General features: G+C 44.6%; 2 protein-coding genes and 1 pseudogene across 4 annotated transcripts; 1 reads left to right on the top strand and 2 right to left on the bottom strand.

Annotated features, from left to right (window-relative positions):
- Nucleotides 1-38,119: 38,119 nt before the first annotated feature.
- Nucleotides 38,120-109,884, bottom strand: SQOR (sulfide quinone oxidoreductase; the record flags this gene model as incomplete). Of its 2 annotated transcripts, XM_079769237.1 has the most annotated exons (10): nt 38,120-39,037; nt 40,430-40,608; nt 40,896-40,963; nt 47,821-48,004; nt 56,818-57,027; nt 58,770-58,964; nt 61,402-61,455; nt 65,274-65,444; nt 67,680-67,926; nt 109,748-109,884. In XM_079769237.1, the coding sequence occupies 10 exons, from the start codon at nt 109,822-109,824 to the stop codon at nt 38,980-38,982; spliced, it is 1,443 nt and encodes a 480-aa protein (XP_079625363.1). In that variant the 3' UTR covers nt 38,120-38,979. The 2 variants fall into 2 exon arrangements, with proteins under 2 accessions (XP_079625363.1, XP_079625362.1); XM_079769236.1 differs by lacking the exon at nt 109,748-109,884 and having other exon boundaries at nt 67,680-67,913.
- Nucleotides 109,813-122,941, bottom strand: BLOC1S6 (biogenesis of lysosomal organelles complex 1 subunit 6). The gene is made up of 5 exons (XM_079769238.1): nt 122,758-122,941; nt 117,589-117,730; nt 112,472-112,559; nt 110,378-110,464; nt 109,813-109,952 (listed from the first exon to the last, which is right to left on the bottom strand). Exons 1-5 carry the CDS (start codon nt 122,837-122,839, stop codon nt 109,833-109,835), a joined length of 519 nt encoding a protein of 172 aa, XP_079625364.1. The 5' UTR covers nt 122,840-122,941; the 3' UTR covers nt 109,813-109,832.
- Nucleotides 122,942-126,618: 3,677 nt separating this feature from the next.
- On the top strand, nt 126,619-127,157 carry LOC307097823 (large ribosomal subunit protein uL15-like; annotated as a pseudogene). Its single transcript has one exon. The product of its transcript is annotated as a large ribosomal subunit protein uL15-like (transcript).
- Nucleotides 127,158-144,179: the final 17,022 nt, after the last annotated feature.

Here is a 144,179-nt window from a genome sequence, read left to right as displayed (position 1 = left end):
TCTAAAATTACAATTTGTCTTTGCTTAGAGAGACATTACATAGCAAATAAAAATCACCATGACAAGATGTGAGCGAGACCATGGGAGAAAGGAAAAAGATTTATATTTTAGTACTTTTAACATCACTTCTTCCTGCCTTTTTAACAAGGGCCCCCACATTTTCATTCTGCACAAAGCCCCACAGATGATATGGCTGGGAGCAGGCTAGTAGGGCAAACAGGGAGGCACTTCCCTTTGCAGCCTGCACTGGTGGGAGGGAGCCTGCTTCTCCAAGCCTGTGAGTTTGTCTCTGCTTGCATCTCCTCCGGTGCTGTGACTCCTTTGCCCCAGAGTTAGGTTCCAACTCTGACCTGATAAACTGGCCTTGAGTCCTACACGGCTGACTCTGGTGTGGCATAATTTTGGCCACTGTGCCTTCACCCTCAGGCCACTCACGCCTGAGGTCCAAGCCCCACATCACCTCTTCACCTCTACTCAGCAGGATATTTCTGTGCACACACTTAACACTGTTCTCCCACACCCTCCACCTTGCCAGCTTCACTCTGTAGCTCCACCTCCCCCAACAGCCCTATCTTCTCACCAGGGTCCTCTGTCCAAGCAACAGGGACAGTTCCTGGCCACATGAAGCCCCTATTGGTTCCACTTCTCTCTTGGGTTTCCTGTCACCAGGGATCTGCCATTTAGTACTACCTGGCTCTATATCCAACTGCTGAGCCCTGCAGATGAACAGAGTGTAGGGAGCAGGCGTTGCTGGCAAGGGCCAGTTACCATGGCAGAGGGAGGGGAGCCCTGCCCCGTGAAAGCAGCCTCAGAACTCCCTCAAAAGATATTTGATTGCCTTTGATAGAACCAAAGTCCAAACATTCAGGACAGCCTACATCAGAGGCTCTCCACCTCCGTTCCTTAGAGCCACCTGAGGATATTTTAATTGAAACTGATGCTGGGCTCCCACCCTGGAGTTCTGGTCAAATTGGTCTGGGGTCAGGTCCAACCCTGGCTTTTATCTATATATATAAAATCCTAAATGCAAATAGACCAAACAGCAGAACAACCGAACAACGGGTCACTATGACATTGACCACCATGGGGTGAACGTGGAACATGGCAGGTGTCAGCAGCAGGCAACAGAGCACAAAACATGATGGGCATCAGCCACAGCGGGATGGTAGAGCAGGTGAGCGGGGGCACCAGACCAACATGGGGTGCTGGTTGCTATAATCGGGGCGAGCCTCTGGTGGTTACTGAAAATTCTTTTGCTCCTAAACACCGTGGTCCCACCAGGTGCTTGCACCTCCTGCCGGCACCGGAGCTGTTCACACCCGCTGCTGGCACCAGAGCTGCCGCTCACCCCTGCTTCCCGCGACCAGCACCAACCCGGATCGCTCAGCGCTGTCAGCGGGTGCCAGTGGTGGCTGCCAGCCCCGATCACACCTCAGGGCTTCTCCACCTCCCCCTGCTCCTGAGGGTGATTGGGGCCAGTAGTAGCCTCTTGCACCCTCTGCCAGCGACTGCCCCGCTTGCACCCCTAGCCAGCTCCAGAGCCACGGCTCGCATCTGCTGCAGGTGCCCGGCACCAGTCCTGATCACTCAGCACTGTCAGTGGGTGCAAGCTGCAGCTGCCGGCCCCAATCGCCCCTGAGGGCTTCTCCACCTCCCCCTGCTCCTGAGGGGCGATGGGGGCAGCAGCTGCTGCTCGCACCTGCTGATGGCTCTGGCCTCACTCGCACCCACTGCTGGCACCAGCCCCAATCACTTCGCGCCATCAGCGGGTGTGAGCGCGGCTGGCACTGTCAGCGCATGGGAGCAGCAGCGGTGGGAGCCGGGCTGCCAGCAGACAGGGGACCATGGGCCACAGTGGGAGGGGCCGGGCAGGGGCGCGGAGGATGGGCTGAGACACCCCCATCCCCCCACCCCCGTGCCCACTGCAGACTCACGGCCCCACAGTTCCTTTCAAGGTACACGAATTCATGCACTGGGCCCCTAGTATATATAATTGGTTTCACAGAGAGGAAGGGAGAGGGATAGAGAGTTAGAAACATCAATGAGAGAGAAACATTGATCAGCTGCCTCCTGTACACCCCCTATAGGGATCAAGCCCCAACCCAGGTACATGCCCTTGACCAGCACTGAACCCGGGACACTTCAGTCCGCAGGCCGATTCTCTATCCCCATGGTCGGTAAACTGCAGCTCGTGAGCCACATGCGGCTCTTTGGCCCCTTGAGTGTGGCTCTTCACAAAATACCATGGCCTGGGCAAGTCTATTTTGAAGAAGTGGCGTTAGAAGAAGTTTAAGTTTAAAAAAATTGGCTCTCAAAGAAATTTCAATCGTTGTACTGTTGATATTTGGCTCTGTTGACTAATGTGTTTGCCGACCACTGCTCTATCCACTGAGCCAAACTAATTTGGGCAACCCCTGGTATTTTTGTACACCTTCCTCCAAGGACGCCAGTGTACAGCCAATGCTGAGAAGCAGCCATAACATAAAGAGCTGAGCTGGGCCTTTGGAGCACAGCTAAGAATGGAAGACAAGACCAATGGTGGTTACCTCGAGATCACCTCCTGGTTCCACCTCTCATGTGGCTCTGGGTGAATCTCTCATGCCCCTGAATGTTGCTTTGTGCCTGTGCAGAACAAATAATTTTATATAATCCTGCCGTTGATGCTATAAAATAAGATTAGAACAATAATACATTCCTCATACTTGCCTAATAATTCACCATTTCAATCGCTCTTTCGCCGTTCTCAGACCCTGAGAGAATCAAGGCACACTTGGGGGACAATGGGTGTTGTCACAGACTGAATGTTTGTGTCCCCAAAATTCATATGCTGAAACCTAATCCCCCTTGTGCTGGTATTTGGAGGCAAGATCTTTGGAGGACGATTAGGTCATGAGGGCCTTGCCCTTATATGGGACTCCAGAGGCTCTCCTGCCCCGCCGCCCCCCCCCCCCCCCACACACACACACACACACACCCGCGGCCCTGTGAGGTTATAGCAAAAGACCAGCAGCGCTGCCCCAGGAGCCAGGCCTCCCAGGCACCAAAAGCCTCTGGTGCCTTGATCCTGGACTCCCAGCCTCCAGAACTGGGAGAAATACATTTCTGTTGTTTAAAAGCCACCCGGTCTATGGCATTTTGTTATGGCAGCCCGAACAAATTCAGACGGGTGGGGAAGTGGGACGTGTATAAGCAAACACAGGCGAGCTGGCTAGTGTCAGGAGGGCACCTGGCCGGCATACTTGACCTCATCGCTGAAAACTGCCCCAGCCTGACAAACATTGTGATCAATGAACATCTTAGTAAGACACGAACCCAAACTTATCGGCAACATTCTCCATGATTCCTGTGACTTGTTTTTTAAATTTAACCACTTATTTACTCACAGAGAGCTGTTTACCAAAGCCTAGTGATCTCTTAAGTGGATGCACTGCCCGATTCTGCTCTTTAGTTTAAAACACCTGGGTCAAGAACGGTAAGGAGACTGTGAAAGCAACATGTCTTCTAGCTTGTCAGCAGGTTCTCATTTTTTTCTCTTTTTTTCCTTTTTCTCTTCCTCCCTTCCCTACTTTTCTCTCGCTTCAGCTTTCTTTCCCTCCTCTTTCATCTTCTCTGAGCGATTCCCATTAAGAGGGACTTTTCTAAGGGTATCTAGTCCAATTCCCTGGCTGATTCCACTATTAAGTGACTCTGCTGAAAGTGATGGGTCGGCCGTCTCCCTAGGCAATCCAATCGCTTCTCTCCTGTCATCAGGAGCCTCAGAGGAGACAACACAAAAATGTCCCGAGCACCTATGTGTCAGCCTTTCTTTCCTCCCTGAGCCTCACTGGTTCCCAGCCCTCTTATTACATCACCTTTGATAATTAGAGATTTCCCGCTTCCTTTCATCCCTTTTTTACAACTAAACCTTGTGTCTTTGAAAGGCAGGCAGTTTTGAACATCCTCACCTGTCATTTTCATGAGGCTATGATGGGGATGGCTGAGGGTCTGGGCTCTCCCAGCCCTTCCCGGCAGTCACTCTGTGGAGCTGGCCTGATCCCTGGCTGCCTCTTAAAGTTGGTTGCAGGTGGAGTCAGATAGTCATGCCCAGAAATTGAAAACAATTACAAGGAGCAGACCTCAGAGCCGGCTTGGGCCATGGCAGGCAATTTAAGGGATCAGCAAGAACCTTTTTCTCTCAGAGGCAGTACATCCCTAGTCAGCCCACACTGCCCTTGGGAAAGAATCAAAGAGATTCATTCCCTTTTATGCCTACAGGTGAAAATGTCAGAGGGAAGGGGGTGATGGGGTAGTAAAGGGTAAAGGGAGTCAAATATATGGTAAGAGAAGAAGATTTGACTTTGGGTGGTGGGCACACAGTGCAATATACAGGTCATGTATCATAGAAATGTAAACTTGAAACCTATATGATCCTATTAACCAATGTCACCCCAATAAATTTAATTAAAAATGAAAATGAAAAATGTTATCAGAAAGGCCATAGGAAGGATACTTTTTTTCCTGTTGTGCCTTTTTCCTAATTCACAAAACACACACAAACATTCCAGATCTACACACTCTCTATATAAGGGTGGGCAAAAGTAGGTCTATAGTTGTGAGTATACAAAAGAGTTTATTCTTGTATTATTATTTATTAATTATTGTATTATTTTCCATACGAACAACTGTAAACCTACTTTTACCCCACCCGGTATCTATCTTTGTAATTTTGCTTCCTCAACATCCTCTATTCCTTTTCCTTCCCATATCTCTCCTTCCTTCAGACTTCAAAAAATTAAAGTATATACATCTTCATTAAGTAATTGGTGAGACACTTTATGATAATTAGTTGTGGTCACTTTATCAGAGTTCACTCTTTTTTTAATAGACGTTATTTTTAGAGCAGTTTTAAATTCACAACAAAATTGAGTGAAAGGTACAGAGAGTTCCCATATGCCCCTTACCTGCCCCCACACATACAGACTCCCCCACTATCAATATTCCCCCATACAGGGTGGTACATTTGTGCCAATTGATGAGCCTACATTGGCATAGCATTACCACCAAAGTCCACAGTTTACATTAGGATTCACACTTAGTGTTATACATTCTATGGATTAGAAAAAATGTACGACATGTATCTACTATTACAGTATCATCCAGAGTAGTCTCACTGCCCTAAATATCCTCTGCTCGACCCATCCATCCCTCCCTCCTCTCAGCCCCTGGCAGCCACGGATGATTTTATTGTCTCCACAAGTTTTGCCTTTTTCAGAATATCATATAGTTGGAATCATACAGTATGTAGACTTTTCAGATTGGCTTTTCTTTTAGTAATATGCATTTAAGTTTCCTTCATGTTTTTTTCATAGCTTGATAGCTCATTTCTTTCTAGCACTGAATAGTATTCCATTGTCTGAAAGTACCACGGTTCATTTATCCATTCACCTACTGGAGGACATCTTGGTTGCTTCCAAGTCTTTAGCAATTATGAATAAAACTGCTATAAACATCTGTGTGCAGGTTTTTGTGTGGGAATAAGTTTTTAGTGCCTTTGGTTAAATACCAAGAAGCAGATTGCTAAATCGTATGGTAAAAGTGTGTTTAATTTCTAAGAAACTGCCAAATTGTCTTCCAAAGTGACCGTACCAATTTGCATTTGTAGCAGCAATGAATGAGAGTTCCTGTTGCTCCACATCCTCGCCAGCATTTGGTGTTGGCCGTGCTCTGGGGTTCAGTCATTCTGATAAGTCTGCAGCAGCATCTCATCATTTGTTTTAATTTTCATTTTCCTAGTAGCATATGATGCGGAGCATCTTTCCTTATGCTTATTTGTCATCTGCATATCTTCTTCAGTGAGGTATCTGTTCAGGTCTTTGCCCCCTTTTTAATTAGATTGTTCATTTTCTTATTGCTGAGTCTTTAGAGTTCTTTGTACATTTTGAATAATAGTCCTTTATCAGATATGTCTTTTGCAAACATTTTCTACCTGTCTATGGCTTCTCTTTTCATTCTCTTGACAGTGTCATTCACAGAGCAGAAATTTTTTATTTGAATGAAGTCCAGTTTAGCAATTCTTACATTGATGGATCATGCCCTTCTTTATCCCTGATAACTTTCTTTGCTCTAAAATCTGCTGTCATGGATCCACTCTTTAAAAAGAAAAAGTACCATGGCCTGACCAGCAAGTCCCACCCTCAGCATTGTCAGTTGAGTAGTGACTTGCTGAGCTCCCCTAATCGTGGAGAATGAGCAGGGCATGCACCCACCCCCGTGACAGAGCATGAAGAGTCAGCTTCAGCTTGTAAGCCACCGAGCCGTATACATGACCAGTACTTACGGACAGATCTGAGCCTGTTAACCACCCCGACCATTCTTATCTGGGTAGCAGAGCAAGCACTTTGTGCACCTTCACCCTGTCCCCCTCTTGCGCTAGGAAACGTGAAGTCAGTCCCTCATGGCGTCGTCCTTGAGTTCCTTCCTGCTATTGACACGGGTTTACCTGAGATGGGCAATGTGCCCTATCTGGGTACCGAGAGTTCTAGATGCTCGACTGTTCCTGGGAAACACTGTAGAGTGAACAGGATGGACCTGGTGTCACAGTCATGTTGTATGACCTTAGACTGGCCTCGGTTTTCTCATCCATAAGATGAGAAAGGAAAGGGAAGTGGGGAGAACAAAAGTAAACTTCTTCATTGTTTGTTAGGAAGACTACATGAGCTATAGTATGTAAAGTACCTACTACAGCCTAGTGCTTAGGAAATGCTCAGAAAATGACAGAAACTATCTCCCTAAAATTGCCCATTCATTGACAACGGGGAAAAATAGTAACCGTTTAAAAACCTGAGAGACGCCACCTTAACCAAGTCATCAATATTAATCTCACCAACAATCTGTCATCGAGTGCTTCCCGCCGTGATGCACTTCTGTTACATTCCCGCCACAACACAGAACTGAGTCTAATTATGAAGACACGTAAGACAAATCCAAACTGAGGGGCGTCCTACAAAATAATTGGCCTGTGATCCTAAAAAATGTCAATGTCATAAAAGACAATGAAAGGCTGAGGGGCTGTCCCACATTAAAGAACTAAGGAGACATAACAACTGAATTCAAGGTGTGATCCTGTGTTGAATCCTGGACCAGAGAAAACAATAGCCGTAAAAGACATGACTGGGACAATTGCTGAAATTTGAATATGGGGTGTGTATTAGATTATAACATTATTGCAATGCTACATTTTATGAATTTGATTATTGTACTGCGGTTATATAAAAGAACATCCTTGTTCTTGGGAAATTTGTGCTGAAATAGTTAGAGGTAAAAGGGACATCGTGTCTGCAGCTTACTGTCCAATGATTTCCAAAAATCTAATCATTTTATATGGGTAGGTAGATGGGGGACAGAGAAAGCGAATGTGGCAAAATACTAACAACTGAATAAAGCAAATACAGGAGTTCTTTGTGCAACTTTCTGTTCTCTGTGTTGCAGTCTTTCTCCAGGTTTTAAATTATCTTATACTAGAGGCCTGGTGCACGACATTCATGCACGGGGGATGGGGGGGATGCCCCTCAGCCTGGCCTGCACCCTCTCCAATCTGGGATCCCTCTTACAATCCAGGACTGCTGGCTTTTAACCGCTCGCCTGCCTGCCTGCCTGATCGCCCCTAACCACCTCTGCCTGCCTGCCTGATCACCCTAACTGCTCCCCTGCTGGCCTGATTGCCCCCTAACCACTCCCCTGCCAGCCTGATTGCCCCCAACTGCCCTCCCCTGCCGGCCTGATCGCCCCCTAACTGCTAGCTCCCCCGTGCTGACCTGATCTCACCCCTAACTGCTTGCTCCCCCACCGGCCTGATCTCACCCCTGCTTGTTCCCCCGCCGGCCCCTGCCAGCCTGATCTCCCCTAACCGCCTCTGCCTCGGCCCCTGCCACCGTGACTTTGTCCGGAAGGAAGTCGGACGTCTGGAAGATATCTGGTTGACTGGGTCTAATTAGCATATTACCCTTTTATTAGTATAGATAATAAAGAGGTAATATGCAAACTGACCATCATACCCTCACAAGATGGCTGCCTACCACCAGGCCGGCAGGGGGGTTAGTGAGGGATGACTAAACAACTGAACAGCAGGCTGTGTGGGGTGACCAGGCCAGTGGGGGGGCCATGAGGAGTGACCAGGCCAGCAGGGGGGGAGTTGGGAGCAACCAGGCCAGCAGGGCGGGGGGGCAATTAGGGATGACCAGGCCAGCAAGGGGGGGCAGTAAGGGGTGACCAGGCCGGCAGGGGGCCAGTTAAGGGTGATCAGGCCAGCAGGGGGCCAGTTAGGGGTGATCAGGCCAGCAGTGGTGGGAAGTTAGGGGCAACCAGGCAGGCAGGCAGGGGAGCGATTAGGAGCCAGCGGTCCAGGATTGTGAGAGGGATGTCCGAGGGGTCCTGGATTGGAGAGGGTGCAGGCTAGGCTGAGGGAACCCCCCCCCCCCCCCGCATGCATGAATTTCATGTACCAGGCCTCTAGTTTCAAAATGAAAAGGTTTTAAGTGGCCGGGAAGATTACTATTCAGTGCTGAGTAGAAAAAGAAATCAAGGTGCCAACACTCTCAAGAAGGAGGAGGGCCCTTTGGGGAAGAATTTTCCAACCTGAGTGCAACCCTATTCACAGACACCAGTACCTGGGCAGTCCCACCCGGGGAATGCTCTGCATTGCTGCTGAGGAAGCACTTCCCTGAGAAGCAGTGGCCCTCCAGGTGTACACACACACACACACACACACACACACACACACACACTCACACATACAGAAACACAAACATGCACTAAGAGATACATAGACACACACATAAGCACAATCACACTTAGACAAACTGAATATGTTTGGCAGTTGAACCTTAAGATCCATATTCTTAAATTTCAATTTATCTGTTGTTCTACACCTAGAGCCTTATAATAGCATCCTAACTGGTCCCCTGTTTTCAGTCTTTACTCCAATTTATCCTTTATACCATCTCCAGAGTACCAGAAAATATAAATGTGATCACATCATTCACCTGCCTAAAAACCTTCAATGCACCCCAAATGCTGAACAAATCCCTTCTCCTTACTTTCCTCAAACCATCTCCAACGAGAGCCAGCTGTGTATAGATTTCTCCTGAAAGATTATAGGTAATCAGAGGGGCATTACATTGCATCACAGAAAACCATTGTAAATTGAAAAAGATTGCCATTTATTTTTCTTGAAGCGGAATAATTCAACTCTTTTATGCTTAACCGGAACTACCTTGGAACACCCAAAGGGTAATTGATTCCGAGTTTCTGCCCTTTATGCAATGATTGTCACCCTCGCTGTGCATGTGAATGACCTGAGGAGCTGGAACCACACCTCACACCAGATTTGGAATCAGAGCGTCCAGGGGTAGGGCCCTCCCATGGGGTCCCTCCCACATCCACGCACCCAACTATTCCTATAAATGAAAGGAAAACTACATAACAATCCATACTTCTCCAGAACAAGCCCACACGCCTCATGGTGGGAGTATTTATTCCTCTTTTGGCCTATCAGCATCTGGAGAACAGGGTTATGTGTCTTTGTTGGGTACCATTAGAAGACATAGCAGGACCTCAATAGGTAACATTCAGAGTTGCTCTTTTTTTAATAGCATGAACAGACTAGGCATTTTATATGTTTTGCCTTATTAAACAAATTGTAACAATCCTTCAAGTTAGGTATTATTATCCCCATTTTAGAGATGATAAAACTGAGGCCCAGGAGAGAAAGTGATGTGCCTCAGGCAGTGATGGGCAACCTTTTGAGCTTGGTGTGTCAAACTTCACCAAAAAACTGAGCATAACTCGGGTAGTGTGTCACTTTGAGGAAAAAACATTATTTCGCAAATGTTTCATCCTCAGGAGCAGCAAATGTTTCATCCTCGGCATGCGGCCGCCTCAGCGGCCGCGTGTCATCAGAAATGGCTACGCGTGTCAGTGCTGACATGCGTGTCATAGGTTCACCATCACTGGCCTCAGGTCACATGTTAATAAAAGATGATGCCTAAATTTGAACTCAGCTCCACCTAACTCCCCAGTCTTTGCTATTTCCACTATCTTCTTCCATTATGCCTCATGTTTGTTTAGCAGAGAGACTCCAAGAAGGCAAACTCTTTGAGATCTCTTTTCTTACATAATTCCCAACTCTTTCAAGCAATTAACAAGTTCTGGTGCAGCTTTTATATCTCCTTAGAACTAACATCAGAAATAATGCTTGGATATGGACACTGCAATAAACAACCCTGGCCACCGAGACTGAGGGTCCCAGCACATTGTCCCTGTCTGAACCTGCACGTCACGTGACTGAACAAAGGCCAGAATCTGGGATAAATTGCTTCCCAATGTCTCAAATAGCAGGGGTTGGTGAGTGCCCTAAAAAGCCCTTCACCATCAAGCCTGGCTTACTCATTTTTTAACTTACAGTTAAGGGTTGGGTCGCATGTAAGTTCTGTGTGAGATCTCATAAATTTCCACACGGTTCTGGGAATTTTCCTTGTAGAGGAGTTGGATGGGGGCCTTTGAAGGAGTTGTATTAGAATCCTATTTTCCTTTTTCTCTTTTTTATTTTGGTAGGTGAGGAAAGATTAACCCTTTGCACTCGCTTGCTTTTTTCTCAAGCTGCTACCGATGCTAACCGTGTTGAGTCACACTCGACATCCGAGTGCAAAAGGTTAAGTAATGTGCCTAAGGTCATACAATTATTTCCAAGGCATTCAGGTTTCTTGTCAGATATTTAAAGGGTGTTTTCTTTTTTTTACCACTTTTGTGAGGTTCATTCTTTTGGTATGTTACTCAGTCTGCATTCAAAATAATGAGAAAAGTTGTTGTTGTTGTTGTGTATGTGTATCTGTGTGTTTATCTGTGTGTATGTGTGTGTGTCTCTGTGTGTGTTTTCTGTAGAATTACTCCAAGAGGATGAAGCAGAGACTATCAGGGACTATTACAAAGTGGAAGCAACCCCATGGAAACAAAAACCCACCTCCTCGGGGATGGGTGTGCTGAGCTGGTGCTTATGGAGTGAGCGTGGGGAGGGCTCAGCCTAAGGCCTGGCCTGGATGCTTCTGTTGCACCAAGTCCAGTGACACTGGAGCAGACAGCTTCTGAGCTGGCTCCCAGGGTGCCCCAACTCCTGGCATTCAGGCCCTTAGGTAATCCCCCCATCAGCTAATTTAAATCCCCTCAAGTAGCCAAAGGCTTTTTAAATATATATATATATTTTATTAATTTCAGAGAGGAAGGGAGAGGGGAGAAAGAGATAGAAACATCAATGATGGGAGGGAATCATTGATCGGCTGCCTCCTGCACACCCCCTACTGGGGATTGAGCTCACAACCCGGGCATGTGCCCTTGACTGGAATTGAACCTGGGACCCTTCCGTCTGCAGGCCGATGCTCTATCCACTGAGCCAAATAGCTAGGGCCAAAGGCTTTTTTTGAGTGTGACCTAGTGACTTTCTTCTAACTAATAGACTATGTGCGGGTGATGGGGTGTCATTTCTGTGATCAGGATACCAGAAGACTGCTTCCAAAGGCCTGGTATGGGGCAGGCCTGGAGCAGGGCAAGAAGGGAGAGAATGGGAGACATCTCTAATACTGTTCATAATAAAATAAAATAAAACTTAAGATAAAAGAAGACTGGCTTCCTCCTGCACCCACCTTCTTGCTCTCTTGCTTGTTCACTGTGAGGGCAACAAGCTGCACGCTGAGCTGCCCGGTGGAGAGGCCCACACAGCACAGAGCTGAGGGAGGCCTCCAGTCAGCAGCCGGTGGGGGACCGAGGCCCTCAGTCCAACAACCCTTAAGGAGCTGCATCCTTGCCCTGGCCGGGTAGCTCAGCTAGTTAGAGCATTGTTCCAATATATCAAGGTTGAGGGTTCGATCCCCGGTCAGGGCACATATAAGGAGCTGCATCCTGCCACCACCCGTGTGAGTGAGCCTGGAAGTGCTCCTCTTCCCATTGAGCCTTGAGAGCCCCTGAGCCAGGGACACAGCGAAGCCCTCCAGAATCCCAGACCTGCAGACACTGTGAGGTAATAACTGTGTGTTTCTTAAACTGCTAAATATCTGGGTGACTTGTTATGCAGCAATAGGTAACTAATGCAGACACTTACCTTCATTGAAGAGTGGTTGCTGGAAGGCCGTAGGAGAGTGTTCCATCTTGCCTCCCCACATTAGTGTTTTTAGAACTAGAAGCTACTGCCTAGGCTGGACAAGGATATGCTTTGCCTGTGTGTGAATTAATCTTTGGACGGGTTTATTGTTTGATGTTTATCGGTCATGAGGTTCTGATAGTCAACAACCTTCACAGCATCAGCCACGGCCTTGTGTTGCTGAGTTCTGAGGTGATAAAATGTTTATCTGAAGCACATGGAGAATAAGGATTTTTATCCAACACTTTCAACATTAACAGGTTACCTTCACCATCAAGTCTGGCTTACTTATTTTATAACTTACAGGTAAGGGTTGGGTCGCATGTAAGTTCTGTGTGAGATCTCATGAATTTCCACACGGTTTTGGGAATTCTCCTTGTAGAGAATTCAACTCCATTCATGTGAGATCTCATGAATTTCCACACGGTTCTGGGAATTCTCCTTGTAGAGAATTCAACTCCATTCATGTGAGATCTCATGAATTTCCACACGGTTCTGGGAATTCTCCTTGTAGAGAATTCAACTCCATTCATGTGAGATCTCATGAATTTCCACACGGTTCTGGGAATTCTCCTTGTAGAGAATTCAACCCCATCCAACTCCTCTACAAGGAGAATTCTCACAACCCCTCCCTTAGGGGTCCAAGGTCAAAAGAGGTCATTTGCCTGTTTTCACATACCCACAAGGCATGCTGGAACAGCAGTCAGTCAGTCAGTCACCTCTGTCAGCAAATTTAAATCCCCTCAGTAGCCAAAGACTTTTGTTAGGGGAGTGGGGAAGGGGAAGGGTAATCGATATAATTTTAATTTTATTAATAATGAAACTGAAGCACTGATTCAGTCCTTTGTGGGACCACATCGTGGTGTGAAGTACCAGGCTTCTTATAAAATGTCAGTGAGGGACAACATAATTCCAAATGTGGATATAGAGTAATCTCATTATTAATAAATAGTTTGAAGTGAAAGTTGTTTTCTAAAGAAGCTGGTCCTATTTTTTAAATAATAGATCATATATAATCAACACCATACCATTTAGCTTATGTGTGACTTTGAATAAGTTGCGTAACTTTCTGAGCTTCAGTGTGTTCATAGTAAAATGTGGGGGGTGGGGGGAAATAACTCTTTTGGCTATTTGTTGTGGGTATTAAATAAGATATACTATCTAAGGCACCTGTCATAATACATGGTTAAAACACTGGAGCTCTCATTATACTTTATAATTATGTTTCTATTATAGGTATTCATTCTCTTGACTGGCTCAGAAAGAAAAATTCATGTGGTGTGTTTAAGGTGATGGTATTCAAGTTTGGGGTTATAAGGGACAGACTTTGAATAATTTCTCTTCTCAGATGATCATCTATCTGTTCTTCTTTCAAGGACCAAAGTGTTAATCAGGATACTTTTGAGATTGATCCCCAGGAACTTCCAGGGGCACAGGAAGCTGAGGCCCCCCTAAGTACAGGGTTTTCTTAGAACCTGAAATTTCCCTCCCGTAATGTAAGTCACCTTCATAACCTTTGGATTTCTCTAAATTCTGTAAGTCCTCTCCTTTTCTGGGGGTTTACCAAACTCCTAGATGTACATGTTTCCTCAGGCAAATTAATATCATTTCACTCAGCACTTAATAATTAATTTTTTCTCTTAATCTTTATATGTAATACCTTCATATGTAATACCAGGTCTTCCATATTATTTTTATTTTATGGCAAAGAACCTTCCGATAATGAGTACGTGCAATATGCTTATAACAGTGCCTGACACAAAGTGTTCAATGAACATTGGTATCAGTGGGCTGCACCAATATTGCCAGCTAATAGTTATGGAGAACTAACTCTGTGCCAGGCACTGTTAGCCAACGGCTTTTTGGTTGGGGCCAGATTATGTAGGATCAACGCATTTACCAGGAACATTTTAAGCCATTTAATTGGTATTCAAATTGATGGTCCAGATTCTTTCTCCTTCACAAAAACAGATGCTGGATGATGCACAGGACGTTGAAACATCCCTGTGGAGGGTGTACGTTGAAAAAGCTCTTGCAATCTCATCATTCCCAGCAGTCTCACGCATAAAATTTTTGATAGCTGACAATTTAACACATCCAACCAGAAACAAATCATCATCGTTAAGCATCACTGATAGGCCATCCACTAAGCAGATGTGTGAGAATTTGTGTTGTAATTACCTACAGACGACTTGCCAGCAGCTATTGCCCCAGAAAATTTTCCCAAGCTCACAGGAATATTTTATATCTATTCTCTAATATGCCAGGAATCAAAGGTAATTTCACAGCAGTATTAGCAATCCAACTATCTGTAATAACCTCTTTGGTGCCCGAGTCTCAAACCAATATTCTTCCCAATTACTCTGACGTCCTAAAATGTAACTATTCATCTTTGATTGTAATTTTATTTCTGAGCTATCAAAACTTGGGAGTGAATAGCAAATGGCCCATCTCCCTTGCCTCTATGGGTAGTACACCTCCCCACACAAAAATAAAAATAAAAGTAGCCCTTTTGTTACCAGTAGAAGTAGAATCTGTCATATCCATATCAAAACCTTGGAATGGGATCAACTACATTCACTCATCCAAGGGCAAAGAAACAACCCCCTCTCGATACTCCCCACGTTTCTCTCCCTCCCCAGCACTGTCAGGGCCAATCATTTTATTCTCGTAGCTTCAAATAACTATGCACATTCCCTTTCAGCCCTGTCCAACTCTACTCGTCCCCCACCCGGGGCTGAATCAAGCCTTCTCATCCCTTCCACCATGCTCAAACCAGAAGAGATTCTTTGAGTCCCTCTGCTGCTTCTCATCCTTCACCTCCTCTCCCCTTCCGCTTCGTCTCAATTGAAACGCTCTCCTTCTCCAGGGCCTCCAAGGGAAATCACTGCTCCTCCTACTCACTCCAAGTCTAGGATCCAGAAAGAAGGATCCACATATTCCTTAGTTTACTTCACCAGCTCCACTCACATCCTCCTGAATCAATTCTTCCACCTTCTCCCCTTTCCCATCACTGCTGTGAATGGACATTCAGAACTATTCCCTGCCTTCCTCGGGGACTTTCCGACCTTGTTACCACCCTTGTAACCAATATCCTCAGAGATGTAAACATCATCCATGGTCTTTAAACACCCAGTGGCCTTACCCCTCTCCTTCAAGCACCCTCATGCGCTGCGTGGGCATGGACCTGTCTTACTTCCAAAACATCACAGTAAGTGCCGTTGTTCTGAAAGTCCCATCTCACTGCTCCCTCTCCCCCAGGACCCCAGTCCCCTCTCTCACTGAGCCTGCTCTTTGCCCTCATGCCCACATTCAGTCCCATTCTCTACTCAACTAGTCCCCTCTAGCCTGGCTTGTCTCCAAGCCCATACACTTAACTCTGCTTCTACTAATACCCTAGGATTTGGCTGCTCTTGGCTTTCTACCCACCTGCCTGCTGCCCACCTGGGTGATCCCACATGTAAGAGAATCAGCATGGAAGTGGGATATGAACACGTGACATTACAAAATCCAGGCTGTTCAACCACAGCTGGGTCCCCATGCGGGGTGAAATGCTGAGCTGCAGTCCTGCCCCACCCCACCCCCCCTCAGCTGGACCAATCATTTTTACTCCCAATCATCCTTGGCCCACCATCTCACAGAAGATGACCTCAATTCCTGTTTCAGACTAGAGCTACTATTTTTTTAATTCTCTTTTTATTGAGATATAATTAACATTGTATAGTTTTTGGCAAACAACATGATGATTTGATAAATGTATATATTACAAAATAATTAGCACAATAAGTTTAGTTGACATCCATCATCTTACATAGTTGGAAATTGTTTTTCTTGTAATAGGAACTTTTTTATTTTCTATTTATTGAATTTATACTGGAGTGACATTGGTTAATAAAATTACATAGGTTTCTGGTGTACAATTCTATATACATCATCTGAATATTGTATTGTGCACTCACCACCCCAAATCAAGTCTCCTTCCATCACCATTTATCCCCACTATACGCTCACCTATCTCCTCTCACCCCTCTTTCCCTCTGATAATCACCGTACTGTTGTCTGTCTACAAGTTTAGGGAGGGGGGTTGCTTAATCCCTTCACCTTTTTCACCCAGCCCACCACCTCTCCTCCCCTCTGATAGCTGCCAGTCTGTTCTTTGTCTCTATGAATCTGTTTCTATTTTAGTTAATTTTACTCATTAGATTCCACATATAAATGAAATCACATGGTACTTGTCTTTCTCTGATTTGTCTTTCCCGAATCAGAGAAATGCAAATTTAAACCACAATGAGATATCACTTCACACCTGTCGACAGCATGGCCATTGTGGGCTTCCAGAAGTACTGACCACTGAGTTACCACTTTTACTACAGCTCTGAAACCCAACATTCAAAAATACAGATAAATGAACCCCCGTTGTTATTGATTATGCATAAAGATGATAAAAAAGGTCTCATTTTGTGTGCTAATCCCAATTAGTTGGAAGTCGTTAGCTAGAGTACTATATTGAAAAGAATTATAGGGCTAAATCTGGGCTCTGTAGGAATGAGCTCTGGTTTCAATTAGCAATGTCTGCTGTGAGCACAGCATGGGGAGCAACAGCAAGTGAAGCACACACATCCCTTTTCAGGCTATAGCTTAGGTATCACTGCTACATCACTGTATGCCATTGGTGTCATCCATAAATACCTTCTTAAACCTAAGTTAATGCATAAAAACCCACAATAAGTAAATCCTGTACTTTGTACGTATCTATTTCCATGAAGCAGACATTCATTTTTTTCCAAGTCACCTAGAGCCGTGGTCGGCAAACTGCGGCTCGCGAGCCACATGCGGCTCTTTGGCCCCTTGAGTGTAGCTCTTCCACAAAATACCACGGCCTGGGCGAGTCTATTTTGAAGAAGTGGCGTTAGAAGAAGTTTAAGTTTAAAAAATTTGGCTCTCAAAAGAAATTTCAATCGTTGTACTGTTGATATTTGGCTCTGTTGACTGATGAATTTGCCGACCACTGACCTAGAGGATCAAGGAACTGAGCTAAACTGAGACCTGTGATTTTAAAGCTATCAATGTAGAGCTCTGGCCGAATCAAACTATACTCAACAAATCTGTATTTGACTGTGGAAATGTCACAGTGACTTAAACAATTTTCTTCAGCAATAGAACTCTTTGCTTAAATTAAATCTCACACAGAACCCTAAACAGATTAAAAGTAGAGTTTCTCTGATTAAACAGAGAAAAGCCAGAGTCCCACCTTGCCTTTGACTGCCACCTCAGACATTTTATCAGGTCTCTGAGCGCTGGAGGGCACAGCTTGAACACTTAGAGCAGTGGTTCTCAACCTTCCTAATGCCGAGACCCTTTAACATAGTTCCTCATGTTGTGGTGACCCCCAACCATAAAATTATTTTCGTTCCTACCTCATAACTGTAATTTTGCTACTGTTATGAATCGTAATGTAAATATCTGATATGCGGGATGTCTTAGGCGACCCCTGTGAAAGGGTCGTTCGACCCCCAAAGGGGTCGTGACCCACAGGTTGAAAACCGCTGACTTAGAGGAAGCCTCTTAGGTCCCTTGGGGCACTACATAATTGCAGAAGTATAATATTTTGATGTATTAACCCATTCTTTTCACCTCCATATTCCCAGACACCCTGTGAGCCAGCCCCATTTGTGCATCCAGATATGAGGTATCCGTGGCCTCAAGGAGGATTCATCCCCTGGAACTACAGAGCCAAAGGATCCGATGCTTGGATTTTGTTTTCACAAGGCAAGGCCCAGATTGAATTAGCTGCCTAATCAATGTCAGGTTATCCTACAGCAAACATTGGACCAGAAACACCAGTGGCTTGGCACAAGATCCCTTATTTGGGTTGGGCCTTCCTCCTCCATCTTTCAGCAACATCATCTAGAACACACGGCCCTGAAGGTCAGTGCAGCAGAGGAAGAGAGAGAACAGAGAGCTCACACCCATTTTAAATTCCTCAGCCTGTGCCTTAGTCTTCTCAGGCTGCCATAACAAAATACCACAAAGTGGGTGGCTCAAACAACAGAAATTTATTTCTCTTGGTTCGGAAAGCCAGGAGTCCAAGATCCAGGTGTCAGCAGGTTTAATTTCTCCTGAGGCCTCTCTCCTGGGCTTATAGGTAGTTGCCTTCTATGTCCTCACATGGCCTTTCCTCTGTGCACACATCCCTCGTCTCTTCCTCTTCTTATAAGGACATCAATCATATTAGATTAGGGCTCCACACTTTTAACATCACCTACATTTAATTACCTCCTTAAAGGCCCTCTCTCCAAATACACATTGTGGATTAGGGTTCCAACATGTGAATTTGGAGGGGTGCGCAATTCGGCCCATTACTGTCTAGAACCAGTAAGTGCCACTTCCATTCACAATTTATCAGCTACAACAAATCACATGACCCTACCTAACTACAAGAGGGGCTGGAAAGTTTCATCATCTTGAAGATGTAAATGAGCACAGAAAATCTCTACCTGACCAGGGTAAACCAAGAAGATTTGGAAGATATGAAACTGGACATAGTCTTCCCCACCCCTAGAGTAAGTGATGGGGGAAGGAGGAGGGAAGGGTGATAAAAAGGAAGTGATGGGGGGGTTGGAGAGACCATGTGGACAGAGCATGCACCACAGCCAAAGATGTGCCCCATACTCTGCCTGCATTCAAGCAGCAACCCTCAGCACTGGGAAGACAAATGGAAGCTGAGTTTATGCTCATAGATGGCCCAGACTCCATTCCATTCAAGTAGGCACTCTACCCCCCAGAGCTGAGGAGCCATGCTTTCCTCTGCCATCTGCGGAGGACTTTTTAGCCAGCACACTGCCCACTGATCACCCAGAAGGACTTCTGCCCTAGTGCCCAGACTTAGTCAATATCTGCTTCATCATCTGGTTGCTCCAGTGGACACCCCCCCTCCACACACACTCACACACAACCTGAGGTCCTCAAAGATCCAGATGCAGAGGATGGGGATAGTGATGGGGGTTGGGGGGTGCTGGGGGGAGCGGGGAGAACCTTCATCCTCCATTCTCCTCACCTGTGGGACTGAATAAAACAGCTCAAGATTCCCCACCAGCCAGGCCAGAAGTGAATTAACCTTCTACATTAAGCAGCACCAAACTAATGCTTGTCAAATCAAGGAACACCATAGAGCCACCTACTGGTCACAAGTAAAAAAGAGAAGTCGTCTGAAGACAATAAACAGGAAAAATAAAAATAGTCCAATTCGACTTGAATAACTTCATTATAGAAACGTGATGGGAAATGTCATCTTATTCCCTTCAATGCAAGAAAACATAAGAGACACCTGAAGTCAGACACGCCTTCAGTACATGCGCTTAGGGAATTAGAATTGTAATATACGAGAAGGTCATCCTGCACACGGTTCTAAGATGCTTTTCAATTCTCTCAGTTCGGCACGTTCAAACTCTGTAAAAATAAGACACGGATTCATTTTATGAAACCTGCAAGCTGAATTGAGGCGTTGACGATCCTGCAGTTCGGCTGACGTGACACACTCAGCACCCTGCTCTTAGGTACACAATCTCAGAGCCCCCAGAATGTCCTGGTTTTCCTGAACGGTCATGAAGATTTTTAACAAAAAGGAGCTCCGGCCCTGACCAGTGTGGCTCAGTGGATGGAGCGTCGGCCTGCGGACTGAAGGGTCCCGGATTCGATTCCGGTCAAGGGCATGTACCTCGGTTGCGGGCACATCCCCAGTAGGGCGTGTGCAGGAGGCAGCTGATGGATGTGTCTCTCTCATCGATGTTTCTAACTCTCTCTCCCTCTCCCTTCCTCTCTGTAAAAAATCAATAAAATATATATTTTAAAAAAAAGGAGCTCCAGAGACTGGGGGCAATAAAGGCCTCATTTCAATAGATGCCCACTTTAAAGTGCAATGCTGGGTTTGGACATTGAGCTACGCCAGCTAAAACACCAAGCAGGTGCTGCTTACAAGGAAGCTGATGAGTTATGGTCAACCCAACTCCCCCACCTTCACATTCTGAGAGTGTGACTCTAATGTAGCCTCTGCTTCCGAGCACAAAACCCAGAAAAGATTCCCCAGGCAAAGGGCCCGACAAAACACCTTAGGGTCGTTTTCACAGCCCCTGGGCATAACTCCAAAGCCCAGCCCGCGACAACATAGAGCCCATGGTGAACGCTCCGTTTGAGCACGGAATGGCTGACCTTCCGTTTAGGGTCAGAAACCGGCTAATCTGTTTCTCAGACTTGCTCAAAAGAAGCTGAGCAGATAGATCAAGTTTAACTAAAAAGATGCCAGAGGCCATGTCCTCAAACACAAATCTTGGGAGACACGCTGGCCACCCTGCACTGAGTAAACAGCGCCACCTACAGCACTATTGGTGCAATTCATCACAGCCCTCTTCAAAGGCAGCCTTGGACTAGCAGAAACCACCTGGGAGATCAATTCTGGTGCCTGTACCGGGCACAAAGTAGCTAACCTAAACTTTCACCTTAGCAGGTGTCACGTTTATCTGGGGATGGAAGAAATAGAAAAGTAAGGAGGTTGGGGTGATTGGTTACAGGCTTATCTACTTGTTTCCTTGCCTCCTTTAAGCTAAGAAAGAGATTTTCAGGGGCACTGACCTCTTTTGCCTTCAATTGTCAAATAAAGAAGTCACAACAACCAACACAACGAACGATAGCTGTCTGGTGTGAATGAATCAAAATTATACCTATTTTTTGTCGGATCAACAAAAAACATGGTATATTTTTTGATGTGCCACAGAATTTTAGTAATTAGTTTATGTGTGCCGTGAGATGAAAAGGGTTGTAAATTGCTGGGCTAAGAACATTAAATTCTGACACAGTGATTTTTTTTTTCTAAGATCTGTTGCAAGAATTCTCCAGAAGGTAAAATCAATCAGAAATATCTGTCAACAGCAGTTGACTTTGAAATTTAATGTGAAACAGTCAATCACCTGCCATCTCTGAAATTTATGAAACAAAACCCTAGTAGAAGGGGCTGTTTAGAGTACTCAGACTTACAGAGGCTGGAACTGTGTGTGATCACGGTTGAGAGAGAGCTATGGGAAGGGTTGCTGCAATCATCTCACTAACTCCTGAAAACCCACCATATTGCCCCTCTCATGTCCATCTTCACTGGGTACTTTTATTTATGTTTTAATTCAGACTGATCAAGCATCTACTATGGTTTGGGGAGAGAGAAGATAGAAAAGGAAATAAATATAAAGATGAAGTTAGCTCTTAATCTCAAAAACATGTGCCCTTTATACTGCCTAGCATAATTTTGTCACTAACATAATGTGCTCTGGTATACAGGTCCATGTTTTCTGCTGAGTTTTGTTTGCTCGGAGAAGGAAAGCACCAATGGGCCTGGGGCAATCAAGGAAGACTTCATGAGGAGGGGGGAAATCTCACTTCTAATTCAATCTCCAATTTCTGTGGAATTTCTGCCACGAATGCATGGCCAGACACATCAGACCCAGGTTGAAGGTCATAAAATCTTTCAAGGTCATACACGACAAGGAAATACTGAGAAATTATAACTATTCCCAACTGAAGGAGGCTGGAGAGATCTGACAATTAAATACAACGTGATCCTGGGCTGGATCCTAGACCAGAAAGGAAAAAAATGGCGTTGTTGGGACAGTTACACAGGATCTGTAGACTGGATGGAAATGCATCAGTGTTGTATTTTTTTATTTTGAAGAATGTGTGCTGGTGATTTAGGAAAGTGCCCTTTCGGGGGAAAGGCTCATAGGAGACTTTAGAGGTGTGGGGGCATCACCAGCTTGCTCTTAAGTAGTTCAGGGGAAAAAAGACCAATAATGACTATATATAATAATAATAAGGGTTTTATTTTTAATTAACATAAGATGGTATATGTAAAACCTCCTGACATCTGGTCGAACTTCTTAAAAAACTAGTTGTCTCCCCCCAAAAAAGAGGGAGGAAATGTTAAGGCTGTGTCTACACACTCTGTCCAAAATAAAGACTAACATCATGTACACTCTCACTCCAACGAACCAGGGAGAGGCCCGCATGGTGAGGGAAGGGATGATAACAGGTATTTGGCAATATGCTGCCGGTATAGACCTTTTTGGATTACAAAGCACTTTTGAGTTCATTATCTCATTTTATCCTCACAGTACTCCAGGGAGACAGGCAATTATCATTATTGTTGCTGTGCTTTATATTATTATTACAGTTATTATTATGCAGAAATGGCAGTTCAGAGACCTCAGAGTAGGGCTAAGTAAATAATTAAAATGACATTTTACCTTTTCAGGGGAGAAGCAAGATTGTACTCATAACTTACAAATATGCACGCGTGTACACACACACACACACACACACACACCACACACATACACACACACCACAAACCCAATATTCGCTAGACCCGAGAGACATCACTCAAGATCCAAAGAAAAAATGCTGATTGTGTTCTCGGCCTCAGCATGGAGCTCAATGTTCCTGAGAACAGGATCTGTGACCCTGGATATATAGCTCCACGTCTCCCTGGTTTCTGCCTCTGCACCTTGGCTCATGCTCTCTCTCTATGTGGACCCTTCTTAACACAGCACACTTGCTCATGGCCTTTAGTTCCTGAGTGGAAGTTGCAAGAACGTATCTACAGTGACCAAACGTGGCACAAATAAAGAATCAAGAAAATTTAAGTCGGATATTATATGATCTCGCATGTAGAATCTAAAGAAGCTGAATTTGTAGAAACAGAGAGTAGAATGGTGATTGCCAGAGCCTGGGGGTTGGGTAAATGGGGAAAGGTTGGCCAAAGGTGCAACCTTCCTGTTAGAAGATGAATAAGTTCTGGGGGCCTAATGCACAGCATTCTGGCTGTAGCTAATGATACTAACCTGTATACTTGAAAGTTGCTAAGAGAGTAGATCTAAATGTTCTCACCAAACACACAAAAAAGAGATGGTAGTTATGTGACATGATGGAGGTGTTAGCTAATGCTATGGTAGCAATCATATTACAATATACAAGTGTGTCAAATCAACATGTTCACCTTAAACTTATACAATGTTACATGTCAACTATATCTCAATAAAGGTTAAAAATAGTGTCCATGTTACAAAAGACAAAGGCAGACTGTGGAAATGTTCCAGATTAGAGAAATCTAAAGAGACATGATGACCAAATGCAATACCCGACCCTAGACTGGATCCTGTACTAGAGGGGGAAATGCTATAAAGGACATCATTGGCTCAACTGATACAATTGGACTATGGCCAGTAGATTAGATAAAATATTGTATCGGTGTAAACTTGTGAGGTTGATGACTGTACTGTGGTTATGTAGGAGATTATCCCTATTGTAGCATATACTTTAGTATTTAGTATAATGTAGTATTTAGAGTTAAAGGCCACGATAAATGTAACTTACTCTTCAATTATTAAGATAAAAAACAGATACACTCATATATAGTATGTATAAATATATTTATATTAATACATGTATATAAAAGTATGTATGTGTCTATAAATATGTACACACAAATATTCCATATATATTGAGAGAGAGAGGAAGAAAGATAAAGAACATGAATGATAAAGAAAATTATAATAAAATGTTTCAATAGGTAAATCTGAGTAAAAGTTATAAAGTGCTACTTGCACTATTTTATATTTGCAACTTTTTGTAAGTTTTAAATTATTTCCAAATAAAAATTTGGGGAAAGAAAAAGAAAGAAATGTCAGTCCTGGCCCCCACTGCTTGGTTCTTAAAGAGCCAACAGACAGAAAAAATTCAAGTATGTCTTTGGCCCTTATCAGTCCCTTTTCTGTGCCCCCACCTTTGTTAAGAATAACAATAATTTACATTTTAAAAATAGCTGGTGCTTTAACAGCAACCTTGTGATTATCAGGCATTGTTTTATATGTCTCATGTATATGACCCATTTAATAATGGGTCACACACTAGTATCCCATGTGATAGCATGATCACAATTCTATAAATGAGAAAAGAGTATACACAGTAAGCCAGGAGCTCTGTGAAGAAGGGAGGTCCCCATGGGCAAACAGTGAGCCAGGACTCACACCTGCCTCTTTCTGCTCCATGTTCCATCCTCTTTCCACTCCCATGTGGGTCCCAATTTTGGGAGAGCACCTAGGATTCCCTCAAAAGCTTTTTAAAAATACAGATCCCCAAACCTCTCTCACTTACACTGGTCAGACCCACCAGAGAGGGCATCTAAAGAGCTGTTTCTGGGTTTTTTGCTTGTTTGTCACCCCTTCCACTGCCCTTAAGCTCTCCCATTGCCCCTGCTCCTAGGCATCTGTGCCCCACTGAGCACACCCTCCCAGACCCATGCTCCTATTTATCTGGCCTCTGGCCTCCTCTGTGGAAACATCAGCATCCAGAGCTGATTCCAGTTGAGGGGTAAAAGGCCATTCCAACCTCCTATCGGCTCCCAGATGATGTCACATAGGGTAGGCCCAGAGGACTCTGTGCTCATATCCCCACTGTCATATCTCCTTCATTAAGAATGAGGCCTCTGGTCTGAAAAGCTGTTACTGGGATCTCATGTCAGCAAGCAGGCACTCTGTGAACCCTTGGCTGATACTAGCAGAGGCACAGGAAAGGCAAATGAATATCCGGTGGGATCAATTCCAAATGTCTCCTTTTAGGTGAAAGAGGCCTAATGGAACCCACTTGCCAGCCAATGTCCAGACTACCTCCTTGAGAAGTGGTACCATATCAAGGGCTCATCTTTGGTCTCTGCCACCAACCCTTTGGGTATCAGCAGTGACAGCACCTGGACCAGCTTTGGTCAGAGGGAGCCCATGCAGAGCCTCTGCCCCTGCTACTGTAGCTCCTCCAATCATGCGCCCACTGGGGCCACCACGGGCAGAGGATGGCAGACAGCTACCAGGCGAGTCATCTTGTCTACCTGGTTCTACCTATGTCTATGTCTACCTATGTCTCTTCCCCAGACTCCTGGTCTTGAATCCTCCAATCATGTTCCTCCCAGACTCCTCACCAAATTGTTCACCACTAAACTACCTCAGACCACCTCTCCCTCCACACAGAATGAACAAACAAGGGCACTGCTCACAGCCCTGTCCAAAGTCCTTAAGGGCACTGCTAAGTGGGTCAGTAGTGTGATACAGTCCATTTTCAATCCCTGACCGTGGACCCACGCTCTGTTCCCAGTGTCACAGGGATCCCCCACCCCATGAAGCCATGATATGAGCCGGAGGGAAGGGGGAGCATCAGAGGTACATGCCATAGGGATGGACCACTTGTAACTCAGATTGCCAGGCTTGGGCCCAAACCGATCTACACAGAATCCTCAGACATAAGCCTTTTTTTTTTTTTCCTTTTTTTTTTTTTTTTTAATCCCAGCAGGTTTGGGAACCACAGATAGGCACCCAGCATCAAGACCCAACACAGGTACACAGTAAGGCTTCAGTGTGTACAGTAGAAACGTGGCCCTCTAGAGCCTAAAGTCTTGGTGGGGGGAATCCGTGAATACAAACTTCCTTGATGAAGGTTTAAAAACTATCACTTTGAATCAGTTGATAATTAGAGAGGCTACTTACAACCGGAAATGGCCTATTGAAATGGGGCACTCAGAAATGGTCTGTTCCAATACCAATGCTCTCCTCTGCAAAGAATAAGATTTTGGACATGCAGAACCCTCAGCCAGAGCAACCGTTGGGAACAAAGGGAAGTTGGGAGAGGGAAATGGAGAAAGAGGGAGAGGGGGGCCTTTGGCTTATTGGGCAGAGGAAAGCAGCCGCTAACCGTTAGCACTAAGTGTCACCAGGCAAGGGAGAACCCGGGACTAACCTGAGAGGGAGCTCCAGGTAAGCGTGCAGGCTTGCATGCATACACGTACCCTGTGGCTTGCCAGCCATAAATCACGAAGGCCTCTGGCAGCTTTACAGTTTCGGCCCATATGGTATTGATGACCAGCATCCCAGATTGTACGAGACTCCTAAATTCAAAACTTCTGCCTACTGTCAGGCCAGATGTGGCGTAATTTCCAGTTCCAGAAATGTGCTCGCCCTACCTTCAGCCCATATTCCCAATAAACAAACACACATGCATGCATAGGCGTTTATGTGGAGTTTTACATTTGCCATCATATACTGTGGGTTTTCGCCCAGGAAAAGCGAGGTCCATAGGACAATGTAGAAAAAAAGGAACGAGCGCCCTCTTGTGGCTCTGACCTGACCTTGTCACTAGCCGGGCAGGTTACTTCTAAGCCTGTCTCCTGTAAAACAGTAAAACGCCCTCCCGTGCGGTGATCCTGAAGATTAAATAAGAAATGGGTTGCAAAGCGCCTAACCGGTGTCTGCTTCAAAGTACTCAAAATTGTAGCAAGTTAATATTATTTTGGTTGTGATTATGCTGAGCCGACTCACCTCAGCTGGAAATGGTGAAGTAAGGGAACGCGGAGCCGTGCCTGTGCCCTGAGGGCTGGTGGGGAAGGGGCTGGAGAGACGCTCAGGGGCTCCCTGTGACGCGGGGTTTCGTCTCCCTTACTTGGGCTGTTGGTTAACGAGGCACAGATGGTGATGTACACAGCTTAGCGTTACTTCACATCAAACGCTTCTAGGCCCGGTTTGTGAAAGATCGGGAAGAAGAGGAGCCCAGCAGGACCCGGCGGGAGTCCGCGGCCCTGCGCCCACAGCCCGGGCTCCAGGACCCAGCCAGGCACGCTGTCTCCTGCTCCTTCCAGGCACCACATCACTGGTTCTATCAGAGCCCACGAGGGGCCTGTGCAGCCGGAAGGGCCCTCGTCGGCAGGTGCCGGCAGGAACCCCTGGTGTGGGCAGGCGCCCTGGAGGAGCTGCAGTCTCCCTTCTGAGCCAGGAGAACGCTTGCAACTGTCTAAGAGGGCCCTTCCTGAGCACTCGGGCTCCCTTAGACGCTGAGCTCCTCCAAGGCGGGAACCCAGCAGCCGGGCCGGCCTGCGACATACGTATTTGTAGGATGAATGAATAAGAGGCTTGACCTTGATAATGGAGAAGACAAGATGTGTCCTCCTGCTTATCTTTGAGTTTTCGTATTTTTAACCCCAGCATCACATTGGTTTTGTATTTTTAACCCCACCACCACCCCCTTTTCAGTCCATGTGGCTCACTCATGCAAGGCTGGCCCAATCCTCTCCCCCAAGGTTGGGCACACGATTGGTTCAAGAAAAGTCACAAACCCAGCTTGGACCATCAAGTCTCTTCCCCGATTTTTACCATTTTAACAATCAGGAAAGAGGGACTGTAGGCTCCAAGGAGCAGGTAAGCTTGACCCTCCCTGGGGCCACTTTGTCAATGTGTGAACTGCTTTACCTCAGGAAAAAACCAACACAGAGAAAGGCAGAGCAAGAACAAGAGAGGAAGAAATTGAGCCCCTGGATCCGGCCATACCTGATCTCCTACCCAGACTTCTAGAAACATAAGCCTATGAATTGCTTTGGAAAAATGAGAGAATTTGGACTAATGCCTTTCTTTTTCTTCTACTCCTGAGCAGAAATACAGTAGCACTGAACTACGAGAACCCTTGCAAAGTAATCCTGATATCAATGATTTTTCTAAGCCACTGTTCCAAATCTTAGTTCTGCTTTCATGGGCCAAGTGACCTTGAAAATCATTCAGGCCTTCTGACAATGAACGCATAGTTCCTAGTCACAAATGACAACCCTTTTCTAGATTTGTGAATTGGACTCTAGAAAAGTTTCATCTTAACCACAATAATTCAAATTACCATGTTGTTTTCCCCCAACCCTCCTTCCTTAATGACACTGTCTTAATTCAAGCCCGCTTCCCCACTTACTGAAGCTAGTGGGACCTGGCCTTTGTTTTAAACAGTTATTGATGTTTAAGCACCTACAGCATTGTATTTGCACATAAAAACCATTAATTAGAAGGCATCCCTCATTTAGAAGACAATCACTAATTAGTCCTATATAAAGTGGATTAGTAGGATCTAAGGATGGATTTACAAGCTGGACTATTACATATTTGGAGAAAGTAAGCTAATACAATCAGTTTTGCTGGAGTATAAAAGCACGCAACTGAGGTCCTTGATTCTCATGGCCTCCATTAGCTCAGATAAGGAAGAAGTATTACAGGAAAGAACGTCCTGCCACAATCTTGTTAAATGTCAAAGCATGGCCCCCAGTCAGCAGTAGAGCATTCACTCTGGGCCCTGGCTGACCACCCGGATAATAAACAGAGGCCTCGGGCTGGTCAGCAGTTGGACCAATGCCCTTTCCCCACATGTTCCCATTGTCCCTATATGGATTAGGTGTCCTCTCACCTTTTTAACGAGGTCCATCCCAGGTACACCCCTTTTTTTCCCCTCCACCTCCACCTCTCATCACCTCTCCCTCCAGTCTGCTCTTCTCACTTCATTGTTTTGCTTCAGGCCTCCCGTGAGCCATTCACAGGACTGCACGTCCCAGCAGGGCCCTTGGGCCAAAGAGATTGCCAAGGTTTTCCAATTCCTGGAAGGTCTCCTTTAAACCTACCAAAAGGAAGATGTGTAATGGCCTAAGCCTGAAAGCTGGACATTCGTCATCTGTGGAAAGATCTCTTAATCACAGGTTTGGAACACCAATTTTATACCAAAAGTACTTTTTGGCCCAGCCGGCATGGCTCAGTGGTTGAGCGTTGACCTATGAACCAGGAGGTCACGGTTCGATTCTGGTCAGGGCACATGCCCGGATTGCAGGCACGATCCTCAGTCGGGGGCTTCGATGACTCTCATCATTGATGTTTCTCTCTCTCTCTCCCACTCCCTTCCTCTTTGAAATCGATATATACATACACACACACACACACACACACACACACAGTATATAAAGTACTTTATGGTTTTACTCCATGAATATCACTGATGTGAAGGAGTTAGAGCAAAACCTTATTCAGGCAGATGGCTATGACTCCACAGGTGGCAGGGTTTTGGGAATCTAACCTGCTGGTACCACTCCTCTTCCTGTCCAGAATCTTCTCTTCTGCTCCTCTTCGTCTCCCTGGGTGGCTCTGTCATCCACCACAGTCACCCACACCTGGGAGTTGTCCCAGCCTCCATATCCCCCACCCCTTACTAGTCAACCGGAGCCCTGGGCTTGTGTATCCCTGTCCCTTCTACATTCACCTCTGTATCAAGAAGACAAGCAGTTGCATTTTGTCTGCAGGCGGCAGGTGGGGAGAAGGGGCGGGGGGAGGCACATGTCTGTAGACCTGAAGCTTACATGCAATCACGTGCTCTGATGTGGCAGAAGTGGAGGTCAATGGGGCCAGTATTCCTGCATTTTGTGCAGCCTCCGATCTCCTGAAAACTGCAGAAACTCTGGAGTTCTGTATGTGCCTACTTCTCAATATTTCAGGAGTTAGTACACTTTTTTTTTTTTTTATTGAGAGGTAGAAACATCAATGATGAGAGAGAATCATCGATCAGCTGCCTCCTGCATGCCCCCCACTGGGGATAGAGCCCACAACCCGGGCATGTGCCCTGACTGGGAATCGAACTGTGACCTCCTAGTTCATAGGTCGATGCTCAACCACTGAGCCACACTGGCCAGGCGATACACTTTTTCTGTATGGGACAAGACAGTAAATATTTTCAGCTTCGAGGGCCACATGCGGTCCCTGTCACACAGCTCAACTGCCGTTGTAGTGCGAAAGCAGCCCTAAACGACACATAAAGAGAGGAGCGTGGCTGTGTTCCAATAAAACTTTATTTATAAATACAGGCAGTGGGCTGAATTGGGCTCCTAGATCATAGTTTGTGGACCTCCACAACAGTTAATCCCTTTCTGCTGGAACTGTTTATATAGCGGTGTCTGTCATCCTGACTGATGGAATATCTTAACTATCCATGGATATTTCCCCTCCCCTCCTTCCTTAGTGACACTGTCTTAATTTAAGCCCGCATCATCTCTCACTGCAGCCAGTGGGCCTTGACCTTAGTCATCCCATCCGGAGTCTTCTCAATCCATCCCTCACCTGCACGGCTACGGTCTCCTGCCGTTCCCGTGTAAGCTCCTTCGATGGCTCCGCATCCCTTCTAGGTTACCTTGTGCCAGCAGGGTCCCAAGGGGAAGCAGATAACATGGTCACGTTAGGATTGTGTGAGGTGGGATGATGTACAAAGGTGGCCGGCCGGGGAACCAGGCTCAGGGCGGTCACTAGGGGTCCGTGGCTGAGCTGTTTCCACCCTTAGGCCCATCAGGATGGGCGCGGGGAGCAGGCATTAGAACCCAAAAGGAGAGAGCTGTCAGAGCAGGGCTTCTCCCCCCATTTGTGCTCGAAGGATCCGGTTTGGGGATTTTGGTTTATTGTGTTTGAATTTTTTTTTTTAATCTAACTTTTTTCAACCAGTACTTTTATAAAATAGAATTTAAAATTAATTATTAGGGGAAAAAAATGAAATGACAAAACATAAAATACAAACCCCAATTTTTTTTAGTATTAGATTCAACAGATAAAATATATCTCCCTGTCAAATGGCTATCGACATCTCTAAAGTCTTACTCTCAATTTCTGTTCTTACCTCATCACCGGGCCAAGGCAGCCTGCAGGGAGGGCGTCAGAGGCATTAACTCCCCAGCCTACTCTCTTCCCTCCCTCCCACCTCTACCAACAAACCCAGCCAGAAACCAGACAGCAGGAGAGACTTGCCAGCCAGCCTCCCAGGGCAGAGAGCAGGGTGCAGGAGGTGGAGGAACAAAAAGCAGCACGCGAGATCCCAGCACGAGATCCTCCCTAAGCCCATTTCCCATTCTGACGTCACGTGGTCCAATAGTTTATCCACCCGCCTCCATCCCTTCACACATTCTGTTCCCTACGCCTGGGAAGCTTCCCCTCTTCTGCTCCGGGCCAAGTCTTGCTCATGTGTCAGAACCACAGAAATCTTCATGTTTTGGGGGGTGCCCACAACATTTTTCTACCAATCTTTGGTAGCAAACCCCACTTCCCTAGATAGGGAGTGGGCACATGGCCAAAATGCAGCTGGCGAGGTCAGTTAGGTAACAAATATTTACTGAGGACGTTCTGTGTGCTGTTCTGGAACACGTGTGCTGGCCCAGGTCACACTGTTCCAGGTACAGTTCACACAGCACTGAACAAAAGATGAAGTCCTGCACTCACTCCGCTGGGAAACACCTCATTTGTTTAGCAGGTGATAACCATAACACTTCCCAGAACTGGTCTGTGGACATTTCGAAAGCCAGTTCCTTTTTCCCTCTAGGGAGGCCAAGCCAGGAGGACTGCATGCCGCCCTCCTGCCTGGCCACAGTGAGAAAGTCTGTCTGCCATGGAAGGCTGACACGGAGCGGGGAAGGACTGAGAAACTGAAATTTAAAGAGAGCATCTTGATTGTATGACTTGACTCCTAGATCTCGCCTTAAGTCGACAGCTGAATTTCCCTGTTACATGAGCCAAGAAGTTCCTCTTTTTTGCTTAGGCTTATTTGGGCTGGATTTCTGTCACTTGGAACCAAATGAGTTGAATTATACAGGGACTTAGCTCAAGCTTTACCTGCTTCTGCAATTTTTTGAATGCCTAGTGTAAGCCAGTGGCAATATTCTGAATGTGATGAACACATACCGAATGGGACGTCTATCTTGGTGATACGGAATTTTTGGACTGGAACCCGGATTCTTTGTCCGCCTGAATCGAAGAATGAATCCCTGGACAGAAAGTGGTATAGCAAAGGTGGAGATTTATTGAAGAACAAGTGCAGACTCCCACGTGGGAAGAGGGAAAGAATCCTACAGAACGGACTCCCAAGTATGGAGTGGGAAAAGGATCCCACTGAGTTCCTTTTCCCTATGGCTTATAAAGCCTGCAGATCCTGGTGCCTTGATATCCCCTCTGATTGGTCACTATTCCCTTAGACTGGTTACTATAGTAACTCCTGGGCTCAAAGGTCAAACCTCACATGGGACATGTGAGGTTCTTCCCCCACTCCCCCCCCTTCCTTATTGTTTTTCTATTTCTGTTGGGCTTTCTTCTCCTTCTTGGATGAAGGGCTTCCTTCTCTTTATTTTGTAAATATAGACCTTTGCTGTTCCCAGCTTCCTCATTCTATGGAAATGTACCTGTTGCAGCTTTTCAGCTCCCCATTCTATGGAAATATACCTTCTGCTGCTCTGCAGCCCTGTGCTTCCTCCATGGTCCCCTTAATTTCTAAAATTTCTTAAACCTGTCCTATTTTACCCCTAAAATTCCTGTTTCATTGGCACTTCACATAAGTAACCAAACACAGCTCACTGAGGACAAGGACTTTCCTCTCTGAACCCCCAGGGCCTTGTGTAGATTAGATGCCCCAACATGTCTGTGGCATAATTGATAATTCCTGGAGTCACTGAACCCCTATAACCAATAGTATATCCAATAATATATGTCTATCATATATATCTACATATCCTGCAGAGAGGGATTGGCTGAGAGCAGGAGAGATTGAAGACAAAGGGTTTCTGTGATCTAAACAAGCCCAGTCCACCTACAGGACCACTCCAGTGAAGGAGCCCGTCTGTTTCTCTGGAACAGAGACTTGGAAGTAGAATTTTGATTGACTTGAGGCAATTAAGAATCGCTTATACCTAGAACAGTGCCTGCTATTTGGTGAGCACATCAGAATCCTCACTATAACCCAGTAAGGCAAATCTATACTAATAAAAGGGTAATATGCTAATTAGACCAGATAGACCAGACATCTTCCGGACATCCTTCTGGACAAAGCCATGGTGGCGGGGGCCGAGACAGAGGTGGTTAGGGGTGATCAAGCAGGCAGGCAGAGTGGTTAGGGGCGATCAGGCAGGCAGGCAGGTGAGTGGTTAGGAGCCAATGGTCCCGGATTGTGAGAGGGATGTCCGACTGCCAGTTTAGGCCTGATCCAGCGGCAGTCTGACATCCCCTGAGGGGCCCTGGATTGGAGAGGGTGAAGGCCGGGCTGAGGGACACCCTCCCGTGCACAAATTTCATGCACCGGGCCACTAGTGCTATTATAATCCCCATTTTACAGATAAGCAAGCTGGGCCCACAGAGTTTGGGTGATTTCCCTTAGGTCCCATAGCCAGTGAGAGGCAGATCTGGGATTCAGACCCAGGCAGGCTGCCCCACGTTGGTTAACCTGTGACAGTGGAAATTTCCCAACTCTGATAATCAGTTGAAATGAGACAGGAAGATGTGGTGATGTAAGTAACAGAGTCCACATGCCTTCCAGTTAGAACAAGAACAAATTCCCAAACAGGCATAAGGGGAAGTTGTATTTCTGAATGCTGCATTCGACTACTGTAGTTAATGACAATAAGGGCTACAGTCTATGTGCCAAAATGCTTAAAAGCTATACTTCAATTTTCTTAATGCTTCATGTCAACTCTATGAAGTAGGTGTTATTACTCATTTACAGGTGAGAGAGTGGCGATTAAAATGCTTGAGCTGGAAGTCAGCGGAAGAGCTAGGACTCCAATCCAGGTCTGTGTCCCCCAATCCCGTGTTCCATCGGGATGCCCCTCAGGAAGATCCGAACCCAGCTTGGGCTGTTACAGCACCAGAGGGCCTGCCTTTCAGCAGCCGCGTCCCACTGCGGCCCGGAGTGCCCTGCACCGTGCCTGCGGATGCAGTCACGGAGTTTTACTGCACGAAGATATGGGAAGTTGTGACTTACTTCCGGTGGTTCACCACGTGCCCTACTCTGGGAGCTTACTTTTTAAAAATCAATATTAGGGGAGAAAACTGCCCAGGATTTCACCATCCATCTTTCTCAGCTCTCTCTTGTGACCTTTCTACCTATCTGTTACAAAGCATTAACCTTGCCTTTTTCCAGCACATAGACAAGCAATCTCCTTAGCTACGTGGCAGTTATCCTAACCAGAGGGACCTGGTTTTCATTCATCCATTCAGAAAGCCTCATCCTGTTAGGGGCAAAAATGGAATATTGGGGACTAGCTATGGTTGTGGGAAATATTAATCAAGCTCTGTTAACTGTGATTACCTTGTTCTGGTTTAAGAAAGGACATTCTAACCTGGCTGGGAGTTGTACACCCCGGGACCTGGTGAGTCAACCTTGGTCCTGAGAGTCAACCTTAGACCTGGGAGTCAACCTTGGAATGTGGCCCATTCTCACTCAAGAACTGCCTGTTTTCATGGAAAGATTTACAACCTTGCTGCCCAAACAAAGGAGCCCCACCCCAGCCCGCATTGCCTACTTCCCCATGCCTGTAATCCCTATTCCCCATGTAATGTTTGTCCCACCCAATGTAAGCAGCTGGCTTATGGGGGATTGGAGAGCAGATTTTTGTGGCTGACCTGCTGCTCTCCCATACTGCCGGCAATATTAGAATAAACGCTCATATATGATTCAACCCTGTCTCTGCTGAATTGGCTCAAGTAGTGACAGGCAACCCAGACCCATTGGTTCTCCAGTTTGAATTTTACCCAAAGCATTTCTCCTGTTCCTTCCCTCCCTGAGGTGGTCACAACCAGCCCATTCTGAAAGAAAGCTCTGTCCGCGGTCTTAGGGCACGAGGCAGGTACTCTGTTTTAAAATCAGACTGGAGTCACCCAGTCACTAAGACAGAGGAGCTACTCTTAATGTTGGGTTACAAAGGCCCCCTTCCTCAAAAAGAATAATATTCCATTCCTTCGAGAATTCTATTCATGGGATTATTGTAGAATTTTCTGAGAAGAGCATCTAGTGCCAATTATATATCAATACCCTCCTAGGCACAGGACACACATTTGTTACATCAATTGATTGTCTCGACCAACACAAATGACCCATGCTCCTTGAGTGTTACTCACCAATCTCCTCCTCCTCCTCTCTACAACCAACCACTGGGGCTTCAATGCACATCTATCTATATGAAAGGCTAATATGCTAAGTGTCCCTCTGCCTGTCCAACCATTCGCTATGATGTGCACTGACCACCAGGGGCAGACACTCGGGGCAGGAGCTGCTGTGACGTGCACTGGCCATTTACAAAGAAATGGCACCATGGACCTGACACCGACAAAGCAACACTCAGCTTCCCACAAGTGGGATATAGGCCCCGCCACCACCCCGGAGCGACAGCCCACCAAATAGCAGCTGACCCCATGGCACAAAATGCAGCCCACAGCCCAGCCCAGCCTGGAAACGGTCGCTGTGGGCGCCGCTTCAACATCCATTTCCTCTCCCTAGCGACTAGCCTCCTTGCAGTTTCTTCAGCCCAGGCACACAATTTGCTTTATAGCCAGGTGGAAATATTTACACTTTTACCAAATGTCTGTGAAGTGTTTTCCTGTGCTTCATCTCATTTGATCCTCACAGAAGTCCTGGAGTGGGTAGATAGGAGACTCGGTGGAATCCTATTTTCTTTTCATTAGCCGGAAAATGGAGATTTAGAAAGCTTAGAAACTTGACCCAACTGAAAAGAAGTAAGAAATAGTGGACCTTGAAAATGACTACAGGTTTTCTCACTGCGCAGAATACAGTCAAACACTGCTGCAGTTAAATATTTTTTCCCTTTGTTCTCCCTGCATGATCTACAATAATAATCTGCTTCATGTTGATATTTACTGCTGTGTTGCTGACAATTACCAGAAAGAGAAGTTGGGGTGCTTCACTGGTCTGGAAAAAGCTTAGCTAAATCGGAAAGCAGGTCTAATTAAGCAAGTTTATTGTATATACTAGTATATAAAAGACTAAGTTGACTCGCACATGCACGATACATATAAAGCTCTTGCTGGTGCCAATCGAATGTGTGTGTTTCGATCTGTCATTGTTGATCGTGAATTTGGATGACACTTCTATTATAGAGAAAGGGTGAACAACGATATTAAAATATTTCTTCTAATTAATTTCCTTTCAATGTGCACAGATTTGTGCACTTGGCCACTAGTTAAATATAAAACACAAAACAATACTTACAGTGTGATCCTGTTGGTTTTCAGGAACTTTATGTGAAATATTAGGTCAGTAGAGAAAAAAAAAAAACACCAAAATGGGATTACTTGTTATAAATGGGTGATGGATTTGGAGTAAACTTTATTCCTTTTATCTCTAATCTCTAAATTTTTTACAAACATTAGACATAAGAAATAAAAACACTACAAGTGTTCTTAATACACAAAACTCCTAAATTCAAAACCTTGAGTTCTCCCAGCTGACTTAAGCCTTTGCTTCCCTTCCTGCATCCCAGGGCCTCTAAGCTGCCACCCAGCTATTTTTATTACACCCACAACTCACCCAGGGCTGATGCCAGGGCAGGAATTTTAATTCCTGGAAAGATGCTCTAGAGACAAAGAACAGGAGTGGAGAGGGATTTCCCAGTCAGCAGTCCCAGCTGGCATCATTTCTGGACTCTGAAGTCATCAGCGGCTGAGTCAGGGCCCTCGAAGGGCACACCTGAAACCTCACCCATCCTGCAGCACACCTTTGGAGAAACCACCGCCCTTGTCCCTACCCTGGCCTCACACCCTCTTCCTGCCGCAGGATCCTAATGACTGGAGGCAGTCTCATGGAAGACCTCTCCCGTGGCCAATCCCACGTTCATGGTTAAGGGGATAAGATTTTGAAAGCCAAGATTTTTCTGATCTTCCCCAGCTCAGAGGAATGAAAGCTGGAGACCAATGTACTGGCCAATAGTTGTCACTGCTCCCTCCAGCTTGGGCAATAAATTCTGCCCAATGTAATGTGAACCCAAAAGCAATTCCCAGATGGTTGGAGGATTATTCAGACACATGGTCATAAAAACAGATCCAGGAGGTTCCAGTTCACTCTGCAAGGGATTTCCAAGTGACCCAGCCTAGAGCTCAGCCCCTCCCAGAATCACAGCCCATCCCCTGAAATGCAGAAGCCGGCCTTGCCAGAACTGTTGTCCATAGCCAGGAAGAGCTGCGGGCTGGTGACTCCTGGGATCTCTGGTCACTGGAGGCGAACGGCCCCAGCTCTCCCAGTGAGCAGCCCGCCAGGAGCTCCGTAAAGGCACGGGGTTTCTTTGCCTGGATTCAGAGGACAGGGCAGAGTAGTCACAAGCCCCACGTGAAAGCACACAAGTTGACAAGCCCCTGGTTTGCAGCTCGGCTCTCCCACTCGAACTGGGTGGGGGTGGGAGGGGTGAGTGTGATCACTAGAGTGATCATATAATCCATTGTCCCAATGGGGCATTCTGGAGCATGAAAGGACATGCTATTAATAGCTATGCCAGGATAACATGTTAAACAGGAAAACCCCAGACAAACCAGGATGTGTGGTGACCCCAGAAAACATCTTCCACTCCTGGAGCCAGGGTGGGGGTCTGCGGCTGGGGTGGGGGCCTGTTCTTTTCCAGAACATGTGCCACCGAAGAAAGTCTACTTTCCGAATGGAACCAGGGCCTCGTTCAGCAAGCTCCCCGGCATCGAAGGAAAAGAGGAACCAAGAAAATGTGGGCAGGGCCCTTCTCTGTCTGGTTCACCGCTGTACCTCCTGGGCCAAGAAAAGTGCTTGGCAGGTTGCAGGTGCTCGGTAAATATTTGAATGAATGAATGAATGAATGCCTGAGCAGTTTCCAAAGTCACCTGAGCCCCAGGAAACCAGAGAGACTTGGCAATCTTAGGAAATATACAAGGGTTTGAACTCTAAATTGCTGTAAAAATCTAAGGCATTGCATAGACTGCTATGCATTTCCCTTTGGCAGAGTTTATAAATATGCAATGTACAAAGCTTTCAAATACCAGATGAACAGATAAACTTCTACAAATAAACTCATTAGAAACAATTTTTTTAAGCCACTGCTGAACTAAACTGGAACTATTTCCTGCCATATTTCTCATGTGAACTTATTCAAAATTTTCAAGGCCCAAATTGGGACTGAATTAAGCAAATGCTTACCACACACATCAGAATTCCTCTAACCCCATCCTCACTGTGTGTGAGCTCTCTGGGAAGCAGGTTCCATGGCAGAATTACATTTGCAAGAGACTTCAGGGGGCGGGTGGCGGGGTGGGGCGTGGGGCGGGGCAGATGTCTGCAGAGGCTAACGGAGAAGGCAGGGAGGGCTCTCACACCATGATTCAGCTGAGACGCCTGGGAAAAGTGGAGGGCCCAGGAGCATCGCAGACCTGATACAGTTCTAAGAAAGTTTCAGCCAGGTTGATGGGGAATCCTAGAGCCAAAATTGCCCAGTAGAGAAGTCCCGTATCCTACAGCACCTACAACACTAGTATCCCACCGCATCCGTGGCTGGCTGGGAGAGGGTGTGGCCTCAGCACAAACATGGTGGTGCCGCTGAGGGGCGGTGGCGTGGCCGTAGCCATGGCTGCAGAGGGGCGGTGGCCACAGAGGGGCGGTGGCCGAGCGCTGGGTCCACTCCACTGTGCTCCTGCAGCACGTGCTCAGGGCGGTCACACTGTTTAAACCTTCTCCCTGGAATAACCCTGGTTTCCTGTGAATCCAAACAGGCTCGGGTGAAATTACACCAGCTATCTGCTGAATACTCAGAGACCATGACAGAAAAGCTATTCCACCACCACCATCTTTTCCTCCCAAGCGCTATGACTTTTCATTCCACTAATCCAGATTAAAAAATTTTTTTTCATAGAATCTCAATGACAAGCTTTTAGTTAAAAAATAGAAGTCTATTCCTTTATTTTAACATTTCCAAGGAACCAAGCTCATCCCGGGCAGCCTGGACAGTGGCTGTTGAGAGGGACTTGAAAGGGAGGCATTTAGTCCCCGTCACCCAGCATCCAGCACTAAACTCTTTACAGGGTTAGGTCTGGAGCTCTTCGTGCTGCTCTTGGCCAGTCTGACTGTGATCCTGGTCCAGAAGCCGCCCAGAGATAGCAAGGGTTGAGCCATCCTTAACTCATGCCCAGGTGAAACAACTTCCGCAGGAAGGCCGGTCCGCCCCAGTAACCCCTGTAAGAAACGACAAGGAAAAGGTATTTGCATCAGAAAAGATGGGAGTGACCTCAGTCAGCAGGATGTTGATAGAGTCAGATAGCTCACAGACATGCTTATCAGCACATAAAGCAAGATTTGTCTTGTGAGGTAGAAAGATCCTGTGACTAGGAGGGGACATGCTGCGAGTTCTGGCTTCGACACTGACTTGCTGTGTGAGCCTGGACATGCTCACTCAGTTCAGCAAACTTGCATGCAATCTCTACTACAGGCAAACTGCAATCCTCCCTACTTTCATTTGCTTATAAATAAAGCATAGGTCCAGGTTTCTCAACCTTAGCCTACTGACACATTGAACCAGCTACTTCTTCGTTGTGGGGACTGTCCTGTGCATTGTACGGTGTTTAGCAGCATCCCTGGCCTTTGCTCACGAGAAGCCAGTAGCATCCCCTCCAGCTGTGACAACCAAATATGTCTCCAGATATTGCCAAATGCCCCCTAAGGGGCAAAATCACTCTGGTTGAAAACCACTGGTATAAAAAGAAAACCACTAGTATAGATACCCTGACTTACCTATCTCATAGTAGTTTGTACAGGTCAAATGAGATTTTCATTGTTTGGAACTAAGAAAAAGAATTATTAAATGTTCTTACTCTATTTATGCACTACTATGTGTACTATGTAGCTGTCTTTTAATGCGTTACCTCATTAATCCCCATCCTCTGAGGTTACTTTCATTTGCAGATAAAAAAGTTAAACGCAGGCCATCAGGAGGGATTGGAGGGATAAGAGATCAACCAAAGGACTTGTATGCATGCATATAAGCATAACCCATGGACACAGACAGTAGAGGGGTGAGGGCATGTGCTGGGGGGTGGGAACAGCTGGGGAGAGGTCAATGGGGGAAAAAGGAGACATATGTAATACTTTAAACAATAAAGGATTTTTTTAAAAAAGTTAAACACAGAGAGTTTAAACAACTTGTCCTAAGACACACAGCTAGTAAGTGACCAACGCAAAAACTACTTAACATGTAAAAAAATGATTTACCAGGATTTATTATTATTATTAATCCAGCAGTGAGAAAAAGCCAGAACATGAAAAAAGAGAGAAGACTTGGTTGCTGCCAATAATGAAGAGAAGAGGCTGTGACCCCTGTGGGTGGTGGATATACTACTCCCTTTCCTCACCCAGGGCAGCCTCTCTCACACCAAGTGTGGCTGAGGATCCAGCATCCTTCGCAGGCTGCCATCACCATAAGACACAGCACAGTAAGGGGATCCCAGTGGCCAGTCCTGGGCTCCGGGTCATGATTTCTCCTGAAGCTGGAAGGCCTCCTTAAAACCATCGCCCTGCACAAGGGGGTGCGATAGGCTAAAAGACGTGCCTCTCCCCCAGCGATGCACTTACTTTAGCATCATATTCCAGTACAGAAAGGGCATCATGTCGGCCTTCATGAGGTACATGGAGAGTCTCTCTTTGCTCTGGTCAAAGGGGAAGGTCTCCACGGGCTGCAAGTTGTAGTTAAACTCCGCAAGAATCACGCGATTGTAGCTCGTCACCAGTGGACATGACGTGTAGCCATCATACTAAAATTGTACATGAAACTGAGTTGGAAAGTGGCTTTTTTCATGACGTTATACAGATACTTTAGAATTTATTCTTTACTCTGAGCAGTTGCAAATTTTTTTCTTTTTTTTTTTTTTTTTTTTTTTGTACCATGAAAAATGAAGATTATATAACAAAAAGTAGTACGAAAGGCAACAATTGCAATGGCTATATTAAAGAAACTAATTAAGAAAGTGCCAACATTGTAGGAAAACATTGTTTTCTCACAGAATGGAATTTGATAATTGAGACTCTGACTCTTACAAACCTTCTTCATTGGTGCTTTATTCTTCATGATCAGAGAAATTGTTCTGTCAAGGATTCCTGACTGGGCAGCTGTAAGAGAAATGGAAAAGTCAGAAAAATATAAGCATCTAGGTTTTTCATAAACCCTCATTTGCAGATAACTTTAACGTGAACCAGTTGAGAAGGCTCCATTCCCCATCCTTCTAAATTTTAACTAGAACATGATTCTTACTATTTGAAGTTCTGGATACCAGAAGGGGTTCTTCAGTTCATCAAAGGCCCACCTAAGTGCCTCCACAAGTTTGACACTGACGAGCCAGCTCTCTCTGACAGGAGGACTGGCAATTTCAAACAAAAGGACTATAAGGAAGACAACACCCCAACTCCACCCCCTTCCTCCTAGGGTTCAGTGGGTATCACTTGATCTGTGTGCCCCATATCCCCTAGTCATCTGGGATGTCCCTGTGTCCCAGCCTACATTAATACCCTAAGTATATCAATTAGGCAAAACAGTGAGCTTTCCTCTGTACTAGACTGCCCTGAGGTTTGACCAGATTAGATAGAAGATGATAGATAGATGATAGATAGATAGATAGATAGATAGATAATAGATAGAAGATATAGATAGATTATAGATAGATAGATAGATAGATAGATAGATAGATAGATAGATAGCCGTTTTTGTTTTCTGGTGGCAAGAAAGGGAGGCTGCCTTTTTTATTATGAAAATTTTCCAACTCTGTCATTCTTGTTACATCTATCCCATCACACATGCCACTTTTCTTCCTGGAGCATTTTTAGAGCAAACATCATAGCAACTCACCCAAAAATATTTCTGTGTATATCTTTAATAGGTGAAGATGTGTTTTGTTTTGTTTTTTTTTAACACAAACATAATAACATGCTTACACCCAAATTTCTAGTAATAATTCCTTAATATTATCTAATCCCAGAATAGTGTTCGGTTTTAAATTGGTGGTTGCCAGATGGGAGGGAGGTTGGGGGGCTGGGCAAAAAAGAAGGGATTAAGGAGTACAAAATGGCCCTAGCCGGTTTGGCTCAGTGGACAGAGTGTCGGCCTGTGGACCAAAGGATCCCGGGTTCGATTCTGGTCAAGGGCATGCACCTTAGTTGCAGGCTACTCACCAGCCTGGGCCCTGGTCAGGGCTTGTGCAGGAGGCAACCAATCGATGTGTTTCTCTCATATAGATGTTTCTCTCTCTTTCCCTCTCTCTTCCACTCTCCCTAAAAACCAATGGAAAAATATCCTCAGGTGAGGATTAACAAAACAAAACAAAATATGCCAGTTATAAAAATAGTCACAGGAATGTATACCATAGGGAATATAGTCAATAATATTGTAATGACTATATATGGTGTTAGATGGGTATTAGACTTATTGGGATGATCACTTCATAAGGAATATTAATGTATAATCACTATGTTTTACACCTGAAACTAACATAATATTGTATCTCAACTGTAATTGAAAATATATTTTTAAAAAGACTGCCCTTTTAAAAATACAAGTAGTTTGTGTCTCTAGAGATGGGAGATTGGATTGACCTCTGAGGAAAGATGCATTATCTATCTACTGTAAAATGCTCATTAAAGTGATTATTTTGCAATCCCCAAAATCAGGGTCAGCAAATTTTTCTGTAAAGCAAAATTTTAGACCTTGTGGGCCAAGAGGCAAAACCAAAGCTATTATATAACATGAAAAAAACAAAAATCTTTATTAACAAAATTCAAAATGTAAAAAAGTATAATAATAACTTCTTGTACTATAAGTCTACTAATGAGAAGAATGGAATTCTTTTCTTAAGAATAAGAGTCAGTGTTCCCTATCATCAAATTGATTATAAATGTTCATCTGTAGAAAACATCTTAGCCAACTGTATGAAACCAAGCAGCAAGCTGCATTTGGCCAGCAGGCTGTAGTTTGCTGATGCCCAAAAGAGCAATGAATTTTTTACTGGAATTTAAGGATCCAAAATATAATAAATAAATAACTCTGCTTAAAAATACTATCTTACTAATAAAAGCCTAGGTGGTCCTCACATCGTCTTGCTGTGAAGCCCTCATGCCATCACAAGATGGCTGTAGGACTCCGGGACTCGAGGGAGTCGCCCCAAGGGTCTTTGGGACTCTGGGACTTAGGGGAGTCCTGCAGCCCCGCAGGGTGCCGGCTTTGATGCTGCCTCCCTGCAGGAGCCGACACAGACTCTGACAGGAGGGAGGAGGGAACTGGATACCCACACCCAGGACTTGGCAAATAGTGATATTAAAATATTTCTTCTACTTAATTCCCTTTCAGTGTGCATGAATTCATGCACATTGCCACTAGTCTATAATAATAAAAGCATAATATGCTAATTAGACCGGACTGCTAAACATCCTTCCAGACGAAGCCGGGGCTGTGAGGGCCGAGGCCAGCCACTGCAGTTGCAAGGGCCGAGTCCCTTGAACGAATTTCATGCATCGAGCCTCTAGTTATATATATATATATATATATATATATATATATATATATATATATATTATTATATACACATATATACATATAGATATATATATGTATACTAGAGGCCCAATGCACAAAATTCCTGCAAGGGTAGGCCTTCCTTCCCTCGGCTGCTGGCACTGGCTTCCCTCCAGCAGCTAGAACCCGGGACCCAGGCTTCCCTCCAGCTACCGGCACCCAGGTTTCCCCCTGCTGCCAGCAGCCAGCCCCTCCCCCCGCCTGCACCCACCTTGGCCTGGTGCTGCCCGCCAACACCCCCTTTCCACCTCGATTGATCGCCCTGCCAACCGGTGGCCTGGGCCTCCCTCTGCGGGGCAATCGTGGGGCAATGGCGGGCCCCCCCAAAACCAATTGCATCGCACCTGCCTTGGCTGGCACCAGTGCGTGTCATGGCATGGTCATCCGGACGGTTGTTCTGCTGTTCGGCCCTTCAGTCAATTTGCATATTACGCTTTTATTATTATACCAGCTATCTTTGTTGTGAGCCAGATAACATCTCTAAAGATCATATTTCCCCTTTAGAAAACTTTATTCCTCTGTGAGGGCCATGAAGAGTTTAGAATCTGTACTGAGAAAACCCGAAGAGGCCCCTGCAGCAGGCCATCAAGGCCAACAGAAAAGGAGAGAAGAGGCCAGAGGGTGCCACCTGCGGAGAGGCTGGGCCCTTGGACCCAAGAAGCAGTCACACTGTCCAGGTGTAAGGTGTATGTGTGTGGAGGTGTATTGAGTGTGTGTGGGGGGGGGGTGTTGGGGGGCTCCCCTGTATTATAATCCCTTTCTGTTACACCCAAGCCTTCAGTTAACTTTTGTTAAACGTCACATGCTGGTCTTGGCGGTGCTGTATGTAATTCATGGAGAATCCTGGGGCAGAGAGAAGCAGAGGAAGAGGCAGGAGCTGCAGGAAAGCCAGACTCCGTGTGGCAAGAGAGGGTCTCGCTCGCAATAGTACGATGGCCTGGACGGAGGTAAGACACCTGGCTGGTGGCAGGGAACGCCAGGGACAGATTTGTGGGACAAGTATAAACATTGCTAAGAATTTATGTATTTTCAACACATAAATTCAGCAGCCTTACATAAAGAGGAATGTAAATTCAGAGGACTTGAGGAGGGGCAGAAATGCAGATCCACCTGGGGAAAGTCAAGACTATTGACACCAAAGAGAAGAGCAAATAGACTTTCACACAAGTGAAATGACAGAAAGAAGAGCATTCACTGAGGCACAGTTCAAGAATAATATGGGTTGGAAACAATGCAAATACAAGTTGTGTGAACTTGTTAAATAAACCCTGGAGCAACCATACAATATAATACAGATTGTAAAAAAACATGTAAAAACAACGGGATGCCCTCCATGCAAACAGGGACATCTGTAATACTTTTAACTATAAATAAATAAATAAATAAATAAATAAATAAATAAATAAATAAGGGGATGCTTTCTACATGGTCAGGGGGAATGTAGAGGCTCAGAAGATGGGGTAGGGCTGGAAGCAAGACTCCATTTAGAATTTTCATTTAATTGTATTTAATAGTATCTATTTGGAACATGGAATCAGACATGTTTTTTTGAAGAAAGTCAAAAGTTGGGTAATCTGTGTCTCACATGCAGCACAGGTATTTAATACATAAATTCAGCAGCCTTCCATTAAGAGAAATGTAAATTCAAAGTATGGCCCCGAAGTCTACCTATAAATCCCAAAGACAAAGAACCCAGGACGAGACAAATGAACATAATGGACTCCTGAGGCAACACAGTGGGAGGCACACAACCTCCTGTGTGGAGGGTCCTGTGAAACTTTAACCTGAATCCCAATACAAGAAAAATTAGGCAATTCTAAATTATGGCATATTCTACAGATTAACCATCCTGGACTCTTAAAAAATGCCAATGTCATAAAAGTTTAAAAAAAAAATGTTAGAGGGCATGTTCTAGATTAAAGGAAACCAGAGACATGACAATCAATGTAGAGCAGGCGTCCTCAAACTACGGCCCACGGGCCACATGCGGGTATTTTTGCCGTTTTGTTTTTTTACTTCAAAATAAGATATGTGCAGTGTGCATAGGAATTTGTTCATAGTTTTTTTTAAACTATAGTCCGGCCCTCCAACGGTCTGAGGGACAGTGAACTGGCCCCCTGTTTAAAAAGTTTGAGGACCCCTGAGTAGTGTGTGGTCCTGGGGAAATCGGGCTCCTCCACGGGATCCAGAGAAAAGCATTCCAAGGACCCATGCATGGGAGATCATGGTATGACAAGATCTGTTCAGGAAGGCTGCCCCTGGATTGCCCCTGAGTTCCCAATGTCCCATCTCCAACCATCTGGCCATGAAAAAGTCCAACCTTGTCTTTATCAAGGCCCAAACAAAGGCCAGTGTCCAGAGTTTCCATTTCATATTAAAGCTTAGTCCTTGGAAGCCAGAGAGGTTTGCCTGGGGCCCCAGTTAGCTACTAGATCCGCATGGTTGCACAAGCACACAGGAACAGAGAGAGAGAGAGAGAGAGAGGGAGAGAGAGAGAAAGAGAGAGAGAGAGAGAGAGAGAGAGAGAGAGAGAGAGAGATCTTTGTTCCCCTGGGCTTGAAAGACCAGGAGTTTTTCTAAATAACCAATCAACTTCCCAAGCTTTTGCAGGCTTTTGATGGGTCCACCCCCTGACCAATGCTCCCTTTCCCAGGCCTCTATGGTCAGGCACTTCCCCCTGCGCCATTTTGACTTCTACTGCACACGTGCTTACCTCCCCAGCACACCCCCCCCCCCCCAATTCTGTAGGTGGGGGAGTTCATCCTTGTCCTGGTAAGGCTGTGGACCCCTGGAGTGTGTGTGAAGCTGTAGCTTCCTGGTGTAGCCAACAGGCTCAGTGTCCAATTCCCTTTGCTTCCCTTCCCTTTATTAACCTCTGCTAACAGTCCTTGACTGGTTCATGCATTTAAGAGAGGACTGAGCCATAGAAACATTATTAGGAAAACTGGAGAAATTCAAACTGGATTGTATATGAGATGATTTTCTAATACAATGTTCCATTTCTTGGATGTGATGATGATCTTGGGGAGATAGAGGAGAAAGTCCTTTTTCTTAGGAGATGCAAGTTGAATTATTTGAGGGTGAAGTATTAAGAAGTCAAAAGTCACTTCCTAATAACTCAGCAAAAAAAATGTACATAGAGTGATAAAGCAAATGCCATATAACATTAGTAATCAGTTAATACCTGAAGAATATATGGGTATTCACTGTACTTTCAAATGTTTCATAGGTTTGAGATTTTTTAAATAAAATGTTGGGGGGAAATGACTATTAATAGTGGAAAAGAGCCCTAGCCGGTTTGGCTCAGTGGAGCTCGGCCTGTGGATCAAAGGATCCTGGGTTCGATTCCGGAGCCTCAGTTGCAGGCTCCTCCCAGGTCCAGACCCTGGTTGAGGCACATGCAGGAGGCAACTAGTCTATGTGTTTCTCTCACATTGATATTTCTCTCTGTCTTTCCCTCTCTCTTCCACTCTCTCTAAAGGTAGGGGAGGCCGGGGGAAGGTCAATGGGGGGAAAAAGGAGACATATGTACTACTATTTGTAATACTTTAAACAATAAAATAAAATGTTTTAAAAAATCAATGGAAAAATACCTTTGGGTGAGAATTACAAAACAAAACAAAAGTGGAAAAGATATTCAGTGGGTTTCCTTGAAAGTCTTTCTTGGGTTGAAGTAGTCAGCGAAAGTAACACAACATGAGCTGCAGGTGTACAATTCACACAAAACACTGCCATTCCCATCAGTAGAGAGGTTTGTGCTTTACAGCATCCACAGAGGACAGTTCCTGTCTATGGAGGACAGAATGTACAAAGCAATTCTCCCCATCACTGCTAGTGCAGAACATCGAGGTGAAGAATTTAGTTTTCCAGGCGGAGACCTTAATGGTGTACCAATCAGGGCACGCTCCACTGTGTTTGTCTTAACAGGACAATTTTCTGGTCTGCAAGCATTCATTGACTTGCATGTGTTTTCTGGGGAAGCAAATGCTTCTCTAACTTTATGGTGTTTCAGGCAGAAGAAAAATAGCCAACCTGCCTGGTGTCACAGACTGAGAAGGTCCGGGATGAGCGTGTGGCACTAGGAGGAGTAACAGGATTCCTGAGAGCTGGAAAAGTGGGGACCTCTCTCTAATGCACTCTCCCCTGAAAACAACCTCTCTGACCTAGAAAAGGCAGAAGAGGTCATGCTACTCTGATACAAAGCCCTCAACACATTCCTTCTTCTTTACACAATACTAAGTTCATCAACATGATTCTGTGTCAGGGAAGTCAAAGTCATTTTCAACCCAGAAAAGTTTCCTCGTTATTAGTGGAATGCTATTTGTGCCAAATTATTGTTTCAGTTACCATGATGCCTTGGGGTGACTTCATTTGAAGGGGGAAGAAACTCTGCACGTTACCTTACCTACGGCAGCGGCGGTCTTCGATGTAGGAAGGTTGGTGCAGTCTCCGATCCCAAACACATTTGAGTACTTCTTGTGCTGCAGAGTTTCTTTATCCACATCCACCCAGCCAGCAGCATCAACCAAAGGACTCTTCTTGAGGACATCAGGTGCGCTCATTGGTGGTGTAACATGAAGCATTTCGTACTACAAAAAAAGAAGAGCATCCAAATTTGTGTTTTTTCCATATATCTACAGCCCCACAAGCTCTGCCCCCGCCTCCCTCACCCATACACTGCTTTAGCTGCACTGAGTATTATACAAGTAGTGCTTATACTAATCTACACCTTCTCCAGGATCTTACAGGCGCCTTTGAAGTCTGGTGATAAAATAACTAACCACGCTCTTGGTTGACACTGTCTCCCCATAGAGTCCACAGGATTCCTCTGGCAGCACGCCTGGAGGAATCCAAGATACTGGAGGGAACCTCACTAACGTTCTGAAAGAACCCATTGATGTTTCTCCCTCACTGAAACGAAAACAAAGGGGCTGGCACATTTCAGTTGCTCTCTCCCTGACTGTCATCTACTGACTTGTAAAGTCTGGGACTGCCAAGAGGTACTCGGAGTCCTTGAAACTTGACAAGGCTGTGTTAGGAGCTGATAAGTGAGTGGCATTCCCAAATATGGGTCAACCCTCAAAATAAAGGAAGCAGTCAAAACACCATTTTAAAATGAAATAAAGGTTGGTAAGAATATTGCCTGGCAACTTGGAGGAAAGAGGAGTCTGATTCAGTATTGAGTTTACTGAACAGTGTAGAAGGCAGGGTGGATTCCCGCCCCTCCCCTCCCCCGCAATACCTGTCAAGATTACCCTTGGCAATGGTGCACTGGCCCCTTTTTTGTTTTTTTATGTTCTATTCCTCTACTTTTTGTAGTTCATCCTTTTTATTCTTTTAATTGAGTTTTAATAAATTCCATCTAGAAATTCTAAATTGATTCAAAAGTTCACAAAACATTTTATTAAGGTAAAAACTTTAGCATTTTAAGACAATTCCAACCTTGTGAGAGTTAATAGCCCATAGTTCCCCTAAGGAGGTTCATCAGTACTTGTCAGTCATGGATGACACTAGAAGCCCTGTATTTATTCCCAATTTCAGACAATTATAAGCTGAGTTAACCCCAAGGAAGAAGGAGTGCTGCAAAACGCACAGTACTGCTCTGCAGGGTAATCTTGGGTGGCTTTTTGGGGACGTGGGCCCCTGAGGCTGGGTCTGTTAATGAATGTGGAGACTGAACACATCTGAGGGATAATGGAGGGAATGGTCAGCAACCATCATCTACCAAATCATTAAGGCCATGTCTGCATTGCAGTGCTTCAGTTAACTACAACCACTTTTTTAAGCTGGCTTAAATCTTATGAATTCCAGATATCTTTCTAGAAGTTCAATATTTTTACAAAATCATTGTAAAGGCATGACTATTTACTTGAACTAATGAATATCCTGTGCAAAAGAAATAGTAGGCAAAATAAAAATAGACCATCTTCTTACAACATACACAAGAATAAACTCAAAATGGACTAAAGACTTAAATGTTAGACTCAAAATTATAAAAATCCTAGAAGAAAATATAGACAACAAAATATCAGATATTTCTCGTAGCAATATTTTTTCTTATATTTCCTCAGGCAAGGGAAACAAAAGAAAAAATAAACAACTGGGACTATATCAAACTAAAAAGTTTTTGCACAGCAAAGGAAACCACCAGCAAATTGAAAATACGACCCACTTAATGAGAGAATATATTCATCCATGATACATCTAATAAGGGGTTAATATCCAAAATTTATAAAAAAACTTATATAACTCAACACTAAAAAACAAAAAATCTAATTAAAAATTGGCAATGGACCTGAATAGACACTTCTCCGAAGGGGACATGCAGATGGCCAATAGACATATGAAGAGATGCTTAACCTCACGAATCATCAGAGAGATGCAAATTAAAACCACAATGAGATATCACCTCACACCTGTCAGAATGGCTACTATCAATAAATTAACAAGTGTTTGTTGAGGAAGTGAAGAAAAGGGAACCCTCATGTACTGTTGATGAAAATGCAGATTAGTGCAGCCACTGTGAAAAGCAGTATGTAGTTACCTCAAAAAATTAAAAATGGAATGCCTTATGACCCAGCAATTCCACTTCTGGGAATATATCTGAAGAAACCCAAAACACTAATTTGAAAGAATATATGCACCTCTATGTTCATTGCAGCATTATTTAAAATAGCCAAGATATGGAAAAAATTTAAGTATCCATCAATAGACAAATGGATAAAGAAGATGTGGTACAGAGAGAAACCAAGATGGCGGCATAGGTAAACACCTAAACTGCTGCCTTGCACAACAATATCAAAACTACAACTAAAAGACAAAACGGTCACCATCCAGAACCACAGGAAAGCTGGCTAAGTGGAAATTCTACAACTAGAAGGAAAGAGGAAAGCACATTGAGACTCCGAGGAGCTGCAAAAGGCTGAGGTATGGAGACGCGCATGCACGTGGAGAGGAAGGGCAGTGGAGTACACGGGCGGCTGGCTTTCTAAAGTGGGAGGGAGACTGAAGCTCCCGACTGCACTGAACTCCAGTTCCGGGAGAGACTCTGGGAACCCAGACTCATTCGGGGAGAAACTGGACTGGCTGGCAGCGGGCGAAACTCGAGGGCGATTTTCTCTCAGAGGTGCTTGCAGCGATTACCAAGAGACACTGAGAACCAGGGGCCTCATAGGGCAGGGCTGATGGGAAGCCAAGATTGTCTGCTACGCCCTAAGACTCCACCCCATCCAAGCTGAGCACAGAGGCTTTTGCAATTTTGCAAGTCTTGTCTCATAAGGGTGTCTCCAGCACAGAAGTTCCCCCAGCGTAGACACAGCTGATCCTCACAGCCAATTGGCCTGGAGGTCAATTCCTCCCAGTGATACCAACAACAATCAAGACTTAACTACAACAAGGCTGTGCACACAGGTCACAAAGGGGTGCACCAAGAGTGTCCACCTCAAGTAACTGGGGGAGGCTGAGCCACTGGGCCTTATAGGACACCTACCACACAAAGCTACTCTACCAACTCAGGGAAGCAGTGAAAATGCGGAGACAAAGAAACAGATCACAAATGAAAGAAATGGAGGAAAGCAAACGACTGGATATAGAGTTCAAAACCACAGTTATAAGGTTTTTCAAGAATTTCCTAGAAAAGGCCGATAAATTTAGCCAGACCCTCAAGAATATGAAAAAGGACCAACTAGAAATTAAACATACACTGACTGAAATAAAAAATATTATACAGAGACCTAACAGCAGACTAGAGGACCACAAGAATCAAGTCAAAGATTTGAAATACAAAGAAGCAAAAAACACTCAACTGGAAAAGCAAAAAGAAAAAAGAATTCAAAAATTTGAAGATAGTGTAAGGAGCCTCTGGGACAACCTCAAGCATACCAACATCCGAATTATGGGGGTGCCCGAAGAAGAGAGAGAGCAAGATATTGAAAACCTATTTGAAGAAATAATGACAGAAAACTTCCCCCACCTGGTGAAAGAAATAGACTTACAAGTCCAGGAAGCACAGAGAACCCCAAATAAAAGGAATCCAAAGAGGACCACACCAAGACACATCATAATTAAAATGCCAAGAGCAAAAGACAAAGAGAGAATATTAAAAGCAGCAAGAGAAAAACAGTTAATTACCTACAAGGGAGCACCCATACGATTGTCAGCTGATTTCTCAATAGAAACTATGCAGGCCAGACAGGAGTGGCAAGAAATATTCAAAGTGATGAATAGCAAGAACCTACAACCAAGATTACTCTACCCAGCAAAGCTATCATTCAGAATTGAAGGTCAGATAAAGAGCTTCACAGATAAGAAAAAGTTAAAGGAGTTCATCACCGCCAAACCAGTATTATATGAAATGCTGAAAGGTATTCTTTAAGAAGAGGAAGAAGAAGAAAAAGGTAAAGATAAAAATTATGAACAACAAATACATATCTATCAACAAGGGAATCTAAAAATCAAGTGAATAAAAAATCTGATGAACAGAATAAACTGGTGAATATAATAGAATCAGAGGCATAGAAAGGGAGTGGACTGACAATTCTCGGCAGGGAAAGAGGTGTGGGGGATGTGGGAAGAGACTGGACAAAAATCGTACACCGATGGATGAGGACAGTGCGGGGGAGGTAAGGGCAGAGGGTGGGGTGGGAACCGGGTGGAGGGGAGCTATGGGGGAGGGGGGGAAAAAGGAACAATTGTAATAATCTGAACAATAAAGATTTATTTTTTTAAAAAAGAAGATGTGGTACATATATACAATGGAATATTACTCAGCCAAAAAAAATGAAACCTTGCCATTTGCTACAACATAGACTCTAAGGATGTTAAGTGAAATAAAGCAGGCAGAGAAAGACAAATACCATATGATTTAACTTATATGTGGAACCTAAAAAATGAAATAAACAAACAAAATAGAAACTCATAGATATAGAGAACTGATGATTGCTAGACTGGAGGGTATGGAGGATGGGTGAAAACGGTGAAGGAATTAAGAGGTACAAATTGAAAGTTATAAAAAGTCACGTGGAGGAAGGCAGGGCAGGGTGGGTAGGAAGAGATCAACCAATGAACTTGTACACATATATGCATAACCCATGGACACAGACAATGGGGTGGTGAGGGCCTGGGGGAGAAGGGAGGATGGGAGCAGTCTGGAAGAGGTTAATGGGGGAAAAGGGAGGACCTTTATAATACTTTCAACAATAAAAATTTTGTTAAAAAAGTCATGTGGATATAAAGTGTGGAATAGGGAATATAGTCAATAACCCTATACAATAAAAGGGTAATATGCAAATCAACCGAACAGTGGAACAACCGGTCGCTATGACGCACACTGACCACCAGGGGGCGGATGCTCAATGCAGGGGGCAGAAGCTGGGCTGACCGCTGGTGAGCCAGCCGCGGTGGCGGTAGCCTCTCCCGCCTCCGCAGCAGCACTAAGGATGTCTGACTGATAGCTTAGGCCCGCGCTGTCCATCAGACATCTCCCGAGGCTCCCAGATTGCGAAAGGACAGAGGCCGGGCTGAGGGACACCCCCCCCCACCCAAGTGCACGAATGTTTTGCACCAGGCCTCTATTGTAATAACTACCTATGGGGTCAGATGGATACTAGACTTATCAGGGAGATCACTTTGAAAATTATATAAAAGTCTAATCACTAGGGTGTACACCTGAAACCAATATAATATTGTATGTCAACTGTAATTGAAGAAAAAATGAATAAGAAAATAATATTTTTACAAAAAAAAGAAAAGAGTGGTATTGGGTTTGAGAAGATAATCTGACCTGAAATCCTATAATTCAAAAGGGACACAAATATCTTCTTTCTTTACAATCCCTTTAGAAAAACAATAACTATTTATCCAAGTCCCTATCTGTAAACTCAACTACCCAGAACACAGCTGGTAAACCAAAGTGAAAAAGACCAAATAATGAAATTAAGTTCATACACTCAAGCTCATACACTTTGCTCAAAACAGTATGCTTTGGGCCCTCACTCATGACCCATTCACTTTTACTTTACATAAAACTAAACATTTGTCTCTCTCATTTTCCATCCAGTAAAAGATTGGAAGCAGCAATTAAAAAGAGCTGAAGATAGAGAGACTTCCAAAGTCACTTACAACTTCTTGACAGTTCCAAAGAAGAAAACTGGAAAACTACAAAAAGGACACATACAAAAACAGAGTAGTTTGAGAAGCTTTTGAAAGGTGCTAACTAGCCCTAAAACACCCTAGGAGTGTAACTGTATGAACTACTCATAACTGACCTTGAGCTGGAGCAAATAGATGCTACTTAGCCTGGGAATCCCGTGACCCCATAAGGTAAGAAAGTGCTCAAAAATATGATGGGACATGTCACAAGGACATTGGAACCATCTAAAAGGGCTCCTCAAAATCTGGGGCAATTTGTGCACCAAAGTAATTAAAGATAATAATGAATTATAGCCCTAACCAGTTTGGCTCAGTGGATAGAGCGTCAGCCTGCAGACTCAAGGGTCCCAGGTTCAATTCCGGTCAAGGGCATGTACCTTGGTTGTGGGCACATACCCGGTGGGGAGTGTGCGGGAGGCAGCTGATCAATGTTTCTCTCTCATCGATGTTTCTAACTCTCTATCCCTCTCCCTTCCTCTCTGTAAAAAATCAATAAAAATATATATTTTTTTAAATAATGAATTATAAACCATCGGGAGGAAAGTAAGAATTTAGGAGTTCATACTAATAATCTATACTAATAAAAGGGTAATATGCAAATTGGTTGGGACGCCCTCACAGTAACAACCGAACGGCAGGCTGTGTGGGGTGACCAGGCCAGCAGGGGGATTAGTGAGGGATGACCAAACGACCAAACAGCAGGCTGCATGGGGCGACCAGGCAGGCAGAGGGGGGCAGTGAGGGGCGGCCAGTCCAGCAGGTGGGGGCAGTTGAGGGTGACCAGGCTGGCGGGGGGGGGGGAGTTAGGGGCAACCAGGCTGGCAGGGGTGGCAGGGCTGTGAGGGGCGACCAGGCTGGCAGGGGGGGGCAGTTGGGGGCAACCAGGTCGGCAGAGGGGGCAGTAAGGGGCGACCAGGCCAGCGGGGGGGGGGGGGGGCAGTTGGGGGCGATCAGGCAGGCAGGCGAGCAGTTAGGAGCTAGCGGTCCCAGATTGTGAGAGGAATGTCCAACTGCCTAAACCGGCAGTCGGACATCCTCCAAGGGGTCCTGGATTTGAGAGGGTGCAGGCTGGGCTGAGGAGACCCTTCCTCCCCACCCCCCGGGCACGAATTTCATGCCCCGGGCCTCTAGTGAATTAATAAAGAGAGAAGGGAGGGTTTTTGCTGACAGAATGCCAAGAGCCTATTGCTAAAATTAGAGAAAATGCTGGAAAATCATCATTTTGCAACCACTGCAGTAGAGATTGGATTAGGCAAAATATCACCAATGGATGCTAGATCCAGGGGGAAACTTTAATGAGGAATAGGATGTTTACATGGTCTTAAAATGTCTCCCTACAGACTTACTAGTAGCACGAGAGAAAAATAATAATAATACAATGGAGAAACTGGTTCATATCTTGACTGGTCTAAATGAACATCATCAGTGAGGGGTAGTTGAACACAGTGTGCTTTCACCCTAGAAGGACACATCACTTAAGCAGCATTTCAGTCTAAAACTCATAGCTGGCCCTGGCCAGTGTGTTCAGTGGTTAGAGCATCAGCCTGAGTACCCAAGTGTCACGGGTTTGAATCCCGGTCAAAGGCAAGTACCTGGGTTGCGGTTTGCTCCCCACTCCCAGTTGGGGTGCATGTGTAAAGCAATCAGTCGATGTTCCTCTCTCTCTCCCTTCCCCCCATCCCTCCCCTCCCTTCTTTTCTCCCACTCTCTCTGAAAAGCAATGGGGAAAAACATCCTCAAGTAAGGATTAACAAAAAATCAAATAATAAAATTATAATAATAAAGTAAAATAAAAATCATAACCTGAAATGAATCACAAGAAAACACAAACCGAAAATTAAGACCATTCTATTAAAAAAATTAAAGTGTGGGAGGGGGGCTGTATTATTCCAAAATGCCAGTGTCACGGGAAACATTCCGGATTCAAGGAGACTAAGGAGACACCACAATTAAATGAAATACCTGACTGTAAACTGGATTCTGTGCTAGAGGGGGAAAGTACTATAAATGCTATTGAAAACAAAACTGGAGTACCAATGGTAGATTAAAATATTGTATACATGTTAAATATGCTGAGTTGATAGCTGTACTGTGGTTATGTACGAGACTACCCGTATGTCTCAGGAAATTTGCAGTGAAGTATTTAGGGGCAAAGGGCTAACCTTTCAATGCTTCGGGGAGAGGGAGAGAAATGAGATGAGGAAACAAATGGGATAAAACTCTATAGTAAGTTCATCTAGGTAAAGACTATATACAGGTTTATATTATTTATACATTTACTATTTTTATCACGGCAACTTTCCCTAAGTTGAGATTATTTCCCTAAAAAAAAAGTATTTAAAAATTATGACCTTGGGTCATCAGTAAGATTTTAAATACAGTCATGTACAAAAGACAAGATGTATGAAATTTATTTAGAAAGAACTTGACTTAAAAGCTTACAATGTAAAGTTTCGATACTTAGAAGACTAATCTTTGATTTCCTTCAAAATTCATTTTCATGGAACCTTTCTTACCTCTAAAAATGCTGAATGAATAAAATACGCCTGTGCACTGTTTTCTCACTGCTAACAGTTCTTGCCAGAATGACAAACAAATGATTCCTCCATGCATGCTTCTCCAGCCGCCTTTTCATTTTGTTTTTACTCCTCACCTTCTGCTACAAAAGTGCTGCTATTCCCACTCACAGGATAAACTGAGACTCAGAGAAACCAAGGCCATGTACAAAGGCAACCTTCCCAAGCAGGGTGTATCTCCACCAGATCTTTCAAAGGGCTTTAAGTGCTTCCTTTCACGCACAGGTGAAAGATGTTTTAAGACAGCCTCTTGAGAGGTGAGAGACGTCCCTGTCATTCTTGAACTAACCACAATCAGGGCTGTTTCTCCCATTCTATAAACTCCATCAATCACCAGATCCTGCATGTAAGGAAGCCCTTCCAGAACATTAGGCTGTAACTGAAGTTGTGAAATATTTGACTGCTTCAAGTGGCTCAGTGCCAAGAAAGCAGAGACATAAAACAGGGTAAAAATCTACTTGGTACCAGTAGATAAACCCTCCTCCCTTCCATGAACACAGCCTCCTACCTCTTTTTCTTCCTAACCCATGTTGGTCCACCCTCCTCCTTCACTGTCCTAAGATGCTCATTGTAACCAGCTCCCCCAGTGCACAATGGTGATGGACAGGGAAGTAGGAGCCACAATGTCGCCTGCATCCACAACACTGTTCACCTGACAGCTTAACCTCGCCACTCACGGGAACCACTTGGGTCTCTCCAGGTTTGTCCACGTTCTCAAACACAGCCTCTTGTTTATCGGCTCGGACTTCAATGAGATTTTGCTTGTAGTTCACGGTGAGGTTCCGTTCCTGGATGATCTCCAGCAGGGCATCTGCATACTTCTTAACCCCAAAAATCGATCCAAGAGAAGTGTTGAAAATGATATTGGCCTTGGATCGCTTCCCTGTCTGGGAAAAAGGAAAGAATAGAAACAATCAACACCAAAGCATTACTCCAGCCTCCTTTTGTTTTGTTTTTCAACTGAGACAAGAATTAAACCCTTCAGAAGAGACCTCGCCAGCTTTCTCCATCCCTTTGCCCTGGTGGGGTGAGGTGCGGACCAATCCAGGGCCTCCCTCTTATTTTCTGTCAGCAACACAGCAACTAAGTGCACACCTGAATCAAGGGGTTGAGGTGGGCACTGTTCAATCAAAGGCCAGAGGTGAGATTTCTTCTAGGCAAACACAGAGCTGATTGTGTACTCATATACTCATTTGTTCATTCACTCCGTAAAGAAGTCATGAGGTCCTAGAGCTGGCCAGTCTGTTCTTGGCGCTGAGGGACGGCAGTGAATGAGACGAAGGCATGTCCCCTTGGCTCCCACACTCCAGTGCTGCTCGGGTTTCAGAGAAGCTAGTACTCTCCCCAACACCTACAATCTCAGAAACTTCTCTCAGACCCCCCAAGAGTTGGGAGGTGAGTTAAACAAAGAGAATTTCCAGGAGGGAAGGAACAGCTAGTCTCTTTTCTTCTGTCCAGCACCTTGTAGGATTTGCTCACCTGGGTCTCACTATTTAGAAGAAGTTAGGTGAGTAAGAACCTCAAATTGCCAACTCGGGATTCTCATAACCCAGAAAAGTCTTTCTTAGGCACAGAAATGATGACTTAATTCCCCACCCGCGGGGTTGGTGCTGGTCTCCATGACTCAGGCGAAGCCTTCCCAGCGCTGGGTTCCCAGCGCACATTCAACCCCTCCTCCCTCCCCTTCTCCTCACCTGTCCCTTTGCAGAACACAGGCTGTCAGTAAACCTAGTGTGACACCCTGCAGAGGGGAGGAGGGCGAGGGCAGCTCCCCCAGCTCCACACCACTGTTCCTGGGCTGCGGACGCCTGCTCCGACACAGGGTGTGTGAGCAATGTCTCCAAAGAGCATCGTAGTGGAAAGAGACAAATCTTTCCACTAAGGTGTGAAGTTCTACGTGAACATTATGTTTTTCCTTCAGAACTGGCATTTTTTCCTATTATACTTCCAAAAATGTATATCAAGAGTCAGAAAATATTCATAACTTTAAACTTGAGCTGAGGATATTATTATGAATAAAAATGAACAATGTGCAACTAATTGTCTAACTATATGAAAATATTTAAGTAATCTCTAACATATCTCCCCAATAGACTTTTATATACACATTAAAAGATATGTTACAGCCCGGCTGGCGTGGCTCAATGGTTGAGCATTGACATATGAACCAGGAGATCATGGTTTGATTCCTAGTCAGGTCACATGCCCAGGTTTTGGGCTCAGTCCCAAGTGTGGGGTATGCAGAAAGCAGCCAATCAATGATTCATTCTCATCATTAATGTTTCTATCTCTCTCTCTCCCTCTCCCTTCCTCTCTGAAATCAATAAAAAATATATTTTTTTAAAAAGTATCTTACAAAGACTATTTAATAATTATGTTTAAAAAACATACATAAGAAAAAAATGGAAGGTCATGTCAAATTGATGATACCAGCTGTATTAAAATAATTGGATTATGATTGCCTTTTTTCTATTTTATAAACTTCCAATGATATAATTTTGTACATATGTAATGAAAGTTTAGCAATAAGAAAAAATATTTTGACATGGATAAAATGGAATTCTGTCACTCAACAAATTAGCACCATCTACTCCCCCACCCTGTCTCTGTCCCTGGAAAGGAAGCATACCTTCCTGAAATAGTCTTCCGATAAGTACATGATCTTCTGCGGGGCCCCCGCACACTTTATGGGAGTATTTGGGAAGGTAAAGATGGCATTGCCCTCCTTGAAGTCCTGCAGAGCTTTCCACGTCTTCTCTACCGTACTAACTGAATAGTTAGACCCTATTTTGGGATGGGAAAAACCTTCAGGTAGGCCTTTAATCTGCAACAAAAGACACAAAACATTTTTTACCATATGATTTCACTTATATGTTGAGTCCAAAGAACAAAATAAACAAACAAACAAAGTTGGAACAGACTCATAGATGCGGAGAGCTGACTGGTGGCTGCCAGAGGGGACAGGGATTGGGGGACTGGGTGAAAGAGGTTGAAGAGATTAAAAAGTACAAACTGGTAGTTACAAACTGTCATGGGGATGTAAAGCGCAGCATAGGGAATATAGTCAATAACATTCTCATAACTATGAATGGTGCCAGGTGGGTATGTAAAGTATATGATTGTTTAACCACTAAGCTGTATGCCTGAAACCAATATAAAATAAAATTGAAAGAAAACTGTAAAAATAAACGTTTAACAGAAGTGCAAATGGCTTTCTTTGCCATTTCTACAACCTCACAAGCATTTCAGTACAACTATTAGCCCCCAGCCTTCACACCCAATGCAGCAGGCAGGTGGGTGCAGCTCCCAAAGTCACCTGCCAAGCTGCAGACTGGACTCAGCCCAGAGAAGCCCCTCTGCCTCCCTGGCCTTGAGACCATAATTTGAATACATCTCTTCCCCCCATCGGAGTAAAGACAAGAATCCAGGCATACTTGTGTTTGGAGAACCAGCGGCCTTGCTGGGAAGAAGAAGGGTGACCCTTGGTAAATTAACTAATATCTCTAAGCCACTCAAAGTGTGGTCTCCGGACCAGCAGCACCAGCCCTACCTGGGAACCTGCCTGAAAATGCGCATTCTCAGGCCCCACCCCAGACCTACTGAATCAAGGACTCATGGGCAAGCCCAGAAATCAGTTTTAACGGGTGATTCGCTGGGCATTGAGGCTTGAAAAGCTTACGTTCACCACCTGTAAAAGGGGATAAATGTAACAGCTCCATAGGGTTCTTGGCGGGAGTAAATGAGACCATGTGTGTCAAGTGCTGAGAACAAATGAACCTCACAAGGTGATGCTCTGTAAGTGGTAGTGTATTCCTGCCAGTGAGATAACTGGATACTTGTCTTAAATGCTAGTAGGTTCACAGCATGCAATGAAAATGGCACAGGTTGAGGTAAGAGACTGAAGCACCAGTTCTTCCAGCAAGAGAAGGAAACTCTCAAAAAAAAAAAAAAAACAGTCATCAAGATGGACTGGTCCTTCAGAACCTTCCCAGGCTGTTGTCCAGAATATAGGCCACCTCCACGGTCACTGGACACCAATCCCTCTGGACTCAAGGAAACAGGGTCCTATGATCTCTTCCATCTCACTCAATGACAAGAGCAACTATTCCTCTGATTACTGATCACAGCTCCTGCTACAGTTTAAGTAGCTGTAATAGTAGCAGTTTCAATATTATTTCTTGGTTTGCTGCAAAAAGCTGCTCCGGAGTCTCAGCACTGGTCTCTTCAGTCCTCTCAGGCAGCACAGGGGCTCCCGGGGGCGGGGGAGGGGAGGTTACCGTGGAGATGCGCCATCTGTGCTACGTCCCCACTTCTGGGGTCTTGTGAGAGACAAGGACCTCCCAGAAGGTGTAACTGGCACCTTCTCCACCGTCTGCTCCACAGCTTGTCATTCTGTGAGACTCATGGCCAAGCCACCATGACCAAACTCATCACAACCTTCACACCGAGGCATGGCTTCTTCGAACCGTCTCAGGACACGCCCAGGACACTGTCACCAGCCTCACCCTGGGCATGTCATGGTTTGGGGCTTTTTACGCAGAAACACGCTTCAGAGACCTTTCCTGGGCCGACCCAGTTGCCTGTGTCACGTTCCTGAAGCTGAGACCTGGTTGTCACTATGCTTTATGTGCTCCAACTATTCACCCCAGGGTCCCCAACAAACTTCTGGAAATCGTCATAATTACTGACTTACTCCATGATGTTTTAGAAAACTGAGCTTGAATGTCACCATTGTCACACAGCATCCAGCTCCCTAGCTCATGGAAAAGGGAGAGCGAAGGAACTTCCAGGGTAGCAGTTACATTGCGTTGGTCACTTCGACCAAAAAAACCCAGCCGCCACAGGGCAAACCCAAGCCTCTCTCCAGCTCCTGATCAACTAACTGCTGGCATTCTATCCTTAGAGTCTGCTTAGAAATTCAAAATCTTACTTTCAAAGGTAAGTTTAACCTGCAATACCACAAACTCAGTCCCACATAGAAAGGTAGTTTTCTTGTAAATGTAGAAAAGGCTGCTCTTTTGCATGAATTCCCATCAGGGCATGGACATGTTGACTCATGATTAAAGCTTAGAGCTGGATCATGTTATCATTGACAGAATCTCGGATGAGACGTTTTTAAAACCATAAAAAGACTGCTGAGAAATAAAACTAGAAGAGGATTTCTTAGTACTTTTTCTTGTCAAATGAATATAAAGACACTCAAGGCAGTGCTTGATCTTGGCAGAAGTAGGCCAGGGAACACAGAAGTCATTTAAACGTACCTTCCCATAGTCCAGCTGGATTCCAAGAGCAATAATGAGATATTTGTAGGAGATCTGCAACAGAAAGCAATGCCGTTTAGACCAGGACCCAAACAGTGGCAGTCCTAGGACAGACTCAGGTCCCAGGCGAGTGGGATCATCACAGCGTTTCCATGTTTTTATGTGAATAACTTGGGGCTGTGGGTGGTGGGCAGGGCAGGGGTATGGGGAGGGGGGTTGGATACAGGCTCCAGTCTGCCATCACACCCATCATTCTCACACCTCACTGCTTCACAAACATTGCATAACCTGCCTGGCTTCTGAGAGCTGAGACTCCTATATTTTCACACAGTGGAGGATGACAGCAAAGAGGCCACAACTTCCTGTGCAGGGCTTGTGTTAACACTTTTTCATGTTGGGGAAGGAGAGAATGACTTTCTACTCTTAAAAATAATCCATTTTCTTTTAATATCTATAGGGTAAAGTGTGAATCCCGAGCAAATCTGGCCTGTCATATGGATGGATTGATATCATAACTGAGAAACTGCTCTTTTGAAGGCCATTGAAAAGGATGTGATACAATGTACCTCATATTATTTAATGATCTGTTTGGAATTTAAAAGTCCCCTCCTTAAATATGGGTATTGTGATTATTCATGCTGGGAGCAAAGGTCTCCCTACTTATTGTGATAGAAATGTGGGTTGAGAATGGGGAGGAAGACAAGTTGAAGCAAAAAAAAAATAAAAAATAAAAAAAGGCAGCAAGAAGGATGTAAAGTAAAAGGACTTGCCTAGGAAACTGAAGATGAGATTGCAATGAAAGTCAGGGGCCCAGAAAGGACATCAGGGATGACGGTCTCTCTCCTGCACTAAACAGAGAAGCGCGCACAGCTCTGCAGATCACAGTTAAAGAGAGGGGATTCCAAGACGCACGAGGCTTGACTCACACTGGGGAGCAGCAGGAGCAAGTCACCGAAGAGATCCTGCCCTGTGACCCAGATCAGCTCCGTGGTCACGTCCACAGTGAGGCCTTCCTATGACTCAGTCTTAACCCAGTGCACATGATGCTTTATAGCACCTGTCGAGTTATATAACAGTAATATCTTCCCCCACCACATCAAACACTCCTAGAGGATAAAGGTTGTGTCTTACCCCTTATATTCCTAGAATCTAGCATAGTCACCAAATTAAAGTGAGGAACTCAGTAATGTTTGTTGGATGAATGAATGGATGGGTGGTTGATTCCAGTTGCATGTGAAAATATAATTTATCGAAGTGGATAATAATATATACATCATCATCCCTGTGATTTGCCTATCCATAGACAGAGGGTGCCCTGAAATTCCTTGTTCTGTAGGAAAGTGTACTGGACCCATTAAATGGCTGGGGGAACTGTGTTGAATCTTCAGGGTATATGAGGTCAGAGGTAGCATGAGGTCCGGGGAGATGATCTACAGGTAAAACATACGCCCACTGTCAACAAGAAAAGCCTTTGGTTTGTGTGTACCCTGATGTTTCTATTAGAGCACAATATTAATCATTTTTAGGAGTAATAATAACAGATAAGCTTAAGATTATAAAAAATCATTAAGGGAGAATAAACCCTAAAGTAGCAAAGAATAAGAAGAAAGCCTAAAAAAAAAGAAGAAGAAGAAGAAGAAGAAGAAGAAGAAGAAGAAGAAGAAAGCCTCAAGTGTTTGGATAAGTTCAAGTTTCCAGGCCAGATGACCTAAATAAACCCTAAGGAATTGCAAAAACTTGTAGACAAGACTTTTGAGCAATTGCCGAGAACAATGCAGACCTCTCCAGAAGGCTAAATATGGGTAAGTGCTCTAATTCTATCCAGGGGGTGGGAAGGTAACTAACAACTTAGCAAACAGGATGTTCATCCAGTTCAACATTCCAGGCTCATCTACTGTAGTTTGGAAAAAGAAGAGCATTGACATGGATTCATTTTGCAACCCTGCTATCAACAATAACTATGCTGGCACATAGTGGATACTCAATAAATATGTCCTTTTCCTTTTTTTCATGTATTCTCTTAAAAATAATAACAGCAACATTTCTTGAACGTCCACATTATGCAACTGACAAGATTATATCTCCCATGCGATGCTATATGCAGATTTCAGATATGACTATGGAATACTTTCGCCTTAAAAATCCTGGAAGAAGTCCCACCATCTTGCACCAACTTCTTCCCCAGCCCTAAAACAAGACACTGCCAGTTCCCTAAGGTCTACACTTGAGAGAGCTACCCAGGACCCAGAAGTGAGAACACCTGCCAGGGCCTTCCATTCTCAAGAGATGAGACAAGTTTATGATCCTTAAATGAGCACAAACCCAACCACAAAGGGCTCTGAGCTTTTCCTTCCTGTGATGTAAATGGGACTGATCAAGGGGGCAGGCACTGCTGTACCAAAGGGGTGCTGTGGGTTATAAGACACAGCTCTCCTGGCCCCCTGAGCCGGCAGCAGATGGCAAGGGAAATGAGCCTCAAAGCTCAGTCTTGAGAACTGAGAACAATCTTGTGTTTCATTCAGTCCACCCTCCTGGAGATGCAGGGGAAATAAGGAAGTTCATCAACAGGGGGGATATAACATAAAATTTTTAACTTAAATAAATGTATATTTTATTAAATAATGTATTAAATGTTATTTATTCGTGTATTTACTTTAGGATGGGGGAAGCCTGACTTGTGGATCATAAGAAGAGGAAAAAAGACCCAGAGGTTTGCACTGACCCCAAGCCCAGCATGAATCAGCCTGTGGCAACTGTCGCTACAAAGGCAAATGCTAAATGAGGCTGTCTCTGACTGTGGGAGGGAGTGGGGCCACGCGATTCTGGGCTGTTCTGCAGAGTGGCTTCCTCTTCCAGGAGCCTTTTTCATGGAGGGGACAAGTCCGATGATGTCTAAAGCAGGGGAAAGGGGGTCATGTGGGGACTGAAGACTGTGGAAGACGATGGAAAGTGGGGACACGGGACAAAGCCACCTGCAGAGAATACCGACACAGACTATAAGAACCATCTTCGAACAGGTGAAGGGTTTCTCCTCACAAGAGAGAGAAGACATCCTCTCCCACACTACAGGAAGGACAAGGAATAAGGAAGATATTAAGTCCAATAACACCCTGGGGGCCCAAGAACCACGGGAGCCTGGAGCAGGCAGGGCGCAGCATGATGGCTGCGCAGCATGATGGCTGCGCTGCCTGCCGCAGTCCTGGGCTCAGCAGCAGATGAGGGGACATGACATTGCAGATGGCTTCTGGGCCTGTGGTCTCACCATCCTGCTCTCATCCCTTCAGTAGCTTCGACCCTCGGGTGGTGGTGGTGGGGGCGGAGGGGGCGGGGTGGAATGAGACTTCTAAATGATGCTGATCAATTATGATCCTCATGCTCCAGCAGCTGCAATTCTGAGCCCAGGCACAAAGCTTAGTCACATGGGCACTTACTATTCTGGCGGAGCGCCCCCTAGTGTGGCTGGGATGATATTTTCCAACATCCCCTTCCTCTGGGAGGCCAGCTGTCAGGGAGAGAAGCTGGCTGCTTCAAAGGAAAAGGGAGGGAAGGTGCCTGCTATTTTAACACGTAGCAGTATTTGTTCAGTACACATTCAGATGCAAGACACTGTGCCAAGCAATAGGGCCAAGAGCCGGTGTCCGCAAATACTTGTCTTAGTTGTTTATTAATTCAGCATCCTCAGTCCTTCCATCTGTCCCATCCTCCACTCACCACACTCTACCCTCTCAAGCAGTATTTAACACACACATACATGCCCACACACTTATAGACACCACTGTCTCACCATGAAGCTGACCAGTTTGATAATACCTGTGCATTTCACTTCATACAAGCCTTCAGATGAACAAAAGCCAAAGGATCCCAGTGGTTACCTCCTTGCCGTTGTCTGTGCGGATGCAGTTCTTGTCTGGGTTCAGCTCAGCCACTCTGTCTTTGATCCATTCCACACCAGATGGAATCACACTCGCTGTGGGACGGCCAGATGAGGACAACTGTTTGGCACCAGCACCCACCAGTGTCCAGATTGGCTGGTAGAAATGTCTCTGAGAAACAAAGTTTTGGAGATTCATTTCAAGTTGAGGCTGACCAAAGTGTCATAGCTAAAGGTACCTGAGCTAATACTCCCTCCTGACTCTTGGAGTATCACATAGAAAGTCCCTGGGTCGTCCTCCCCACCACCCCTCCCACTGGTGAGACGTCTCCTATTATGTTAAACTCTGAAGAGTAGTCACCTATAAGAATTCTGCCAAGATCATTTTTTTTAAAAGCCATAAACTACCCTGGCTGATGTGGCTCAGTTGGTAGGAACATCATCCGTACACCAAAAGGTTGTGGGTTCAATTCCCAGTCAGGGTACATACCTATGTTGTGGGTTCAAGCCCGTTGGGGCATGTATGGGAGGCAACTGATTGATGTTTCTCTCTCACATCTCTCTCTCTCTCTCTCTCTCTCTCTCTCTCTCTCTCCCCCCCCCCCCCTTTCTGTCTCTCTTAAAAAATAATAATAAAAACATATCCTCGGGTGAGGATTTTTTTAAAAGCCATAACCTATCATTAGCGATCATTGTATTATTTATTGCTGACAGGTGACAGTTGCTTTGGGACTTAACATGTACATGTTACATATACATGTATAATGTACACATTATGGATACATTTATGTGCACCGATATAAAGAAAAATTAAGTCCAGTAGCATAATATGGTTCCTCAGATGTTTGTGGGGACTGAGGTAAGTCTGAAGTTTACAGCCACTCTGGGGATCCTCAAACTCTATTAACTTCCAACTGTGTTTGCCAAGCCCGTGGAAGGTGCAGACATTGCCTGTCAACCCTATTAGCAATCCTTTCTCAGAGGATTTACTAGTGCGCCCAAACCCAGGAGACACCAAATGCTACCGCACAATGCCACATATGCCCAAACACGTTCTCAACATTGCCCAAACACCTCCGACTGGCTGGACAGAATTGTCAAAAGCCACAGAGAGATGACGAGAACTGAGGAAGGGCTTTGCAATCTCCCTACAGCCAACAATGGCTGCGATCCGGAGGACAGGGGGAAGAGGCCTCCAGCTGCAAGAGCTGAACGGTTCCAAGTCCATCTTGAACAGACAGAGGAATAAAAACAAGCTCGGATGTTTTATAGACTACAAACAACCACCAGCTCCAGCAATCACTAAACCAGATTCAGGAGGGGAAGTGCCAACCGCCTGCGCCACTGGCAGCTCCTTCCAGAGACTCCTGTCCGGCCCGTCCTCACAGACATGATTCTGGTCTCCTGAACTGCGTCCAGCGCCTCCGACTCATTCCAAAGAGTAGCCCCTGCCCATGGGTTAGCTACAATAGGCCACCTGACACGGCTCTCAGACCGCTCTCATTTACAATGTTGTCCTGAATGAGTCACTTTAAAAAGGAGAGTAACGGAGAGCACCTTCCAGTCTCCCCCCACATCACAGCTCACCAGGCTGAGATTGCAGGGAGCCGTGTGCCTTTCTCGCCCCCCTCCTCTCCTCCCCATCAAACAGGCACCAGATCCATTCTGCTCCCTGCCCCCAAGGATACAGTTCCCAACTGGTACATGCCTGGCTCCTTCGGAAACCTTAGACAAACCACCAGAAATCTTGAATACGTATCTGTAGCTTTTGGACAATTTTTTAATGTTTTTTCATGAAATAGTGCCTTACATATAAACACTTCCCAACCTCCCTCCTGGTAACACTTCCCAACTTCCCTCCTGGTGTTTACTACCTTTTTCTGCCCTATAATCTGTTTCTAATTCCTTGCACTTAAATTTCTGAAACCCACTGACACCTTCCCAGAGGCCTCCCTCGTCCTTCACTCATCACCTTTCTCCAGACTGGACCACAGACAGGAAGGCGCAATGACCACTGACTTTCCTCTGGACATGAGGTTGGAGGGAGAGGGCTTCACGGGTTGAGATCTACTAACGTCCTGACCCGGGTACCTAGGAATGTGACCTTGTTTGGAAATACGGTCTTTGTAGATGTAATCAAGTTAATACTTATGAGAGAATAAGTATCTGTTGTTTTAAGACTCTCAATCTGTGGTAATGTGTTAGCACAAGAAACTCATACGGAAGAGACCATCAAAAGCCAAGGGATCTGTTCTCTCTCTCTTCCTCCTGGACTGCCTGATTGTTGTGCCCAGAGGAGAAGCACTAAAACTGGGACATGACATCCCATGTCTGACCGTCATCCCCACTCCCTATCGCACACACACACATGCACCCACACACATGCACCCAAGAGGGGGAGACTTACCTCGCTGGGCTCAACGATGGCCACATTCTCTGCACCCACTCTCTTCTTCATGCGGGAGGCCATGGTGATCCCACCGCTGCCCCCACCCAGCACCAGCACCTCATGGTAGTTCTTGGCCGCAAGGCTGGTCCCTGTGTGCAGCTGAAGTGGGCTGGCCTGCTGAGCGCCCAGTCTGAGGAAGCAGGTAAAGAGCCGGGCGTGGGGGCTAGACACCACGGCCACCAGCGGGGTCATCTTCACACGGGATCTGGACAGAAAGGAACAGATGAGGCTATGAGTAAGGAAGGGACCACTGTGCGACCAAAGCATTTTCCTTCCGGAGGAAGGGGAGGCTGGCATCTGGCCAGCTCCAGCTGGTGCCCACCACCTCCCCCAAAACCACCTCCCCAGCTGGCTGTGGTCCCAAAGTCTCCTGACAGCACAAGATTGTAACTAACAACTGGCTGAGCTTCCATTTCTCCCCTTCCTCCTCCTGTCAGGACATCCAGGACTTTTCCATCCAAAAATTCCAAGGCCCCCTGCAGTGCATCCAGCAGTCCCCCATTCTCCTCTCGGGCACATGCCTCAATGCTTCCTTTGGTTTTTCAGTCCACCAAACATGGACAAGTCCACAACTAGATAGACACCTGTACAAGTCCTTGCCATAGGGCCCCGAAGACCTGCTGAAACAGGAGTAGTCCAGCAAGAAACCCACCTTCTGCAACTCGGAGTTCACACCAGGGAAATCAGGGCCTCGGCCCCACTCAGAGAGCCTGCTGGCTCTGTCTGCCCAGGGACACACAATTTAATCAAAACATGGGCAACAGACACGCAAGCAAAGGCCCTCCACACCTTTGGCAATTTCAACCAGTTGATAAGAGAGCCATAAAAAGAGACCTGCCTGTTATCATAAAGTTATGTTTTATGTAAAGAATCCGCATATGCTGCTGACCAGTCAGTCTTTTATTGTCTGCAATCAGTAAGCAATCTCCCCTTCAGAGTTCCTCCGCGAGACAGGCGTTTCTGCTCTGAGCATTTGGTGCTTTGGCAGTGAGGAAATGAAGCCTTCTCAGGCGTGGGCCTTGGCTTCCCCCACCCACAGAACTGGCCTGATGTCTTGGACACCATCTACTTGTATAACTGGAATGCCTCTCTGGGTATGACTGTGCCCCAAATTCCACCATCAAGTTCAGTCCTTTGGGTTCAACACTGCCCCAGGAACCCTTTATTCAAATGCAAGGACCTAGCTGGGGGTAACCCTTCTAGCTGCTTGGATCACTAACTTCTGAATGGGACCAATTTCATTATATCATTTTTTCCCGAAAAACTGAAGAAGGGGACAGCATGAGGGGATTAGAAAACGCGGAGAGGGAAAAGGGGCGCTGAAAGGAAGGGGGAAAAGCCCCGGGGGAGGGAGAAGCGACAGGAAGTGGGAAGGAGGTTGAGTACTGCCTTTAATTAGGATGAACTTTACTCGGAGGTTTTGGCACCCTGACAACTTCTTCAGCAGCTCAGATCTGAAGTGACCCAGCGATTTGCGACCCACAGAGAGTGAGGCAGGTTCATACATTGTTGCTGCAAGTTTAAAATCTGTATGACCCTTCTAGAAAACATCACCCTTTGACCTGGTATGTCCATTTCTGGGACTTCAGTCTAAGGAAATAGCCTCTAATACAGAAGACAAACCTTCACAAAGATGTAGCTCACATACTCATTCATAATATAGGGTCAACCCTCAGCTAACTGGTTTGTGAATTGATCTGATTACATCCAGGTCACAGGAAACACTTCACACTGCCCAGGGAAAGCGCAGATCCCAGACTGTTTCTACAGTCATGTGACACCCCGGAGAGCAGTTTCAGAAGAAATTGGAAATAGAGTTACAACCAGAGCCACACAAGTAGCTAAGAAAGCTCTAAACCCCAAAGCACCTGTTCAACCCACCAAAACAACAAACGTCAACAAACAGCTGAAACCTATTGCTTCTGTGAAACCAGTTCAGATGGAAACGTTGGCTCCAAAAGAGCCTTATCCCGCACCTGAGGATGTCTCCATGAAGGAAGAGAACCTCTGTCAAGCTTTCTCTGATGCTTTGCTCAGCAAGATCGAAGATATTGGTAATGAAGACGGGGAGAACCCTTAGCTCTGCAGTGACTACGTTAAGGATATCTATCAGTATCTGAGACAGCTTGAGGTTCTGCAAACCATAAATCCACATTTCTTAGATGGAAGAGATATAAACGGATGCATGGGTGCCATCCCGGTGGACTGGCTGGTACAGGTCCGTTCCAAGTGTAGGCTGCTGCAGGAGACTCTCCACATGTGCATCGCCATGACGGATCGATTTTTACAGGTTCAACCAGTCTCTCCCAAGAAGCTTCAACTGGTTGGGATTATAGCTTTGCTTTTGACCTCCTAGTATGAGGAAATGTTTCCTCCACATATAGAAGACTTCGTTTACATCACAGACAACGCATATACCAGTTCCCAAATCCGAGAAATGGAAGCTCTCATTTTGAAAGAACTGAAATGTGAGTTGGGCCGGCCTTTACCACTACATTTTTTAAAGTGGGCATCAAAAGCTGGGGAGGTTGATGTTGAACAGCACACTTTAACCAAATATTTGATGGAACTGACTCTCATTGTCTACGGACATGGTGCATTATCACCCTTCCAGAGTGGCAGCGGCTGCTTCCTGCCTGTCCCAGAAGGTTCTAGGCCAAGGAAAATGGAACTTAAAAGCAGCAGTATTACACTGGATACACCAAGAATGAGGTGTTGGAAGTCATGCAGCACATGGCCAAAAACGTAGTGAGAGTAAACCAAAACCTGTTCATCGTCATCAAGAATAAGTAGGTATGCAAGCAGCAGACTCCTGAAGATCAGCACAACTCCTCAGCTGAACTCAAAAGCCATTAAAGAGCTCGCCCTCCCTCTGATGGGGCGGCCCTAGGCCCTGGTCCTGGGGAAGGTGCTTCGTCTGGCACTTTCTCTTGCTTGTTTGGAACTCTTGACTTGGTATGTAATTCTTTGGTCTACTCCATGAAACCTCTTCTCAGACCTATTTTCTAACTACATATTGAGAAAAAATAAAGCTATTGATATTTTTAAAAAAGAAAGAAGAATTAGCTACCAATGATACAGAAGAATGCAACCACTTTACCTCTACATTCTTACAAAGTGAAGTATTCACTTTTTAAAAAAAAAATCAATAAATAAAACAAATGGAAATTTCATTTTAACAAGTGGCACATACAACACATTTTATAATTAAATAATGTCATGCTTTGCCCTAGCTGGTTTGGCTCAGTGGATAGAGCATCAGCCCATGGACTGAAAGATCTCAGCTTTGATTCTGGTCAAGGGCCTATACCTCAATTGCAGGCTCCATCCTGCCCGGGTCGGGCACGTGCAGGAGGCAACCAATCGATGTGTCTCTCTCACATCAATGTTTCTCTCTCCCCCTTCCCTTCCACTCTCTAAATATCAATGGAAAAATATCCTCAGACAAGGATTAACAACAACAACAAAAAGAATAAATAAATAAATAATGTCATGTTTTTAAGTTAGATTAAAATTTCTCAGTTTATCCTAAATAAACTGAGTGCTCCTTTCAAAGGATCAGAATAAAAAAATACAGCTGTAGTCTAACTGGAGAAGTAAAATCCCTGCTGACTGAAAGAGGAGACAGCCTGCTGGGCCTCTCCTACTTACAGCCCTGGCCAAGGCTCCACGCCCGATCTCCACAAGTCTTTGGGAGTCCACAGCTTTCCACAGCCCGCCCTTCCCAGACAGTGTAGATCCCCCTTCGTTTATTTATTTGGAATTATTTTATTTTTTCCAAATTTATTGAGGTGTATTTGATAAAAACTACTGCATACAACATGATGTTTTGATTATATATATATACTCTAATTAAAGGGTAATATCCTAATTAGACTGGACATCCTTCCAGACAAAGCCATGGTGGCGGGGCCTGAGGCAGAGGCGGTTAGGGGTGATCATGCAGGCAGGCAGAGCGGTTAGGGGCATTCAGGCAAGCAGGGGAGAGCAGTTAGGAGCGATCAGTCCAGCAAGGGAGAGCAGGGATTGGGCCTAAACCGGCAATCGGACATCCCCCAAGGGGTCCCATATTGGAGAGGGTGCAGGCCGGGCTGAAGGACCACCGCCCCCCCACTGCCATGCACAAATTTTGTGCACTGGGCCTCTAGTATATATTCTGAAATGTTTATCATGATCAAGCTAATTAACATAGCTATTGACTCACCTAGCTATCACTTTTTTTTTTAGTAAAAAAAAAATACACTAAGATTTACTCTCCTAGTAGATTTCAAGTATACAATACATATTGTTAACCACAGTGACTATGCTATATGTTAGATCTCCAGAAATGATTTATCCTGCATATCTGAAACTTTGTACACTAAGACCAACATCTCCCCATTTCCCCCGCCACTTAGCCCTGGTAACCACCGTTCTACTCTCTGCTTCTAAGAGTTGAACTTTTTAAGATTCTACATATGAGATCATACAGTATTGTCTTTCTGTGTTTGGCTTATTTCACTTAGCATAATCCTATAGGTTCATCCATGTTTTCACGAATGACAAGACTTCCTTCTTTCTAAAGGCCGAATAATATTCCATTGTGTGTATATATGTCACCTTTTCTATATGAATTCATCTGTCGATGGACACTGAGGCTGTTTTCATATCTTGGTTGTGAACAATGGTGCAGTAGGTATGGGAGTGCAGATATCTCTTTGAGATAGCTATTTTCTTTCCTTAGGGCATATACACCCAGAAGTGGGATTGCTGGATCATATGGTGGTTTTAATTTTTTTAGGAATCTCTATACTATTTTCCATTGTGGCTGCACCAATTTACATTCCCACCAACGGTGAAAAAGGTTCCTTTTTGTCCACATTCTTACCAATACTTATCTTAAAGGCTCCCTAATCTTAAGTCATGTTACATATTACACACTGGGTGTCAGCTAGGACACCTGGCTTAGTTCAAATAAAGCTGGCCTCCAAGCAAGGATTATTCAGAGCATTCTTAATGAAAGCTCCACCGGCCAGCCTTTCAGTTATTTTCGCTCTTGAAGAAACAGTGAGTCTTTGTATGCTACCCAACCGTTCTATGTCAGTCCTACACCAAGCTGGGCCCTCTTTGCTCTGGGTTTTAATAACCACAAGGCCACCCTTTAACATACCATTTTTAGAAAACTTCCAAAATCAAAAGGGAAAACAACCAATAAACAACCTCCCGATCCGCCCACCCAACCTCCCACCTCCCTACCACAGGCTTCCCTGAGCCAAGCTACCTTTGAGCTGTTGTGTCCTGAGACAGAGTGAGCCTCATCCACACAGCACGGGCAGGGCTTTCACCTGGTCCCAGGTGGTGAGAGACTCTGCATGGCTCTCCCTCCTCCGTTAGCTCCTCCCCCTTGCTCTTGCCTGGCCTATTTAATTAAATTTGGTTATATCTCTCAACCAAATTACCTCCAGAAGACAGGATTTGTAGAAAAAAGGAGGGAGAAACTGTCATCATAATAGCTAATAAGGGAATGTTCCCATCTTCATTTTACAGATGAGAAAATGGAGGTTTAGTGTAAGGTTAGAGAACTTGTCTAAGGTCACATCGCTCATTTAAGCACCAGAGTTTATTTCAAATGGACTCCTCTATTGAGTTCTCATAGCATTAGACCCCAGAGATAATCAGGAAACAAAACTGCCTACCGGCTGAATTTCATTTCCATTTAAATTTAATGGATTAGGGGGGTGGGGGGTATATAGTATTAAATTTTAGCTTACTAAATAAATTGAAAAGAAGAAAATCGGGGGTGGGGTGGGAATGAGGTATAACAGTTGTATCGATATAATATTTTAAATACATATTGGAATTCTTTTTTTAAATATATTTTTATTGATTTCAGAGAGGAAAGGAGAGGGAGTGATAGAAACATCAATGATGAGAGAGAATCATTGATTGGCTGCCTCCTGCACGCCCCCCATTGGGGATCGAGCTTGCAACCCAGGCATGTGCCCTTGACCGGAATTGAACCCGGGACCCTTCAGTCCGCAGGCCGATGCTCTATCCACTGAGCCATACCAGCTAGGGCCATACTGGAATTCTTACAGTTGAAAATGAGGCAGGTTAGTAAGAAGCTAGGTAATTTCCTGGCAAATGGAATGAGGAAACTGAGACCAAAGGCTGAACACACAGAAAGGCTGAGCAATTAATAGCCAATTGATAAATCACCAGAATCTATCCTCCCTAACCAAAGATACCTAAGAGCTGGTGGTTTAAATCATCTTAGTCAGGGAGAAAGATAACAAAACAAAACACAGAGCCAGACTAACCCAAGATAGAGGTGAAACTAACCAGAAAACAACCCTCCCTCCCCCACCTTGGACCCATAAATTTGCAAGAACTGACCACACGCACAGCTCACTTGTGAGATGGCCCATGTCCACTCAGACACATACTTTTTGCTTTTGTCACAGGGCTTCCTGCACCCTGGCCTCTTCCTTTTTCTCTACCTGAATAAAGCTCGCTTTGTTCTCACTCTGATTCATCCTTGGAATCTTTCCTGGGCAAATCAAGAACCTGGAGGTCTCCTGACAGGCAGAGTCCTGGACCGTGCCTGGACAGGGCCAGCCACCAGCGCAGAAGCGGTCCAGTAACAAAATGGCATGATATTTGTTTGACAATATTCCAAGAATATTGAAAGCTGATGAGAGTGTAGATGACACAAAATTAGCCATGAGCCAATAATAATTTGAAGCCAACTGATAGATACTAGTGTATAAGACATTCTTTCAGTAGTCTATTTTTGTATATACTGGAAAGTTTCCACAATAAAATGTTTAAATGCATGAATGAATAAAACAGCAAAAAAAAAAAAATCAAAAAACTGTCAGAGTGGACACTGGCTTTGCTCTTTAGTCACTGAAATGTTAAGGTTTTGGCATATTTCAAAGAATAGCAAGATAACATACATACAAGTAATAGCAACACAATTACGACTTCCCTCCCATGTACATAAAACTTTACAATCCACAGAGCCCACACCTGAGCCCACACTGGAGTATTGATACCACTTTACAAGGTGGGAAAACAAAGGCTCTGAGAAGAAAGGTGATCTTCCAAAGGTTACACAATGAGTCAGCAGCACAAATGCCCATTGGAGCAGCAATGCAGGCATTAGCAGGAGCTACCAACTGAGAGGTGAAGACAGCCTGCACCTTCTCCCAGCTCCTGATCTCGGGACAGACACTTTGCTGGGCCAGGAGGATAGAAGAGTCCTGCCACACCAAGTGGCCCCCCTCGCCACCTCCCAGAGGGGCAGGCCTCTAGGCAGGGGCAGATCCAGGTTTTATGAGCTTTGAAGCATTATATATTTTATATAGTTAATATTCATTTTGAATGAGAAAATAGATCACAATAAATATCCCCAATAAATTCAGATATTTATCCCCCAAAAATATCTGAATTCTTGGAGATTTGGGACTCTTTCTTCTGAGATCTCTTTTAGGCAATTTATCAGAAATACAAGCACAGAAATGCTTCCTGGTTACAACATGGCCACCTCTCCCCTCCTGGAACACGTCAGAGCTCCCTACACCTGTGCAAGAGGGACACCCTGAAGAAAACTTCATTTTCTTCTGAGTAAATCAACCTTTATGCCTAGAGCTCTAGAGCACTCTGCCCATGCCTCTGGGGCTCGCTGAACTACCACTACCAGTCCCAAGCTTTGCCAATCCCCCTCCCAGCCCTGCCCAGCATAACATGGCTACTTTGGATAGTCTGAAACTAGGTCCCGATTCCTATTATAAAACTAGCTCCTCATGGACCACACCAAACTCCCATGTGCCAGGCCCCAGCTAGCTGCTTGAGGTTAAAGTATCATCCCCATTTTACAACTAAAAAAAAAAAAGTCATTCTGCAGGACACTGGTTATATCCTCAAGGCCACACAGCCAATAAAGGACAAAACTAGTATTCACCTGGAGGGGATGGAAGAGAGGGAGGGAGGGAACCAAAGCAAACATCACTTTCCCTATTATATGGAGGACACACCTGGGAACCGACTCACACAATTATGGAGGCTGACAAGTCTCAAGCCAGCAGTCAAGGTAGATCCCCCAGGAAAGCCAATGGTGCAGCTTCAGCCCAAGGTGAGCAGGCTCAAGTCCCAGGAAAAGCTATTTCAGGTAAAGTGAGAAGGCAGGAAAAAATCCATGTCCCACATCAAGGCAGACAGGCTGAACGAATTCAAGGGAAGGTCAGCCTTTCTGTTTTTTCCTTCTTCTTCAAATCTTTATTATTGAGAATATTACAGATTTCTTCCTTTCTCCTCCTCCACCCAGTTCCCACCCCGCCCCGCTCTGCCTCCACCCTTTTGTCTGTGTCCATAGGTAAGACCTTTAGTTAATCTCTTCCTGCCACCCCTCTGAGATTCTTCAGTCTGTTCCATGTTTCCATGCCTCTGATTCTATTTTATTCACCAGTTTATTTTGTTCATTAGATTTCTTATTCATTTATTTTGATTTTTAGATTCAATTGTTGATAGATATGTACTTATTGCCACTTTATTGTTCATTTTCTTCTTCTCCTCCTCCTCCTCCTGCTTTTTCTTGTCTGTGAAGCTCTTTATCTGACCTTCAATTCTAAATGATAGCAGCTGGGTAGAGTCATCTTGGTTGTAGGTCCTTGCTACTCATCACCTTGAATATTTCTTGCACACTTCCTTTGGCCTGCAAAGTTTCCGTTGAGAAATCAGCTGACAGTCGTATGGGCACTCCCTTGTAGGTAACTAACAGCTTTTCTCTTGCTGCTTTTAAGATTCTCTCTATGTCTTTGACCCTTGCATTTTAATTATGATGTGTCTTGGTGTGGTTCCTCTTGTTTAGGACTCTCTGTGCTTCCTGGACTTGTAAGTCTATTTCTTTCACCAGGTAGGATAAGTTTCTGTCATTATTTCTTTAAATTGGTTTTCTTGCTCTCCCTCTTCTCCTTCTGGCATCCCCATAATGCAAATGTTGGTACACTTGAAGTTGTCCCAGAGGCTCCTTACACTATTTTCATATTTTTTTATTCTTTTTTCTTTTTGCTCTTCTGATGGGTGTTTATTGCTTCCTCATATTCTTAATCATTGATTTGATTCCCGGAATCATCTAATGTTGAATCACTGTAAGTTATTCTTTATATATACTTAATTTCTGACTTGTCTTTTTTTATGTCTTTGTCATTCTCACTAAGATCCCTGAAAGTCTCACTAAGTCCCTTGAAGCTCTCTTTGAGTCCCTTGAAGCTCTCATTCAGATCCTTGAGTAACCTTATAACCATCATTTTGAACTCTGTATCCAATAGTTTGCTTGCTTCTATTCCTTTCATTTGTAACATGTTTCTTTGTCTCCGCATTTTGGCTGCTTCCCTGTGTTTGTTTCTATGCATTTGGTAGAGCTGCAATGTCTCCCGGAATTGGTAGAGTGGCCTTGTGTAATAGGTGTCCTGTAGGGCCCAGGGGCTCAGCCTCCCCATTCACCTGAGCTGGGCACTCTAGGTGCACCCCTATGTGGGCTGTGTGCACAGTCTTGTTGTAGTTGAGCTTTGATTGCTGTTGGTGTCACTGGAAGAAGTTGACCTCCAGGCCAATTGGCTGTAAGGACCAGGTTCTCCCTGTGTCAGCCTTTCTTATTCAGTGGAAGAGCTGCTATGCAGGAAACACCCCTATGGAGCAGGACTTGCTTCAGTGGTGCCTTGTTGCTCACTGAATCTGCCCCTTGAGTGTGTCGCTTGTGGATGTGTAGAGTTGTAATCTGGTATGGTCTGAAGCTGTCTGCTAGGTGCACTGACTCTAGGGCCTTCCGGGAGGTGCAAAGTCAGCCACTTCCTGGGGCCACCCAGCAGGCGCTACAGAGATCCACAGATGGCTGCTATTTGTATTTGGGCTAGGAAGTGCCCAGGTGAGGCCCAGCTATGAAGCAAGGCAGGCTGGTACTAGTGCCAGGTCTTGGGCCTTTTATTGATAGATTTGGGGCACCCTGACTCCAGCTGCAGCTTGTTTGAGAGATTTTAGCAAAGTCTGAAGACTGAACCAGGATAGGCCATTCATATGGAAAAGCTGCTGCAAACAGCTTGGGTGGGGCTGCAAATTGGATGGGGCAGGGTCTCAAGGAATCACCAGGGTGAGTGAATAGCGTAGGTCATGCTGATGGAAACTCAGATGGTTGCCAGCCAGCTCTACAATGGGAGCAGTCCCAGCATAGGAACAACGACCCCTGTGAGCACCCCATCTGGGAGAAAGCCGCCCCAGAGTTCCTGCCCCGATGCCAGACAATCTAGTTCCTCCCTGTATGTGTCGGGTCCCCCAAAGCCACCTGGCGCTGAAGCTCAGAGGAAGTGAGTCTGAGTAAGTTCGTGCCCTGTAAAAGGAACACCCGGGTCTCCAGCAGCCTCCGTGTCACTCTGCCACAATCCCCACTGATTTTTACAGCCCAAAGTTATGGGGACTTCTCTTTTTAGCTCTGGGACCCTGGGCTGGGGGATCTGGTGTGTGGCTTGGACCCTCTGCTCCTCATGGGCAACCTCCACAGAGTCAGTCTCCCTCCTAATTAAAAAAACAACCCATGTGGGTTTTGGACCAGCCCATTCCACACCTCCACCCCTCGACCAATCTCAATGTGCTTTCTTCTTTACTTTTCTAGTTGTAGGATCTCCATTTAGCCAGCTTCAAGATGGTTCTGAATGATAGTTGTTCTATATTTTAGTTGTAATTTTAATGTGGTTGTGGGAGGCGGTGAGTACCGGCATTTACATACACCACCATCTTGGTTCTCCCTGGGTCAGCCTTTCTTGTTCAGACCTTCAACTGATTGGATGAAGCCACCCACAGTGGCTTTCTGCTTTACCAACTCCTCCAGAAACACCTGCATAGACATGCCCAGAATACTGTTTGACCAAATTCTAAGCACACCAAGCCCAGTCAATTGACCCAGAAAATTAACCAATATACCCTCTGACTTAAGCTATAAAAGGTCAGGTCTAAATCTGGAAAAATCTCAGGAAAGAAAACTGTTACTGTGACCAATTGGTACCATGTTGGGTGCCAAGAAATTGCCAAACATAAATGCTATGGTTCCTTAACGCGATTTCTTCTTAGTCTGAAATGCATGCAGGTAAAGTATGCAGTCATATGTGTGGCACTTTTATGGCACTGGATTAGACAATCTTTTTTAGCTTTTAATTTTCTGTATTTTATGATTGACATTTCAGGGCTTTGATAGTCCTAACAAAACTGCCCCTCCCATGTAAATCAAATCTATAATGAGATACCACCTCACACCTGTTAGGATTACTATTATCAATATTAGACAAGTAACAACAAGTGTTGGAGAGGTTGTGGAGAAAAAGAAACTCTCATTCACTGCTAGCGAGAATGTAGACTGGTATAGCCACTATGAACAAAGTATGGAGTTTCCTCAAAAAAATTAAGAATGAAGTTACATATGACCCAGTATCTTCTGGGTATCTACCCGAAAATTTTGAAAACATTTATTCACAAAGATATATGCAACCCTATGTTTGTTGCCGCATTATTCATGGTAGTCAAGACATGGTAATAACCCAAGTGTCCTTCAATAGATGATTGGATAAAGAAGATGTGGAACATGTATACAATGGAATACTACTCACCCATAAAACAGATTAAATACTGCCATTTGTGGCAACATGGACAGATCTTGAGAATATCATGCTAAGCAAAATAAGTCAGACAGGAAAAGGTCAAGATCCTCATGATTTCACCATATGTGGGATAGAAGACTGAAAGCAACAAATGAACAAACAAAACAAACAAACAAATAAAAACTCAGAGACACAGACAACAGTATGGTGGTTACCAGAGGGAAGGAGAGGATAGTACAGGGAAACGGGGTCATGGAAGGAGATTTGCTTTTGGGTGGTAAACACAATGCAATATATAGATGATGTATTATAGAATTGCACACTTGAAACCTATATAATTTTATTAACCAATGGTACCCCAATACATTTAATTTTTTAAAATAATTTTTAAAAAATAGAAATTTTTTAAAAACTTCCCCTCCCAGTATTAGCTAACTTCCTAAAGACAATAAACCACTTGTCTGGGAGCACATCTTTGATAAGTAAACCCAACCAACCCAGAGTCCATACATGAACCACCTCCTCCATCTGGCTTTTACTCACCAGAGGGCAATATTCCTCTGCCCTAATAATCCCGGACCAGACATCAGATGATGAGGGCAGCCCCCACATCCCAGAGCCCATGAAAATTATTCAAATTAGCCAATCCCAAATCTGGTCAGCCTGTTCCCCTGCCTCACAAAAACCACATATAGGTTCTTATCCATGCTTTCTCCTCAAATTTTCTGCCTCCCGACCAACCTGGGTGCTTCCCCATGTGGCCCTACATGGTGCACCATGCCTCCTGTTCTCAGGTAACTGAGAAAAAGCGTTTTCTTTGTGGCAGTAGTCTCCCGTGTAAATCAAAACACACCTGTTAGAATTACTATTATCAACATTAAACAAGTAATATAAGTGCATCTTCCTTCATCCCAATGTTACCCCCAATGCATTATTGGGGTGACATTGGGATGAAGGAAAAGCATCTTCCTTCATGGCAGTCACCTCACCCTACCTGATTTAAACAAATCCTAGGTACATTTTCATATTCTTTCCTTAAAATGCATTCACTGACTGTTCAGATGGAAGATGTTGCATGCCTAACAAATGTTTGCTCTGCTCCTCTCCTTACATATCCACTGAACTGTCATGTGGCATCTTATAAATAATTTAATGACATATTACTATAGAATGTTATAATTATGTGGGTGAGTGGGCCAAATTCTTGAAACCAAATAACATAGCTACAGTGTGATTTTTTAATGAAATAATTACTCTGGAAGAATACAGCACCTGGCCTTCCTTTGTCACACTCTATCACCTGTTATGTTGAAACTTCAGATAGCTTCTCCACCAAGGAAAGTTTTCACATCTCTTTATCCTTTAACCTTGATAAGGGGGAGTGTCACCAGCCAGAAGTGCTCAGAAAGGTGTTTAAGGAAAGAATCTTTTACAGGGTATAAATACAGGGTGTCCCCCAAAAAATGTATACACACTTTAACAGCTGATAGCTCAATTTTGAAAAATGAAATATATTGTAATAAACACTGCCTCTATAATTATTCAAAGTATTTGTATACATTTTGGGGGACACCCTCTATATGCCCAAATTCAGGTTTATACTTAAACTAATCTTGTCTCAATCATAGAGAGGCTAAATTTGCAGAACCAAAAATCAGGAAACATAATCTAACCTACATTTTTATTTATAGATTTATTCCCTACACAGATGCAAATTACATTACATTTAGCTTTACTGAATATGTGAGGATGTCATTATGGAAAGAACAGAGTTACAGGAAACCCACATGGCCACAATTCTGCTGTATCTAAGAATGTTTCCACAGTGCTCATTGAGTACATGCTACATACAAGGACCCATGCTGATGGGCACGTTTCCCACCCCAATCCTGCTCCCATTCCCAGTCTATTAGCTTTAGGTGCTGAGGGAAGAACAGCAGAGCTTCTCAGCTGCTGAAATTGTAGGTCACACTTCAGGGGAAAGTTATTTTAATGTTAGAAGGTCTAATTTAAATATGAGAATGTTAAGGGTTGTTAGATGTGTGCACATCTTTCTCTTTCTAGCTTGAGAGAGGATGTGTCTCAGCTTTGTTTTCCTCCACACTCAATACGGTTTATTTGAATAAATTAAGTTCTACCTCCATTCATGTGTACACAGCTGATGTGTAAAGGTACTGAATAAATCCATGAATCCATTAATTCATTTCATGGTCTGAAAGTTTGTAACCCCCTCCCAAAATTCATATGTTGAAATCCTAACCACCCCCAAAGGTGATGGTAATAGTAGGCGGGGCCTTTGGGAGATGATTTTAGATCATGAGGATGGAGCCCTCGGGCATGAGCTGAATGCTGAATGAACAGGGTCCAGAGAGGCCCTAAACCCCTTTTTCTATGTGAGGACACAGGAAAGGCATCGGCTACCAACTGGGAAGAAGGCCCGCACCCAACCGTGCTGGCACCTTGATCTTGGACTTCCCAGCCTCCAGAACTATGAGAAATAAATTTTTGTTGTTTATAAGTCACCCAATGTGTAGCAGCCCAAACAAACAGTTACAGAGATCCTTCGCTGTGCCAGGTGCTGTGCTAGGTACTGGGACGGAGGGGGACAAAACAGCGAACGTGTCACATCAGGTCCTGTGCTGACAGAGCTTACATTCTAGTGGAATGGAATACATATTCGTCCCTCATGCCCCCACTATTATACCCTCCTGAAATGTCCTTTCTTGTTTTCTACTTTAGCCATGGCCCAAAGTCCTGCCCAAGTCCCAGCTTTTCTAGTTCCTCCAGCCCAGGTTGATTCTACAAGTCTCATTATCCATTTTGCCCTTCTTGGAATTTTCTTGTGCTCACTCAGTTATTTGTTGGCATTTTGATGCATTTATTTCCCCACAGAGATTGAAACCTCTTGGTGGTTTCAGGTACTGATTATAGACTCTGGTCCTATCTACCCCCACTGACACACTGGGCCCTTCTTGTCATCCCCTGGGGTGGTCCAGACAGAAAACTGCTGCAGTCTGCCAAGAGCGTAGCATGGATCTCTCTGGCCACCTCCTCAGGAACAGTTGCAAAAAATGGGGTACCATTATTTTCCAACACCTGTATCATCTCTGGACTAGTGGAAGCAAAGTTAGGTTTGGCTTCCAAAAATCTGGACTGATATTCCATCTTAGATTGTACTAGCAGAAGCAAAGGGCAATCAATATGAGCCAAACACCTAAGCAGTTTTGACAAGAGAAGGAAACAGACGGAATCTGAGTAGGAGGTAAAGGACTGGCAGCACTGGGGCAGGGGAAATGCTATGGGAAGAACACCAAGAGGCGGGACTAGCGTAAGTAAATGAACCAAAGACATGGTGACTGCCCTCCAGACCTCTCTCCAGCCTTCTCCGCCCTCTCTGAGCCCTGAGAGCTGACCTGTAAACAGGGTGGGTATCATCTGGCTTCCCTTGTCCTCTGGTTTCCAGTTAGGTTCAACCCGTGGGAGGCACCAGTAGGTTTGAAGATGGAAAAAGAGTAAGATTAGGATCTTTATTCCTCAGACCCCTCCCTGCTGAACCTCTAGTAATCACTCCCTCTACTTGCTTTTTCGGGCCTCAAAGCAATACGATTGCTTCACCCCTCTCGGTTCCCCGTAACCTGGCCCACACTTTTGTAAATAGTTATTTTGTTAAACCTTTCTTAATAACATGTTGGAGTGTGCCAACTGTTTCCCAGAGATCCTTGCTGATGAGGAGGGAAGGCCCAGAGTAGGTTTGGGCAATGGAAGTCCAACCAGATTTGACTGATGCGAGGAGACAAGAAAGAAATATCACAGCCCGATTAGAAAGGGTCATGTTCTGGAACTGAAGCTTTATATTGAAAAATCAAACTTTTGAAAAGTGACAGAACAGAGGGGCAACTCTGAGAAAATGAATCTAGTGTGAGGGAGCCAATTAAATTGGAGGAAAGACAAAATCAGTTCTGGGAGTCAGGAGACTGGTGCAGTGACCCAGGTATGAGTGATAAGGGCCTGATTAGGTGCTGGCATTAGAAATACAAATAAAGATTCAGATAAGACTGAGGTGGAAAAAGAGACTGATTGGAAGAGATATGGGAAGGGCTCTTGGGAGGAAAAAAGTCAAAGTTGACATCCAGGCAGCTGAAGAGAGAGAAATTATGTGGGCAGAAACAGGAGAGTGAAGGGAAGGACCTGTCTGGGTTAGTTTGGGAGTTAGGTTTGAGGTTTGGGAAGTGGAATCACCTAGAATGAGGATCACATAACTGTGGTCAAGGAGGAAGGCAGCCTAAGGCAGATGTCCGCTGGGAACAGGGAGAAATTTGGTTTCAGGGCTTAATCTTAGACAATTGTAATCCCATCTAAGGGTCCAAAGTAGCCACCTGCAGGCCCAACGCAGACCAGAGCTGTGTTCTGTCCGCTTACAGTGTTCTCTTAAATTTTAAATTAGTGCCAACATTAAAAATTTTGGGTATCTCACAGAAAAAAATCCAGATTTGGGCCCCTCTGACAACAATGGGCCCACATGTCCACACTTGGCCAGAGCTGAGTAGTCATTGCCCATCTGGATCCGGCGCGAGGATCCTGTTCACCCCACCCCACGTGGCCTATGTCATTTATGTCACCTGCTGGGCCCTGGCACCCATTTTGAGCATGTGGTCCCTGCTAATGGCAGTGAGAGTCCTTGGAAGTTCTTAACAAAACATGTCTTTGGAGACACCCTGGGAAAGTTGAGAGGCTGAACTGGATGGAGCAATTCAATTGAGTTCAGCATTTTTGAGTCTTTACTAAGTGACTGGCATTGTGCTAGGCACCGCAGCGCCTGTGATGAATAAGAAGAGTCTGTCTATTATGTAATAGTAACAGGAAGGTCCGTTAAGTGGCTGTTTCAGAAATTCAGTCATGAGTGAGGGCTTAGAATAGATAATGAGAACAGAGATGAAGGTGTGAATGCAAAACAAATGTTGAAGGAATTTCAGTCACAAATTAGCTATAAGGGATACAGAGGAAAGAATATGAACTATGACTTTGTTCCGTTTGATAAATGAAGAGAGGGTGTAAGCAACAGTATTGGATTACTCAAAGTGTAGTAAAGGTTACACAGGCTGCACCCTTCCTCTTTCTTGCACACCTGCTCTTAAGTAATGGCAGCGCTATCATCGCCTGTGTGTTCAGGAACTGGATTGCTATTTTGTTAACAAATAAAGAAAATGGTGCTGGCTGGTGCTCAGTGGTCAGAGCATCAGCCTGTGGACCGAAAGGTCACAGGTTTGATTCCCGGTCAAGAGCACATACTTGGGTTGCAGGTTCAATCCCCGGTCTACCAATCGGGGCTCGTGTGGGAGGCAACCAATGGATGTGTCTGTCTCATGTTGTTTTTCTCTACCTCCTCCCCTATCCTCCCTCCCCTTCCAATTCTATCTGAAAAATCAATGGGAAAAAATATGCTTGGGTGAGGATAGGAAGGGAGAGAGAGAGAGAGAGAGAGAGAGAGAGAGAGAGAGAGAGAAGGAGAAAAGGAGGGAAGGAAGGAAGGAAGGAAGGAAGGGAGGGAGGGAGGGAGGGAGGGAGGGAGGGAGGGAGGGGAGGGGAGGGGAGGGGAGGGGAGGGGAGGGGAGGGGAGGGGAGGGGAGGGGAGGGAAGGGAAGGGAAGGGAAGGGAAGGGAAGGGAAGGGAAGGGAAGGGAAGGGAAGGGAAGGGAAGGGAAGGGAAGGGAAGGGAAGGGAAGGGAAGGGAAGGGAAGGGAAGGGAAGGGAAGGGAAGGGAAGGGAAGGGAAGGGAAGGGAAGGGAAGGGAAAGGAGCTTTGGCTGGATGGGATGGCTTAGTTGGGTGAGCATCGTCCTATACACCAAAATGCTGCAGGTTCCATTCCCAGTCAGGGACGTTATCTAGGTTGCAGGTTTGATCTCCAGTCGGGGCACGTAGGGGAGGCAAAAGATCTCTCTCACATTGACATTTCTCTCTCCCTTCCTCTCTTTGAAATCAACAAACATATCCTCAGGTGAGAAAGAGAGAGGGAGGGAGGGAGGGAAGGAACAAAGAGAGAAGCAGCCTTCATTTAGTCTTGCAGGGCCAATTGGAACTCTACCTCCGAAGCTGTTTAAATATTATTAAGTATTTGTTTAAACATTAAGCTGTGAAGCGAGGCTTTGGTAGTGGACCAGGAGCAAACCATCCAGGAAACAGAAAAAAAACATATACAGCTCCCTGATGTTTCAGGGTTTTAGGGCCACAATGAGTTTCTTTAGTTCCCTAAGGGGAAAATGTAGGAATTTCATTTAAAGAGTCACTGATTAAGGGTTACTAATGAGGACTTGGGCAGTGCAACAGTGGCTCCCTTTGCTGCTGAGAAATGTACTACAAATGTCCCTAACCTATACTCATTTTACAATCAGAAAGCCTTATAATACAGGGAGGCACTGACCATTTCACTAAGCCATACATTTGCTAAGCAGAAAATAGAAATTATATTTACAGAAAGGAAGTTCTTACATTATGGCCCCAGAAGCAGAAAAAAATAAGTCAGGTGGATTATTTCAACTGAAAGAAGCTTGGACTGAATTATATGCCTTGGTTTTTTGCTTGCTTTAGCCAGTGGGAGCTTGACCACGCATGTTCTAGTGTGTAAATCATCACAGCTTAGTCCCTTTCAAATCCATCATTCAGAGTTGGCCTCTAATCAAGTATACTGGAGGTTTCCTTTCAAGGTCTGCATATGCTTGTGTGTGCGCATCCCTAGAGCATACAACACCACACACTGGAGAGGGAGGCCTGACGTGGAATTAATTGGGTCCCATCACAAAGCAGGGATAAGCTTGGGCCTCGTCTCCTAAATCTGTTCAATGGTCAATGAAATTACTCATCAGCCTCAGGAGTGCTGGGTGGGATTCCCACTCAGAGTCTCACACACAAGAATTCTCTAAAGGGTGGGGTAAACAGGACTAGCCAATTAGTCAGGCATATTATTCACACCCAAAATTCAATGTGTGTCGTCTTAACACAATGAGAAAAGACTCTTTAATTACAAGTTATATACGTTTCGAAAACAATTGAAGAGACGCCAAACTCCTTTAAAGGTTAGGACAGAATGAGGTGAGGGCTAGGTAACAGGTGTGCCAGGTTCCCTACGTGCATGTCTTCCCTTTGTCTAACTCAGTGGTCGGCAAGCCGCGGCTTGTGAGCCACCTGCGGCTCTTTGGCCCCTTGAGTGTGGCTCTTCCACAAAATACCATGGCCTGGGCGAGTCTATTTTGAAGAAGTGTCGTTAGAATAAGTTTAAGTTTAAAAAAAGTGGCTCTCAAAAGAAATTTCAATCTTACTGTTAATCTTACTGTTGATATTTGGCTCTGTTGACTGAGTTTGCTGACCACTGGTCTAACTAAATGGCACAGTTCCCTATCCCAGTAAAGCTTTGTCTGAAGGTGTGTCAGGAGTCAGGAGACCCAGGATCACACCCCAGGTAGTACCAGGTAGGGCTGGTCCTTAACCGTTCTGGGGCATGCTCTCTTCATCAACGGATAAAGGATTGCACTGGGTGGCTTCAAAGGTCCCTTCCTTTTCTAAAATTCTGTGATCTCTAAATGACCGGAAAAGGGAAAGAGGTTCGCAAGCAGGTACTCAAATGGGAATACTTGTTCTACTAACAGATTGCTAGAGCTGTGAAGCATTGCAGCAAAGAATGACAAGGGCTTATAAATAGGCCTGTCCCTAGTCTCTCTTCTTCTTCTTAGAAAGACACCAGTCATATTGGATTAGGGCCCCACCCTTATAATCTCATTTAACATTAATTACCATTTTAGGCCCTATCTCCAAATAGCCACATTCGGAGGTACTGGATTTTGATGGGACACAATTTAGTCCAGTACTTGCCCTCCAAAAGTTATAGGCATAGTTAGCCCCAGTGTGTTCTAAATGCCCCGTTCTTTACAAAGCTCTCTCCCCATCTTCCTGCCCCAACGTAGCACTTTCACAATATAAATCACAGGGATGGCTGGCTGGACCTACTAGTACTTTCCTTCTTCCTATTACCATCCACATTTGGTTGGATTACACAGACTTTTAAGGCTGGGAATTAAAAAGCAACTAATTGGCTTCAGGCCTAGTCTGGGCTGCTTCTAGCAATTTACCGTCACCTCTGCTATTTACCAAGCCTTCAGAGTCAACGAGGGGTTATCTATTATGTAGCAGGGCAGGGAAAAGTGAAATGTGCATCTCTGCCCAGAAATGCTTCATCATGGGTCTGTCTTCATTCCTTATAAGACACTTCCTGTGTTACAACATCTGGTATTAACAAGCCTGGACACAAGCAAGATGGAGGAGTCACTGTTCTGAAAGGTCTCCTCACTTTCATTTTCTCTGGTGGGACACCAGCCACAAACTCGTACACAGACCCGTGAGCTCTGATTGATGTTTTAGGCACTTCAGCTCCAGATGTGTTGTTTACATATTTGTTCAGCCAGTTAAAAATAAAAATAAAAAAGCCCAAATTTTAAAGTTACTCCTCAAACCACCATCTCTCTCCTTGATGAATTTTGTTTTTCAGATGCAGCCACAAACAACCTTCTCCAATCCACTTATTCATTCAAAAAATATATATCGAGTGCATTCCATGGACCAGGATTGGAAATGTAATGGTGATGGCTATATGCTTGCAGTCCAGTGAAGGAGACAAACAAGTTCTAATAAATGGTACTTATTTCACCCCTCTGTGACAGATGCAGTGCTGGGCAACTTAAATGCATGGTAAAGCATGATGGAGATCTCCACTGTACAATGAAGAAGCAAAGGCACAAAGAAGTTCAAAAAGCCACGGTCAGACTGCTAGTCAATGGAAGTGTCGAGACCAGAACCCATGCCACCTAACTCCCGGGCAGTGCCCTTCCCACTATCAGGGAATCTTTATTTTTCACTAATCTCTAACTGGAAGTTAACACTTTCTTCAATATATACAGTGTCTCCAAAAACATATACACACTTTAACGTCTGGTAGCTCAATTTTGGAAATGAAATGCCTTTATCATTATTCAAAGTGTATACTAGTATATATATTTTGGGGGACACCCTATAGACAACAAACCACAGCAATTATTAGCTGTACCTATGACCATCTCCAATAGAAATCATAGTTATTTTCTTTTATTACAGGTGTTATCTATATCTTGAAATATCGTTTATGCTCATTACTACTTCAAAATTATGGTAGCTATTAGATCCACTGATAGATCTTATTTAATGAATTACTTGTAAAGGCATATACATTACTGCATAATAAATTATTTTAATATTTGACAAATGTTTTGAAACTGGTTTCCTTTACAATACTGTGCCTTTTACTTTATACCGTTGAAAGTATTGTTCTGAGAAGGGGTCCTTAGTCTCCCCAGACCTGCCAAAGGGGTACACGGCACAAAAAATGGGTCAGAACCCTACATTATAGCAATGGGCAGCCCATACCAATCCAGAGGCTCTGCTCACTGTGTCTTTGAGCAAGAAGCTAGGTTGGGATTTTTAGAATTAAAAGAGAAACGTAAACAAGAGGGAAAAGAAACCGCAATTCCTTTCTGTCTCCTTTCCGCCTACTCAGTTCCGCACGCGCCCTAAATGCTCTGCTCTCTGCCAGTCGCAGGGCAGCTGGCTCCGGGAGCGCCCACCTGTCCCACGCACTGCGTCGGTGGGTAAATGTGTCCCTGCTGCGGGCAGGCGGGCTGACGTCAGCCTCTGACCGCGGAGGCCGGGCACCCACCGGGCCCGGACGGTGCTGAGTGACAGACAGTCAACAAGCGGGAGGTGCCAGAACTCCCCACACACCCGGGCGGGACCCTGCGGTTTTTACCCGCCGCTAGCCGCTCAGCCCCTCCGCGCCCCCAAGGCCCCACAGTCCTAGAAGGAGCTAGGGTCCCAGGACCTGGGTTCCCGACGGGGCGGCAAAGAGCTGCTGGTACGGGGTGGGGAAAAGTGCGAGGCTCAGCCCCAGGCGCGAGAGCAGAGCTGGCCCTTCCCTGCAACCAGCCTCAGGGCTGCTTTCTGTCCCCGCCGGGGCCCCCGCCCCTGGCCCAGGGCCGGAGATCGGCCGCCCGATGCCTCTTACCCAGCGGCGAGCGGAGCCTCGGGCCACAGTGTACGGTGTTGGCGCAGCAATAGCCGCGGCTCCCTGCCCGGCTCGTGGCCTTGGCCGGGGCCCCGCCCGACCCCGGGGCGGAGGCTGAAGGCGGGGAGAACGAGGCTCCCCCCCAGGAAAGGTCCCGCCGCTGCCCCGCCCGGCGCCGCAGCCCGGGCACCGAGGCCAAGTGCAGACGGCACGGGGCTTTGTGAGCGCACAGAGGACACAGCCCAGACTCTCGGGTCCAGCGGCCCGGGGCCGCCCTCGGGGCAAACTCGCCTCCACTCCCGGCACGCCCTGGAGGGCGGCCCGGCGCCCCGCGGAGGGCACGGAGGCCACCTGTTGCTAACCCCCACCCCCACCTCGCCCGCCGGCCGGTGGCCCGGTGCTGCACCTGGGAGGGCCAAGGTGGAGGTGGGGCTGGGGGAGAGGCCCTGCGGGTTTGTGTCGGGTCCTCAGGGGCGTCCTGGCTTCTCACCTGGTTCCCGCGACGGCTCGGGAAGACCGCAGTTCCCCTACTCTCTTCACACTTGGGACGACGGCGGAGGCTCTGCGAAGCCCCATGGGCCAGGGCGTATTTGCCGTGGTAAGCGCAGGGGTAAGGCCCGGGTCGGTTGGCTTTCAGCCACTGCCCTCCGCACCGTGTTGCTTCCAACTTTCATGCTGGGTTTGCAAATGCCCTTTCCAGGTGGGTGCAGTGTAAGTGGTTCTCACAATATCAGACCTGACAGCCCCCCCCCCCCCTTTTTTTTTTCCCCTAAGATATATTTTTACTTATTTTTTAGATAGAGAGAGGAAGGGAGAGGGATAGAGAGAATAGAGACATCATGAGAGAGGATCATCGATTGGCTGCCTCCTGCACGCCCCCTACTGGGGATGGAGCCCACAAGCCAGTCAAGTGCCCTGACCAAGATCTGAACCTGGCCTCCTGGTTCATAGGCTCACAACCACTGAGCCAAACTGGCCGGGCATAACAGTCCCTTTTAATAATACATACAGGGTGCCCCACAAGTTTTACTGCAACTTTGGATATGTTAAAAACTTTCCTCCTAAAGAGTCCTTGAAAGTATTATTTCTGTTACATTTTGTTTTGTGACTTTTGAATAATTAATTTTTAAAAAATTTTGTTACAATCAATGTTTTCTATCTTCAATCAATGGGACGAAGTGCATCTATGATAAAATCACTATGAACACTATAGCTACAAGTGCAGACTGTAGCCTTTTATTGGCAACTCAGTTCCACCTGCAGGATTGCTTATAGTACATGATTTTCTGAAGTGGGGAACAACTCTGGTAAAGAACTCTGAAAGCAAAGGGTGGCCTCCTTCACTGCTGGTGGGCATGTAGCCTGGTACAGCCACTATGGAAAACAGTGTGGAGGCTCCTAAAAAAATTAAGACTAGAGTTACCATATGACCCAGCAACCCTTCTTCTGGGTATCTGCCTGGAAACATTTATTCACAAAGATAGATGGCCAAGACATGGAGACAACCGGAGTGTCCTTCAATAGATGATTGGATAAAGAAGATACGGTACATATACTGTATACTACTCAACCACATGAAAAGATGAAACACTGCCATTTGCAATAATATGGATGGATCTTGAGAATATTGTGCTAAGCAAAATATGTCCGACAGAAAAAGTCAAGAATCATATGATTTCACTCATATGTGGGATATAAAACTGAAAGCAACAAATGAACAAACAAAATAGAGAAAACTCATAGACAACGACAACAGTATGGTGGTTATCAGAAGAAAAGGGGGTAGGGGATAGAAAAGGATAAAGGGGATCAAATACATGGTGACAGGAGATTTGACTTTGGGTGGTAAACACTGAATGCAATATATACTAGTAGATGATATAGCATAGAATTGCACATTTGAAACCTATATAATTTTATTAACCAACTAGTAGCCCGTTTGCACGAAGATTCGTGCAATAGACCTTCATTCACCTGGCTGCCTGCACCAGTTTTCTGCCGGCACCAGGGACCCAGGCCTTGGCTGTGGCCACCGCCTTCTGCCTTTTTCAGGGTCGGGGCTTGGCCCCGGGTGGTGGCCTTGGGCTCGGCGGCACCCAACATCCTTGCTAAGGATCGCAGGAGCCGACCCCCAGTGGTTTCCTGCGATCCGTGCAGGCTGCCCACTGGTGCCCAAGGCCGGGAAAGCCTCCGCCCCAGGCTTTCCTGGTCTTGGGCTCGCCGCACCCAGCGTCCCTGCTACCGATCACAGGAGCCGACCCCCAGTGGTTTCCTGCGATCGGTGCAGGCTCCCCGCTGGTGCCCAAGGCCCGGAAAGCCTCGGCCCCTGGGACCCCCGGGAGCAGCGGGAGGGGCCGGGCCACGCCCCCCAGGTGGCCGATCGACCCCCGGAACCCCTGGGAGGGGCGGGAGGGGCCGGGCCACGCCCCACAGGAGGCCGATCGACCCCCGGACCCCCGAGAGGGGCGGGAGGGGCAAGACCATGCCCTCCCAGGTGGACGATCAACCCCGGGACCCCCGGGAGGGGCGGGAGGGGCGGGAGGGGCCCGGACACGCCCCCCTAGGTGGCCGATCGCCCCAGGCACCCCCGGGAGCGGTGGCATGGGCCCGGCCACGCCCCCCCCGGGGTGCCGATCGCCCCAGGCACCCCGGGGAACGGCGGCATGGGCCTGGCCATGACCCCCGGGGTGCCGATCGCCCCAGGCACCCCCGGGAGCGGCGGCATGGGCCCGGCCACTTGGCACCACCATCTTGAACTTCTCAACGGCGGATATGCCACCCGGAGTCCCGCCCCCAGCCTCCTGCCGGCCCAATCGTGGGCATAGCGGAGGTGCGGTCAATTTGCATGTTTCTCTATTATAAGGTAAGACTAGAGGCCGAGTGCACAAAATTCATGCACGGGGGAGGGGGTGGTCCCCTCAGCCCAGCCTGCACCCTCTCCAATCAGGGATCCCTAGGGGGATGTCTGATTTCTGGTTTAGGCCGAGGGATCCCGGATTGGAGGATCGGGCCTAAACCAGCAGTTGGACATCCCTCTCACAATCCAGGACCACTGGCTCCTAACTGCTCACCTACCTACCTGTCTGATCACCCCTAACTGCCCCCCTTGTTGGCCTGGTTTCCCCCAACTGCCCCCCCCCCCCCCCCGCCGGCCTGGTCACCCCTAACTGCCCCTCCCGCTGGACTGGTTGCCCCTTACTGCCCCCCCTGCCGGCTTGGTTGCCCCCAAATGCCCCCCCTCCAGCCTGATTGCCCCTCACTGCCCCCCTCTGCCGGCCTGGTTGCCCCTCACTGCCCCCTCTGCTGGCCTGGTCGCCCAACACAGCCTGCTGTTCAGTCGTTTGGTCGTCCCTCACAAAACCCCCTGCCGGCCTGGTCACCCCACACAGCCTGTTCAGTTGTCCGTTAGTTTGTTTCAGTTGTGACGGTAGCTTAGGCTTTTATATGTATAGATGTCACCATAATAAGTTTAATTTAAAAGGTATTTAAATCATATATATATATATATATATATATATATATATATATATATATAATTATGGTAGAAAAAAAAAGAAGCTCTGAACAAAATGAATATAATCTTCTTTCAGTTTTACCAATAGATGAATTCCTGGAAATTTCATCCTATGCATATTTGTAATTATCTCAGCTAGAATCCAATTTATTTTACAAAAATATATATATATATTTTTATACCTGAATGTTGTGGCAAAAGGTGGGGACACCAGGAATCATGCAGGACTCATGACGATTGTTGTATGGCACTGTCCACACAAATCAGAATGTGGCCTGACTCCTACCCTCTAAACGCCATGTTTATGTTTCAATCATCTTGACAAACAGAAATGCCCCACTTCACATCCCAGTCACACAACCCTCCCCATCCCAGTTAAGAAGCCCTGGTTTACATGGGAAGACTACAGGCAGGAGAAGATCAGAGGAGACATGATACTTGCCGGATGGTTTGAGGCTGGTGGGTGTGGAATCAGATTAAGTTAAGTATCCTGAGCAGATCTCACATGCTGGGGGCTCTACATGTATTCATTCTAGAACCTCACCGAAGACTCCTTCTTCTCCCCTCCAGAGACTGCTACATCAGGCAGGCAGGAAGGGGGCTGAGAGTTTACTCACTCACTCACGCAGTGTTCTTTCATCTAATCCCACCTGCTATGTATCAAGCAAGCCCTGTGCCTGCTGCCTGGTCATATACTGCTAACAAAATCAGACTTGGTCGCTATCCATATGGGGCTTGCAAAATTGCAAAACATGTGCTTGGGGGGATGGGAAACCAGGAAAAGCATCATTAAGAGTGGGAAGAGGAAGTGATAGGAGGAGCTGGCATTAAGAGCAACACACCCCATTTTAACAACATCCTAAAGAATGAAGAGCAAACCACCAGGGCTTGGGAAAACACGCAAGCTAGTGAGCAGGAAGAACTAGCAACAGGAACTGGGCAAGAATAGGGAATGAAACAGAGAAAGGGCAGGCCAGGAGGAAGAGCATGGTAAAGAGGCTGTTCTCGTAGGCATGCAACTTCATTTTTTTAAGATTTTTTTAAATATGTTTTTATTGATTTCAGAGGGGAAAGGACAGGGCAAGAGAGTTAGAAACATCAATGATAAGAGAGAATCATTGATTAGCTGCCTCCTGCACTCCCCCTACTGGGAATGGAGCCCACAACCCGGGCATGTGCCCTTTACCGAATTGAACCTGGGACCCTTCAGTCTGCAGGTCAACGCTCTATCCACTGAGCCAAACTAGCTAGGGCTTTTAAAACTTTTTTTTTTATTATTGATTTTAGAGAGAGAGGAAGGAAAGGGGAGAGAGAGAGAGAAACACCAATGTGAGAGAGAAACATCAATCAGCTGCCTCCTGGGGATCAAGCAGGGGAACTAGACAGGCAACCCTTCAGTGCACAGGACAATGCCCAACCAACTGAGCCACACCAGCCAGGGCGGACACACAACATTCATTAGTACCCTCTGTTTTGCCGAATCAGCAAGCCCCAACCTCATCCCTTCCCTGCAGCAAATCTTCCCTGGGTGAGTAAGTAGTTAGAGAAGTAGCTCACCCTTCCTCTCCCCCGCCCCAGCAAATCCCTCCCTAGCTCAGAAAGCAGCCCAGCCAAGGTGACACCAGCTTCTAAGGAACTGCTGTGAGACTTGTGGGGTCCTGGGGATGAGTTCCTTCTATGTCCCTACTATAGGGACCAAGCAGCACACACAGTGTTCATCCTGCCAGACCACGCAGCGGTCTCAGAACCTCAGAGGGGGTGGGCAGAGAGAGTACAATGATCGTGTATTATGCCAGGTTTTTTCAAAGCAGTCCCCATACCTCCCAAATGTGCCGTTTTCCTCACAGCCATCCTACATATCAAATAACAAAAGTTGCTGTCAGGCAGAGTAGCTAGCGTTTCCTCATTTGTTACATAGAAGATCAAGTGGTTTTTAAGACCAGAAGCAGTAATGTATATGGAGGTACTTCACAAACTATAAAGACTCTATCTCAATCAGGATTCTTGGTTGCAAGCAATAAACCAGCTCTGGATAACTTACATAGAAGAGAGATATTAAAGGATCTCAGGGGTTCATATAACCATCTTAATGATGGAGTTAACGATGGCAGGAAAAGTGGAAAGAAATCAGGACAGCTCTGCAGAATCAAAAAGCAGAAATCACACACCATCTTTTAGCAGGAAAAGCCTGGCCACCCTCAGAATACTCCCATTGCCTTCACAAATGACTCTAGGAGGAGTGACACAAATATAAATGAACTGAGAATTCAGGTCCTCGGTGGGAGTGTCCATTGATCAAATCTATGCCAAAGGCCAGCATCATAGCTGTCAGAACAGGGAGAGAGCATACTTGACCAGGACTTGTGATAGGTATTCCCCCCAAATGGGGAAAAGGGTTGAATATTAGGCAGGCAAAACAAAAGGAAGATGACTACTGTCGACTGCATAAATATAAGAACTTACTACATATATTGTTTTTTACATACATAAGCAAGGTAGCATAATAGTGAAAACCCTCAGTTCAAGAGTAACAAAGAACTCTGATAAATAAATGTGTGTGTGTGTGTGTGTGTGTGTGTGTGTGTGTGTGTGTGTGTATTAAAGAGTGCTGAAAAGCAAGGGTGTGGCAGGCAGACTCTCCAGACGCTGTCTCCTAGGATCTAGGATCTAGAAAAATACTGAATCTGGAATCGTCTTTTTCAGAAACTTAGTCTCAAACACAGTTTGGGGAAATTCTTTTTGCCTAAATTTCCTCATCTATAAAAGAGATAAAATTTGTCCTCCTACCTCAAGAATATGCTGGAAGAATAAAAACTGTATCTTTTGGGCTATAGTAACTCAGAGTATGTGTGGAACTATGAAGACCAAAGGTTATGTTTCTGTTGTACACCACCACTCTCAAAGAGAAAGTATTCATAGGCCTCAGTTAACTGCATCAGTAAAATGGGTATTTTTATAAGTACCTACCTCACAGGTTCCTTATGAAAATTAAATAAGTTAACACAGCTAAAGTGATTGGTACTATTCCTGGCATCGAATAAGTACTCAGGTAAATGGTAGGTAATAAATGGTAATTACTAAAGTAACTACAGTACGATAGTTATTGTTGTTATCTAATGTTCAGGCAACTGTTAAACTAGATACTGAAGAGAAAGAAGTTCCATATGGACAGGACGAGCAAGAGAGGGCTAGTATGCTACAGGTCTCAATAAGAGGATGGGAAATAAACCCTGTGAAAGGTCAGAAACAGGCCATTTCATTTGCTATTGAGGCCTCTGAAATGTTTCCATCTAGCCAGTTAACTCTTCTTTAGCTTTTCCCTGGACTTTTCATTTTGCAATTGGTCAAAGGATTGAGCCTGATGAGGTTAAGTAGGCAGAAAACATCTAGACTTTAGAATTCTCTGGCCTATCTGAGACAGAAGAATGGCTGATTTTGTGACTTGTGAGAGCACAGAAACCACCTTGCTTCGAGGCACCAAAGATGATGTCCAGGTAGAAGTGGAAAGGTTAAGTGATCAGGAGGTCCATGAGGAAGTATCCAAGCATGTTCTGAGTGTCAGCAGACAGTGCCAGGAAGTGAACAAGTCCAAGAGGACCTTCTGATTTGTCCAGTCTTCCTCTATAGGTATAATGTCTTCTGTTTTTCATGATGCTATAATAAAGTCAGTTCAAGCATTTAAAATAAATAAAAACTTCTATCTAGCCCTTTACCTAAAAAGTTTGCTCATCCGTTTTGGATGCTAAGGAGCACACCTGTCAACAGCTGTCTCCCTATTTTGACCCTAGATGCAAAACTGACACCATTAACCATCTCCACAACTTATTGGTCAAGTCCATTGACTGCCCTCCAACCTTGCCTTTTGGGTAATTATGGCCTCCTACTTCTGGCAGTTAAGAGCCACCTCCTCCCTCTATCATCCCCACAAATGCTATCAAGCTCAATTTGTAAACGGCTCTCCTTCCCTCATCCCTGGCCTTAGTGACCTTGGTGCCCTCTCACCAGCTCATTTGGATGTCTTGGTGAATGGCGTGTCCTGTGTGCCCTCTCCTGGCACATATCCTGTGGTGGGCCTTTTGGCCTTACATAATAGAGCCTTTGCAGCATGCCCACGTCCCTCAGCCTCTTTATTCCTTCCTGTATTGTCATCGGAGTGAAGAGGAGAAAGAAGGTTGGAGAGAAGCATCCTAAACTGCAGAGCAGAGCTTCAGTGAAGACAATGGGAAGTCCTTGAGCCAAAGTGGCCCATCGGAGAAGTCCCATGTCTCCCAGGAGTAAGCCACTGGCTAGGAGCAGCATGTAGAAAGCATGTCTCGGTGCAAATGCAGACAGACCTCAGAGCATCCCAGCTGAGCCCCTCGTCGGTTCCAGTCTTGTGGCTAGAGGTGTGTGAGAGGCATTCTCACGGCTGTGATTGGAACCCAGAACAAAGATGAGGCTGGGTGTGACGCAGCCTGCTTTAAATCCCGGTCTGCATCTGTAATAACCGGTCTGACCTGTAAGGTGGCAGAGGTGCCTCTCAGGACACCACCACTCCTGGCTAGAAGCGGGTGAGTCAGAGTAAGTGGGCTTCAGGGTGGCCTGCAGAGGGGCAAGGTGACTCATGTGGGCCTCACCTCCTCTCTCCTTGCCATTACACTTTCGGTCCACACAGGAAAGGAGCATCTGCCCTCCTTCAGAAGCAATCTCTTCCCTGCTCCCCCATTCGGAGAGGGTAAATTCGTGAGGCCCAGGCTGTGAGGTAGTTAAGGTCAGAAACACCTCACCTGAGATGAGTGCACTGCCTGGATGCTGTCACTGCATCGAGCAGATGGACTGGAGCCATGATGAGTGAGAACAGCAGCCCATGAGCCAACACTCCTGGAGACCCCTGGGACAGACGGTGTCTCAGAATGCTGGTGCTGGAAGGGCCTTAGGGATCACCTCCTGTCAGCATGTCTACCCGGAGGGAAACTGACTGCTTAGAGCCCTCCAGGGAGAACTGACCAGAAGCCCTCCTGGCTTTTAATCCTACTGTGCATTTCCCCCAAAGCCATAAAGGTGTAAGAGAGACAGAGCTGAGTGATAAACCGAAGACCTAAAAATGCAGGCCCAGCATGGCACTATCAAAGATCGCTTTCTTCAGGTGCTTACAGTGGTGCTGAAATGTCTCAAAACAGCCGTAATAGGAACGTCCTGGCCGTTCTGGAGTTGCCCATTTCTCCCAGCAGCTTGGCCTCTCTCCTGTCTACTCCAGTGTCAGCATCATCTCACGGGAAGAATCCCGAGCCGATCTCACTCAGTTCCAGCCTCACTGTTGCTTCCTTCTACCAGAGCGGCGTGGAACTTCCCTGTCAGTCCAGGAAAATCAAGAGTTCTGGGCATTCTTCCCATTAGGCTCTCTCCTAACAGGACACTCGTCTCTTTCCACTTCGGTTCTTCCAATATTATCAGGTTAGAAGATGAAGTGGTCTATCCATATAGTTCCCTATCATTGGTACAGTTTTATCAAAATATTCGAAGTAAAGCTCCTGAGGTCTATCTCTATCTCTGTTTCTCTTGTGTCCAGCCTAAGAAAATTCTCTAAGAATGTGGTACTTTGGGTTTTTTCCACAGTAAAATCCTAGCTCCACCATTTGAATTGTATGATCTGGGAAGTTACTCAGACTTAACGTGTCCTCATCTGTAAATGTCCTCACCTGTAAAATGGTGATGAGACTATGGTGTTATGGTGATAACCTCCCACGGATGCTGTTACAAGATAACCTGTGTACAGCACCTAGCATGAAACAGATGCTCAACACAGCTGGGGTTCTGAATCTTAGGCTTGGGAATGAGCTAGAAGTAGATCTGAGGTTAGAAATCCAGCCAGAGATGAAAATACTCTAAGCAATTAGACAAAACAAGGGGGAAAACCCAGCAACCAATGAGAACAGATATGTGGCTGACAAGAGGACTGCACCTGGGTACTGGTCACTGCTATTTTCTTCTTTGAATTCCTGGATTAGCAGGCATGTAAATGAACTCCTAAGTAGCATCCTTATTATTAATTTAGGTAATGCATATTAAAACCCTTTGAGCCCGGCCAGTGTGGCTCAATGGCTGAGCATCAACCTATAAACCAGGAGGTCATGGTTCGATTCCCAGTCAGGGCACATGCCCTGGTTGGGGGCTGGATCCCCAGTAGGGGGCGTGAAGGAGGCAGCCAATCAGTGATTCTCATCATTGATGTTTCTATCTCTCTCACCCTCTCCCTTCCTCTCTGAAATCAATAAAAATATATTTAAATTTGTTTTAAATACCTTATTTTAAAAAAACTTTGAAAAACAGAACAGCCTAGCTGGTTTGGCTCAGTAGACAGAGTGTCAGCCTGCAGACCAAAGAGTCCTGGGTTTGATTTGGGTCAAGGGCATGTACCTCGATTTCAGGCTCCTTCCCAGCCTGGGCCCTGGTCAGGGCATGTGCAGGAGGCAACCAATCAGTGTGTTTCTCTCACATTGACATTTCTCTCTGTCTTTCCCTCTCTCTTCCACTCTCTCTAAAAATCAATGGGAAAATATCCTCAGATGAAGATTTTAAAAAAATAAAAACAACATAGGCTATACGAGCCTAAAAAACAATAATAATGTTAGATGCTTATATTTACAATAAATAGAGATTTGTTAAGGTTATCTCATAAATGGGGGAAGGGAGGTGGAAGGGTAGTGTGAAATATTTGTGGAAAACAGGACTCTTAAATCCTGAAATCTTAAGAACCTAAGAAAAGCCCACCACCAGGTGGCACAGAGCCTTATACAGGAAAATTGCTCAGGATCCGGCATCTTGAGGGTCCTGAAGAAGTAGAAGTTGTCCCATTTCAGCATGGATCCCTTCTGCCCACTAACACTCTGATGTTCTTCTGTGTGTCTTCTCACGTCTCCTTTGTTTATTTATTTATTTATTTTATTGATTTCTGAGAGGAAGGGAGAGGGGTAGAGAGATAGAAACATCAATGATGTGAGAGAATCATTGATCTCCTGCCTCCTGCACACCCCACACTGGAGATCAAGCCCGAAACCTGGCCATGTCTCCAGACAGGGAATCGAACTGTGACTTTCCGTTCATAGGTCAATGCTCAACCACTGAGCCATGCCGGCCGAGCTGACTGAGTATTCCAATACATATTCCCAAGACAGTAGGTAACTAAGCCAATGAGATTCCCTAGAGTCCTCATCTAGGCAAAGTTTTTCCTGCCAGGCTAATTTTTTACCAATTAGACCAGACATTGGCTAATTTTTTACCAATTAGACCAGACGTTTTACCAATTAGACCAGACGTATGGCCCAGTGCCCAACCCATATCCTATCAGCTAAGACCGAATGTGGAGGGTCAGGTGAATACTGAAATCACACAACTCCTAGGGCCTTTGCCCACAGCAAAATCTTTGGCCTGTAACATTTTTCTTAGGACATGGCTGATGGTGACAGATTACATGATTGGAGAAGAAAAAATAAGTAAAAATTAAAAACATCAAGCCCAACATCAAACTGAAAGACTCAAAACGTCCGTAAAATGTCATTTTAAACCTTATCAAACGTTCCACACAAATCACTTTCAAACATCTCACTGTTTAAACAAAAGTTCGGACCATACAGAAAACCCTGACTTACCTAAAACCTATATATAGTAGTTGAAAACGCTTAGGCCAAACTACATCAAACTGATTAAATCAGTATCAGAATCTGTAGACCTGCGGGAGCAGAGAGTACCACAAGATGGCAGCATTGTCCCACCTACGTTTTCTAGGGTTGTGTGCTCATCTTTTGCACCTGCTCTAAAACTGCCAACTCTTCCTTGAAGCTACAGCATTTTTAAGAGGCCTGAACAGCCCCTAGCTGATAGAGAAGGTGTAAATCTTAACAGTAGGGGTGTCATCTATTTTTTTAAAGTCCAGTATACTCATTATCTCTAAGTTCACTTCATTCCCAAGATCTTGGGACTGGCTGTCATTATTTTTTTAGCCTATCTGAATATGTAATTAGGCAAGGAAGCAGTGGCTTGGATTATCCAAGAATTACAAGCTCCCAAGCCATATTTGAATTGCAGGAATTGAATCTTTCTATTGTAATATTCCTTATTTAGCATTTATGTAATCTAGTTTTTTTTATTTTAACTATTTTTAATATCCGTATATCTCTCTCCTACTAGATTCAATTTGATCTCAACTGTGATGGTTAATTTTATGTGACAACCTGGCTAGACCATGGTACCTACATATTTGGTCAAATACCACTCTAGACATTTCTTTTTAGATGAGACTAACATTTAAATCAGTAGACTTTCAGTCAAGATTACCCTCCATAGTGTGGATAGACCTCAACCAATTAAATGAAAGCCTTAAAAGAAATAGATGGAAGTCCCCTGAGGAAGAGGGAATTCTGCCCCCAGACTGCCTTTGAACTCTTCCCTGGGGATCCAGCCTGTCCTGAAGATTTTGGAATTGTCAGCCCCCACAATCATGTGAGCCAATTGCTTCTCTCTCTCTCTCTCTCTCTCTCTCTCTCTCTCTCTCTCTCACACACACACACACACACACACACACACACACACACTCACACTGTTCTGTTTCTCTGGAGAACCTTGATTAATACACCAACAACAGGCCAGGCACTACTGCATTATGGAATAGTAAGATGATTAATAAATATCCTTGATCTTAAATGCTAAGGCAAATGTAATATTAAGTACCATGAGAACACAAGAAAAAAGAACTTTGGGAGGTGGTTTGGAAAACCATAAAGAAGTGACAATTGGGTTGCAAAAAGTGATTAGGTGTCCAACAGGCAGACATTACAGGATGACGGGTCCCGAGCAGTGGGAGCCCTGGGAGAAAAAATACACGTGCACAAAGGGGCAAAATAAGTACCCCCCTCCCAATGTGGATGTGACTTCAAGATACTGTGATATAACATCCAACATTTTTAAAGCTTTTACTATTTTGTTAAGGGCTTTTATATGGATACCAAAACACCTCAAAACTCTATGAAGCCAGAAACACTTATCCCCAACTTTACAGTTTGGGAAACTAAAGTACACAGGGTTTAACCAAGTCCAAGGCCCCAAATCAAACAGGAATATAAACCAGCAGTCTGACTTCAGAGTCCACAATCCTAACCACAGTATTCCTAACGCCGAATATACTATAACATTTTAAATTTTATGATCAAAGCAGAGTCCAGGAACCCTCAAGTCTATATACATGTTCTTGTTGCTTAGTATTCCCTACACAAAGTGTTCATTACACTTTTGACCAAAAAGATTTCCAAAGTCCTAAAGAAAGTCAAGCCTACCCAGGAGTGAGCAGCACCCACACATGCTGTGATTTTCAGCCCCATTCGTATCCAGATTTGAGCACTGCAGGCCCCCTGAAGTGCATTCGAAATGTATTTATGTTCTAAACCAGAAATAAAGTGTCAGTAGGGGGCAGCCTTACCCTAAAAATAGATGAATTTCATTAACTTACTGTTTTTTACAGGCCTTTCAATCTCCTTTATTCAGGGTACACAATAGATACATTACTTTCCCTTCTACCTGTCTGGGCCTCTCCTTTTCTCTTTCTCGGTTACCACCCCCATTCCACCACAAATTTTACCTATCTTCTCTCTTCTCTGATGGCCCTGCCTTCACATTGTGTTTCTTTGGAAATTTTGCTTTTCATGTTTTTGGCGTTTTTTTAAATCCTCAACTGAGGATATTTTCCCATCAATTTTTAGAGAGAGTGGAAGAGAGAGGGAAAGATAGAAATATCGACATGAGAGAAACACATCGATTGGTTGCCTCCTGCACGCGCCTCAACCAGGGTCCTGGCCAGGGAGGAGCCTGCAACTGAGGTATGTGCCCTTGACCGGAATCAAACCCAGGACCCTTCGGTCCACAGGCCAACCCTCTATCCACTGAGCCAAACTGGCTAGGCTGCTTTTCATATTTTTTAAACTAGTCAGTCATAACTGTCTCCTTTGACTACTTCCTTCACTCTCTAGGTTTGAAAATAGACCTAGTCTCACCCTAATGGCCTTATACATGCAAAAAACTAAAACAGTATGAATAAGCTAGCAACAGAACAAATCTTAAATAACTGAATAATTAGTATAAAAATATCTGAACAAATATACAATATAGAAACTATCTTATCCAAATGGGAAACCTAGAAACTAAGTAACTTTTTAAAAAATATATTTTCATTGATTTCAGAGAGGAAGGGAGAGGGAGAGGTAGAAACATTAATGATGATATAGAATCATTGATTGGCTGCATCCTGCCCGCCCCACTCTGGGGATTGAGCCCACAACCCGAGCATGTGCCCTGACCAGGAATCGAACCGTGACCCCCTGGTTCATAGGTCGATGACCAACCACTGAACTAGTTTGGCTGGGCAAATAACTTTTTAAAATACATGCACAGTGAGGTTTGAAGATTTAATCACTGAATCCTTGTTTCAGAGGAAATCATATACAGGGTGTCCAAAAAAATGTATATACAGTTTAACAACTGATAGCTCAATTTTGAAAATGAAATGTATTTTAATAAACACTGCCTTTATAAGTATTCAAAATGTGTGTATACATTTTTTGAGAATACACACACACACACACACACACACACACACACACACACACACTAGAGGCACGGGGGGTGGGGGAGGAGGGGAGGTAATGTGTTCCTCAGCCCAGCCTGCACCCTCTCCAATCTGGGACCCCTCGAGAGATGTCCTACTGCCTGTTTAGGCCCGACCCTGGAAACGGGCAGTCGGACATCCCTCTCACAATCCAGGATGGCTGGCTCCCAAACGCTCACCTGCCTGCCTGCCTGATCACCCCCTAACCATTCCCCTGACAGCCTGATCGACGCCTAACTGCTCCCCTGCCGGCCTGATTGCCCCTAACTGCCCTCCCCTGCAGGCCTGGTCACCCCCAACTGCCCTCCCCTGCTGGCCTGATCCCCGCCAACTTCCCTCCCCTGCTGGCCTGGTCACCCCCAACTGCCCTCCCCTGTAGGCCCGATCCCCCCCAACTTCCCTCCCGTGCAGGCCTGGTATACCCCAACTGCCTTCCCCTGCAGGCCTGGGTCCCTCCCAACTGCCCTCCCCTGCTGACCTGATCACCCACAACTGCCCTTTCCTTCCAGCCATCTTGTGGTGGCCATCTTGTGTCCACATGGGGGCAGCCATCTTTGACCACATGGTGGCGGCCATCTGTGTGTTGGAGTGACAGTCAATTTGCATATTATCCTTTTATTAGATAGGATATATATGAATCTAATGAAAACTATAGCTCCAAACTTGGGAAACATATATACAAAATCCTATGATAAATTTTAGAGTTCATGTCTCCTCCAAAGGTCATCCACAGAAGTCCCTCCCAGGGGTCCAAAAAGTCCCTCCCAGGGGTCCAAGGCCTCCCAAGTTAAAAAAATACATATATATATATATCTAGATATATAAAAAGCCAGCAACCAGAACGCCGGAATGACTAGTCTATATGATGCCCACTGCGGCCAGCCAACCGGCCCGATTGGGGGAGCAGGCCAGTGTCCAACCTCGCACAGTCCCTTCCCCTGGCCAGCCCTACCCCCGATGGGCCCTCACCACCCCAACTGACCCACAGCCTCCAACCCCTGATTGCCCCCCCACCCCGATCGGCCTGCAGCCCCTCCCCCCCGCCGCCCCCACCCCCGATGGGCCCCCACCACCCCAATCAGCCTGCTGCACCTCCTCCCAGCTGGCCCTGCCCCTGACTGTCCCCCCACCCCAATAGGGGGTGGGGCCAGCCGGGCAGCGAGAGGGGCTGCAGGAGGTTGGCCGGCCGGCCCTGCCCCAGATCAGCCCCCCCCACCCTGATCAGGGGCAGGGCCGGCCAGCCAACCTCCTGCAGCCCCTCTCCACAGCTGGCCCCAGCCCCAATGGGCCCCCATCACCCCTATCGCCCACAGCCCCTCCCCCTGGCCAGCCCCACCCCTGATTGCCCCCCACCCCAATAGGGGGCAGGGCTGGCTGGGCATGGGGAGGGACTGCAGGAGGTTGGCCAGCCAGCCCCGCCCCAGATCAGCTCCCCTACCCTGATCAGGGGCAGGGCCTGCTGGCCAACCACCTGCAGCCCCTCCCCCTAGCAAGCCCCACCCCCGATGGGCCCCAACCACCCTGATCAGCCCACAGCCCCTCCCCCAAGCCAGCTCCACCCCTGATCGATTCCCCCCACTCTGATCAGGGTCAGGGCTGGCCGGCCAACCACCCATGGCCCCTCCCCCAGGCTGCTGGCCCCTGATTGCCCCCCACCACCACCACATTCAGGAGTGGGGCTGGCTGGCCCACCACCCACAGCCCCTCCCTCCAGCCAGCTCCGCCCCCAATCGGCCCCCCCACACCAATCAGGGATGGGGCTGGCCAGCCAACCTCCCACAGCCCCTCCCCATGGCTGGTCCCACCCCCAAATGGCCCCCCACACCAATCACCCATGGCCCACCAGTCAATCACCCATGGCCCCTACCCCCAGCTATCCCAGCCCTGATCGGGCCCCGATTGGGGCGGGCCGGCCAGCCAACCTCCCACCATCTCCTCCTCCTGACAGGCCTGGCCCCAATCTGCCCCGATTGGGGCCGGGCAGGCCGGACCCCACCCATGCATGAATTTGTGCACTGGGCCTATAGTCTATACTAATAAAAGCCTAGGTGGCCCTCGCACGCAATGTCATCACAATATGGCCACCACAAGATGGCCACATGCACAGTGGAGGTGGGGCCCGGCAGCCACTCCATGCAGTGAGGCCTGGAGATCCCGTGGCTCTGCGTGGCGCAGAGTAGGCTGGTCCCGGCATCTCCGCCGCCTTGGGCGGAGGAGGTGGGTCCCGGAGGAGGAGGTGGGACATGGCAGGGGAGGGAAGTTGTGGGTGATCGGGCCAGCAGGGGAGGGCAGTTGGGAGCGATCGGGCCGGCAGGGGAGGGCAGTTGGGAGCAATCGGGCTGGCAGGGGAGGGCAGTTGGGGGTGATTGGGCCGGCAGGGTAGCAGTTAGGCGTCAATCAGGAAGGCAGGGGAGTGGTTAGGGGGTGATCAGGCTGGCAGGCAGACGCAGCTAGGGGCAATCAGGCAGGCAGGTGAGCAGTTAGGAACCAGCGGTCCCGGATTGTGAGAGAGATGTCCAATTGCTTGCTGGTTTAGGCCCGATCCCACAGTCAGACATCCCCCAAGGGGTCCCAGATTGGAGAGGGTGCAGGCCAGACTGAGGGATACTCCCCATCCTGTGCATGAATCTCGTGCACTGAGCCACTACTCTGTGTGTGTGTGTGTGTGTGTGTGTGTGTGTGTGTGTGTGTGTGTGTGTGTAATATTCTATTAGTTGGAGTTTTGTTATTTATAGGCTATAGGTCTTTATGAAGCACCACCAAACTACTAAAAGTAGTAGCTATTATTTTTATTCTCAAATTAAAACTTTATAAAGTTGGGTTATTTCAACTAGTATCTTTTCACAACACTTTCTATCACTTTTCTGAAAAAGACTACATGAGTGAACTAGTCATTTTTTGACAAATTTCAGAGAACATTAAGAGAAAGGTGACAGGAGAGGAAAGCAAACGAGTGGAATGGTTGAAATAATGTCCATAAAGGTAAGTATACAGTGCTATGTACACAATAAATAGTGCTTTATTAATGACTTCGGATAATTCAGAGGTCTTTTTAAATTAAATGTGTAAAAAGTAGTCTTCATTTTACAATTTCAAAATCAGACAAATCATGAGAGTCTGTAACTGTCATATTTATAAACTGTATCAACCCAAAAACTCACAAAGGATACAATCCATGTTACATTCCACATCTGCATATCTACATGACACCTCCTACACAGAAACACAAAATCAACTCCCATCATTTTAGTTCAGTGCATGGGAAATAGTATCACAACAAAGGCAACATTTTTCAACCCAAGTACCAATTCATTATTTTGTGCAAAAATACAGTATAAGGGTTCTGTCCAGGATTAGTTAGTAAGATATGTTTCTATGCTGCTGAAATACAGCTAAGGTTTTCAATTTTAATTACCAAGGTAATTAAATTTAATTAATTTAGTTACCAAGGGAATTACTTCTGATTTACAATTGACCTAAATACAGTAGACTAGAAGCCCGATGCATGAGATTCATGCACTGTGGGGGATCCCTCAGCCCGACCTGCGCCCTCTCACAGTCCGGGACCCTCGCTCCTTACCACCTGCCTGCAGTGGAGGCGGGAGAGGCTCCTGCCACCACCACTGCGCTTGCCAGCCATGTGCCAGGCTTCTGGCTGAGGAGCATTCCCCCTGTGGGAGCGCACTGATCACCAGGGGACAGTTCCTGCATTGAGCATCTGCCTCCTGGTGGTCAGTGCACGTCATAGCAACCAGTTGTTCTGGCATTTGGTCAATTTTCATATTATGCTTTTATTATATAGGATGCCTTTTATTTTACTTTTTAAATAAAATCTTTATTGTTGAAAGCATTACATATGTTCCCTCTTTTCCCCATCGACCCCTTTTAGCCCACCTCTATCCCACGCCCCAGGCATTTTTAAAAATATATAAGCTTTTATTGATTTTTTTTTTTTTTGAGAGGAAGGGAGAGGGAGAGAGAGAAACATCGATCAGCTGCCTCCTGCATGCTCCCTACTGTGGACCAAGCCCAAAACCCAGGTATGTGCCCTGACTGCAATGGGAACCAGTGACCTCTCTGTGCATGGGACGTGCCAGGGCTAAAAATAGCATTTTTTAAAATCTTCCAAGTTAAATAATACAATTCTAAAAGCATATGTGCCCTGCCATTCATTCAATAAGCATGATTTATTTTAATACAGGTCACAAAAGTTCAACTGATTAACCAGAGTTCTTTATTTCCTGCCTGCTATCAATTTCAGTCTTAAACCTGACTTTATATCAAAAGCAGCAGTTCAGAATTTATTTTATAAGATTAATCCCAAAAGTTACTGGGTGGCTTTTTAAACCATTTCACTCTTTATAAATATAAATCACTAAAAAGTCTATACCAGTATGGAGAGCTCTTTAAAATTTGTATGGGCCCCACCTTAGGACTAAAGAGTAAGAATCTTCCTAAATTTTGAGTGTGTTGTTTTTTGTTTTGTATTTTTCAGTTCCCAGGTGATAATAATATGTAGCCTAGTGTGGGAACCTCTGACCTAAACCACTAGACCAGTGGTTTTCAACTTTTAAGATACATGAATCACTTGAGGAAACTCTTTTTAAAAAGCAACACAAACAGATTTGCCTCAGCAGACTGAGAGTGGTGTGCAGGGACCAGCATTTAAATAATCATCGCAGCTGGTCCACAAACCACTGAGGAACAATGCCCAGCCTTTGTCAGATTATAAATGAGTCCATTCAGCATGCAGGTGACACTGTACTGCAAGCACTATTGAATCCTGCCCTGGGCAGTTTTAGCCAGTATCTGAGGGCTACATGTAGTCTTTTAAAATAAAATGTGTTCTTAAACATAAGGTCAAAGTCAAGTGAACTGTGAGATCATAATTCATTCATTAAAGAAGGAAAAGGCTTTCAAGCTATTTTAAACCTTTCTTTAACAAGGCCAGTTCGTCGCACGCAACTTAAATCTAATGCTTCTCCATTACTAAGTATTCTGATACGTGATCAGACGCTGACTCCAGCTTACCAAAAACATAATGTAGACTATAAAAAAATATACATTCTAATCACACACCTTTACAGATTCTGTACAGTCTCTGTGTAACAGACTGGAGACCAGCCAGACATTAAAGAATACTAAAAACAGTAAATAATAAACTCTCAAATTTAAAAACAATAAAACTTCACATTTCCCTCACATAAGTTTCTACTTCTAATTGCGGGGAGGATATCTAGAAAACGCTAACGGTATCATGCTGCCTCTTTTGTGAAGAAGCTATTTACCAATTTTCCACAATTCTTGTCATCTACAAAATCGGTAGTTGGTATCTATCAATCTACTCTCAGCATTTTTTTTTAAAGTAACCACATGTAAAGCCACATAGCAAATCAGAAGATAGAACTAGCAATGAGACCTTCCATTTGGAAAGTTGAGCTCACTATCGTATCAGCTTGACAACCGTATCTCAGTGTGTGACAACTCTTACTAAGTATTATAAATATTTAAGCACATTTGAGTGTGTGACAGCTCTACCACCACCCCTGCCAAACTTTAGGGACAGATACAATCTACTCTGAACCAGAAGCTACCTAAGAACTAAGTGGCAACAATGCTAGGAAGCAGATAGAGCGTATGGTTAGTGGAATCTATCTGGCATCATGCTCACCTCACCTATGCCTAAGATGCTATTATTTACTGTGTGTTCACAAAGATTTATACCATCACCTCTTTTCCAGTAGCATATGGGATTAAACAGCTGGCATTTCTTCGTAACCAAGCAATGAAAAGGCAATTGCCAAAAACCAGCACTGTATTCCAAAACAGGCAAGTCATTTCTTAAAATAAGAAACTGAAACTTAATTCCACAGTTATTCAGAAGCTAAAACACTCATACTAATTTTTAACCACTTAAAGTCTAGTCTATTAAGAAAACAAACCATTTTCCAGTTCATAAGTGATTCAAGGCGAAAATAATGAATTTTAAAATTAAGTAAAACAGAAATTGAAAAATTACCCATAAATATCCAATCAAGTGACATTTTGTCTTTTACTTGGGGTCGGGGGAGAGAAGAGAAGAAGCTTCTTAAATGGCTAAAATGAACATATAGAGACAGCACTCTTGGGGAAAGGATTTCGAAACAGGACACAATGGTATAAGGCACTACCTTAACTTCGGTCTGCACTTAAGTCTTCTTAAATGCAAAGCACGTGGGACAAGGGAGGGAAGAACACACAAACACATTCAACTTTTCATGTCCTTTTCGCTGGTTTGGCAGTTAACTGCTTTTCTCTTTCAAATTCCTTCTCTCGTTGCTGCTCCCTTTCCAACTCTTCTTTCTGCCTCTTCTGCTGCAGCTTAAGTGCTCTTTTCTATATCAAAAATTCAAAAAACAAGAGAACAATCAAGGTTTACAGATTATGGCCTAATTTAAAAGTAAAAGTGCTTTTGTTTGAGTAATCAATACATATTAATACATTTCATATTTAACTTATAAATTCATTCTGGGTAATTTAAGGTCTCCTTGGGACAAAAAGAAAAAAGAACTGTTACTCCATTAAATGAGGATTGTAGTGGCATATTCAGAGAATAGGAGCCTACAAGCCCAGCTATCATATCAGCAAAGAAGCCCAGAGTGGGGTTCAACAGGATGTTTTAAAATAAAAAAAGAAATCAATGTACCATGAATTGAGTATATTATTGTATATGGATATATAAGAAGTCAGAAATGAATACTGAAGAACAGACAATTACACCTCTACTTTTATAAAGAATATAAAAGAACCTGCCAACTCACTTTTAACTTTGATGTCTTTTCGTGAAGCATCAGCATTTCTTTCCTTATATTCACCAACTTGGCATGATAGTGTTTGGCTTCAGTGAACTTAACATGAAAAAATAAATGAAAAGTCAAATTAAAGTAGACTGAAATATCAAAATGAATAAATAAATCAATGCCTGCATTACACTTCATTCTTCCTAAATTGGTCAAATTTTTTAAATCCTTAATTATTTTCACAAGTTAAGTCCAAATTTAAATTTTATTTAAACCATTAGTAGAATTTTGAAAACACTTGATTCAGTTCAGATTGATAAAAAGTTACTAACCATAAAATAAGCATTTATTTTTTATACAGATACATTTTTGCTTTAAAAACATGCAATATAATCCTAAAATTTGGTAAGACTACCCAATAATGCTATCAGCTTCAGCTGAAAAAAGTAAAACTCTCTACTGCCTTTACAAGAGAGAGACCAAGCCAGGATAAAGGACAGTTTAAGTGTCTGCCCATCAGGAAAAGGCAAACTGTGTCTAGAGAGCCCTGTGGGCTTCTGAAGTCAGACCAAGCAGAACCACCTCTGTAAGGACACTTTTCCTCCCACGGAGTAACAGGTGTAGATTTTTCCATCTCACCCAGAGATGGCAGAAAAGCAAAAAAGCACCTCGCTCTCAGGCAAGGTAAGAGAGAAGACCAGGTAACAAAATTGAGAGACATGTCGGTAGAAATATTCACCCTTCATGCAGCTATACGTAAAGTCAGTCTGATGAGCTCTAGAGCTTACAGACCCTTTCTCTCTCTTCCTCTCTCTCTCCTCTCTCTCCTCTCTCTCCTCTCTCTCCTCTCTCTCCTCTCTCTCCTCTCTCTCCTCTCTCTCCTCTCTCTCCTCTCTCTCCTCTCTCTCTCTCTCTCTCTCTCTCTCTCTCTCTCTCGACCTTCCAGTTTTCAGTTCCTAAATGATAATCAGAACCACTATGGTGCTGAGAGAAGACAAAAGAGGAAGACTTAGTTTCTGCCCCTTCAGACAGAAGCAACAGTATTACATCTGCTTGGTTCATTTATCATTCATTCATTCATTCATTCATTCATTCATTCATTCAAGTTTTTGTAAGCCTTGCCTGCCTCCTTCATGAGATGTCAGGAACTACAGGCAGAAAACTTTGTATTTACTACCACAGGCCTCTGCCTAATGCTAGAGGAGATGGACTTCCTTTCTGATTGTTATAAAAGGAAAACATTAATAAGCCATATTTGTCCAGTGAAAAATCCATTTACTGAGGTATTCGTGAAAGTTCATAAAAATCATGCAAAACAAGGTATTTGTAATGTTTACGCTAAAGAGGAAGGTAGTCCTAAGTTCCTTATTTTTGTTAATTCTTGTTTCTTAAAATACTAGTAAAGAGTATCGGTTCCTCTCATCTAAAAGCTATAGAGCAGGCATCCTCAAACTATGGCCCACGGGCCACATGCGGGTGTTTTTGCTGTTTTGTTTTTTTACTTCAAACTAAGATATGTGCAGTGTGCATAGGAATTTGTTCATAGTTTTTTTTAAACTATAGTCTGGCCCTCCAACGGTCTGAGGGACAGTGAACTGGCCCCCTGTTTAAAAAGTTTGAGGACCCCTGCTATAGAGCTTCTGATGAAATTCAATTATTATCATTTATATTGAAAGCTTTAAAGGGTCCATAAAGGAACTTCAAAGGGTCCGTTTTAGCGTTAATTTGTCATAACATTATGAAAATGCCATACAATTAAATATGAATTTTAAAAACCATGTAATTGATAAAAAGAGATGCACTTTCCCTAAGGGGAAAAATAGTATCCCAAAAGTTTCTTATTTTTAGTTCTCTTTTATAAAAATAAAGATCTATTCCAGACTTCCATAAGTAAGTTCTATTTCCTATCACAAGTTCAACATTTGAAAGATAACTATTTAAGACAACGGAAGTTCCTGTAAAGTAAATCAAAGTTTCCCATTAAAAGACAAATTCTACCCTTTAAAGAAGTAGATGAAAAGATCCCAAACATACATATGTACAAAGTTGGGAGGACAAACCTATTTCTAAAACAAGAAAGATGTCATTAAGCTATGTCAATTAAGTCATACTTACCAAAGCATTAATATCCAACATAGAATGACATTCTTTAAATTTTGAAATCTCTTGTTCCAGTGTGTCTAATAATACAACTTGGTTCTGTCTGAAACAAAAGCACACAGCCAAAATAAACATTACAAACTGTAAGTGTTGATTCATTAAAAGGAATCACATTCATCTTGTTTAATGTTGAAGGTAGAAATTAAGTTGGAAATTTATTGATTCTCCAAGGCTTACTAGGTTCAGCATAATCTTTTTCAAAATAATATTCCAAAGCCACATTCTGATAACCAAATGTTATCTTTTATTCTTGCCTCAATTTCAGATTCTAGTAACTAAAATGACCAAGTCATTTAAAATTATTACTTGTTATTTTGGGCAATTTTCTGTATTATCCAAAAAAAGTTTTTTTATGCTATCTTGCCAAAGAAACTTGATATTTTATTTATATTAAAACTGGAAGAAAATCAGAAACAAAATAAGGAGAAGTGACTTTTTAGAGTTGGGGGAAAATGCAGGGTTATCAAGGGATAATAAGTCTAAAGGGATAAATAGGAAGCAAGATGAAAAAAGACTAAGAATCACAAGATTCCCCTACCAATAATCAGTTGTGTGTTCTTAGTTTATTTTTCTGGGTCTAAATTTCTTCATTTACAAAGTGAGAAGGTCAGACCACATAATTTTGAAGGTTACTCATAAAAAATCTGATTCAAAACCTTTTACTGAGAAAGAGAAACCAACTTTCCTAATGATACCAGTACCTCTCTAGATCAATCAATACTAGGATCACAGGAATAAGTGGCACTGAGGGGTCACCTAATTAAATATTTTAAAGAATACCATTGACAAAAAAAAAAAAGACAGAATTTACTTGCAAAACTATGCTAAATAGAGAGCAATGATGAGAAAAAGAAATAACAATGAAGAGACTGAGGGCAGGTCTCCACCATCTCCACCATCCAGCACTGAGCCTGGCACACCCCAGAGGTCCTAGGTTTGTCCCATCAGCTCTGACTGGAAACCATAGCAGGTGAAACACAGAATGGATGATAGGAGAACCCAGTAAGTCAATAATCTGAGATAAACAGGAAAGCAAATACAGGCTTCTATAACTAGAAAATAATATAGAAAAATCAACAAAACCAAAAGTTGGTGCTTCAAAAGATCAATAAAATTGATAAACCTGTCACCAGACTAACAAAGAAAAAAAGAGAGAAGATATTGAGGAGGCAAAAAGGGCTAATTCCAATGTAACCCTGATATTTGGGGCTAGTGATGTGAGTCCAGGCCAGTAAGCTCAGTGTACATTCCTGATGACCTATGATTAAGTCACTGCCTCTTTCCCAGATACTGGTCTTGCAGAACCGGTTACAGAGGCCATTGGAATGTGGACAGTGCTCTGGCCAGAGGGAGGGCTGTTGACTCTGATGCCAGGCCAGACCACCAGATATGGCCTGGAGACCCCCAACACCTGGGGGCCTTCTTGCAAGACCCGAGAAAAGGACCGGAAGCATAATCCATGCTTGTGGGACAAAGATCACAGGGAGGGAGATATAAGGGAGGGCCCCATGCATGTTCCTTCACTCAGATTTGGAAGGCTGTTCCCTGAGTCCTCTGGCGTTATTAAACAGTGTCCCTCCAACTTCCTCAGAAGCGTCCTTGGTCTTCTTGGTCTTCTGCAACAATATGAATTACTAACGTAATTTATTAGAAAGGGTAGTCATCACCACTGATCCCATGACATGAAAAGGATGATAAAGGAGTATCTTCAACAACTCTATGTCTGCAAATTTGATAACTTAGATGAAAATGACTACTTTCATGAAAGATAAAATCTAGCAAAACTCACATAAGAAGAAATAGATAATCTAACTAGGCCTATATTTAACAGCAAACAGCACCAGATGTTAGATGTTGGTCCTTGAGTTTGGCTAAGAAAGAAATCAGAGCCAAGAACTCAAATACATGCAAAAGTTTAGAAAATCACAGAGATAGAAGTGAGCTGTGGAAGAGGGAGCCAGGTGGGCTGCATGGACTCTGGAAACAAGTTACAGAAGCAAAAAAAGGCCCTTGGAGCTAAGGAGAAAGAAAGCAAAGGTACATGTCTTGAGGGGAAGAAAAGGGGAAGGAAAGGTGTGCAATCAATAGAGACAGCCAGCTTTGGATTATTTGTCTTAACAGGTTTTTATCTGTTTTCTAAAGTCGGGAATCTTGGTAGAGGTCTCAGGGGAGGATCTCAATAAATATTCATCAGTTTATTAGGTATGTCCTTTAGGGTCGTGGTCTCTACTGGCTGGTCAGCACCAGGGTAGGGGTCATCAGTCATTGCACCTGGTCCTGATGTCAGCCATGGCTATGCTTTGTCTAGTTTTGCTGCTTTTCTAGGCCTGGAGCTGAGGTCTAGATGTTATCTCTAGTTTGACCAAAACTCTGTCTCAGTACCTGAGGCTTTGTTCCTAATGAAGGCTTTGTTCCTGATGCAGGTCAGAACCTCATTGTCCTGAGGGCATAAGGCTCAAGGTATGGTCATGCAAGGGCTTGTATGGGAGTCATATAAGGCTATTTTCCTGCCCTCTTGTTCCTCCTCTAAGGAGATCTACCACATGACTAGGGACATGCCAGGGGATGAAAGGTCAGGGGAGGATCTGGACCAGATAACCTATAATATGAAAGGTCAGGAGATCTAAACTGCATGACCAACTATATGCTAGGGGAGGAAAAGTCACCCTGAGGGCAAAGTCCCACTCCACAATACTTGTTTTTCCAATTTTGTCCATTGCTAGGCACCCAGGGCTTTCCGCTCTGGTGACCTATACCTGGCCTATTGTTCCTACTCTGCTCATGTCTGTCTAACTGCCAACAATATATTTACTAGAAAGATTGAATTAATAAGCAATAATCTCCCAGAATGAAAGCACCAGGACCAGTTTCACTCGTGACTTCTAACAAACATTTAAGGAAGAAATTATGCCCATTTTCTACAGCCTCTTCCAGAACACAGAAGTAGAAAGAGCATTTCCTATGAGGCCAACATTACCCTAAAATCAAAACCCAGATAAAGGAAAAGAAAATCTACAGACCAATGTATTTCATCAGCATAGATGCAAAAATTCTCAATAAGATATTGGCAATCAAATTTGACAATGTATAAAAAGAATTATACACCAGTCCTGGCCAGTATGGCTCAGTTGGTTGAGCAACCGTCCCATGTACCAAAGGGTTGCTGGTTCTGTTAGGGGCAAAAATAGAATATTGGGGACTAGCTATAGTTATAAGAAATACTAAACATGCTCTGTTTAACCATGATTGCATTGTTCTTATTAAAGAACCTAGCTGGGAGTTGTACATGCCTGGGACCTGAGAGTCAACCTTGGAATGTCCATTCTCGTTCAAGAAATACTTAATATGGAAAGATTAACAATCTTGTTAGCCAAATGGAATCCCACCCCAGCCCGCATTGCCTACTTCCCCATGCCTGTAATCCCTATTCCCCATGTAATGTTTGTCCCACCCAATGTAAGCAGCTGGCTTATGGGGGATTTGACCTGCTGCTCTCCCATACTGCCAGCAGTATTAGAATAAACACTCTTATATGATTCAACCCTGTCTCTGCTGAATTGGCTAAAGTAGTGACAGGCAGCCCAGACTCATTAGTTGTCCAGTTTTACTTCAATTCCAGGTCAGGGAACATAACCAGGTTGTGGGTTTGATCCCTGGTCAGGGTGTGTATGGGAAGCAACCGATCAAATTGGTTCAATATTTGAAAAAAAGAAAGCTAAAGAAAAAAATCTTATGGTCCTATCAGTTGATGCAGAAACAGTATTTAAGTCCAATACCATTCATGATTAAAAACACTCTCAACAAACTAGGGAGAGAAACTCCCTCAACTTGTTAAAGAACGTCTAAAAAACCTATAACTAACATCACACTGTGGTGAGAAACTAGTGAAGGGGAACAATGGGGACATCTGTAATACTCTCAACAATAAATATTTTTTAAATAAATAAAAAGAATATTAAAAAATTAAAAATTTAAGAAAAGATACTTAAGGCCCTAGCTGCTTTGGCTCAGTGGACAGAGCATCAGCCTGCAGAATGAAGGGTCCCGGATTTGATTCTGGTCAAGGGCACATGACAGGGTTGAGGGATCCATTCCCAAGTAGGGGGTGTGCAGGAGGCAGACAATCAATGATTCTCTCTCATCATTGATGTTGCTATCTCTCTCTCTCCCTCTCCCTTCCTCTCTGAAATCAATTAAATATATATTCTTTTAAAAAGATACCTAAGGATTCTGGCGACTCGTGAGCCAGAAATTGAATACAAATGTGACTCTTATGGAAGCAATTTTGCAATTCTACTCAGAAACAGGTATACTGTATGGCCATCCTGCAACATTCCCAATAGGCAAGACTTTCATAAAATAATAGTATAACACCAAAAGCTAATCAAAGTCTAGATAAGATTTAGGGGTACTTCTTAGAAGCCAAACACCCTAGAAGTATTCTTTTCACTTTTTATATTTAGACTAGAGGCCCAGTGCACGAAATTCGTGAACAGAGGGGGTGGGGGTGGGGGAGAAGGGGTGTCCCTCAGCCCAGCCAGCACCCTCTCCAATCTGGGACCCCTCGAGGGATGTCCAACTGCCCATTTAGGCCCGATCCCACCGGGCAGTTGGACATCCCTCTCACATTCCAGGACTGTTGGCTCCCAACTGCTCGCCTGCCTGCCTGCCTGATTGCCCCTAACCACTTCTGCCTGCCAGCCTGATCACCCCCTAACTGCTCCCCTGCCAGCCTGATCAACAACTAACTGCTCCCCTGCAGGCCAGATTACCCCTAACTGCCCTCCCCTGCTGGCCTAATCACCCACAACTGCCCTCCCACAACTGCCCTCCCTGCCGGCCATCTTGTGGCAGCCATCATGTGTATTGGAGTGATGGTCAATTTGCATATTACCTCTTTATTTTATAGGATAACTATGAACTCCTCTACTCACATCTGCTATCACTAAGATATAGAAATGCCCAATTGAATAACATGTTACAAAATAATATACCTTAATACAGTATATACTTATACAGTAAATGACTCTACCAGAGGGAAATGAGTGCACCTCTGGTTTTTGTTAGCTCACGTGAGTTCCTGGAGGGCTTGTTTTGATCTCTGCAGATCTGGCAGGTAGTGAGAAAGCAATCCTTCTGCCAGTTGCTCCACAGCTTTGTCTTCCACAGTCAAGTCCTCTATTAACCCTTCATCTGGAGAAGTGTCACTTAAACCTGTTCCCAAGCAAAAATCAAATTTAGGAAGCTTTTAGGTTGACACAGGAATGAGAGGGAAGGAGGCTGGTGGTGGGGTTCAGCACACATATATGATGTAGTACAGGTATCCTTTTCTCTTATTTTCTCTAACTTTTACCTTCTGAGTATCCTCTAAAAACAGGATTATGAACACTCAAAACATGTTTTTAAGCTAGTAGTATAATGTAAAGTCTAGATTAAAAGAATATTAATATATGCAAAATTCTGTATTTTATGTATTTTTCATAACAAAGGATTTATAGTTTTCAATGGATTATGAAAGGAATCTGAGGCCTAAAAGTGGGAAACAATCACTGAATGAAAGCAAGAAATTCTTCACTGAATGAAAGCAAGAAATTCTTCTTTTCAAAAGCAGGCAGAAATTATATATATTTTTAAACTCAATTCCTAAAAAATATTTCATTTTTATGGAAGTGAAAATATGGATCAACATTTATTCTATATATAGTTGAGATATTATTTACATGCAAAGGGGGGCTGTTTTATCATTTGTTAGGAGGAGAGAAATTTTCTAAGAATTTCTCCTCTCTTGAGATCAACATCTTAATTTACTGTAGAAAATAAGTCTTGTGTGTAAATCTAGACGTGATACCTCAAACTTTTCCTTTGAACAAAAGGAGTGCAAGCATTGTACCAGGCATTCAAAAATGTCAAAAATGAATACCCATCAATCACGACTACTACCAGGAAAAGTACAAAACAATTTCTAAAGTGTTCAATGATTGGTTTGTAAGATTTTAGAATCACTGATTAGAAGGAGAAAAAAATGAGATAATCACATTATTAAAATTGTACTCTACAAGCATTTTTAAACTAATATTAAACTCTCAAACATCTCTCTTTAATCATAACCTGGTAATAATCAGAAACATCAAATTAGATCATTATATAGAATACATTTATTTCAACACATTGCTTATAACCAATTTCCAAGAATAATTTTTACCACAGACTTAAATTTGGGCAAGACTGAGGAATACAACATGCTGTCATATTCAAAATAAGCTTTTAGAGATCAAAATAAAATAGTATGGTTTTTATTCTGATCCTGAAAAACACATGAGCAAAGTTTGGAATTCTCAAAGTTGTAAAGCAATATTCAAACAGGTAAGATCTAATTAAAAACTGAAGCACTTCCACAAATGAAATAAAAATATAATGGGGAACCCTGGCCAGTGTTGTTCCATAGTTAGAGTGTCAGTCCATGCAGTCCGTGCACCAAAGGATCGCAGGTTCGATTCCTGGTCAAGGGCACGCATCTGGTTGCAGGTTTGATCTCCACCCTAGTGGGGGGGCGCAGGAGGCAACCAATAGATGTGCCTCTCTCTTATCAATGTCTGTCTGTCTGTCTCTCTCGTGCTCACTCTCTCTCTCTCTCTCTCTTCCCCTCCCTCCCTTCCACTCTCTAAAAATCAATGGCAAAAATACCCTCGGGTGAGGATTTACATGTACTGTATATATGATGGGGAAAGTGGAGCACTTACGGATATTGTCACTGATGTACCATCAAATGGGAAGTGAATAAGTATAGATAAGTATATCTGAGAATCAATGTCATTGCTTAAAGCTTGGTTTCAATTATAGTGCAAACAAGAGCAACTCTCTTTAAGAAAATATAGCCCTGGCCAGGTAGCTCAGTTGGTTAGAGTGTCATCCCGATATGCCAAGGTTGTGGGTTTGATCCCTAGTCAGGGCACATATAAGAATCAGCCAATGAATGCATAAATAAGTGGAACAATAAATCACTGTTTTTCCCTTTTCTTCCTGTCTCTAAAAATCAATCAATCAATAAAATATAGAAAACATAAGTATTATAGATAAACAAAAACACCCAAATAAGGCCATTTCAACTTTAAGGAATAATAACTACCACACCTGTCTTACAATATACAGGGTGGGACTAAAAGTAGGTTTATAGCTGTGAGTAAATGAAAGACAGTTTATTCTTGTATTATTATTTATTAATTATTGTATTATTTTCCATCCGAACGATTGTAAACCTACTTTTGCCCCACCTGTATACTAGTATACATTTTAACTCATAGAGCCCCTTCCTACCCTGCCCAAATTTTCTAGTTAATTATTGGAAATGTCCATGTTTTCATGTTTTTACATACATTTAGTGACTAAGTTTGAGGTACTTTATTGTGGGAGATTAAAGAAAGGGCTCTTATTCTATTCATATAAGTAACATTTGCTGCATGTCTATATCATGTGCTAGTTTCTGAGTATAACAATAAATTAGGAAAGTCTCCTTCTGTGAAAAGGTTCAAAACAGGGAACCATAAAATGTGAGAAGTGCCATTAGAGAAACCGAAACTCAGAGGGGAATTCAGAGGACAGAAAGACCACGTTCACCAGAGAAGTCTGGGAACAATTCCTAAAGGGGGTGTGGGCATTTGTGCTGAAGCTTGAAGAATGGATGAAATTTTCATTTCTTTTCCTTTTTTTAAAATGTTACTCTTATAAAAATTTAAAACACAAAGATGAAAAGTAAAAATACTCCTTTTCATGCCCTTAGAATCACTCTGGAGTTTCTTACACAGCCTTCAAGAAACTGTCTTTGCATACCCATGCAAAAACCCTGTTTTTATCACAAATGAAATATTAGTTGTATTTTTCTACAACTTTTCTCTTAAATATATATGTTACATATCTTCCTAAATTAACATATACGTACAGGTCTACTACATTCTTTTTAAGTTAATAGAATTCTAACATAGTTTAACCAACTCCCTATTGTTTTGGACTGAATGTGTGAGTCCCCGTCAAAATTCATGTTGAAGCCCTAACCTCCATGTAATGGTATTTGGTGATGGGCCTTTGGGAAGTTTAAATGATGTCATGAAGGTGGATGAGATTCTTGTCCTTAAAAGAAAAGGAAGAGAACCAGAATTCTCTGCCTCGACCATGTGAAGATCAGAAGATGGTCCTCATCAGGAACCTAATCTGCCACCACCTAGATCTTGGACTTCCCAACCTCCCTATCTGTAAAGAATAAATGTCTGTCATTTAAGCCACCCAGCCGATGGTACTGTGTTACGGCAGCCCGAGTGCACTAAGACACCTGTGGATGAGTACGTAGGTTATTTTCACTTCTTGCTATTTCAAACAATGTTGCAGTGAGCTTTCTCCCTTGTCTTTCCATATCCGTGTCACTGTTTTTTGTAGGGCAAATTCTTAGAAGTAGACTGATGGGACAAAAGGTTTATGCATTTTTAATAGGCATTGCAAAATTGCCTTCCTAAGAGATGGCAATAATTTACCCCTGCCAACTATCTGAGAGCTATTATTTCCAAATGGGTAAGAAAGTGTGAAGACAGGATTGAAAGGAATACAATATGGGAAAAGAAAGCAGCATGAGGAAAAGTAGGAATACAGAATTGCTCTGAATAGAGAAGGTAGTTGGAGCATGGGACATAATAGTAGTGAGCTATATGAACCACATGGCCAGCCTAGAAGGACCCTTGAGTGCCAGGCTAATGGGTTATTTTAGTAAGTAGTTAGGAGCCACTTAAGGCTTCCAAGCAAGGAAATGTCATGGCTGGAGCTTTATCTTGGAGCACTGATGTGACAGCAGTGGGATAGATGAGGTGGAAGAGTCAGAGACTGGGAGCAGAGCCCTTCCGGTGAAGAGGGAGATTAGCATTACAACTTGTAACGGTGAAAATACAAAGAGGAATTGGAGGTTTTCAACCTTTCTAATGCCGCGACCCTTTAAAACAGTTCCTCATGTTGTGGTGACCCCCAACCATAACATTATTTTCATTGCTACTTCATAACTGTAATTTTGCTACTGTTAATGAATTGTAATGTAAATATCTGTGTTTTCCGATGGTCTTAGGTTCTACAGCAGCGGTTCTCAACCTGTGGGTCGCGACCCACAGGTTGAGAACCGCTAGCAGGGTCGCCTAAGACCATCAGAAAACACAGATATTAGCAAAACAGTAGCAAAATTACAGTTATGAAGTAGCAACGAAAATAATTTTATGGTTGGGGGTCACCACAACATGAGGAACTGTATTAAAGGGTCGCGGCATTAGAAAGGTTGAGAACCACTGTAGAACCCCCTAGATTAAACAGAAGTTGGAGGCAAGTGAGAGGAAAGAGTTCAGGGTAACATCAAAGCTTCAAGTGAGAGTGACTTGGCACCATTAATAGGATCAGAAATCTTTTATTTATGGACATGCTATGAGATTAGTGCAAAAGAACCATGTCAAAGTATCCATCAAGCAGATGAAAAAAAACGAGCTGAGAGGGACCCAAACTGCACATATAGACAGGGAAGTTATATTTATAGAAGCAATTTATGAAGGTGGGGAGAGAGGGAGATCACTGAGGAAAAGCGTGACCGAGAAAGGACTGAGCCCTATTTTGGGGTAACCCCTATATTTCTGGAACAAGAGAAAAAAGAGAGGGTACACCCCAAATCCTGCAGCCTTTCTCCTCTAGGGTCCCTTATCTGAACCACAGAACATGACTCTGTTTTGAGTGACTGCTTTCTCAATCCTCCCAAGGACGGCAGAAATAGTACCATTCTGGATGCACGGCAAGTCAACCCATTACATTCAATGGATGCCTTAGGGCTTAGGGCATTGGGGCTTAAATCGCTCTTGGAACTGCTGGAGGAATAGGGATGCAGCAATGCCAACAAGCAAGGCAGAGCACTGGGTAACTCAGATTTCCAAATTACAAAGCGATCATCTTGACAAATTCATTCTCAACCACTAACGTGTAACAAATAACAATGAGCTGGAGTCACGTAAACGCAGAATGACTTAACCATCAACTGCTTCCAACTCCACCCCAAAAACACCGCCTCCCCCTGCAGATCTCGCTTCCCCCGATTCCGCAGGGCGAGGGCCAGCACGGTGCCCACTCCCGCGTCGCTCAGGGCCGCAGCCGCCAAAAGCCGCTCACTCCGGGGAGCGACCCGGAGACCCAGGCACTCCGCCCCGGCCGCCCGCCCCGCCTACAGCACGTACCGGGCGTCCGCTCCCCGGCTCCCAGGCCGGCGGGCGGCCCTGTCAGGACCCCGTCCGACAGCGGCGGCTCAGGGACACTCATGTCCCGCTCGCTGGGAACAGGGCAGGGACGGTAATGTAGACGGTCAGGTACAGTGAGGCGGGCCAAGCGCGTCCTGCGCCCAGCCGGACGGATCCAGCGGTCGCACCCGGAAGTACCGGAAGCGGAAGACGGCGGGCTCCCGGCACGTGACCGCGGTTCCGCCCCCAGACCGTTCCGCCTCCATCATCCCCACCCCCCTCCCCGTCGCTCCGGGGACTCCGTTCTGACGCCGCAGGCGGGTCCTGGGAGCGGTGTCAAAAAGGTCTGCGGTGCGGGCTTGGCGCCCTGGGACCCGTAGGAGCGGGGACGGCGAGGGCGGGGGGGGGGGGGGGGGGGACGGGGAGGATGAGAGGCGGGCTGCCCCCGGGACCTCGCACACGGGTTCTGTAGAACTGGGCGGACAGTCGGGCTTGCTTCGCTGAGGCCCTGCACAGCTCTTCAGTTTTGTGTCTGTGTTAAGGTAACACCATAAGCACAAGGACTGCGTGCCTTCCCCGCGATTTGGACCATAGCTTCAGCCTTGCTGATTGGAGCATTGGCCAGGATTCCGGTCTCCCCCTGTGGATTGTAGGTGAATGATTTAAGGCTTGGGTTGCAGCATCTACAGAACAAATTAAGTCATATGACTAAAAACTGCACTTGCAGAGAAGGGGGGGGGGGGGGGGCGGGCATGCAGGAGGCAGCCAATCAATGATTCACTCTCATCATTGATGATTCTATCTCTCCCTCTCCCTTCTTCTCGTACATGTGATGTCAAACCTCAAACTTGCACCTGCAACCCCACTGCCCTTATCAGTGCATTCACACCCCTTCTTTTAGCCTCCCTCTCAAGAGTAGCTAGCTATTCCTTACCTGTAATAAGCAGAATAATGACCTCACCCCAAGATGTCCACAGTCTTAATCCCCAGAATCTGTTACTATGTTAAATTTCACCAAAATGGGTAATTAAGGTTGCTAGTCACTTGATCATAACATAAAATAGATTATCCTGGATTACTGAGTGGCCCAATATAATCAATCACAAGGGTCTTCAACACTGGAAATGGGAGGCAGAAGAGGAGAGTCCGAAGGGAGCTAGACTTTAAAAGATAGAGAGTCGCAACATTATTGGCTTTGAAAAGAGATGAAGGGGACTACCTGCCAGGATTGTGGAGATCTCTAGAAGCTGGAAAATACAAGGAAATGGATTTACCCCTAGAACCTCTAGAACCCTGCTGACACTTTAATTTTATCCCAATGTAACCAAAATTGAACTTCTGACCTACAGAACTATCCTATATAATAAAGAGCTAATATGCAAATGGTCATCAAGCCCTCACACCATCAGGCCAAAACGGCTCAGACACTCAACACTGGGGAGAGAGGAATGGGGACCAGCCAGACTGCAGCCTGGGAGAGGGACAAGACACATGCCCCACGGTCCCAGGAGCCAGCGGCTGCATCTGCACCTGCGGCCCCGGAGGACAAGCCACATGCCCTGCGGTCCTGGGCACCAGCAGCTGCACCTGTGCCTGTGGCCCGGGGGGAAGGACAATCCGCATGCCCCATGGTCCCCGCGGTCCGGGGTGCCAGCGGCTGCGCCTGTACTTGTGGCCCTGGAGAGGAACAAGCCGCCTGCCTCGCAGTCCCGGGCGCCAGCGGGTGTGTCTGCACCTGCAGCCCAGAAGAGGGATAAGCCGCCCGCCAGGTGTCAACAGCTGTGCCTGCACCTGCATCCCAGGAGAGGGACAAGCCACCTGCCCCGCGGTCCTGGGTGCCTGTGGCTGTGGCCCAGGAGAAGGACAAGCTGCCCACCCTGCGGTCCCGGGTGCCAGCACCAGCGCCTGCGGCTGCAGCCCAGGCAAAGCTGCCCATCCACAGTCACCTGTGGCTGAAGCTGGCCCAGGTCCTGGGTGCCTACGGCCAGCCAGAGGGAGGGAAGCCCGGGTCCTGGGTGCCTCTATGACCGGCTGGAGGAGAAAATCCTGGGTCCCAGGTGCGGGGCAAGGCAGAGGCAGTTAGGGGTGATCAGGCCAGCAGGGGAGCAATTTGGGGCAATCAGGCAGGCAGGCAGAGGTGGTTAGGGGCGATCAGGCAGGCAGGTGAATGGTTAGGCGCCAGCAGTCCCAGATTGCAAGAGGCAATCCCCCCAGGGGTCCTAGATTGGAGAGAATGCAGGCCGAGCTGAGGGATCCCCCTTCCCGTGCACAAATTTTGTGCACCAGGCCTCTAGTCCTATATAATATCCTATATAATAAAAGCATAATATGCAAATCAATCAAATGGCGGGACGACCATTTGGCAGGGGGTGGGGCCAGCGAGCAGACAGCACCAGGCCAGCCAAGGCTCGTGCCAGTGGGCAGAGGGAGGGGACGGCGATGGGAGCGGAGGGGCGGTGGCGGGAGGCCACAGGTGACAGCAGCGGGGGACAGGACCAGCCACTGGCCAGCTTGTGCCATCCCCTCATCAGCCACCAGTTGCCTCCCCATGGGGAGTGGGCCTAAGCCATCAATCGGACATCCCCTGAGGGCTTTCGGACTTCGAGAGGGTGCAGGCCGGGCTGAGGGACACCCCCATCCCCCAGTGCACAAATTTTCATGCACCAAGCCTCTAGTAAGATAATAGATTTGTATTGTTTTACGTTTGTGGTAATTTGTTACCATGGCAATAGGAAAGTAATGCATTACCCTTCAACCATCCTTTGTTCCGTTCAAGCATGGAATATCTCCAGTGCTCTTGCTCATGCTTCTGCCTGGGATGTTCTATCCAATGACGTACTCATCTTTCAAGGCTCAGCCTAAATAATACCTTGAACTTAAAATCATTCACAATTCTACCTCCCATTCAACTTTCAGAAATTACAGTAATAACCTTTTCTCAATACAAAGCGCCCTCCTGCAATTTAGCACTTAATCCATTCTTCTATTAGTCATTTCCCTTGACTTTATTATATTGCAAACTCCAAACAGAAACTGTTATTCACAGAGAACACATAATAGGTCCCCAATAAATATTTGCAATTAATGAGTGTTCCTGTTGCTCCAAACATTTGTTGGTGTCAATATTCTAGATTTTGGCCTTCTAATAGGGATGTAGTGGTAACTTGTTTCTTTAATCTGTATTTCCTAGTGACATATTATATAGAATATCTTTTTATATGCTTATTTGTCATCCATATATCTTCTTTGGTGAGGTGTCTGTTCAGATCCTTCATCCATTTTTTAATCAAGCTGTTTGTTTTCTTTTTGACTTTTAAAGAGTTTTTTGCATATTTTGTATAACAGCCCTTTATCAGGTATGTCTTTTACAAATATTTTCTTCAAGTCTGTGGCTTTTCTTCTCATTCTCTTGACAGAATTTTTTAAATGAAAACTTGAAGGGTACCTAAAATAGTGTGTGTTAATGGAAAGAGGGCAGGTTCTCTAATCTCCCACAAAGTTTTGACATTTATATGTACGGGCATCTTTCTGAAGGTTGCAGCAGTGGAAATAGCCAAGTATTTGATGTCAAAAGACATGTTTCAATAATAACTAAGACATTTACTAGTTAGGATTTTTTGGTTACAAGTAAAGGAGTCCAAACCTATTTAAACAAAACAAAGAATTTACTGACTCACTGAACTTGAAAATTCAAGAGTTGATCTGGCCAGCTTCAGGCATAGCTATATCTGTTTCCTCAAATAAAATCAGAATGTCTTGCCCTGGCCAGCATTGCTCAGTGGTTAAAACGTCAGCCCACCTCTCTCTATCTCTATCTCTATCTCTATCTCGTTCCTCCCCTCCCCCCCCCCCCCCAACTAGGATTTCCCATGCATTAGCTTTACTCTAGCAGTTCTCTCTGGAAAATAGCTCCAAGGTTTCATGCTCCTTACATCTCTCAAGTGAAGCCCTCTCACTCCTAGAATTAATTTATTTATCTGTTTAAAAATAAAAACTCACTCTTGCATCTTGGCCACCAACATGTCATCCAGATTGAGGAAGACCCGGAAACTTTGGGGCCATGTGAGCCACAGCCACAGTCCCATTGACAAGCACAGGAAGCACCCGGAAGGCCAAGGGAGTGCTGGTGGCTTGCATCATCACAGAATCGACTTCGACAAATATCACCAGTTACTTTGGGAAGGTTGGTGTGAGGCATCACCACTTAAAGAGGAACCAGAGCTTCTGCCAAACAAGACTGGAGCTGCTCCTATCGTTGATGTGGTGCGATCGGGCTACTACAAAGTTCTGGGGAAGGGAAAGCTCCCAAAGCAGCCTGTCGTTGGAAGGCCAAGTTCTTCAGCAGAAGAGCTGAGGAGAAGATTAAGGGTGTTGGCGGGGCTTGTGTCCTGGTAGCTTGAAGCCACATGGCGGGAAGTTCATAAAATGTCCACAAGTGAGAAATCAATCAATAAAAATAACTCATATTTGGATCCCATATCTACCTGTATACCAGTCTCTGCATCCAGGGGATGTAGAGAGTTCTCATGAGCCAGTGTGGGTCACATGTTAGCACAGGGAGGCAGAGTCTCTTGACTGACAGTCCTGCTAGGAGTTATATAAAACCACAGGACAGTTTCTTAAAGGAAAATCAGAGTCCTGTTAACAAAAGAAGGAAGGAAATTGTCCCAACCAAAGCAACAGATGTCAACTGTATCAGTTATGAGATTTTAGTCAAGCCCCTTAATCTCTCTGAGCCGCTGTTTTTTCCATCAGTAAACAAGGCATAAAACCACTTGACATACGTAGTTCTTGTGAGAATCAAACACTCTACGGAACATTTGAAGAAGATTTGTAAGCTGTGAGGCACCATTGCAAACAATAACAGTCCCCAAGTACTTACTATGTGCCAGAATAAATATTATTTCTGTTATTAGTGCCTTGATTTAATATATTCACCAACCTCACTGATATTGGAAGGAGTTCAGAACAGGCACTTTGTCTTGTGAATTATTTTGAGCTGAAAGCAATTGAGATGAGGGCTCATGAGAAACTTTTACCTCTCCTTAAAGAATTTAAATTAGAGGCGTTGCCCACAATAAGAGTTACCGCCAGAAATAGCTTTTTATGACTGATCTATAGGGCAGAGCAAACATCTAATTACCAATCATCAGCTCTTCCTGTCATCCTGAAAATGACTCTTCCTCCCTTCTGAAGACTCCCAGGTGCCTTATCACACCCTTAGCTTGAAAATGCCTCATTTCCCTTTCTGTCCCTGAACCTCTCATGTATATGGCATCCCCATATGTATACATGTCATTAAATTTGGTTATTTTTTTCCTGTTAATCTGTCTTGTGTCAATTATTACAACAGCCAACAGAATCTTAAAAGGTAGAGGAAAGTTTATTCCTACCCTACAGTGTTTTTTTTTAATTGATTTTTAGAGCGAGAGGAAGGAAGAAGAGAAAGAGAGAAACGTCATTGTGAGAGTGCCTCTCATATGCACCAGGATGAGGGGTCAAACCTGCAACCTGGGCATGTGCCCTGGCTGGGAATTGAACCGGTGACCTTTCAGTGCACAGGACAAAACTAACTGAGTCACACCAGCCAGGGCTACAGTTTCTTAACTAGGCTTTAGGTTTCTCAAATAACCTGTCAACCATAATTTATTTTTTAACTAGACTTCCATGGTGAGATAAGAGAGACTAAAAGGTTTAAATATCAGAGTTTGGAAATTACATGTTTTATTACAAACTCACTTCTTTTGTGCAAATCAATGTCTTAAAATAAGGGTTTTTTTAGGGGTAAAGCTCCACTGGCTGAGCTGGCAGCTGAAGTTCCAGACTTGCACAGTTAGAAAATCAAGTCCTGAAGTACGGAGAACACCACCAAACCAAGGTTTTATTGACCATCAATGCCACTTTCAATGTTTTGCTTTTATTGGGGGACAGAGGTGGAGAATGAGGTGTCTTACTTTCTTCTTCTTTTAGTATTATAATGTGATTCATGATGTTATTCATGAGTAAACAAATGTTCATAATATTGAGTGGTAATCATTGGAAATATCAGTGCTTCTGGACTATTATTAAAAGTAGTGGCTGCTCAAAGTCACTAATTATCCGAAAGATGCGAATCAAAACAACAATTCGGTACCATCTCACACCTGTCAGAATGGCTATCATCAACAAATCAACAAACGACAAGTATTGGCGAGGATGCGGAGAAAAAGGAACTCTCGTGCACTGTTGGTGGGAATGCAGACTGGTGCAGCCACTGTGGAGAACAGTATGGAGTTTTCTCAAAAAACTAAAAATGGAACTCCCATTTGAACCAGTAATCCCACTCCTAGGAATATATCCTAAGAAACTAGAAACACCAATCAGAAAGGATATATGCACCCCTATGTTCATAGCAGCACAATTTACAATAGCTAAGATTTGGAAACAACCTAGGTGCCCATCAGCAGATGACTGGATCAGAAAACTATGGTACATCTACACAATGGAATACTATGCTGCCATAAAAAAGAAGGAATACTTACCATTTGCAGCAACCTGGATGGAACTGGAGAACATTATGCTAAGTGAAATAAGCCAGTCAATGAAAGAAAAATACCACATGATCTCACTCATTTGTGGATAATAAAGAACATTATAAACTGATGAACAAAAACATAGATACAGAGGCAGTAAAGCATCAAACAGACTGTCATATTACAGTGGGAGGGTTAGGGAGAGGTGGGGGAGATAAGAGATCAACCGAAGGACTTGTATGCATGCATATGAGCATAACCAATGGATGCAAAACACTGGGGGGTGAGGGCACGTATGGGAATGGGGGGGGGGCATTGGCAAGATATGTACACATATAATACCTTAATAAAAAAAAGTGGCAAAATTTTATTGATTCAAAGAACTTTACATCTTTACTTTTTATTGAATTTAATGAGATGACATTGATTAATAGGTTTCATCTGTATGTTGTATGTTCACCTCCCATAGTCCAGTCTCCTTCCATCACCATTTATCCCCCCTTTGCCCTCTTCTATCTGCTCCCATCGCTTTCCCTCTGGTAATCACTATGCTGTTGTCTGTGTCCATGATGTTTGTTTTTTTTTTGTTGTTTGGGTTTGGTTTTTGTTTTTGTTTTTTGCTTGAAACCTTCAACTATTTCACCCAGCTTCCCACCCCACCACCCTGACAGCTGTCAGTCTGTTCTCTGTATATATGAGTCTGCATCTATTTTGATGGTTAGTTTAAATATAAATGAAATCATATCGTATTTGTCTTTTTTTTATTGGTTTATTTCACTTGGCATAATACCCTCTAGGTCCATCCTCTCAAAAAATGTAAGATTTCCTTATTTTTCATGGTTGAGTAATATTCCATTGTGTAAATGTACCAAACTTTTGATCCATTCATCTACTGATGGGCACTTGGTCTGCTTCCAAATCTCTCTCTCTCTCTCTCTCTCTCTCTCTCTCTCTCTCTCTATATATATATATATATATATATATATATATATATATATATATATATATATATACTAGAAGCCCGGTGCACAAAATTCGTGCACGGCGGGGGGTTGTCCCTCAGCCCAGCCTGTACCCTCTCCAATATGGGACTCCTGGAGGGATGTCCGACTGCCCGTTTAGGCCCGATCCTGGTGGGATCAGGCCTAAACGGGCAGTCGGACATCCATCTCACAATCCAGGACTGCTGGCTCCCAACTGCTTGCCTGCCTGCTTTCCTGATTGCCCCTAACCGCTTCTGCCTGCCAGCCTGATCACCCCCTAACCACTCCGCTGCCAGCCTGGTTGATGCTTAACTGCTCCCCTGCCAGCCTGTTTGCCGCCAACTTCCCTCCTCTGCCAGCCTGGTCACCCCTAACTGCCCTCTCCTGCAGGGTTGATCACCTCCAACTGCCCTCCTCTGCCGGCCTGGTCACCCCTAACTGCCCTCTCCTGCAGGGTTGATCACCTCCAACTGCCCTCCCTTGCAAGCCTGGTCCCTCTCAACTGCCCTCCCTTGCAGGCCGGGTGCCTCCCAACTGCCCTCCCCTGCTGGCCATCTTGTAGTGGCCATCTTGTGTCCACATGGGGGCAGGATCTTTGACCACATGGGGGCAGCTATATGGTGTGTTGCAGTGATGGTCAATCTGCATAGTACTCTTTTATTAGATAAGATAGAGGCCTGGTGCACGGGTGGGGGCCAGCTGGTTTGCCCTGAAGGGTGTCCCGGATCAGGTGGGGGTTCCCTTGGGGCGTGGGGCGGCCTGAGCGAGGGGCCTGTGGTGGTTTGCAGGCTGGCCAAGCCCCCTGGCAACCCAAGCAGAGGCCCTGGTATCTGGGATTTATTTTCCTTCTACAATTGAAACTTTGTAGCCTTAAGCGGGTGAGCCCGGCCAGGGTGTGCGGAAAGCTTTGCTTCCCCTGTTGCCGCCGGCAACCCTGGCCTGCTCTCTCAAGCTCCATTCTGCCGCCATTTGTTTGAATTTGTTGACCTTCTATAATTGAAACTTTGTAGCTTGAGTGGAGGCTTAGGCCTGCAACGGCTATGGAAAGCTTGGCTTGCTCTGTTACCTGGGAAACCTTGCTCTCTGTGGCTGTAGCCATCTTGGATTGGGGTTAATTTGCATACTCTCCCTGATTGGCCGGTGGGCGTGGCTTGCATGGTGGGCGTGACTTATGTAGCGGAGTGGTGGTTAATTTGCATATTACCATTTTATTAGAGAGGATATATATATATATATATATATATTTTATTGATTTTTTACAGAGAGGAAGAGAGAGGGATAGAGAGTTAGAAACATCGATGAGAGAGAAACATCGATCAGCTGCCTCCTGCACACCCCCTACTGGGGATGTGCCCGCAACCAAGGTACATGCCCTTGACCGGAATTGAACCTGGGACCCTTGAGTCCGCAGGCCGACGCTCTATCCACTGAGCCAAACCAGTTTCGGCTGCTTCCAAATCTTGACCATTGTAAATGATGCTGCAATGAACATAGGGGTGTATATATTCTTTAAAATCCGTGTTTCTGGTTTCTTTGGATATATTCCCAGAAGTGGAATCTCTGGGTCATAAGACAGTTCCATTTTTAATTTTTAGAGGAAACTCCATACTGCTTCCCACAGTGGCTGCACCAATCTGAATTCCTGTCAGCAGTGCACAAGGGTTCCTTTTTCTCCACATCCTTGTCAACACTTGATGTTTGTTAATATATTGATGGTAGCCATTCTGACAGGTATGAGGTGATAATCTCATTGTGGTTTTAATTTGCATGTCTCTGATGATTAGTGACATTGAGCATCTTTTCATCAGTCTATTGGCCATCTGTGTGTCCTTTTTGGATAAGTATCTATTCAGGTCCTCAGCCCATTTTTAAATTCAATTATTGTGTTTTTTGGTGTTGAGTTGCTTGAAGGATTTTACATTTTAAAATCCTTTTTTTCATATGTTTATGGTGGTTCAAAAGACATTTTTTTAAAAAGCCCTAAACCATAACTTCAGGGTTTTTACAAAATTAATTTGTTCATATTTCTGTGTAGATATCAAAAAGGGTACCAACACTATTGCTTTATTCGCTTTCTATGTGATGCAGAAAGTGGGATTTTATTGACTAAGAGGCCCGATGCATGAAATTCGTGCACTGGAGGGGGGCGTCCCTCAGCCCAGCCTGCACCCACTCACAGTCCAGCAGCCCTCAGGGGATGTCCGACTGATGGCTAAGCCATCAGTTGGCATCCTTAGTGCTGCTGTGGAGGCAGAAGAGGCTCCTGCCACTGCCGCTGCACTCGCCAGCCTTGAGCCTGGCTTCTGGCTGAGCAGCCCTCCCCCTGTGGGAGTGCACTGACCAAACCACCAGGGAGCAGCTCCTGCGTGGAGCGTCTGCCCCCTGGTGGTCAGTGTGTGCGTGTCAGCAACCAGTGGTTCCGCTGTTTGGTCAATTTGCATATTAGCCTTTTATTATATAGGATGTGCAGCATAAATTATTCCAGTCCTCAGTTTCCCTTTTAGGATGAATTTATTTAAACTACTTAGTTATTTTAATCATGTTTCACTCAGAATTGCTAAAAGTAGTACATGAATTAGCTTTCTAAAAAGTCCTTATTGCCGAAACCGGTTTGGCTCAGTGGATAGAGCATCTGCCTGCGGACTGAAGAGTCCCAGGTTCGATTCCGGTCAAGGGCATGTACCTTGGTTGCGGGCACATCCCCAGTAGGGGGTGTGCAGGAGGCAGCTGATCGATGTTTCTCTCTCATCGATGTTTCTGACTCTCTATCCCTCTCTCTTCCTCTCTGTGGAGAATCAATAAAATATATTTTTTTAAAAAGTCCTTATTTCTTACTTAAACTATTCTCTTTGAAGTGTTTCTGTTGCTAAATATGAATAATTTCCAAAGATTCTTCAGGCCAGATGGTGAGAGAGAAATATAAAAATTCAATTTCTTTGTAACATGATGAGGCCAAGTTACAGAGCTCAGTCTCTAATTCCTTTTTCAATTTAAAAATTCCAGTGGATCAAGTCATTTTAAAATTATTGCCCTAGTCTTTGGCCTTCCTGTAAATTTCTTGTCAACATCTTTTCAATTATTTAATGAAAGTGCTCTGTCTTTAAAATTAATAATTAACTTACCTTCATCTTATTTTTTCTAAACTATTCATTTACTTTACTAGATGAATTAGCATATTTAAAAGCATTAATTTTTATTAATACCTGTTAAAAACAAGACAAAAAGCCCAGGAATATAACACAGCCATTAAAAAAGAAGAAGAAAAAAACCTAGCCATCTGCAACAACATGGATATGCTGAGTGAATTAAGTCAGACAAAGACAAATGCCATATGATTTCCTTTATATATGGAATCTAAAAATAATAATTAAAAAAGTCATAGATATAGAGAACATTTTGACAGTTGCCAGATGGGAGGGGGGTAGGTGAATGGGTGAAAAATGGGAAGAAATAAGGGGAAGGGATTAAGGAGTACAAATCGGTAGTTATAAAACAGTTACAGGGATGTAAAGTACAGCACAAGGATATATCAATAATATTGTAATAACTATGTGTGATGTCAGATGGGTACTAGATTTATTGGGGTGATCACTTTTTAAGTTATATAAATGTCTATTACTACGTTATGCACCTGAAACTAAGATAATATTGTATGTCAGCTGTAATCTATATATATAAAAGCCTAAGTGACCAGCTGACCGTTCAACCAGCCCATCTGTAGCTATGATGCGCACTGACCACCAGGGGGCAGACGCTCAACACAAGAGCGGAAACCACAGGCACGGAAACATGGAACACACTGATGAATCTCAGAGGGAAGAGGGAGAGGGGAGAGTGGGAAGAGATTAACCAAAGATCTTATATGCATACTAGAGGCCTGGTGCAAGGATTCATGCACCGGTGGGGTACCTCGGCCTGGCCTATGCCCTCTTGCAATCCAGGACCCTTCAGGGGATGTCAGAGAGCCGATTTTGGCCCAATTCCCGCAAGCCAGGCTGAGGGACCCCACTGGTGCACGAAACCATGCACTGGGCCTCTAATTGAAAAATTAAAAATTACTCAAAATTAAAAAAAAAAGAAAAACAGGCCCAAAATGGAGTCAGTTGTGTTAAGTTCCATGTCACTGAACAGAGACTGAATTACAGTTTGGCTCTCCCAGAAATGGAATTTTAAACCAGTCAACCAGGAATCACTTGATCAGCACAAGTTACGTAATCTGCCTGACAGACTTCTCCCATCCCCTAAGGCCGTGGTCGGCAAACTGCGGCTTGAAAACCACATGCAGCTCTTTGGCCCCTTGAGTGTGGCTCTTCCACAAAATAACACAGCCTGGGCGAGTCTATTTTGAAGAAGTGGCGTTAGAAGAAGTTTAAGTTTAAAAAATTTGGCTCTCAAAAGAAATTTCAGTCGTTGTACTGTTGATATTTGGCTCTGTTGAGTAATGAGTTTGCCGACCACTGCCCTAAGGAAAGTAACTTTGCAATAATCAACTCACTTCTTTGCCAGTATAAATTCCTTTTTCCTGCTTTCTTCTGCCTACAAAAGTCTTTCACTTTGTACAGTTCCTCCTATCTGCTAGATTAGATGCTGCCCAATTCGAACTGATTTTTGCTCAGATAAACTCTTAAAAATCTTATGCCTCTGGGGGAAAGCAGAGTGTGCCAAACCCAAAATGTGGATTTTGGGGGATGTTAATTATTTTAAGCTGGTTATTTGTACAAACTTAAAAGTTCAAGAAACACCTTTGATCTTCCCCCTAACAGGCCTAAAAGAATTGGTAGGAAGCCTGCTCCAGGAGGAGAGCTGTCATCACAGATAACCATAGTTTAATATGAACTCGGTGTGATCGACAGGGAGGAAGCTAGCAAGGCCCATTTGGTCAAAGTCCTCTCTGTGGCCCTTTGTTGAAGATGCTCCAGCAAACATTTATTTATCAAACATTTGCTTTTTCGTCCCCATGTGAATTGCCTTCCAAACCACACCACTCCCCTTTCTCCTTAGTTCAAGTGGCATATAAGCTTCAACGGCCGGATATGTCCTGGGATTTCATATTCTTATGAAATCCTCATATATACATACATAATAAATCTATTTTCTCCTGTTAAATATCTCCTGTCAATCTGATTGTTAGAGTAGCCAGAAGAATTTAGAAGGGTAGAAGGAAAATTATTTTTCCTCCCCCATACCTCAGTTTATCTTTTGACGCAGCTAAAGATTTCAGATGGCGTTTTTCCTTTTGAGGTTTTGGAAAAGTCTCTATTATGTATTCCTGGGGGAGGGAGGATAGACACTAATGTAATTTACTTGAAGAGATAAATATAATCTGTCATCATAAGCCTAGTGGAACTAATTCTTTACCATCAGTGACTACTGCAGGATTTTGCCAGTCCTGGTTGCCCTCAGACCATTCCTCGACTTTCCCTGATAAACTCTCTCACAGGGACGGTGTTCCGTGGTCCCTGTGTCAGCAGGCTTCCCGCTGGGTTTGACCAGTGGTGAGACTGGAGGCTAGGAGAGTGGAAGGGGAGATAGTAAAGAAGAAGGAAGCCTTCCATTTTACTCAGTAAGTGAGTTGGAATCTGAAATGTGCTGCCTCCAGAACCAAAGAAATTTATGAGGAGTTGTGCCTTCTTCTTAGTGGTGGGAGAAACAACTGCAATAATTTGTACCTTACTTTAGAGGGAATGTCCCAGTATACCCAGACTACTGGACTTCTAAAACTTTGAAAGGCCTCTGTTATGTATTCCCAGGGGATGTGTGAGGAGAGGGAGGGGGGAAATAGACACTAATTTATTTGAAGAGATAATGAGCAGTGGTATCTCCCATCCTCTGAAGCACAGGTATCTTTCCAAAGTCACCAGCATGCTTGTTACTTCTTGCCCATCAAGTCTAAAGAAGCCATAAATATAATGAAGCAACGTAATATTCTGCGTCTCCAGGTGGTCCAGATCCCTTTAAACTATATTATGCCAGAGGATGGAAAGTTAACATAGCCCTAGAACAACATAAAGGTATTCTGCTGTGTCCATCCCACAGGAACACAAACTGCTTTGTATTCTCTGTTCTTATCAGGATGAAAAAGAATGCCTTTATCATGTCAACAGTCTGTTCCAGAGACCATGATGATCTCTGGCAAGGATACATCTGACACAGCAGACTTCACCTATTGATCTCTGAATCTGAAAACTGACTCCAATACAGAAACTGGCATCACAGCTTATTTGGATAGCTGCCCTCAGCCTCCTGATCATCCATTCTTGATTTCTTTTTATTTTATAGATTGAGCAACACTCAAAATGCTTATTGGTTGTCCATTCATATTGTCCTGAGACACACAATCTCTTAGCCATCTTCATAGTTCTCTCTCTGTCAGACTCCCCTGAGGGATCATTCTGCCTTTCTTCCTAGGATAATCACACCTACTTTGCTTCTGATGGTTTTAGTCCTACCACTGGTCTCTGTTACTTTTTTAAAAATAATATATTTTTATTGATTTCATAGAGGAAGGGAGAGGGATAGATAGACAGAAACATCAATGATAGGAGAATCACTGATGGGCTGCACCCTACCCTGGGGTTGCAGGCATGCGCCCTGACCGGAAATTGAACTGTGACCTCCTGGTTCATGGGTCAGTGCTCAACTACTGAGCCACACCAGCCGGGCCCATTTAAACCATTCTTAAATGTACAGTTCTGTGGCAGTAAGTACATTCACATTGTTGTGCAACCATCACCATCTTCCATCTCAACAATACTTTCATCTTCTCCAACTGAAACTGTACCCAATAAACCCTAACTTCCCATCCTCCCTCTCCCTAGCCCTTGATAATTACATTCTACTTTCTATCTTTATGAACTTGACTACTCCAGCTACCTCATATAAGTGGAATCATATAATATTTGTCCATTTGTGATTGGATTATTTCACTTAGTATATCTTCAAAGACCATGCTATGTTGTAGCATGTGTCAGAATTTCCTTTCTTTTTAAGGCTGAATAGTATTCCATTGCATACATATCCCACATTTGTTAATCCACTCATTCATCAATGGACTTTTGGGTTGCTTCTACTTTTAGGCTATTGTGAATAATGCTACTATGAATTTGGGTGTAGAAATATTTAAGTTCCTGCTTTCACTTCCTTTTGATTATATATTTGGAAGTGGAATGCCTGGGTTTTATGGTAACTTTATGTTTAAATTTTTGAGAAATTGCTACATCATTTTCCACAGCAGCTGCACCATTTCCCATTCCCACCAGCAATGCAGAAAGGTTCTAATTTCTCTACATCCTTGTCAACACTAATTTTCTCCTTTTTTCTAGTAATACAGCCATCCTAATGAATGTGAAATGGTATCTCATCGTGTTTTTAATATGCATTTCTCTGATGATTAACGATGTTGAGTATGTTTCATTTGCTTATTAGTTATTTGTATATCTGCTATGGAGAATGTCTATTCAATTCTTTTGTCCATTTTTAAATTAATTTTTTGTTGTTAAGCTGTAAGAGTTCTTTATATATTCTGATTATCAATCCCTTATCAGATATATGATTTGCAAATATTTTCTCCCATTCCATGGGTTGCTTTTTGATTATTGGTAAATATCTTTTGATACACAAAAGTTTTACATTTTGATGGAGTAGAACTTACCTATTTTTTCTTGCCTGAGTTTTAGTGTCATATCCAAGAAATCATTGCCAAATCCAATATCATGAAGATCTTCACCTACATTTTTTTATATGAGTTTTATAGCTTTAGCTCTTATGTTTAGGTCTTTGATCTATGTTGACTTGAGTTTTGTATATGGTGTAAAGTAAGGGTCCAAATTCAGTTTTGTTTTTGTTTTTTTTATATGTGGATAGCCAGTTTTCCCAACACCATTTATTTATTTACTAGAGGCCCAGTGCATGAAATTCATGCACAGGGGGGCGGGGGGGGAGGTGTCCCTCAGCCCAGCCTGCACCCTCTCCAATCTGGGATCCCTCTCACAATCCAGGACTACTGGCTCCCAACTGCTCGCCTGCCTGCCTTCCTGATTGCCCCTAACCACTTCTACCTGCCAGCCTGATCACCCCCTAACCACTCCCCTGCCAGCCTGATTGATACCTAACTGCTCTCCTGCCAGCCTCTTTGCCCCTAACTGCCCTCCCATGCAGGCCTGGTCACCCCTAACTGCCCTCCCCTGCAGGCCTGGTCCCCCCACAACTGCCCTTCCCTGCAGGCCCAGTCGCCCCCAACTTCCCTCCTCTGCCAGCCTGGTCACCCCTAACTGCCCTCCCCTACAGGCTTGATCGCCCCCAACTGCCCTCCCTTGCAGGCCTGGTCCCTCCCAACTGCCCTCCCCTGCTGGCCATCTTGTGGTGGCCATCTTGTGTCCACATGGGGGCAGTCATCTTGTGTGTTGGAGTGATGGTCAATTTGCATATTACTCTTTTATTAGATAGGATAGAGGCCTGGTGCACAGGTGGGGGCCAGCTGGTTTGCCCTGAAGGGTGGGGGTTCCCTTGGGGCATGGGGCGGCCTGGGTGAGGGGCCTGTAGTGGTTTGCAGGCCGGCCATGCCCCCCGGCGACCCAAGCGGAGGGCCTGGTATCTGGGATTTATTTATCTTCTATAATTGAAACTTTGTAGCCTTGAGCGGAGACCAGGGCTGGCCAGGAAGCTTGCCTTCCTCCATTGCCAGGGGCAACCCAAGCCTCCTGCTCTCTCCAGCTCTGTGGCTGCCACCATTATTGTTTGGATTTATTTATCTTCTATAATTGAAACTTTGTAGCCTTGAGTGGAGGCCTGGGCTGGCTAGGGTGTGGGGAAAGCTTGGCTTCCTCCATTGCCGGGGAAACCCAAGCCTCCTGCTCGCTCCGTGGCTGCAGCCATCTTGGTTGGGTTAATTTGCATACCCGCTCCTGATTGGCTTGTGGGTGTGGCAGAGTGATGGTTAATTTGCATATTACTCTTTTATTAGATAGGATTTATTTATTTTTTATAAATTTTATTGATTTTTTACAGAGAGGAAGGGAGAGGGATGAAGAGTTAGAAACATCGATGAGAGCGAAACATCGATCAGCTGCCTCCTGCACACTCTCTACTGGGTATGTGCCCACAACCAAGGTACATGCCGTTGACCGGAATCGAACCTGGGACCCTTGAGTCCGCAGACCAACGCTCTATCCACTGGGCCAAATCGGTTAGGGCCCAACACCATTTCCCATTTAATAGTCTTGACACTCTTGTTGAAAATCATTTGACCATATATGTGAGAGTTTGTTTCTGGGCTCTATTCTATCCCATTGTTCTATATGTCTTATCTGTATGCCAGAACCACACTGTTTTGATAACTGTAGTTCTGTAGTAAGTTTTGAAATTGTGAATTGTGAGACCTCCAACTTTGTTCTTCTTTTTCAAGATTATTTTGCCCATTCAGGGTCCCTCTATATAAATTTTAGGATGGACTTTTCTATATATGCTAAAACTGTTAGGTTTTGATAGAGATCACATTGAATCTATAGATCACATTGGGTAGTGTTAACATCTTAAGTAAGGAAACTTTTTAATGACAAGTTTTATATCTTGATTGTGGTAATACACAAGTGGTATATTTTTCAAAATTCATAGAACTATATACTTAAAATGAGTATATTTTATTACATGTAAATTATATCTCAATAAATTGATTAAAAGCTTTTAAAGATACCATAGACTGGGTGCTGGAGAAGCCTGTGTCAATGGAGACAGAAGGGGAAATAGGGCCCCAAGAAAAGCCTGTTCTCTTTAGCCAAAGGATCGAGAAAGGAGCAGCCTAATGAGACAAAAAGCTGAACACAGTTACAGGCCATTAGGCCTCTCCCTATGGAGCCAACATAACTTATATTCTTTCTTGATTTTTTGTATATTTTATTCTCTGAATTTCTTCTAGATTTTCAGCTACCTCTTCTAAGTCTGTCCTAAGCCTTAGTGTCTTCTCCTAATTATCAGTAGGCTTCAGCCTCATTTAAATGAAAGTAATAACCTGGTCCCCACTATCCAACAATCCAAACCCACACCCAAACTCACAAGCAGGCTCTAAATTACTCTCGCATCTCCAGGCCTCCTTACATTTGCTCATGTAGTTCACTCAACCTGAAATAAATTTCTCCATTTGCCAAAATCCTTGTTAACCTTTAAGTCCTAACTGAAGAGCTCTGTCGAGCCTTCTCAAATCTCCCAATTAGAATAAATGCCCCTTCCTCTGTTCTGGGCTTGCTTCATTATGCCCCCTACAGTAAAAGCCAAGGTCCTTTGGCCTAGGAATTGAATCTGTTTCTTTTATATATACCACCTGCCAATGCCCTGGATAAACTTGATGAATGAATGAGTAATTTGGCCTTCAAATTATAGGAGACTCCTATAATATCATAGGACTCCTATAATTTTATAAAGCTCCTATAGCTTTAGGGGACACATTAAACATGGGAGAAAAGTGTGGTCCATAAGTATGTGCTTAGGGCTGTGGAGGTGAGGAAAACCCCAATGTACATGTGTTAGGTGTAGATTTCAAGTATGTTCATTGAAGGAAACTTGGGAGGTCTGGTGGGAGGTGTTAGGTAGGTATGTTTGTAAGGGTATTGGAAGAATATGTGGAGATAAAAACAAAAGATTAGGAATGATTGATATAACAAGAAATTGAGGGAGAGATGTGGGACAATGAGGAGTGATCAACATGCAAAAGACTCAGTTTGGCCCTAGATAGTTTGGCTCAGTGGATAGAGCATCGGCCTGTGGACTGAAGGGTTCCAGGTTCAATTCCAGCCAGGGGCACATGCCTGGACTGCGGGCTCGATCCCCAATTTTTTTCTATTTTTAAAAACTCCAAAATGCTAGCAGAACTCCTAAAATTAACTGTCTAAAGATGAAACAAACAAAAATGTAATAATTACTTGGAGTCAGTAGTAATTACTGTCCTACTTTATCAGCTGGGTAAATGCACATGATGGTAGCAGAAGCATTTAAAATGCTAGCTGCTATAACAGATCCACCCTTAGAATCTCCAAGTCTTTAACTAATTAAATGTTTATTTCTCCTTCAACATACAGTCCTGTGGAGGTTAGCAGGTTGTAGGGGCTCTGCTTTACATGGTCAATCAGGGGCCCAGGCTCCTCCTATTGTATGTCTGTGCCTTACTCTATGTTCTCAGAGTTCTCTCAATTTACCTGACAGATTGGAAAAGCATGTGAAAATTACTTATACTTTTTATTGGGCAAACCTGGAAGTGGCACATATCACTTTTTAAAGTTTTATTGGCCAGACTCAGCAGAAGGCCTCACGTAACTGCAAGCCCAAGGAAGATGGGCACAAGGATATTGACAAGAATGAACAGTCTATGTGGAAACATCCCAAAGGGGGAGAGGGAGGAGGGAGAACTCTCAAAACCCAACAAAAGAGGGATGTTAAGCTTAGTATGACATCTAGAATATAATATAGTATAATGGATCACTACTAGGTAAAAAATATAGGTATATTTATTGTTAATAATCAAAGGATCACAATATTTTAATATCTAAAGTTTATTGTAAAGAGAGAGAGAGAAAAGAGTAAAGGAAAATAAACTTAGTTCATAATTGTGCTTAATGTGAATGGGGATAGCAGGGATCCATGGTTCCTGTTCTGGTTACTGATTGCTGTGTAACAAACTACCTCCAAGCCATTTTATGGGTCATGAATTTAAACAGAACTCACCTGGAGAAACCTGTTCCATGAGGCGTTGATGGAGGATACTTGGCATTCATCTGGTGGATTAAGTGTTCTGGAAGGTCCAAGATGGTTCATTCATATGTCTAACATCTTGGCTACAAGACCAAGCTCAGTGGGAACTGTTGACTAGAGCATCTACACATGGCTTCTCTAGCTAGCATGGTGGTCTTAGGGTAGATGGACTTCTCCTATTACATCAGGCTTCCTGGAAAGTGGGGGTAGCTATACTTACATCAGACAAAATAGAGTTCAAACAAAAACTGTCACAAGAGAAAAAGAAGAGTATTATATAATGAAGAAATGTCAATACACCAGGAAGATATAACAATTATAAATATATATGAACTCAATATCAGAGCACCTAAATATGTCAAGCAAACTGACAGAACTGAGGAAGAAATAGACAGCAATATAGTAATAGTAGAGGACTTAAGTTCCCAACCTTCAATAACAGAACATCCAGATAGAAGCTCAACAAGGAAACAGAGAACTTGAAAAACACCATAGATCAAATTGACCTAACAGACAAATACAAAACATTCTACTCAACAGCAATAGAATACACATTTTTCTAAGGACACACAGCTCTTTCCCCAGGAGAGATCACATGTTAGGTCACAAAACCGAACTTAACAAGTTTAAGAAGACTGAAATCATATCAAGTATCTTTTACAACCACAATGGAATAAAACTAGAAATCAACAATAAAGGAAAACTAGAAAATTCACAAATACATGGAAATTAAACAACAACACTCTTGAAAAACCATTGGTCAGCCCTAACCAGTTTGGCTCAGTGAATAGAGCATTGGCCTGTGGACTGAAGGGTCCCAGGTTCAATTCTGGTCAAGAGCATGTACCTTGGTTGCGGGCACATCCCCAGTAGCGAGTGTGCAGGAGGCAACTGATCAATGTTTCTCTCTCATCGATGGTTCTAACTCTCTATCCCTCTCCCTCTCCTTCTCCCTTCCTCTCTGTAAAAAATCAATAAAATATATATTTTTAAAAACCATTGGTCAAAGAATAAATAAAAAAGGAAATTAAAAAGTACCTCAAGACAAACAAAAATGAAAACACAACATTCCAATACTTATTCTACATTCAATACTTAGTACTGAAGCAGTATTAAGAGGGCAATAAATGCCTATATTAAAAAAGAAGGAAGATCTCAAATAAACAACCTAAATTTATACCTCAAAGCTAGAAAAAGAACAAACTCAGTCCAAAGTTACCAAAAGGATGGAAACAACAAAAACTTAAAGCAGAAATAAGTGAAATAGAAATAGAAAAGCAATAGAAGAAATCAACAAAACTAAGAGTACATATTTAAAAAGATAAATAAAATTGAAAAACCCTTCATTAGACTAAGGTAAAAAGAGAATCTATATATATAAAAGGCTAATATGCAAAGTGTCCCCTCAGGAGTTTGATCGCTTGCTATGATATGCGCTGACCACCAGGGGGCGGCACAGAACAAAGGAAGGCCCCGGCTGGCAGTCGGAAGGCCCCAATCAGCTCTGATTGCTGGCCAGGCCAAGGAACCCTACCCGTGTACAGATTTCATGCACTGGGCCTCTAGTATATATAAAAGCCTAAGCAACTGGTCGACCGGTCGACCTGTCAACCAGTCACTATGACACACACTGACCACTAGGGGACAGATGCTCAACACAGGAGCTGCCCCATGGTCATCAGTGTGCCACCACTCAGCTGACCAATGGGCACCAGACACAGTGGAGCTGCAGTGAGCCCACTGGGAGGCAGGTGCAGCGGGGTCAGGATGCGCAGGAGCGGCAGGCAGGAGCAGCAGGCAGCATTGGACTGCTGGTTTCAGCCGATCTCCGCAGGCCATGCCGAGGGCCCCACCGGTGCATGAATGCACCAAGTCTCTAGTACGCAAATAAAATCAGAAATGGAAGAAGAGATTTTATACTTGATGCCATAGAAATTTTTTAAAATATCATAAAAGGCTTCCATGAACACTTACACACCAACAAACTGCATAAACTAGAAATAAATTTCTAGAAACATACAAGCCTACCAAGACTAAATCATAAAGAAATAAAAAGTCTGAATAGATCTATAACTAGTATGGATATTGGGTCAGTGCTCAAAACTCTCCCAAGAAAGAAAACCCCAGGATCAGATGGCTACACTGACAAATTCTACCAAACAGTTAAAGAAGCATTAATGTTGCCCTG

The sequence above is a fragment of the Cnephaeus nilssonii genome (assembly GCF_951640355.1).
Source record: "Cnephaeus nilssonii genome assembly, chromosome: 4".
NCBI classification, from domain to species: domain Eukaryota; kingdom Metazoa; phylum Chordata; class Mammalia; order Chiroptera; family Vespertilionidae; genus Cnephaeus; species Cnephaeus nilssonii.
Note: the sequence above shows the minus strand (reverse complement) of the source record. Positions and strands in the feature narration are given on the sequence as shown.

Coding starts and splice junctions, on each gene's coding strand:
- BLOC1S6 (XM_079769238.1), bottom strand. CDS start 122,839: ATGAGTGTCCCTGAGCCGCCGCTGTCGGACGGGGTCCTGACAGGGCCG. Junction 110,465..112,471: donor TGTTGGATATTAATGCTTTG/GTAAGTATGACT, acceptor TTTCATGTTAAG/TTCACTGAAGCCAAACACTA. Junction 109,953..110,377: donor AAAAGACATCAAAGTTAAAA/GTGAGTTGGCAG, acceptor TTTTTGATATAG/AAAAGAGCACTTAAGCTGCA.